The sequence below is a fragment of the Ixodes scapularis genome, unplaced genomic scaffold (genome assembly GCF_016920785.2).
Source record: "Ixodes scapularis isolate PalLabHiFi unplaced genomic scaffold, ASM1692078v2 ptg001192l_1__unscaffolded, whole genome shotgun sequence".
NCBI classification, from domain to species: Eukaryota; Metazoa; Arthropoda; class Arachnida; order Ixodida; family Ixodidae; genus Ixodes; species Ixodes scapularis.
This window is the reverse complement of record NW_024610115.1, coordinates 919,584-1,063,762: the sequence shown is the minus strand read 5'-3', so window position 1 is coordinate 1,063,762 and position 144,179 is coordinate 919,584. Positions and strand designations below refer to the sequence as shown.

Genomic DNA, 144,179 nt, shown 5'->3' with positions numbered 1-144,179 from the left:
GTCACTGTTTTGTGTTCGTGTCGCGGATAAAAATGGACTCATCAGGCTCGTCTGAATCGAGCAACGATGAGGATATGCTGCTAGATGTTGAGGACGATGACGATAACCCGTTCTCATACGATCCGCCGGCATCGCCTCCGAGAAAACCGCCAGCGGCGGCTGCATTCGTGATCTGCCGCCATGTGGACCCAGATGCCGCTTCCGAAGCGGAATGGTAAGGCAGCTTTTGTTGCTAGCACGCTAAGAAAAGCTGATCGACGTTATGCCTTTTAATTGGAGGCACTTTTTGTTATATCTTGGGGTCTGACAATAGACGGTTTTAGTAGACCGTGTTTTCAAGCGACGCTTCCACACACAACACCAATTTCCTCCAGTCGCCATTACGCGCTCTTACATAACTGTATAAACCGATAACATAAGCAAAAAGCAGACAGTCGCTAGCACCAACTAGCTACAAAGCAAGCACCCTGACCAACATGTGACGTCACGGCAACGTCAGCGCCATCATGGCAGCCTCCGTGTGCCGCTCTTGCTCAGTGTTGCCAGTAGGGCTGCAGCAAGTGATTTGGGTGTGTACATGTAAATTTCAAAATTCATTTTCTTCTAAAAAGAAATTAATATTTTTCCGAGATATTTTGTACACATGCTCAGGAAGGGCATCCAAATACATGGTGAAAATTTTATAGAAATCGGTGACCATCAAAATTACAGCGGAGAAGCCCTTTAAGCAATGCCTTTTATTAAGCTTGGCCTTGGGACAATACAGCATCCATTGTGGTTACGAGGAATTGGTGTGCAACCATGGCTTCAAAGGGTTAGTAGCTGGCACGTGTACACAACAGAGAGACGGTATCTGATATAAATGATTCATTACCTTTTTAGTTTTTCAAAAGCACATACAGACTAGATAGAGATGTTCTATGTCAATGCAGCCTCTAGTTGGAGCTAGTAGTTTCACAACATCCTAAAAGCCTGCAATGTATAATAAAACGTTTGGAAAAAAATGTGAATATGCCTTCAGAGCAAAGAGGTGCAGCGTCAATTGAGTTTGGCAGTCGTAAAGTGAGAATGTACACAGCGTGCTGCAGCTGAACAATTTCCCGATGTTGAGGCCCGAGACCTTTGGATAAATTATACACATGCAACCACGAGAGTAAGCTTGAATGCGTGCGAAGATCTCGCACAACGCTTAACTCTAAATGAGGCGCCCGTTTTCTACCGAGAGCTCTCGTGCAAGCGCGTTGAGAAAATGTTCTATTCAGACTGTATTAAAACACAGCGTATTGATATGTGAGAGCATTCACCGGGCTCACCGCTGAATTCGCATCGCTGAACTTTTCGGTTGTCGTCATTCCGTCTTCCCTATGCGCGCGACGCTTGCCCGCCTTCAGCCCCGGGTGATCGAACATTGCCTTTGTCACATATAAAAGAACGCGGCTCGCAGCACACCGATGCACGGTAATGTCTTTGTCGCAGCAAAACGTGCCACCAGCAACGCAGAAGCTGAGAGCACCTGCTGCTCGGCTGCAGCACAAGGGCCCCTCGTGACGCCGCCAAAGTTTTTACGGCAGCTGTCAGCACCAGCGAGTGTCGGGCAGTACACCCCGATTACGTCCCTGACAATCCTTAAACCAAATATATATATATATATATAGAGAGAGAGAGAGAGAAAGAAATACAAAAGAAAACAAAAACGTAGCGATGATTTGTGAAATCTTGCTTTGGCTCGCTCCGTCCGCGAGTGTGAACGCCGCCATCTTCACACTGGCAACTTCGGCCGTCTGGCGACTACAAAGATATCTCCATCACAAAACTGAATCATGACGACATTTTGACGTGACCGCAAACTTTATTATTTCACCAGCATAGCTCGAACTACATCGAAATCCGCATGAAAAAATTCAATCGTAACGTCGCATTACGCTACCAAGAGAGCAGCCAATCAGTGACCGATTGAGTTAACCTCATCATTAAGTTTCCGATCTAGCATGGACAGACTGATCATTAGGATTCCAACCGCACGCACACAGAGAAGCCAAGTTGTTACCGTTCTGTATGCCCGCCGCATCCCAACAGACGCTCTCTTTTTCCGTCGCCGATGAAACATCTCGAACGCGCAATCTTTCAAAAGCCTGTTCCGCGCTCACGGAGTATTGACTCACGCGCGCTCGATTACTGTTCATTGATCTTAATTTTCTTGAAGTCCACGAAATTTTATAGTTATGGCGAATTCAGGGGGTAAATTTGCGGCAAGATATTTTGCCATATCTTCGGCAAGGGCGTTCGAGTGGCCAAAGGCTGGCAAGTGCAAGCTGTTCGGGTGGCGCTCAACAAGAGGTCGGGCGGCTTGTCTGCCAGGCTGTGTCGGGTATCGTCATGTCCGATTCGGGAAAAGGAACCGAACGAAGCAATGCTCGCCGAAAGCGGCAAATGCCGGGTTTGAGTCGCTAATGAAGCCATCGTGATAGAAATTCTTTTGTGCTCCGAGACAAGATAGCAAAAACAACGAAGACACAGATAATTCATATTTTAAAGGAAGGTAAACTGTTTGGAAAAATTCGTCCAGCGTGCGGAAGGACAGTTTGCTCGGGTGCACGGGATGCATCACTATCCGTACGTTAATTCACACAGCGGTGTAATTACACATTATTACGCATCTGTAAAAAAGAAAAGTATAAATGGTGATGCAGCTGGACTCTTGAACATTCGTTAAAATGTCAACCAGGGTAGGCGCTATGAGGAGACTGAGGAATCTGGAAAAAAGTAATACACTAATACAAAATATAAAAAGCGACGCTGGTAAGCCTCCTTGGAATCCTCGTAAAATGGCAAGAGTTCCTCGGAAATCCAAGAAAACTATAATAAAATTCGACTAGTGTGCGGGCAACGCCACAGCGATTTATTATTGTGCCCTTTAATTAATTTTAGGATATAAGATTTTGTAAGTTGTACGGACTGTGGCATATTAATATTTTGAAAACGATTGCGAAGCCGCTTGTGTTTATACACATATCAAAGAGTCGGTATTTATAGTGTTAAGGGGTGCTTATTGTTCCATCGAGTAATCGAAGAAGCTAACAAAGCTCACGCGCTACCTACTCAAATAACAACGCCAGTTGCCGGCGCTTTGTGTTCGGTTGGACAGGGTCACGTGGTCCGCGGCTGGTGCGTTTTTGATTGCCGGTGCCACCGGCAAGGGCTCGCCGGCGATTGACCACCAGTATTCTCCATTAGTTTCCCTTGATGTGCGAAAGATGCCAAAACAATAAGCTCGAGCATGCCATGAACAACGCACAAGCGCTTGTTCAATGATCCTTTTGCCGAATTATAAACCGTTCACACGACCGTAAAGGTAAAGTACCCTTAGCTAAGAGAGCTTTATTCCCTGCGGCCAATCAATTAACGATCTTCCGCGCTTGGCGTGTGCTCACAACCCAAGAGCATTGGCTGATTCGCCGGTGTCATAGAGACCTATGTTAATGGTACTTTTATGTTGACCGTGTGAATGTGATATTACCCGAGCATCAAATATAATTCCGAAAATGTAGGTACACGCACTGCGCGCGCAGACACCTTCAGCAGTAAACTTTCGAAAGCAGAAATCTAAAACACGGCGCTTTTCGCGTGCGTTTTACAAGGCTCTATTTCGATCATTCACTTTGAATCTTTTATACAGGAACGACGAGCGCGTGGAGCTCGCGTACCATAAGTTCCCAGCGTTTTCGTTGGTGCTTAGGCAAATTAGCAGAAGGCCTATTACATCTTAAAAATTTCGGCAGTATAGTTTTGTTGCACGCCCACTCGGCCAGGGAGTGCGAGAACGCCCGTATACGCAAACATGTAATGCTTGCATCGAGCACAAAGCGACAGTGCAACGTTCGACCTAGAGCTGTTTATACTGAGCGAGTTTGTTCTCCTTAAGAGGGCGCGGTACCTCTATTTATTCGTCCATTTCAGCCACCAGATGGCGCGCGGCTCGAAACGTGGTTAAACGCGCAACTTCTAGATGGCGCCAGTATCGAGGTGTGAAAAGGCCCGCGTTATCCGCTGCGTGAAATAGATCCCGAAATGTGCCGTGTTCTCCCGGCGGAGGAAGTTTCTCCTTCCCTCGCGCGCGCTTGGTATGTACGCGCGGTGGCCGAGTCCGGCCTCTGCGCTCTGTGATGCAGTGGGTGGCGCTCGTTTCTGTTCGGAGGTAGGAATAAACCGCCTGTTCGAAATCGTCCTTTGCGGTGAGCGATTGAGAGTCAGGTTAGCATTTTATTTGGGTAAGCACTACACGTTCAATGGAGACCTCGGGCGGCGATGTAAATATGCATTGCTCCCCAAAGTGTGTCCAAGGTGCGCAATGACAATTGGAAAGGGTATTGAAGGCGCGCGACCGTCGGTTGGTAAAATACGTGCGTTAGATTCACTTATTCAGTCTAATCATTTTTGCCAACGTCTTTTATCTTTTTCAACAAATGACATGGTCGAGTCTATTGATAACCTTAGCTAGATTGGACGTACGGAGTGTCCGGGCTTTAAATAAATTTGCTTCGTTTATGTGAATGAATAACTGTTTTCTCTTTTCCGTGCTCGGTGCTACGCAAAAATCGCTGAGATGTTATGGTAGCTCAGTGTGGCGGCGTTTTGCACGCTGACTCGCTATTGCATTCGCTGTGCACAATATGTGTTCAGATGGAATGTGCCAAATCGTATTTCCGATCGATATGATAGATTTGCTTTGCTGCAGTGTTAATTATATTTTCCTGATTTAAACTGGTTCGTCCCTGATCTGAGCCTAAGTTCAAATTCGAAGGGCAGACAGACTTAGCGTCGTAACAGCCGTAATGCCGCCCACAAAGAAATTAGTAGCATGAAAGAAAAACAAAAGGATACGAGGTGGCTCAGTGTTATTGAAGTAATGAGTGTGCAAAGGATGCCATCGTACGTGTTTTTTTTGTTGTTTTTTTTTTTGTTTTTTTAACTCTCCGCAATGCTGGGAAACCCTCAAGGTACCAGCAAAGACAGCGAGCTGGCGTGAAATTTCCATCGAGCGGAAAACGAGTGTCGTTTTTATTTCATCATGCGCTTTCATTTTGATATGGCTCAAAATGGGCGCGAAATAGTAACAGGTAAGGCAACAAAATTTAGATGTTAGGTCTGGAGCACCGCCATACTCAGCCGTGTTGGGGGCATCTCTCGCGAGTCAATACGGCAAAGGTATTGCGCGTCGAACTGTACGTGAGAGTTATCCATTTCAGCGAAACCTTGATTTCGCAAAACTATTGTGGCTCGAGTCGTGGCTTCCAGTACTTGGAAGCCACGAGCGAGAAATAAATGACAGTTGATTTTGAAGGACAATCGCGACGTGGAAACCCATAAAAGAGAGTTCCAATAAGACGAGAGCTTCCCCTTCTCTTCAAGTGCGTGGGTTACGCTCTCAATCCTACACCTGTGGTAACACTGCAAGCTCCTAAAATCGCTTTAAAAACGTTCCTGATCGCAACAACTTTATTTTATTTTTTTTTTTGTCGAGGCGCTTTTTCATTTTTTTTTCTTTTTGTCTACCTTGATACCCCATCAGCGCAAAAACTACCATAAACTAAAAAAAAAAAAAAAAATAGTGGGCATACAACGACAACGCACCCACTGGGACCCGAGTCAAGGCAAGAACAACTAACTACTAAAAGGGGAAAAAAATCATGTTCGCATACACAGACAGAACGCCTCCATCGAAAGAAATGAATCATGCGCTTGTTTTGCCAGTCTCGTTGTGCGTCTGTCAAAAGCCACAAAGGAGGAAGACAATCAGCGCCTACACCACTCCCCTCCCCCCCCCCCCCCCCCCCCCCCCACCCCTAAAGAGAAAAAAAGAAAGGTTTCTTGGGCGCGCGCGCTGTCGCCCAAGCGATGACCTTGGAAGGGTATGCGATTGTAGCACGTTTGTCCCCCGGTTGTGCCCCTGTCTCAAATGCCACGGTCCGTTTCTCCCAAGTGCCCGTCTTATCTTCCCGAGTATCAACTCCGCAGTGATTCTGAATCATTCCGATGCTTTCCAACGTTGCAAAACTGTTAGACGAATATTTGCACAGAAGTATACACTGTTCGCAGAACTATCTAAGGCGCTAAAATTCAAAGGCGCCGTGTTAAATTCGGGAACTCGTGTAGGTTTAGCTCATTGTTGGAACATTCTTATTCGCTCGATGAACTCCTCAAAACGCATAAATATTAGAATGAACTTTCCAGAGAACGATAGTTGTTGTCGGGGTTCCAGGCGACCGGACAGGTCGCGATTATTGGCTGATTAAAAATTTTATTTCATAATCACAATCGTATCATCAAGGGCACTCCATTTCCTCATCACTTCTTCTACGAAAAGAGTTGCTGTATTCGTAGCTCACACAGACGGAAACGGTTGAGACTGTGCCCAAATAATATCTTCTTTTGGCAGGTACTGCGCAGCGATTACACACAATGCCTCTAACATAAACATGCTGCTCCACATGTCTATTCACAAGATGCAATACATCGTTCTCTCAACTTTGTTGAAATGGGCATGAAAGCACGTAACCGTCACTTTTTTGAAGTTCTACTTGGAGGTGAAGTGTTTACCGTAAAAAGTCGTTAATTATTTATTTTTTTCCGTTCCACTACAAAGCTCGATTCAATTAAATTTTTGTTTTTATATCGTCTCTACAGCGCTTTTACGTCGGTAATTTCGTGTTAGAGGACATCACATAATGGGCGAAAAAAAACAACAAAAAAAAACGGTAGGATCGATGCTGCATAGCCTTTTTTTTGCGGACATCAAGAAAAAAAAAAGATAGTAGTTGTCTTCACTTCGCACTGCATGTTTTAGCTCGGAAGTTCCTATTTGGTTATGATGTCTTTACTTTCTTAAAAATTGTATACAGTAATTTAAATTACCGAATTACAAAAACGTCGAAATGTATAATTGCTTTTCGTTGGGACGCCATGACGACAGCGACACTCGTGTTCCCTCGTGGTTTTCAACAGCATTTCTACGATGAATTGCCAGGATCGCGAGATGCAACAGCGTGACACTCCGTCTTCTGTGACGTCATTTGTTGCACTTCGGGACCACTTTTGATGTATGGCCAGCATAAGACGCTAAACACACAAGTCGTAGACGCGCTGCAGGTGCCATAGTACTGCTCCTAAAAGTAGCTCTCACGTGCTTTGCTCCGCGACTGTGATTCCCTCACAGCAGCTCTGACTGAGGGTTGCCAAATTACGGTGAAACGGAGTATAGACAAAACAGACCGAAAACGAGCTGCCAGCATACGATAGTCAAACTCCAACAAAAAGGATTAGTTTCTTCCCAAGCTGGACGACATTTACCGGGCATCTTTAGAGCTGCGAAGCTCAAAATCACGCGTACTCATAAGATTTTTTTTTTCTCGCGTGTTTGTGATTTTTATGATGTCCTGCAAGCAAGAAAAAATATATATGGTGAAGTCACTCCGAGGGGGTACCGATAACTGCGAGCCACGAACATGAAGGATTCGCTAACATCCGTCAGGAGTGTGAACGGTAAATCGTCACGCAAACATATTCTCACAAGCTGCAAATATTTATTTGCCTTAGCAGGTAGAATACTAGTATACTAACGACATGTGATTATTGTACACAAGATACCATTTTTCGGTTCTTCAAAACCATGTCCCTAGTCTGAACGGTCGCGCTACGGGCCGCGGCTAGCCGTGCCCTCGATAGACTACGGAGCTGCGTTGTGTCGTCTGCTACTGTACCGCCAACAGGAGAGCGATAGCTCTGTGTGCTCCACAGATGCGTGTTGCGGTATAACTCTGTACGTCTGTCCTAGAGGAAGACAAAAAGATAGGCTCTGTGACCCCCTCCTAAGCTAACAAAAACAAACAGAAGTATACTCGTTTGGACTGAAAGGTTTACAAAACAGTGACCAGACATTGGAAAAGCATATGTCACACACAGAACTTGGTTTATGAAATGGCATCATTGTTTCGAGCAAGAAATCACCTGCTCACCACTGGGACGATGAAATCGTCACTATTTATTGCGTCAGGTATATTTGCGCTCATGAAGAAAAATCTGAACACATCCTTCTCCCAAAGTCCTACGTCGAATAATAAACACTTTTTTAAACATCTATGCACAAATAAGTCATCTTTCTCTACACTTGTATATACACGTTAATTAAACGACGTCAAACCGCATTTTTGATTAATCTTGATATCTACACCAACTACATTCATATCTTTTAGGGCTTTATTGAACGATAACTTCAACTATAGTTAATGGAACACGATGGCTCGATCTCAACAAAAACCTCAACGTGCGAAGCTTCCACAGACGGTCGCTTGCGAGTATTCTCAATGTGAGACTTCAGAAGCTTTCGCTTGCCATAGGGAGCTTGCTTTCGACTTCAGCACTGCACGGGCCCGGAAAGCGCGGAGCGCGCTGCTGTGGGGAGAGGTTGACTTACAAGATGACGTGTTACGTGGTCACGTAAGATGGCGTCATTTCGTGCAGCGTGATCACGTAAGATGACGTCATTTCGTGTAACGAGATCATGTAAGATGACGTATTTGTGTCACGTGATCACGTAAGATGACGTCAGTTCGTATGAACTGACGTCATTTTACGACAACGCCAACAACATTAGTGCCGTCCGGAACCATTGACCTTAGAAACGCGCCTCTTCGCTTGAAGAGCTGATATGCGTTGATTGTTATTTGTTTCTTTTGCCTACTACAGACCATTCAAAAACTCGCCTTCTGGGTGACACCAACTTCGTGTACTGGGCTGTGAAGCGCGTTCGAGCGTGCGCAATACCTCTCTAGGCCGAAAGATTGTACACTGAGTATGCGTTCACAGCTCAATGACTTAGGCATTTTTCGTCAGGATAGATGCTCCCACGAGAAGAGCGTAATGGATATGTGAATAGAATTGGAAATTTGAAATGCTCTTGTCCAATCGCATTTTTCTTTGGTTATCAACGATTTTAGCGTCATCACAAGACGTTCAACCCATAATACACTGGTGATTAAAAAATAAGCACCGAAAAACATGCACCGATTTTCGCTCAAAAATAAACACCGGAAAAAACATACCGTAATCATTACCCATGTCACCTTTTTGGGTGATATGTGAATTTCCAGAAGAACAGCGAGTTATCACCCTCCCCTAGGAATACCCTGACTACAGAGCAGGCGACCCGTTTTTCCCCGCGTTAGATTGCGGTGGCCACGAACCGTACGGAGGTCACAGGACGTCCGTGAAAAATAAGGAGGAAAACAACGATCTACTCTGTGCACGCTTCATCCCCGATTTCCACGGCCCCAAGGTCGAAGGACGTTTGTGTGAAGGATAACGATAAAATAAAACTTTGCGTAAAAAAAAAGCCCGTTTTTGAAAGAAAAAAAAAGTAGAAACAAGCACAACGCGTTGACGGACCGCGAGGTTGTGGAACACCTCGCGGTCCGCTTGCCACAGGACGGTTGTCTTCGACCCATAGCTCCAAGGTGAATTTGCCACTTGCGAAAACACGGAGACCTACCCAGCGAGAACCAGGAAAGCAAGACACGCACACTGACGCCTCGGCGTGCAGAATGAAACAGGATACGGGCGCGGAATACGGCCGCGGAAGAACACCTCGCACAGTGCCGATCCGGCCGATCTCCGAACGGACGATTTCGCATTTCGTGGACAACGAGCGCCACCGCACGGGAGAGAGAGGTACCTTAAAAACGACGAAAACAAGCACCGACACCTTGGTCCTTTATATTTGCTGTAGTTACGGAACAAATCGACTTACGTGAATAATTTGAATATTATTCGATTCCGTAATAAATTTAGAAGACATTAAGCACAATACTTCTTATGTTTGAATTTAGATAATTTTGTAAATTCGCTCCGAACGCAAGAGTGCAGAATTAGCCGATTTTGACCTTTTTCATGATTTTTTAAAGAATATAATTAAATTTATGATGAAACATTTGTAGCGCTTAGTGTCTCGATAATGACTCAATGTCTTTAAAGCCGAAATTTTCAAGAAGATCCGCGCAGCCGTTATTATGTGAGAATTTTTTTAATTTGGTGAAAAACCTCATGTATTCTCTATGGGGCTCTGAGGTGCGCCCCCTCTTAAGGAGATATTGGCAGTTTGGTAACCAGAGAAGCTTGTCTGACAACCTGCCTAGAACCTGCAGGGAAAGCTGCAGAGAACACATGTGGTTAAAAGGTAATAGCAGAGGGTTATCCACGCTCATAGGATTTGTAGATCTGTTTGTCTATGCTGGGAAAAGCGATAGAGAAACTTCATCGTGAGTCGCCGGTTGGTGGAGCCTAATCTCAATCGGCGGCGAACTCGACTGGCAGGGAACTTCATCGCAGCGCGTTGATGACGTCGACGAAGAGCGGCGATTGAGTTGTAACTTCATCGGGATTTGTACCAAAAAAATGTCCCTAGAGGGGAATGCGCAACGTCGCATCGGAGGTTCTTGTAAAAAGAACATTTTTAACTTTTGAAAATGTTGAATTCGGTACAATCTATATAAAATTACCGGTGTCATGTTTAGGTCGCATGAATTGTGTATTTTTACGTAAGTGAAACAATTTAGATGATCGCAATGCGTGAGCTGCATCGCGATTGTGATGAATCGTCATGGCCGACGATGGATGTCGCGCGTAAAGTGCTCGTGTGTCTGTACGAAGATTTGCCTCACTTTTGGAATTCTTACTTTAAAGTCGGGTTTTTTAAAGGTTGTCACGTCGCGATTGCCACTCGGCAGTCTGGTGGGGGACGTGAACCAAGTCTCGTTGCTGAACTCGAGGAGTAGGACAGAATCCTGGCCCGCAAAGACGCGGAAGAAGGGGACAGCCTCGTCCGTCGGCGCACGGCATCTCGGCTGCAGTTTTGGTAAGTGCTGGGAATCGCAATAGGCGGTTTTAGCGTAGTAGCGTTGCCGTGCACAGCAATATTGTTATGGTAGCTCGCGCTGTAACTTTTAAGCATGCTTTTCAGAGCGCTTAAAGTCTTACGAGCCGTAGTGTGGCCACCGCAGAACGCAGTAACGGTCTGCTAAGACTTTCAACTGGTAGTGAACAGACACCGCATTGTTTTTGGTCTTATTGACTTTGCACGAGTGTGCTGCCTCGTAATGTTTCTTCGAAAGCTGGGATCGTAGCGCTCAAGCTCACGAGCTAATTTCTCAAGACCTGTGCATGAGGCACTCCGATACCAGATTCTAAGGTGTATGCAAGGGGCATTACATCAACGCGTAACCAGAAAGGCTGTCAATTTGTTGTGCATTAACTTGTGTTTAACTGGATCTTGCAGGACTCATCTGCTGCGACAAAGGTGCTAGTGAGGACCCAGCACAGGTGGCAGCTCCACCACCACCACCACCACCAAATGATAGGTATAAAAAAGTATGGACTCATCTCCATGATACACTGGTTGCACCTATGTCGCGTCATTAACATGTATTATGCACGAGTGCCGTCGGTAGTCTCGTGCTGATGGCCAGTGATGGACTGTGGTTGCAGCTTTGCTACACTGTGATCATGGTGAATTGTGCTAACTCCAGTGGCCTAAAGTGACAGTTTTTGTGCCCATCTCAGCAATTGCATAAAAATGTGACCACTATATGCACCATGCATAACTACGAGGACGGTCGAAGAATCTGTCATAAACATTATTGTGCCTGGTCGGTAGCTCCCAAGGTGGCTGTAGGCCCAACCGTGTTTAATACGGTTGGGCCTACAGCCACCTTGGCTGTAGGCCCAAACATTATTGTGCCAACCAGGCAAAATAATGGCCCACAGCCATTATTGTGCCTGGTCGGTAGCTCCCAAGGTGGCTGTAGGCCTAATAGTGTTTATTAGCAATAAAAAGAAATATACTTGTTATGTCTATCTTTTTCTAACATGAAACATAATTTTCTAAAATACCAGACTTGCCTGTCATGGGCTTAGTGTCAGTCGTTTTAATGCATATGCAATTGCTTTAGATCAAGAAAAGTGTCCTTGTATCAAACTTCTCCTTTATCTATAATATGTATTCGATAAAAGAACCCCACGAAATTGAATGCCGCTTGTACTGTCTGCTAAGTAGATCGCTCTGCAGTCAAAAGGGACTTGCCGTGTCTACTAGATTGGGCAAGCTACAAAGTATGACACAATATTGCAAGTAGCCCACAAGTATATTTCAAATGTGACGATTCAAAAGACGAAGCTCGTAACAGGCTTGACGGCTGTCAAGCTGCAAGTTTGATGAGGGCGACCCTGGTAGGCAGCGCATACTTGGGGTGCAGAGGCGGCCACCTTTATTATTTTCAACGCTGCGCAGCTTGTCCTCTGCTTTCAAAGATCACACGGTCCTCGCGGTTCAAGTCTTGAGGAGCAATGAGCTCGGGAAGATACTGCTATACGAGCCCGCCTTGTGCAGAAAGGCAATTGATGTTGCTGTGCCCAGAACCTTTGCAACCACCGGACCTGCTTTTGAGCATCCTATTCACTGCTCCACAACACAATCTTAAGCAGTGCTTTTTGTTAAGCTTGGCCTTGGGACAGCACAGCATCCATTGGGATTGCGAGGGATTGGTGTGCAACCACGGTTTTAGGGGTTAGTCGCTGTCACCCGCACACAACAGCCTCTGACATTAATGTTTTTTTAACCTTTTCAGTTGTGCAAAAGCACATCAAGTCTAGAAAGATGCTTTCTATGCTAATGCAGTCTGTGCTTGGAACAAGTAGAATGTAGGTTTTTATAACATCCCCAGAAGCCTGCAATATAAAGATAATATTAATAATTGGAAAAAAATAATGTGGAGCTATTTACACCTGGCTTAAACGATACCAAAAATTATGTCTTCCAGAGCAAAGAGGTGCAGCGTGAATAGCAGGCAATCAAAATTATGTACAGTGATCTGTTCATACAAACAGAGGTTGGCAAGTGTGAAGGGAAAACAGACACAGCGTGCTTAAGCTGAACAATTTCCTGATGTTGGGGCCCTAGACATTTGGATCAATTATACACATGCAATCACTAGAGTAAGCTTGAATGTGCGCTTAAAACGATATCGCACGACACTCGTAGCGTTGAATGAAGCGCCCGTTTTTCTACCGAGAGCTGTCGTGCAAGCACGTTGAGAAATTGTTCAATTCAGACTGTATTATAACACAGCGTATTTATACGTAAGAGTATTTACCGAGCGCACTGCTGAATTCGCATCGCTGAACTTCTTGGTTGTCGTCTCTCCGTCTTCCTTTCGCGCGAAGTCCACCCACCTTGAACCCCGGGTGATCAATTATCGTCTCTTTAACATCCAACAGAACACGACTCAGAGGGCACCGATGCACGGTGATGTTTTCGCCGCACCAAAATGTGCCTCCAGCAACTCAGAAGCTGAGAGCACTTGCTGCTCGGCTGTCAGCAAATGGGGCCCCTCGCGACGCCGCCAAAGCTTCTGTGGCAACTGTCAGAGCCAGCGAGTGTCGGGTAGTATTCCCTGATTACGTCCCTGACGAAACTTGAACCGAACATATCAAAAACGTAGCGATAGTCCGTGGAAGATCGATCGCTTTGGCTCGCCCCGTCCGCGAGCGTGAACGTCGCAATATTCATTGAGTTTGGCACCTCCGGCTGCCTGACAACTACAAAGTTATGTCAATCGCCAAACTGAATCGTGACGACATTTTGAGGTTACCGCTAGCTTTATTTTTTTACCAGCATAGCTCGAACTCCATCGGAATCCGTAAGGAAAAGCTCAATCGCAACGCCACATCACGTGACCAAAAGGGCAGCCATTCAGCGACCGATTGAGTTAACTTCATCGTTGAGTTTGCGATCTAGCATAGAAAGACTGAAAACTAAAACCGATTGAAGAGAGGAAAATGCACATCACTAGAGATGTACTTCCAGGGGTGTTTAAGAAATAGGCACTAAAAGGAAAATCGATATCTTTGGAGACATGAATGCACAGCTAGAAGACTTCCACGGATAAACAGATCCTACAGGGAAGATGCTACAAGAATTCTGCGATGCTCTCGATCTAGTCGTTGTTACCGCCAAAGCAAAATGCGACGGAAACATAACGTGGGGGGAAGCAATTCGCACTTAACAATTGATTACTGTCTAGTATCTAGCAAATTATGTAACATTATAGGACACATGGAAATAGATGTGGAAGGCACGAAAAGCTAAGGAAGTGATCATAAGCGACTTAAATAAAGTTTGTTGCAGCAGAACCAGAGAACTAAATTCTGGAACGAGAAAGTATAATGACCCTAAACACTGCCCAACTACAAGAAGTATCAGAACGAATTGAAAATAAAGTGTGCAAACAGCTAGACAGAATATGGACATAATGGTGATTTAGTCAACAATTTTAAAAGATAGAGAAGTTCAAAATTGAACATGGAGGAAAAAGGAGAAGGAAGCATACACCAGGAAGCTGGTGGGACAGTGAAGTTAAGGCGGCCATAGCAGGGCGACAAGAGGCCTTAAAAGAACCCAGATGGGCGAAGAAAATGGGGAAAACACCAGCTGAGGTAGCATCGAAATAGAATATGTTGGAGTGGTAGTAAAGATGAAGGACAAGACGACCCGATTATGCATCGATTTTCGACAACTAAATGAGGTGCTGGTACCTGATTGCGAACCGATACCCCGAGTCGACATGATGTTTGCTCAAGTCAGCACAAAGAAGTACTTTTCCAACTTTCATTTTGCGAATGGTTACTGGCAAGTGCCAATGGCGCACGGACCGGAGGACGCGACTGCGTTTTCAACGATGTCAGGGTTATATCGGTTCAAGTTCGTGCCCTTCGGCATGAAAACAGCCCCGGCTGTATTCACTCATTAATGAGGGAAGTCCTGGATGAAGTACCAAACACACATCATTATTTTGATGATGTACTAATCACAACTGCCAGCTGGGAGGAGCACGAGAAAACCCCGAGACAATTTTTAACGAGGTTAAAACAAGCTGGGCTTACCAACAAGCCAAAGAAAACAGAGATCGGCTTCTCTGGATAACATTTCTCGGACATCGAGTTGGACAAGGAACGTTTGAGCCGTTAACCGAGAGTTTGGAGAAAATTCAAGGCGCTAAGAGACCGCAAACAAAGACGCAAGTCAGATCGTTCCTATGACTAACGGGATATTACCGGGAATTGATTCCCAATTACGCCGAGACGTCACTCCCTCTGACGGAACTGACAAAAAAAAAAAGGCACCCATCAAAGTCATCTGGGAAGACAAACACGCCAAAGCTTTTGAGGAGCTACAGAAATCCCTCTCCGACAAACCGATTTTGAAGTCTCCGGATCTTTCGAGGGCTTTCATCCTGAGAACAGACGCTTCGAGAAGATGCTTGGGTGCTGTGCTAATGCAAGAGCACGATCGGAAGATGCACCCTGTTGCGTATGCTAGCCGGTTGTTGCCGCGAGATTCGGTTGTTGCCGCGACAAGTTGCATATTCAGCGATCGTGCGAGAGTGTCTCGCTTTTGTATGGGCGGTGCAGAAATTTCACCTCTTTTTATTTGGAAAACACTTCACGGTTCAAAGCGACCATCAACCTTAAAAATACATTCACTCCGCCAAACAAATGAACAGCCGCGTGCTGCGATGGAGTCTGCTGCTGGCTGAATACGATTTTCACGTCATGTACATTCGGGGCAGTCAGAACTTTGGGGCTGACTATTTGAGCCGACTATATTACGCTTCCGTAAAGGGTGAGATTCCTCAAACAGTTGCGAGTGCTTCTATTTAGGTGAAACAATTGTTTTTTTTTCCTAAGTGTATAACTTTTTGGTGTTTACTTTCTGTTGTTGGATCTTATATAAACAATTGTCTTTAAAAGGAGGGTGAATGTAATGATATGGGCTCAGCAAACGACGAGGAAGACAACGCAGATGAACGCTGTCATCACATGGATAATCAAAGATGAAGAAGACTGCAAGACCGTGTCAGGGTATGAGAATTAGAAAAAAGAAGAGGAGGACAACACGAGGAGGGTGAACGGGACACACGCTCGACCGAAAAAGGCGGTTGGGCATCGGCACCCGGCTCAACACCAGCGGTCCCGGCAGTCTAGGAAGATTCCGGACGGGCGCCAACAGGCCCGTGGGGACTTTGAACCTGCACACAGTGGACCGCCGCCGTTAGCCAAGCTGAAGCCAGAAAACCTACGCCTGGGCCGACCCAGCCTGCCAGGCTCCAGAACCAACGTTACGACAACGAGGCGTCTTCTCGGCAATAACATCGTGTGAGCCGTAGGCGAAGTCGGCGGACTGAACTTTGCACATAATTTGATGACTCTTGCACCTTGTTTCCCTAGTATATCTGACTTTTAATTATGATTTCCTACTCTGTAAATAACATCTTTCTTCTTGCAATTACCGCTCCGGAATTCTGAGTTCCTTTCTTATCCATTCCCATCACAGTGTGGTTGTGTCGTTCTAGCATTGGGGAGTTCTAGTAGGTGCCTTCCTCGACAGGTAGACACAACCCAAAGTGGGTGCTAGCAGAACGAAATTAAACGTCCTTAAATTCGGGCAAATAGACAAGGGCAGTGTCATTTTTTCCCTTTTACTTTTTTTTTTTTCGCGCGCCTCAAGGTAACAAAAGCGAAGACTTCCGTCGAGCTTCCCTCCTCTACAAAAGCGTACTGAAAAAGCGGAACTAAAAGCACCCCCTCCTCCTTTCCTTTACCCACCCTTTTTTCCAAGTGAACTCTTCCCGCGTAAATAAATGATCTCATTTCGGCGATCAGCTTGTTTGCACTTCCTTTGTCGCCTTGTTGAAGACTTGACTGTGTCCGAGCAATGTGTTTTTCGTGCAAGCTGGCTGTCGTTTGGACGATGTCGTACGCAGTTGCTCGTCGCAAGCTGATGCTCGTTCTCGTGGATTGAATATGCTGTTCACTTTTACATGGAACAGACATAAACGCCACATAGATAACCTTCTCTCGTGGGGTAAGTACATTTTATTATTATTTCTTGGGTAGACTTTTCTCGCAGCGGGGTCGAAGTTAGAATCGTATAGACACGGGTCGAGATAGAGCAACCGTCTTGGGCATTTACGCGAACATGCTAAAGGCGCGAACAACAGTTCGTTCTGCAATCGGCGAAGCGGTAAAAACGCTCACTTCGGCTTTCGGTAACTACGATCAAACATCATCAAAACGTCGTTCGATCAAGGTGCGCCCGCGGAGCGGAGACCAATGAGTGTCGGAGGACAGATCTGATTTTAGAGTCATCGCATCGAATCCAAAGACAACGCCGGGCTTCCAGTGCATTAATTCCAAATATCGTGTCAAATAGCGCCTAGAGAAATCCATTTAAGGTCAGGCAATGTGAACGGAAGTCTTGTTTTACGCGTTTTATGGCATTTATTCTTCTCCTACGTCGTTGTAATTTCCACGGCCTCGACGGACACCCGCGGAGCTTCACGCTTCCTAAGCTTCCGGGTTCCGACAGTCCGGTACACAACAGTCCCTACAGCTTTGGCATTTGGTCTACTGCGACATCCCATAGCAATGTTCAATCAATAAATCAATCGAGTTTATTGTCATGAGTTGCATCGTACAATTTATTGAGAACCATCTGGGCCCATAGCCTTTTGGCTAGTTTGGGCCCATTTTAATAATAACATATTAGGGAGGCAGCACTCTTAAGAAGTATTACTGGAAATACAATAAAAGGAAAAGAAAAAAAAAAGAAAGAAAGAAAGACAATAGAAAATAAACGTAGAAAGTGACTTGTTCAACTATATCCGGTAATGTATACATTATATAATAAAAACACGAGGAGCACGAGTGTATTCAAAGTGAAAGGAATTTTTATGAATTCAATAACAGAATATGCGATTGAGTTTCAGGATGGTGGGAGACATGTTCTATTTAAAAAAATATAGTATTTCAAAGCGCTGTTAAAGTTGCCTGACTGGGTGACTGAAGATGGTAAAGTGTTCCAGATTTTAGTTCCGCATGATTGCATCAGTCGCTCGCCGTATACGTTATGAGACCGTGGTATGTTAAAGTGACCAGATGTGTTCGCCCTTGTTAATCGGTTACCCTTAATTAAGATGTTCGCTGGCAGTGGATTGTTTGATTTAAAAATATTATTTATTAAGCAAGCAATCTTATATTGTTTAATTTCCAGAAATGTGAAAATGTGAAGTTGATGAAATATGATATGAGACGGTTGGGAATAGTGGGAGTATGTCAAGATTCTGAGGGCTCTCTTCTGTAATTTAATCAATGGCAAAAGGTAAGTGTCATAAGTTACGCCCCAGGCCTCAATACAATATGTTAAATGACTATGAAATATAGCAAAATATATAAGTTTCATCGTGGGAGTGTCAAAGCATTGTCTCGCCTTCAGTAAGACATAACAAGCGTACGTTAACTTTTTGCATGTATTTATAATGTGCTGTTGCCAATGAAGATGAGAATCTAATGTTACTCCCAGATATTGAAATGAACTAACTTCTTCCAGGATTGAATTTCCGATGCAAATTTGGAAGCTGTTGGTATTAACATCTTTTTTATTGGAACGAAAAACTATATACTTAGTTTTATTTATATTTAAAGTCAATTTGTTAGAATTAAACCACTCCTGGAGAACTGTAAGTTCTTGATTGATTGTGTTTTGTAAGTTATGCAATGAATGGTCCGTGTAAATTAAGACGGTATCATCAGCGTACATTATTATGTCAGAGTTTAAAGCCATGTTAGGTAAGTCATTAACGTACAATGAAAAAAGTATCGGTCCCAGTACAGAACCCTGAGGAATTCCGGTGTTTATTTGTCTCATCGAGGATTTATGATCTAACAAAGAAACGAATTGCGAACGAGATGACAAATAACTTGTAAAGAAATTTAAAGAGTGACCTCTGAAACCATATCGTTGTAATTTATTAAGAAGAATTTTATGGTCTACGGTATCAAATGCCTTTTTAATATCTAAAAATACACCGATACTAATGTTATTGTCATTTAAGGACTCATTTATTTTCTGAGAGAGAGAGAGATAACAGCACTAGCAGTTGACTTATTTGGACGGAATCCATGTTGATGCGGGGTGATAATATTGTATTTTTCTAAAAATGAGTTAATGCGTCGTACAATTAATCTTTCGAATAGTGTATTAATCGTGCTTAAAACTGATATAGGCCTATAATTTACAGGTTCATTAACGTTCCCACATTTATGTATTGGGCAGACTTTAGCGATTTTTAGTGAATCTGGATATACACCTTCTGTTATAGAATGGTTAAAGATATGTTCCAATGGAGAGCTAAGTACATCAATATTGCATTTTAAGACCTTAACTGAGATGCCATCAGAACCTGCAGATTTTTTATTAGACATTGAATTAACTAGATTTATAATTTCTATAGTCGTAATTTCTTCAAAAATAAAAGTTTTTGGAAGGAAGTCAGGTAGAGAAACGGAATGTGCACTGCCGCTGGCAATGTTGTTAGCTAGGTGGTCTCCAATATTAATGAAGAAAGAGTTGAATGCGTCTGCAGTCTCATCCGTGACTATAACAGGAGTTGTTTGCTTTTGCGATCTTGGCTTAATAACAGAGTTAATCACATTCCACGTTTTCTTGAAGTCCCCATGACTTTCGGATATAAGTTTAGAGTGATATTCTTTTTTACGCGTTCTTATCAGTGATAGAGATAGGTTGCGATGCATTTTGTATTGTGCCAAGTTGTAAGAATTATGTTTATGACGTTTCAGTTTCTGCTGCCACATGTTCTTCTCTTGAAGTGCGCATAAAATTTGACGAGTCATCCAGGGGCAGATCGGTTCTGAATAATGTGGTTTTCTTAATTCACTCGACGAATCAGCGATTGCAGTTTTTAATACTGTGATAAAATTTCCAAATTCGATGTTGATATCTGAATTGAATAGTAAATCAAAGTTAAATGCCGATAATTTTCTATGCAGAAGTTCGTAATTAATGCGATACCTTAAATGGGGTGTACTAAGGTGAGGTGTTTCTTCAGCGTTTATAGGTAGAAATATGAATATTGGAAAGTGGTCGGCAATGTTTGTCTCATATACACCAGCACCGTCGTGTGAGTCTTGATTACATAAGATGTGGTCAATGAGCGTGGATGAATCGGGTGTCACTCTTGTTGGTTCTGTTATTACATTCGTAAAGTTAAATGACTGTGTTAGAAGTAGATAATCTGAGGGCACAGTTTTACACAAATCGATGTTGAAGTCACCACAAATGACAGATTTCTTACTGCTTTGTGAAATAAATGTAAGAATATCTTCCATTTTATTTAGGAACAAAGACATAGATGAATCCGGCGGTCTATATACAACAGCCACCACGACACCATAACAAAGTTCCAAAAAGAGAGCTTCTATATCATTAGTTGAACATGTTAGATGAGGGAGCGCATTAAATAATATAGACGATTTTATATACAGTGCAACACCACCGCCTCTATGAACTGCATTTCTAGGTAGCGAAACCACAACATACCCAGGAATATCAAAATGATCGTCACTTTTTAGCCACGTCTCGGTTATGCCTATTATATCATAAGTAAACGAGTGTTGGGATAGAAAAGCAAGAAGGACGTCTCCATTTTTGTGAATACTTCTGACGTTGCAGTGTAGCACGGAAAGACAAGCTTTCTTTGAGTATAACGTATTCACCGAGGTGACAGAAAGCATTTTAGTTCAAAGTCTCAATTTATTGTACAGAAGCAGAGGGGGGTAGGGCATTACACAATTTGTACGAGGTCGTCATCACAGGTAATTTGAATCACCTTTATAACATACCCCGGAGGGGTATGTTATAAATAACATATGTTATAAATAAATAACATATGTTATAAAAAAAATAAATAACATATGTTATAAATAACGTATGTTATAAATAACATACCCCGGAGGGTATAGCACAACATGGCACGGCCCAATAACTGTAACTTCCGTACTGTACAGACTAGCGCTGCATGTAGTAAATAGGCGAAAAGAAGAACAGGCCGAAAACATTTTAGATGAGCTGCAGAACGGGTTCCGTAGAGATAGAAGATTAGATGATAACTTATTCATTATGTCTCATTGTGTAGAGGTGGCACGGATGGGAAAAAGCTGTCATAGAAAGCATTTCTAGACATTAAGGGGGCGTACGATAATGTGGGTCAGGAAAAACTCTGGGTGCTGCTGAAAGAGTATGAGTTAGGTGCACACTTGATGATGCTTCTATCAGGTATAAACCAAAAATAAGGCTGTTATAACATGGGAACCAGAAATTGCAGAACCAACAGAAAAGATGGCCCAGGAAGGGTTGTCCCCTATCACCTCTACATTTTATGGTATACCTAAGTAGATTTGAAAAGAAATAAGAAAAATGCAATTTAGGTTTTGGAGTGACACATATGGATAGAGTCGGAAAAGTAAACCAAGTAATACCAGGAATGTCCTACGCATACGACATTATAGTGTTGGCGGATAGCCGGGAAAGGTTAGAGGAGCTCATTGAAGGGCTGCGGAACTGAGATTAGGATTTCACAAAATAAGATAGCAGGAGTGTTACACGGGGCGTCACAAACCCCAAAACACCCCTTATAAAGTGATATCTCGAACGGATGGCCGTATTTTTGTAAAATAAGGATGCGACTGGAGGGAGAATCGCGACGTCGCATTTCCTGCAGAATTGTTGAGGAGGAGGGGAGACGGTCTTGCTTCCTTCTCTCTTTTCGTCCTGACGGACTCAAAGCGAGGAGAGGACGAAACGAGAATAGCGACGTCACGGGCTTTTCTGGCCTTGTTCAAGCGCGCTCTTCTTTCACAAACACACCACCATCCGTTGGAGATATCGTTTTATGAGTGATGCTTTCGGGTTTGTAGCACCCCGCCTAGCGCTTCCGCGTTGTTTTCTGAAACCGAAATTTCGGTTCAGCATCCCTTTAAAGTCTGTGGAGAGGGAGGATGCTCTATGGGCCTAGAACTCAACAGTGACAAGTCGAGAATAATGCTTCATGACGATGAGAAGGGGGAGCCGCTGAAAATTCAAGACGTTTTAATTAAACACGTAGAGAAATGTAAGTACCTGGAAGTATGGCTGAATGCTGGTATACCATACTTGGAAAAACAGGAAGAAACTATGCTAAAGAAAGGAAAAAGTAATGCAGCTATTATGAAGCATTGGGCACTATGGAAGTACGATAAATATAAAGTTGTTCGGGGAATATGGGAAGGAGTAATGGTATCGCGTTTGTCTTTTGGCAATGCGGTATTATGCATGAAATCTGAGGTCCAGTAGAGCTTATATAGAGACCCGGCAGAGGAGCGTCGGCAGACTGGCACTGGGGGCGCATGAGAATACACGAAATAAAAAAGTGCAGGGGACGTGGGCTGGGCATCTTTCGAGGCTAGAAAGGTGACCTGTAAGTGGAAATATAAATAAAGACAGGGCACAATTGAGGATACACGATGGGCGAGAAAGGTGTATAAGCACCTGTACATGAAAAGTTAAAGGAGCTGTGCAACGATATTCAATTATAATGTTTTTCTCTCTACACGAGCTTACTGGCACACCTGGGACTCAAGGATACTCACACGCAACGCCATTGGCCAAGAAACTCCTTTGTTGCGGTGTAATTTCAAGGACAAAAGCGATCATTTTCATTCAATCTCTCCTTTGCAAAATTTGATGACGTAACTCGGGGATCGAAGTACACCCATGTGACGATATTTGAATGCGGTTCATAGATTGGACCCGAGAATTGCGTGGGCACTCGACTTGGGCTCGTGACAATTGCTAGCTCGAGAAGCATTCGGGTTGTGACCCGTGTCCAATCGCTGCAACGACGACAACAGCCGAGCCATAACAATGTCTGGAACTCAGCGCGTGTCCTGCGCTTTGCCAACCCCAGCGCGTGGCTATGATCAACACTGGCGGCATATAATCGGCTCCAGATCACGTGGCCCCCTGTTCTGGCTGCAAGTTGAGGGGGTGAACGCTGTTCGTTTTTCTTAAATTTTTTTCTGGGACTTCTATTGCGTGGGATGAAAAACGAACGCCTGTTTCATAGGTCATTAACGTTGGGGATCCGTTTTAAGCGGTATTTGTGCACAGCACAAAAATTGTTGCATCGCTCCTTTAAATACCAACCGTGAATTGTGGATGCAGAACAGACTGCCTTTGTGAAAAAGGAAGTAAAAGAAGCCGAGAGATGCGGGGAAAAAGAAAGCAGAAAATAATCTGCTTTAACTATGTATAGGTATGGTGCCTGGATCGGCGTCTTCGACTGGTGTGTTTAGCGTCCTATCCCACCCATACATCAAAAGTTGTCCCAATGTGGCAACAAATGACGTCACAGAAGCCGGGGTACAGTGGCTTAAAGCGGGCAGTGTGGTTACCGCGTAGCCTCCACCATGCATCGGGAACGGCCACTCCTTGGCAGACGGTGCAGGTGGCGCTTCGATCTGCTGCTCCGTTAGGGTGCCTCGATCGGCTGGCAGATAGAGGCACCCTAACACGCTTTGATACTAATATAGATACCTCAAAAGCAATTATTTTTTTCCAGTGAACTTCCATGGAAATTATTTGTGTTTGACGGTGAATAAAAATGTGAAACTAGCAGACGACAGTTTAGTCGACAGCTGCGAATCGGCCGGAGCTGTTCGGAGCCAAGCTGGCTAAGCGGCAAAGCCGGAGCCATAGCCGGAACGACGGTGCTGCAAGAGCCAGCGCCACCCGCGGCCGTCTTCCATCGGTGTGCCGCTTCTCCGGTTTCGTTCGTTACACTGCCGGCTTTAAGCCACTGTAGCCGGAGTGTCATGCTGTTGCCTGTCGCGATCCTGGCGGTTGGCCGTACAAAGGCTGGCGAGAAGCACGAGCGAACGCAAGTGTCGCTGTCGTCACGGTGTCCCAACTTCCGGCTGCACTAGCTTCCGTGAATTGTCACAGTGGAGAGCGACCTGCAGCAGGATAGGAGTCTGCCATATGTACCACAACCGTTGAGACGCCGCCAGGGTCGCGACCGGCGACAGCATGACACTTCTATGACGTCATCAGGCGGAAATCGAGGGACTACTTTTTGGCCGCGGTAAACACACCAGTCGGAGACGCATTCAAGGCACCATAGTATAGGCGCCGAAAACATGAGATAAAGAAGGAACATTGGTATAATAATTCACGGGAAGCTCGTTGTTCGAGGCTAGAACAGGTGTATTGAGGACTACGACGTAGAGGACAAAGTTCGAGGAAATGGATACGCGGTGTGCCGTATGCCAAGGGGAAGACGAGACTATATAACATGTGGTGTTGAGCAGCACAAAGCTTACGCTCCCCCCCCCCCCCCCCCCCCGGACCCCCGGATGGTTGTACGGATTTGGCCGGGGCGCTGGGGTTTGCAGACGAGAATGGAAGAATGGATGATAAATGCATTTTAATAACAAAGAGGAGATTGTAAGACTTGTAGAAGTTAAGGAAGGACTTCCATCAGACTTGAATAACGTACAACTAGGCTAGGTGGCGCGAGCTACCACCCGATATAAAGGGTACAACCGGTAGCAACCATCCATCAAACCGGCGGATGACTATTGCCGTCCGCCATTTTGGGGCTCTTACTCATAGGAATACAATGCGATTTCTAAGAAATGAAAAGGGCAAAGAAGTAATAACATTTTGTGTTCTCGGAACATTCGCGGCTTGTAGCGGGCAACAAGTTCCGCCCATTGGCCAAACTGTATCAGTGTAAATGGCGCTGGTTCGATGATGAACGAACCACGGTCGTTTAGAAGCGTGCCTCTGTATATTTTCACGCTCGGTAACAAAGCGTCTGAAAGATCAAAAACAGTCATACATTAAGAAAAAAAAATGCATCTGGCCTTCTCCTATCAAACCAATAAGAATGCTTTTGGTTGTAAATTCCTTGTTCTAGTTCATTTGTTTTCATTTTGCGCCAAATTTGTATTTCCTCAATGAAATTTTGTCAGCTAAACGTCCACGAGCACCGCTAGACACGCAACCGAGAAACATTAAAGTTTGCTCTCCAGAGGTGCTGCCAAAATTGGCACTTACCGAATCTGACGGCAAAGCAGGCGCAGATAATTATCCAAACCGTGGTCTGAAAAACAGCGGGCCGAGCCCAAGCCACGGCCCGACCCGCGGGTTGCATTCCGGAATTCGAACCTTGCGCACAAGTCGTCAACGGATGGGCACACAACACGGCGACGATTTTGGGCAGCTCCAAATCCAAAGAAAGAAAGACGCGATCAAAACACTGCTGTCGACGTCCACTGCACTTCGATCTTCGCCGAGCACGTCGAAGCAGCGCAGTTAATAACCCAAACACCACAGAGCATATCCGGCCCGTGCAAAGAACACTATAGCTTTGACTACGGTCTGCGTCCCGCGCATAATCGTGCGCACAGGCGAGCAGACGAGCTGCGTTGACGCGCCGGCATAAAAGCGTCTGCCCAGACGCCGGCGCGCTGCCGCGAAGCGTTTTCGCGCCGACGCCGACGCCGACGCACACTCACATCAGCGCCGCCGCCGACGACGACGAGTCGCTAAGCGCGATCCGCGCTGCTTCTAAATGGTGCGCTTCATTTTCTCTTCTCTCCTGCAATCCTTTCTGTGGCCCGTACGAAGATTCAAGATAAAAGAGAGTCGAGGGAATTATAACAGAATCAACTGAATTATTTTTAATATTTGTGTTCTCCTTGTGGTCACCTACAACAGCACGTAACTGGACGTTTCAGCTACTCTAAACTCACCGACAACGTTCTTCAAAACAACTTTTGGGATCAATATTTGCAATGTTGGCGTGTTTTACGTTAACCTTACGGTATCTAACAATTTTGAAAAGAGATATTTGTATCAACATTTAATTGCAGTAATATTGAGCCTTTCGAAAGAGCAGGTTTCATATGGACCTTTTATTGAAACAAAAATATTATGTATTAAGACAAACCTATAGCAGTTTTGTTTATAGTTGTATACACTAGCAACATTTCACTACAATTAAGTACAACTGATTTTTTTTCGCTGACCAAAAAAGTTTGAGGCTCTGTATTGATTAAAATGTTTCGTACACAATTTTGCAGCTTTCTTTTATTAACAACAAAATAACAACCCTTTCTTCACTCCATAGTATGTCGTCAAATTACTTTGATCACACGAGTTATGCTTGAACTCTTTGTGTTCTGACTGAAATCAAAAGAAATGCCAATTACAGCATATTTGTCTTGGGGCCCTAATATTTGCAGCCTTGCATCTCATGTATTGCAATAAAAAGTTCATACTTCATACCACCAGCCTTCAAACTACTCAAAACTTAAAATATTTACGAGAGTTGCGAATGTGAAAGGTTTTACGAAAAATAATACGTCAAGTGTATCCATATGTTGAGCTAAATATAGAAAAAGAGCGGGTTACATTATAAAGTATTTCAAGTACTCAGTAATATTGCTTTATTAATAGCCCATTTTTACTTCTGTTTTCTGTATTTTTCTTAAAACAGTCTAATCATTATCGAGATATGGTTATTTTACATATCAAAGCGACATAATTTTGTGGAGTAAACATGATCCAGAAGTGTTAATTTCAGTTTTCTCAACTAATTTTTTTTTCTTAGAAGAGAAATTGAAATACATATTTTAAATAACTTAGTCGTTACATGCCAGTGAGTTATCACGATGGGTTTGCGTTCCTTTATATGAAACGTCGCAGGCAGGTTTAAAGACGTCGATATGAGATATCTATCGAAGTCTGAAGAAATGATGTTGCTAACCTAAGAGTTTCTATTTAAACTACGACCCGCCGTAGCGATAGCGAGACTTCACGTGGACACAGTGCTTGACTCGCTCCAAACGCATGGGAGGAAAGATTTAAACACCAAAAAGTGAACGTCGTTTACAAATCCCTGTAACGCCCAACTAGAGCGCAGCTCTTGAGTAGGAGGAGCAGAGGGTCTGGAGGGGAGGGTATGCCCCTCCTCCTCTCCGCCTCCTCTTTTTCCCTTTTCCTCCTCCTCCTTTTCTCCTGCCTCTGAATTTGCACATGGATAACGTGACACGAAGTTGTGACGTCATTTTCCAGCTAAATTTAGTGCCGAAACTGAATTGGTGTTGAGGTTACATGACGTCAATTTTCCCGCTAAATTTAGAGGGAGAAAATTCCTCACATGACCTTAACACGAATTCAGTTTCTCCGCTCAATATAGGAGGGAAACTTTGACGTTCCATAACTCAACGGGCGCAGTTACAGCGGACGGCGACGCCGCTCAACTCGAAAACGGGCGCCTAACGGTTGCGCTCTAGAATGAACTCTTAAAAGTCTCTACAGCGCCAACTTCCACTCCCCGTGCTTCGAGTTGTCGCGAGGCAAGAGACGAACATGTTTCAAGCACTTGTTCTCGGGAAATCGCATGTGCCTCTTCCTTTCCACGTGTTGGGGCATGCGTAGATGTCTAACTCTCCAACGCATACGCGCTTGCGCACTTCCCAAACCTTCTGTTATGAAACTTCCATATTTTTTAATACACATGTGTATCTGGCATATTTTGTGTGACGCTAAGTATTTGCCTTTACTGCCTATAAATTAACGTCTCAAACAATATTGAAGATTCGTTCGCCGAGACAGTTTATGATGCAATGCTAAGCACTATTTTGCCGGAACCACCAGTTTTAAAGAAATAATAGAATAAAGGCTCATTTATTTTCACGCCCCAAGCGATGTTCGCTTGGCTAAAGCGAATTTTGCGCAGTTAACTGAAACAGCCCCGTAGAATGAACCTTCTTGTATCGCAGCTAACTGTGTACATCCTTCGATTACGAGTCACAAAATATAAAAACCTTTTTTTTTTTTTTTCATGTTCGTGCCGATAATATTTATCTTAGAAGGGGCTGTCCAACCCCTAATATGTTATAAGAAACACACTCTGCGGATACTGTTGGAGGCGAGTTTGATTCTTGTATGACGGTTCCGTCATATTAGAGATGCAGGGAACCGTTTTTGCTAGTGCTGGGGCAATTTATCGATTAACCTACCGATTGATCGATTAATGCTTTCATCGCGAATATTTTTTTAATCGATAAAGTTTAGACGAACCAAGAAAAAAAACATAAAATTTAAATGGTTTCCCCCCCGGAATCGTGAACGAGAGCACCTTCTTGAAAGGCAAACTTTTGCTCAAATATTTAGCCAACGTAAACTGTAGGGACAAGATCTGTAGCTCCGGACAAGGTGCAGAAGATTCCCGGCCATTTTAAAGCCGTGCAAGTCTCTGTTAATTAAGCGAGACAGAGACCATTGCGAACAAGAGGTTGCTCTTGCCAGAGGATATCAACGAACCTCTTTGCCTCACAGCTGAAGTAATGACATATGAGTGTGAGTGTCTTTCTACATGTCTGAACTTCACAATGAGGTTGATTCATGATCGAAATTGCATGCCGCGTTGCTTATCACATTTGCAAGAAAATATATATATTATGCGGGGAAATGAACCAGACCGATTAATCGATTAATGAATCAATGAAAGGGTGGCGAATAATCGGGCTAAAAGTTTTAACCGACGTCCAGCCCTAGTTTTTGCACATTCGAAACGGTCCGACGCGCCCTCTGGTACGAACTGAGCATGCGCTGCCGCAAAACATTCGCACATGTGCACTTCGAACCGGACTGACCATCACACTGTATGCGATGTGCAAAAACAATTCCCTAAAATTCTCTTGTTCATAAAAAAAAAAAAAAACAGAAAAAACCGGCTATTTTAGCTATCTTTGCATCAGCCATGTGTGAAGCAAGCATGGTTCGAACAGGCTTGTGGAGCTTACGCAGATAATTTTGTCTTCATGACTGTAGCGAGCTAAGTTTCTTTCGTGTGGTGACCGACCAGTTTTACTTCGACTTTAAGTTTACTCTCCAAACGGCCTGAAACATCACATACATTTTATTTGAATTGCCGAAGGCGTACACATTTTTCGCGTGAAGTAACGACCGGATTCACTTATTTTATTTATTTTTTCTTCGGTCCACTGTCGTAAGTATAAGCGGGCGGACGTCCGAGCCATCGCGCCGAAGCCGCCAACGATGAATGACCAAGAAAATGGCCGCCAATTATTCGAACACCGCCGATTGAGTCCCTCCCCCGTTAACGCCAGGGAGAGTGGAAAGAAGGGCACGAAACGAATAGACCAAAGGAAAATGACGCCGAACTTTGTACCGTGGCTACGCAAAATATTGCACGAAAGAAGAGTTGTCTCGTTCGCGAGGTAAGGCAACATTGTCCGTAATATGGCTGGTCCCTCCAATTCTTAGAGCTCCGGCGAAATATCGACAGTTAATCTCCTCGAGTTCGGCTCAAAACATTAATAGATACATCTGAAGTAGCAAACCAAATTATAAGTCAAGATTTTCTTTTTTTTTTCTCTCTCGCGAGGCCTAAGGAGTCTCTCGGCCTCTCAGACCAAAATTGTTCATTTTGGTTGAGAGGGCGAGAGGCTCTACTGGCGACTCTAAAATTGTAGGCTCTACTCTTAATATTGAGTAAAACATTGAAACAAAAGATAAAAAGAAAGATGAAGATGCTTGAGCAAATTGGCTTGGAAGGGCGAGGGGATGAATCATACTTTTGAATTCTAGGCTAGGTGGAGCAAGCTACCGCCCCTTACAAAGGGTGCGCCATTAGCATCCATCCATCCATGCAATGTAATAGAGGGCAGTAAAGCTTGTTGCTGACGGGTCGCAAGAAGTTTGATGGTATGAAATTAATGCTGGGGAAGCTGACGCCAGTAAAATAGAAACAGAAAATTGCGGGCCAGATACTGTATTTCTTAGACTGCCTGCTCGACTCGAATGTCATACGACTCGTGACGTCAAAATAGTGCAGAGCAAAGGAACGTTTAGATGGCGGTTTTGGCATAGCATTAATTTGCCGTTTTTTTATTAGAGTTATTCAGCTTAGAGATACAAAATAGCGCGCCGGTAAGAGTAAAGCTTGGGTAAGCTGCAAATGTTTTTACTTTGGAACCTCAACAAACCCCAGAGCTCACATTTATGGAGACGTGACTAGCAACCGTCAAGAAAGGAGTAGAGCGTGGCTACCATAGCAAGGTAATAATTTATCGATTATGTATTCTACATGAACTTTGCCACACCAACACCAATTTATCTGACTCCCTGATATCACCTCCTGACAGAATTTTGTCACGCCTCAATCACAGCCGTTGCATAAAACGTGTAGCAGGCAAAACACTAGCCTTTCTTTAATACGTCATTCTTTCCTCATACCATAACTATCTGGAACTCTCTTCCTGAAGAAATCATCCTTATTACTTACCCATCCACTTTTCGCCCAATCAGTGACTGCACATATATAATAAATTTTAACAAGAGGTAAATGCATTACTGTGACTTGATTTTACATCTCTTTTTGTTTTTGTTCTATTTTTGTGTACATATGTTCTGTGTGACCCCTCCAGCTTCTCCCCTACTAATGTAGGGTAACAAGGGACCCCATGGGGCCCTTGAGGAAAAATAAATGAAGTGAAATGAAATGAAACATAACTCAGAAGAGATAAAGATGTTTATACATGTTTTCCTTTAATATTCATAATTCAGCTTCGGTTTGGTTTTTTTTTTTTTTTTTACAGCAACGCTGCTTATGGCCAGGTATCTATAGAATTTTCGAGTGCAGTGACTAAAAACGCTATGCTTACACCGCCGCACGCGCCGCACGCGCCGCACGCGCACACCCTCCCCTTATAAAAGATTTAAAATAAATAACCAAAATAAAGCGTTGAAAAAACGCGTGCAAGATGCCATTTGTTTTAGGCTTTCGGTTTAGAACAGTTGCACCTGCAGATGCTGGCACATGCGACGCGTGGATCACAATTCCTTGCATTTTCCTTGAAGCTTAGGTAATTTAGCAGGAGGTCTATTCCGTAGATTAGTTATCAATAGGCACCGTATTCAAGATCAGTAGACTCTGAGGTAGATAATGAAAGTTTCTCAAGGATATGCCGCTGTGCGAACGACGTCGGCCATGTCTACGCTCGCACCGCCCTCTCTTTGTCGTCGTTCCAAGCGCTTGCGTGCCTAATGGACTTTTCCACATACCGACGGCACCAGGCGGTGGCTGCACGAACTAAAAATTCAGGAAGTGACCTACCTGCGCTACCAATCGATAATGGGAGCTACGCTACCAGTTTCTTCGCTCTGTAAGCTGCGGCGCGTGCCCAGCGCGACTTTAAAAACGGGCATCCGTGGCGTCCACCCAAACGTCGTATTTTCCTTTCCGCCTAATTTCTTTTTTCTTTTTTTTGTGTAACACATTTATATATATGCTGCAATAACGTGTTTTACTCGCTGATACAAAGCCTCCTTCCGAATTTCCTCGGTTTTTCGTGCCGACTTCCACCGCTTGGCATCGGGCGCTCGCGCGTGCGCAGAACGCTTCTCGGGAAAAGTCCATTGCCTTTCCTCCCGCTATCCCGGAGCGAAGGTCCCGCCGCGCGTGTCTAGTTTCCTCATTCTCCCCGGGGCGGATCTGTGTGGTGTGCAAAACAGCTTCGCTGGTCGTCCACCTTCACAAAGTGAAATGGCTCATATCTTTATATTTTTTTTATAGATTGCTCAATTTTTCATTCTCGGTATTGGCAAGTTCTATCTACGGTGTCGCCACTGAGACGGCGAGCCTCGGGAGCGAAGAGAGGTGATTAATTTTGCTTGTGTAGGTTCGCAACGTAGGCAACGGAGGCTAAGGAGAAACTACCAAAATAACATCACGCGGCGCTCATAAGCGTCGTGTGATGCTATCGTCCATAAGCACGAGTCACTATGTCTTTTCTGTTAATGATTGGTTCAGCGATGAGAAGACACGTCAAGTCGGGGTCATACTGCTAATGCATTGTACAGAATTACAGGAGGACGCTTAAGCTTCACCTTTAAGGGTGGAACGCGGGAACTAAACATAAAAAACCCCTTCGTTCTCAAGCCCCGAAAGAGTGCCTTCGTGGCGTAAAAAAAAAAAAAAAAAAAATGTCTGCGTGGTCTAGTCAGTAGAGCGTCTGGCTCGCAATGGAACTTTTGTGGGTTCGAATCCTGCCTAAAATTATTAAATACTTTCTTTAAGGCAAGTTAATTTCTTTTACGCTGAACTTTCATAGACCTTTCCGCTAAATCCCAGAAGACCTTGCAACGAGGGAATTGCGGGGCTGTTTGGATGTACGCTGCTGCCGGCTCGAACGTATCGTACAGCCTGGTAGCGGCACGGTTCATTCTTTCCTATCAATAAAAACTCAGAACACACACAGACAAAAAAAAAAGAAAAAAAAAAACACACGGAAAAAAAGGTTGCCACATTCTCTGTTTTGCTTTTCTTCTGGCTTCATTGGGTTCTGCAATCACGAACTGTTAAACCAATGTCGACTTCGTCTTCGCTCGTTGGAAAATGTCTCATGCCGTGCATCGGAACGTCAAAATGCGTAAAGCAGACGCTGAGAGCACCACATATTTCCGGAAAGGTATATTCGCATTGCATGCCCCGTTTTATTCACTTTCATTCCACACGTGACGTCACGTTTCACATGAGCGTTGTGGCTTGTTTCAAATTCCCGCCCGAGGTCATGTGGCCGTAACGTCTCGACCCTATCCACCAGTCAGGATTTTCCCGTGCCACCGACGCCGATGCCGGCTTTTATACGGCACGAGCTCCCCATGAAATCACAGTCTGCATAAAGTTTCGAACGCAAGGCACCGCGATATCCGTGCTTCGAATGCCGCATGGCAATGAATTCACGGAGAAAACGTATCACGCGGCATTCGAACCACGGATATTGCTATGATTCGTGTTTGCAGACTGGTTTTTTGTTTGATATTTGAGCAGTGTAAGCCCGGCTTAAAGAAACATAGCCAACACCATGATGGTGCGGTTTTCACGGTGTCTGATTGGTTCCATCAGCTCATACTGTCGGTTGCGTCTGGAGTTAAGGTGAAACGAAGTATAGTCTAGCTAATTGCTTTGGAAGCCACGGGAGGGGAAAAAAGGAAAGCCGCTTTTGTTAGAACTTTCAGTTACCGATCAATCCCCAAGCGGCTGAACAGCTGGCGTGGGGATACACAGAGGAGGGTCCGCGTAATAGGGAATCGTTCTTCCACTGTTGTGAAACTGCTAACGGTATACTTTCACCCCTGTACCCTTCGTAACGCTGGGCGCAATGAACGACTTAGGCTTGAGCCGTTATGTACCTCTTGCGAAATGTATAAATTGACGATCCTGTCAAGCGGGACATTTAGCGTGGTGAGGTTCCGCGCCCCGACGTTGAAGTGTCCCAATACCACCCTAGAAGGCTTGCACATCGGATACTGCTGCGTGTTCAGCCAGCATCTCGCAGCACCAGACAACAAATTTCGGCGGTAATGAGACCAACTGGACAAAATGGCAGATACCTAAAGCTTCTCGCCCAACGACATTTGGTCATGAAAAGCGGTAACGGCATCTCATTACTCAAGCCCGAAATATCATTTTAAACCACGGTTGCCATTTTTCTCAAACATGCACAATGCCATCGCATCATTGCTACACGTGGCCTCGGAACCTTTGACGGTATTAGCGGCGAGATGTTTCGGTGGCGCCCTCCTATGGTTCTCCCTTGTGACGTCATTAACTTGCGAACAACAAGTTCGATGGTGTTTGTAAATAGCATGGTGGAAGCCTGAAATCATTGCGCTCTCAAAGCAACAGTGCCAACACCGTCGAAATTAAAGTTCTTTCATTGTTCTTATTTCCGTCGATGGCATACCCTTTCCGACGTCATAGTCAGCTTTTGGGCCAATCGTGGAAGGCCAACCACAGCGACGCTTTCGGTCGCGCACGTCGCCAATGGGGCACTTACCTTTCTGGGGCGCTGTTACTTCCTTTAGACGCAAAAAAAAAAAAAAAAAACAGTGTTCATTACAATAAGTATGGTGCCTGGAGCGCGTCTCCGACTGGTCACGCGCCCAGCATTCTATTTCGCCCATATACATCAAAAGTGGTCCCAATGTGGCTACAAATATCGTCACAAAAGCCGGAGTACACACTTAAAATTTTTACACCCTTATTCGTGTAAATGGCTCGTCCTCTGGCTAACGCCTTTATTCGTGTAAGGGTGTTAGCCGCCGGAGGTGGTGAAAATCGTGTTAACTGCTAACACCCTAAAAACAATATGGCGGCCAGTATGCGACAGGCGATACGAGCCTGGCGAGCCGTACGCGGCTTCTCGCCGGAGCAAGAGCATACAGCTCGCATGCTCGTTTGGTGTCATATGTAGGCGCAAAAAACTTTCCAAACATCTCTATGTTCAAGCGCCAACACCGCAAATAATACGAGTAAGGCCGAAACCGCTGGAGACTGAACAGCCGAGACTGTCGCCGAAGTCTCGCTCGGCCTGCTCAATGCCGGTCGCATTTTCATCGCATCAGAAGCGCTTATAAAGAAGGAATAGCTTTACAAAACACTCACAGGCTGGCTTTATTGAACAAAACGCCCACTTGCCGGGGACGACAAGTTGACAACGAATCGCTCCGACACCCACTGTGGACAGCGGCTGGGAGGTATCGCACTCGCGCTCCGTGTGGCTCTCGATTAACTATTGTCTGTGCTCACCTCTGTTACGTGCGTTATCCACTCATGAACGTTTGTGCGTGAACAGTGGCATTCAGCACCTAGAACACGCGCTGGGGAAGCCGCCTAACCTCCTTTTGTTGCAATCAGGCAGCATAACACGGCGACACAGCTACCAGCGGAACCGAACTCGGAGCGATCAACACGACGGATGGACTAATGGCATCCAGCCCTCTAATAGTTATAGATCACCAACCGCCACACTTTTCAAATTGGGCGGCGACAACCCCCATCTAGCGGCAAAAAAAAAGTGATAAACATTTGAAAAAAGAAAACAGCAGTTTTTTTTTTGCTGCCGCCCGCGGTTACATCTACTCACGACATGGGACATACGCACAACACTGTACATACACACGGGGATACAAGCACCGATCAATTGCACAACACACAACAAATGGTACATACATCCTACTTAATACAAACCAACAAGTGCCCCGAGCGGTATATATGCCCTCCTATTTCGCGCATCGGTTAGCCCAGTGACCACGCTAGTCTTAATCGAGATATGAAAAGATTACGCCAATTTTATTTTTCAATAATATTTTTTCTGCATTTGTCTTAGGTAGGTTCACATATCCCTTAATAACTTCTTACAGCATAATGTATTATAATGATACGCGCCTAACTTCTAGTAACTCAACGTGAGTGACGAGAAAAAAAAAATCGTGTAAATTCTGTCTGGCAACCACACTCGCGGTGTGGTTGCTATGGCGACGGTGTCGGTACGCGCGCCGGCAGCCGTCCAGCTGGTTCGGCCGTTCGGCTACGGTCGAGTGCGCGAGTCCACGGTGAACGCCGCGAACGCAATCTAGAAAACAAAGCGTCGACTACTGAAGCTATACGTAGTCGAGTTTCCGCCCGTTCGCTGCCGAATTCTTCGTAGTCTTCTTCCGCCCGTTCGAAAGGGAACAGCCTACCAGTCCGATTACCGCCGTGGCTTCAGTGGCTTCATCTTCGGAGGGAACTGTCAACTGAATTAGTTCCAAAACGCGGGTGCATCAGGCAGCGCAACGTGGCGCGGTCCACGCACAAAGTCGGTAAGTAAACAAAACACTCAATGCCGTTCCATTCTTTTTTTTTTTTTTTTTTTTTTTAATTTACGGGCGCGCGCGGTGTTTCTGGGTGGCTCAAGCTATGGGAAAGCAACTGGCAAAATCGGCGCCCGATCGACCATGGGGTGAAAATTGCAAGGCGTATCGTATGCAAACGACAGCGTTTGCCGGCGGAAGACTCGGTCGACCGTGGCGAACGCATTTTTAGTATTTTTAAGGTTGTTCTAGCTGCAAAAGAAAGGAGCGCCTTAAAATTTCACAAGGTAAAATACACTGCTGAGGAAACGACGCCCCTTCCGTGCAGGTGCCGATTTTTCCGGCAGAGTTTAGCGCGCTGTGAAATGCAGTGTGCACTTAGGGAGAGTTTTGGCATAATATAATGTTGCTCATTGGAAATAAAAAAAAAAGAAATGCTGGCATCATATGTTTACACACTCTTAGTCATTTTTGGAATCTTAAGTACCCTTTTTGTGGCAGGTATTGGACGCCAGCACATTTTACGTAGGAACGAGGAGTGGAATCCGGCCAATTCCCCTCCAGATTAACATCAAATGAGTGCTGTGAAAGCAAAGAAGAAAGTGAGGGTGAAACAGTTCCTGCAGTAGTAAGTGCCAGAAACAAGAAAAGTGCCCCGAAGTGGAAAATATACTCCCTTGAAAAGGATCCAAAAGAAATAGAGGTTATCAGGTATACCGCCGAGCGTCACAGACCTGGACACTCGCATTTCAGTTTTTTAAATGCCCATGCCCTGATGAGCTGTTTACAGCGATATTTGAGGGGACCACCCTGTATGAACTCAATGCCACCATGAACACCATTTTCGGGTTCTGGTCACACCTCCACGCAGGATGTCCTGCTTCAGATCAAGGAGCTAGGATATCCTTGACAGAATCTTTTGTACGACAACACGGGCGGTCCTGGCCCTGGATATAAAGGGCGCCTTTGACAACGTCAGTCACACGCTGGTGTTCGAGAACTTGGCCTCAACTGGGTGCGGGCCCCGGATGTATGATTATGTGCGGGACTTCCTGAGCAACTGGATGGCCACCATCGGAATCGAGTCCGTCCGCACAAGCACCATCCCGATACCGAGCAAGGGGAACCGGCAAGGCTCGGTCCTGTCACCCACCTTGTTACCTGGCGATGTGCAAGCCACCTCCTCTACTGGAATGGATTCCCCGGATGAAGCATACACTCTATGCCACTCTACGTGGACGACCTGACGATTTGGGCTACGTCGGGATCGGACAGCGGGAGGCAAGACTTCCTCGAAGAAGTCATCGAGACGGTGCAGAACTACCTCGAGGCCGGCAACCTCCAGCGCGCCCCCGATAAGTCTCAGCTGTTGCTCCTCCGCGCGGGCAAGGCAATTCCCAAAGAAGAAGAAGGCGGACATCCGCCTCATGCTAAAGGATGGTACCCCCGTGCCGGTGGTGAAGCGGGTTCGGATCCTGGGGCCTTCACCTCCAGCGGGACGGCGGAGCCAAGTACACGGTCGACAGACTCGTCAAGACAACCACGCAAGTCATGCGCATGGTGAGAAGGATAACGAGTCACAGACACGGGCTCGAGGAGTCGGACCTGATCCGGCTGACCCAACCACTCGTCGTGAGCCACATCGCCTGCGCAAATCCGTATCTCAACCTGCTGTCGAGAGGTAAGGGCAAGATGGACGTGATTATTCGCAAGGGGTACTAGCTGGCACTGGGGGTGCCGCCGTACACGTCGAACGCCAAGCTCCGGCGGCTAAGTGTAAACAACACCTTCCAGGAACTCATCAACATGCACCTAGCCAGTCAGTGGGAGCTCCTGGCCCTCACACTGAGTGGGCGGCATGCCCCGAGCTCGCTCGGCATCCCCATCCCCGCATCGCAATGCGAGGCTATCCAGCTGCTGCTGGCCCTTTGGGACAAGATCCAGGTGGCACCAATCCCATGGAAGCTGAACCCATCTTTGCATCCAGGTCGCTGGATGGCTCCCGGTCCCTTAATTCCGCTTAGTCCCGTCGTGTAGCATAGGGCCCCTGGTAGCAATTGGTTGCTAGCCCAGCATTTAAGCATACTCCAGCCTTTTTGTATGTAAAGCAAAACAATTACTGCAACTGAATACTTCTTACCTGACAATAATCATAGTTTGCACTGCTCAATGCCCTTCTGTTTTATCTAAAATACCGCAAGTAAGTACTCCGAGTACCGGTCGGAGTACTGCGGTGCAGGTGAAGTTTCTACTTCACCTGTTGCCCTTCTGTTTTATCTAAAGTACCGCAACTAAGTACTCTGAGTACCGGTCGGAGCTCTGCAATGCCAGGTGAAGTTTCTGCTTATAAAAAAGTGTCTGCCCAAAAGCTTGCTTCGGTACCACGAGCTGCAACAGGAAGCCTGATGCAGAGGCTTTAAGAGCAAGCTCCATGCTTTGAATGTTGCTAAGCATGCGCGCTTGTGCAGTGCAACTGTCGTTCAGGACAACGTGCTCATTCTTGGCATTTCAGTTTCACTTGCACTTAAAGGGATGTTGAACCGAAATCTGGATTCCATAAAACACGGCGGCAAAAGCGTGTAACAAGATGCTACAAACACTGAAACATCACTCATACAGCGATATTTCGAATGGATGACCTTATTTTTAATAAAAAGGAGGCGCATTTGACAGATTTGTTTGTCTTGTTTCTCCGAGAAGGAGAGGGAACGACCTCGCGTCTTCTCCGCCTCGCCGCCTTGAGGGGGCGAAGCAGAGAGAGGAGAAAACGAGATATCTCGACGTCACGCGCCTCATCGGCCTCTTTCAATCTCAACCTCTTTCTCCAAAAATACGGCCGTCCATTCGAGATATCGCCTTGTGACTACGAGTAGTGTTTTAGGGATTGTAGCGCCCCACCTACGGCTTCTGCATCGTTTTCTGAAATCCAAATTTCGGTTCACCAGCCCTTTAAAGGGAAACGGAGTGTGGCAGCGATGGGATGATTTCTTGTGTCAGCCGGAGTTGCCTACCATTACCACTGTAGGGCAGCAAAGGCTACAGGCATGCAAGAGCGACTTTGCGAAACGCTTTCGCAGAACAAGAGCTTGCGATAGAGCGTGTACTAGCTCGCACTTGTCGCCTTCGACCGCGCTGTCACCCTGGCAAGCCTTCGGCAACACCTTCAGAATGCCTGCATTCTTCAAGAAAGCCACAATGTTATGAATATACCACAACAATGCCTAGCTTTTATTTTTTTTTTTTAAAAAGAGCATTTCTGAAACTTTGAAAATGCAGCAGTGCACGCTCATTACCTTCGGTACTGCTTAGTACGTGCTCACTCACGCTCACCTTATCCAGGCTGAAAAGCTTGTGCTCGGACGGGGCGTATTGAACACTGGTGGTGTCTTTTGACTGAAGTAATATACAAAGTATGAACAGGAGTGATAAAGAAACACAACATTTAATGCCGGTCATCTCCACTTTTAAAAAGTATCTCAACGTGAGATTAATTTGACATTTCGTAGTAAGGGTGATGAATTCCAGACAGGGTGACACAAACCGTTTTGATAAAAACGTAAAAACAAAATGTAACTACTCCATACAGGTGTCTAATAGTTTGATGACTAGGAAACAACACGGAGGACTAGAGAAATGTGATGAATATAAACGAATAAAGCTGGTCATGAATTGAAGCATACTTAGGTATGTGAGCCACACAACTTGCAGCTGCCATCTCAAGAAAAACAAACAAAGCCTTTAATGATTTCGAAAATCGGAACAATCCTGGCAGGAGTTTCACAGACTTTGGCGATTGCACTATGTGATCAGCAATCAGGCTACAGGTGTTTTCTTGACTGTATTAATCACCTTGATTGCAACTGGCCGTAGCTGTGAGTAGATTAGAATAAGACAAAGCCTCTCAAGAAGGCAGCTCGTATTGTACGTCTTCTGGCCATGGGCGAAGCCGAAAAGCCAGTAGGCCGCCATGACCACAGTAAAGCCTTCGAAAAGCCAAATGGTTCCCTCCTGCATATAAAAGCAGAATTGATTCAGTCAGAGAATAATAAAGGCCGCACTGATGAGTATGATTTTAAGCATGAAATGCTTTTAGCTCCCGGCCACCAAACTGATGACATATCTTGTCGGGAACTAACGCCAAAAATCACTTCAAAACATCCCAGGTTTCGAAGTTGACTTTTGCGTTGGTTTTCTTATTTGAAACCGGCTTTGAAACCTACTGGGTCTCGAAGTCAGTTTTGGATCAGAAAGGTGTGCACTAGCAGGGTTCAAAATTTGCTGTCAAAATTTCGTTTCCTTGAGACAAGGAAACAAAAAGGAACATACACACCATTGTCTCAAAACCAGCACAGCATACAGCTGTCATTTATTTCCACAAGTCTTCTTCCTTGTCATCCCACACGCTACACATGCTATGGAACCTATTAATTCCGAACTATAGCTTTAAAAAAAATATCCAACATTCAAATTACTTTTTTGTATGCCATCTCACTACCGAATTCTAAACCAAGAGCGCATCATTCGTTTAAACCGTTTGAAGCAATCGCCTGACGAGGAGCCCAATGTCGTCACGCTTTGACGGCGCACTTTAGTTCACCTTTCTGCCGCCGTCTTGGGGGGGGTCTCAGGCACCGTCCCCGCGCAAATATTACCACAACTGTTTAATTGATTGGTGCGGCACACAAACTTCTGTTCGGGCTGGAACTTGGTCAACAGTGTCTGAGATGAGCCCGACGCCCATTTTAGATGTCAAATAAAATTTCGAAATTGCTTTTATGGTCTCTTTAAGAGTTTGAATGCAGGCGTCTGGAATTCGCAAAATTTAGTGGCCGCGATTATGTCCTCTGTGACCGATTTGCAAAAATAAATGGTTTTACAGTAATGATTCAGATTGTGATTTATTGGGAATTAACCAGTGCTGTTAATAACATGCTCTGTATTGTCCGCTCTGCTGGTGTTTTTTCTGCCGTCATTGCATCCACGCGGCTTGAGAGTGCACTGCTTTATGCGACATGTGGCACGCACACACCGTGGCACTCCACTTCATAGCGTGGCATGTGGTGGCAGCAAAAGCCTCTGCCAAAAACATGCTAAGCACAGTATTTGTGGCGGCAGAAAAGATACAAGGCTATTATCTTGTTCCCGAGAGTATAGTATGTTGCAGGTTAAGACGGTACGGTGAGGGGAAGAAGCTCCATCTACACTCTTTCCACTTTAGCAGAAAGGATGCTATAGAGAGAAGAAGGAAACCGCCAATCGTGGCAAGCAAACCCTTTTTGGACTGGCAGAAGTGATGGGAGACGCCAGGCAGTGTAAACAAAGGGAAGGGGGGGGGGGGGGGCGGGGGGGTGGACTGCAAACGTGTTTACCAAGAATAAAAAGGGGGAAGAGTGAAAAGAGGTATTCTTCTGTAGATTCCTTTTTCTCCCGGAGCTGTGAATGTGCCATGGCCGGACTGGGCTCAACTCAATGCCCCAAATCATATTTAAAAAAAAAAAATTATTGCCGGCAGAGTTTTGCGGACTCCTAAAATGCCTTTACGGAGAGGTTCCACAAACCCTCTTTCCAGAACCGTTGGCCTAGATTGCGGGCATGGGCATCTGCAGTACGTTTTGCAGGAAAAGGAGGGGGAGGGGGGGCAAACCTCGTTTTCTTTCAAAGTTATAGGTTTGAAAGCTACACCCCTTCAGAATAATCCCCCCCCCCCCCCTTTTCCGCCACTTTGCTGACGCCCATGATTGTGGGCACCTCATCACTTACAAAATGTTTCCTAGGACCCATGTGTAGAAAGTAAGCGCCACCATTCAAGCCCCTGTCATGACTACAGTGCAGACATATCACAATAGCAGGGAAGAACAATAAATAATAATGGACAGTCTGACCGGAAACAATATTGGTACAGTTTCAGACTCGCCGCTCAGCTTGCCAGCTGAGCCAGGCTAGAAAAAACGAAATTGGCAAAGTCAATAAGTTGCAAGTATAAAGATGCAACAACAAAACCCTACTGGAGTTCTTAGAAAATGTTGGGGCCGTCTTGTCAATGGAAAAGGCACTCAGTAATTAAATCCAATACTCTTTCGGATAGCGAGATTGATATCGTGGTAAGGTGGGTGCTTGTCCCAAGCTCTTGTTTTAGCACCAATGGGTGTCAAGTTACACACAGCCAGAAAACAAATCAGCATAGCCAAACGAAGCAAAGGACAATCGCATTCGTAAAATAGCCGATGTTCCATATTTCAATTAGTTTTTGATCTCACTCTGCGCAGCACACAATTCATAGCAGACGATTGTCCCTTTTTGGCTCTGTTCGCAGATGACTTGCCAGTCTGTTCGTCGTTTTGTTTCTGTCAGAGAATGATAACTACCTAGTAGCAAACAAACTCATTATTATTCCCTTATGTTAGCAGACGATGCGTCTGGTAGCGGTTTTTTATAGCGAGTTTGTTTCACACGCACTGGCACCGTTCGAGTTCTCTCCCAGAATGCATCGCACTCGCAGAGTGTTGCACGGAGAACTGGACTCAAACAAATTCGCCAAATGCACCAAGTGCGGAAGACTGATGCTGCCGCCATCTATGTTGTAGAAAGAATGCCGACCTCAAACCGAAACTGGCGCCTTGCTGTTCGGAGTGTTGGGTGGGAATGCGAGAGTACAGTCGCTACCAACAATTATCTACAAACGTTGGTCACTGCAGCCTGTAGTTTATAGTTGCGATGACTTCAAGCAACTCGGCTGTCATAGGGATAGTTACAGACAGCGTAAATTTCCGCAACCAGCTGTCTACAAAGCAGCTGGTTGCGATCTTTCAATTCTCATAACCGTTTACACTGAAGAAAATGGATGATGCTGTCCAAGCAGAAGCTTGATCCATTTGAGTATGGCATTATGCATGGACCACTGAAAGGGTACGCCCTAAAACTAGTCTGCTGGAATACCCAGCAAAACTTTTCGATTTCGATCGTCATTACAGGTTGATCAGATATTAGCTTCGGTGAGGGCGTCAAGAACGAGAGCTTTCTCGAACAAAATATGACGGGGCAAGTTAGCTGAAGTAGGTAAATGTTAAACATGATGATGTTGCCCAAGCCTCGGGTAAAATCACTAAATTTAGCTTTCTCTGATGCTTATTGGGCAGTCAAAGTTTCGGCTGGGGCAGTTTTGTCGACAAATGTTCAATTTTTCACCCGCACACGTTGGTGATAAACATCTCGGGGGCCGCTGATGCATTTGCTCTGAGCATTTCTTTACACACTGGTATATTTCAGCGTTTTTACCGCAACAGAGCGACTTAAAACCTCCAAATAAAGCACGGTTTGTCAACTGCTTCCTTCATGAAATAGGAGACGCTCACAGTTCAAGCTCGCGTTTGATTCCGTTGCCCGCGGGACGCAATTTCTATCAGAAAATCTACTTTTTTTCCTTTCAGTTCCGCGACACATCGTAGCAGACAAACTTTCGTCATCTGCTCCAGCACCTTGCCGGCCTAGCCAGAGCGAGGCACGACGGGATTGCATTTTGGCGCAATCTCGATTTTCTCACTGCAGCGAGTGCATGCAAGCGTGGGGTGTCAGCAATGAAACGAACTCGGAGAGTGCAACCACTCGTGGAGTGCCGGCTGAAACGAACCCGCTCCACGCTGCGAGTGGACACGCGTGGGCACGAGTGCCGTGAAACAAACTCGCTAATACTTCTTCAGTGCAAGCCGGTTGAGACCTCAATGACCAAAATCGGGCTCTCGGTGAGATGGAATGGCAAACTGAGAATGATTTCATGACCAGGGGCCAAACAAATAACAGGTGCATTGTATGGTGAGAGTATTAGCACCGAGAAGTTTGGGTGGCGACCTTTTACAGCGAGCCGGGGTGACGTCATGCTGAGGACAAAATTTACCCCCTCACTCGCCCTACAAAGGCCGAGACGACGTTAGCTGTCGGCATATTACTTTCGTTTTTTTGTTTTTTTTGTGAGCATTTTACGTAGGAAATGTGAATTATTATATGCGGCCTTATTGAGGTATGGTCTGTAGCTGCAGGCGAAACTTCAACCAACATTCCGAGCATGGTTTCCAGGGCAGACAGTGCATGAATCACAGCTGGTATATGAAAAGGAAGAAATGCCACCACACTTGCAGGAGCATTGCAATATATTTACATCTCGCACAATCAACGCTGCTGATGATTTGAATAAATTAAGAGGTTTTTTCAACTTTGTTTCTAAACAAAAACGTCTCAGCGAAAAAGCTGCACTCTGCTCGAGCAACATGTTAAATATATTCTGGGCCATGGGGAGAAAATTACCAGTGAGACCGCCCAGAGGCCTTTGACTTAAATGCCATTTGTATGCCCGCAAAGCGGGGTCTGATGTTCTCCTAAAGCGCGAGACAAATGGACGGCAGAATTGTCCGATCCGACAGTCCGAACGCCGCTCCGAATTGAGACACACGCACACGCTTCCGACCTTGCAAGCGACACAACGATCCGTTCGGCTCCGCCCAGGAGATCCAACTTCCAAGCACTCCAGCGGAGGTCCGCGTTCATAGATCTCTGGTCCCAGATTGATGGTTTAGCTCGCACGAGCGAAGCTAGGAGCTCGTTCTTGTTAGCGCGTGCATTTTTTGCCGGGGCCATCTTTCTCGAATGGATCAGCGGGATCCACGCGTCCGGCTTCCCGTTGCCCGTCCCGTTTTCTTATTCGTCCCGACAGACCAAGTACGTCATCATGACGTTCGCGCTAGCTGTGCTGTCATTGGCTGGACGCATCCGACAATCCGTCCGCCGTGCGAAACTATCTGGCGCGTTTGACGCATGTCGGATCGCCGATCTGATGCCTGAAGCGACCAAATTTTTCGGATCAGGCAGTAGTACTGTCGGATCGGACGTCGGATCGGATGGATTTTTCGCGCATATGTCTCGCGCTTAACTCATGAATCTGCAAAGAACAGAATTTCAGTGTCTGAAACACTTACACCGCCGCTTCCACAACCCCTTGCACAACCGCCTTATATCGTGTGGAGGCGGCGGGGGGGTTCATCGACGGAGTTGCCTCCACCGATAGCTTTCCATACTTATAACCCAATTATAAAGGTAAACGTGACAAAAACGGTTGGAAAAGCTATGAAAATTCTGTCGGCATAAGTCTCACCCAGCGCCTTGTACACTGGGTAAACGAAGCCCCGCTTCTCAACGTGCTTACAGCTCACAACGGCCGATGTTGACGGTGCCTTTCTTATCCTTAGTCTGACTGTCCATGCTCTCTTTAATCTCGAAGTTTTCGGGTGGTAGAATATGATACCAGCTTTTTTTTGGAAATTGCATGGCAGCGCTGAACAGTTGGTCAGCATGATCACAAACCTCCGATCGTGAGGAAACAGGCGCAGGGAAGCCAGCCAGATGCCAGAACGCGAAGCGGAGTCCGTCACCAGACGTCACGGTACACCTCACCCAATCAAGACGTGGCGACCGCAGCGACACTTGTGTTTGTTCTGAAGACTAATAGTTCGCCGTGCAAGCAATACCATTGATCTCCACGACAATTTGCTGGATCGCGTGTCTCCGCTTGGTCGTTGCAGCTCAGGTGCGGCCACTGGATGGCCGCTTGGGACAAAGATTATCAGTCAACCTTTTGGAGCGTTGCGGAGGCTGGGCGGCAGTAAGCTGAAGACATGTTTTCTGCTCGTTCGTTGTCATTTACCGAAGAAGTTTGTTAAAACCCCGAACGGTGAAAATTGCATTTGAGAACACGTGGAAATTTTTTACGAAAGCTCAGCACCGCAAGAAAGAGGGGCAACTCGTCTAACGCAAGTCTTATTGTTCTGGCGGCATGATCAAAGCTTCCTTGGCATGCCAAAGTGCTGCATCTTTGTCTTCGCACGCTTGAATACCGATCAAGAATTAACGCCGTGTGGATTTGTTTTGTGAGTGCAAAGTGCATGAAGATGCATGTGCCTCTGCAGCAGCATTTTACTTTACTCTTACGACTGTATTTGTAACTTGCGGCACTTGCAGTCCAGAAACGGGCATGATCCAGTGGCGACAAAGGAGGGGTAGGAGGCTATGGCGACGGCGACAGATTGCACACAACCATATGGACGGGCCACGTTTGACAAACTTCAGATATCGCCGCTTCATACTTTTGCCTTCGAAAACCTACCTTCTTCCACAGCATTGCTCTATTTGTGCTGTCATGTGATCCATTTGAGTAGATTTGGAACATAGCCATGGTTAATACATAATAGAAACCACCGATTTCGTTTCCTATTGATAGCAACTCGCTGGAACAGCTGGGTGATAGAGAAGACGCCTATGTGCGACATACCTTCAAAGCTCTGCCATGGCATCGATTCTATATAAGTATTCAAGCGTGAAAAGGCACAGAGACGCAGCAGTTTGGCAGGCCAAGGAAGCTTTGATCACGCCGCAAGACCGGCAAGACTCGACGTTCGACAAGTTGTGCCTTTTTCTTGCGGGGCCGCGCTGTTGCAAAAAAATTTCATGCGTTTTCAAAGGAAATTCTCATTTTTTACACATTGCGAGCGTTTGGCGCTCCTTTCACTAAACAGAGGGGAGCGCCGCTGGAGACTGACACTCGAGCATGCTCTTCGTGCTCCGAGCATTTCTTGGAGCACAAGTGACTTCTTTGCGCTCCGTGATGTCACGTCCACAAACAAGATGGCTGTGCTATTGTTGAGATTGTTGAAACAAAAGGCGTAGCCGGACAGCTGCTCCTTTTCAGTCCATTAGTGGTTAATCCAGCAGGTAAAAACAATTTGATTTGAAAGCCAAGACAGCAATTAGCATTCCGGAAAAGGTTTGTTCATGTGCCTTGCCTGAGAACAAAGTGATCTATCGAACGAGCGTGCTGATAGCTCGGCGACAGAAAAGTTGCCGAGAAGACAATTGGACGGCTGCCCTTTTTAAACTGCTTAGTCCAGCTGCAGCGAATAAAGATACTTAGATTGGAAAGCCGAAGCATCAGTTAGCATTGCGGGAAAGGTTTGTTCGTGCATCTCGCCTGAAAACGAATTCATCTATTGAACGGAAGGTTACCGACAGCACAGCGACAGAAAAGTTGTTGAGATGAGAAGACAGTCGGAGCGCTGCCCTTTCTAGGATGCTTTGCCCAGAGAATCAAAAGATACTTCGAATGGAAAGCCGAAACATCATGTTCATGTCTCGCCTGAAACGAATTGACGTGCTATCTATTGAACGACAGTGTTCCGGTATCGGCATAGCACATCAACAGCTTCCATCGCATTCCGTCTCGCTGCAATACGGAACCACGAAATATCTGGCAAGTGTGAGGGTTTCGTGCGTCGACAAACGGGTTCAAGAATGTTGTCTTTAATTCAAATATAAACAGCTTGCACGGTCAATAAATAGATCAGCCAAGGTGCCTTTCCCCGCACGTGCTCGAAGCGAGTCTCCAAACCTCTCAGAAATACTTAAACGTTCGTAGAAACTTCATAACGTCGCCGTCTCTTTTACTCTGTACCCTGCCGCTCTACACTGGCTTTAATTAATTTACCACCGAAATAATTTTGGCTTCTCCCACCCGTATCCACGGGATGCCAGGTTTGTCATAACCGTGTGGTGGGAAGGAGCTTGTGCGGCTCGTCAATAGATTCGGTGTGTCGCGCTCCTGTACGCCATGCGCCGTTTAGTTGCTGTGCCTGGAGTATGAAACTCGGAGTGTCAGAGTAGGAGTAAAGGAGTGTGGACTTAAAGGGGAGCTGCAATCATACTTAAGCGTCTACCTCTTTTGCGGTTTCCACGTCTCTTTGGGTTCGGGCAAGCCAGCGGGCACGGAGAGAATAACTAAATATCAGTGAGTCATATTTTAACCGGACGACGCGGAAACCTCCTCCACCTACGAGGGCCACCCGCGTTGCCGAAAGCGCGGAATATGTGACGTCTTTGATCCTGGGCTTACTACTGGTCAGAGCCGCTAAAAGCTTTTTTTTTTAGTCGATACACAATATAAGTGTCGCGAACCGTTTCAATTATGTATGAAAGTAGTTATTGTTCAGTATTTTAGATCAGAAAAGAAACAAATGCAGTTTATAAAGTACGGAAACAAGAAAAGACCCGTCGACAAACCCGCCACCAAGCGGTGAAAAAAACGGCGCATACAGTAAAACCTCGTTATAACAAAGTTGAAGGAGCGGTCGTAATTATTTCGTTATAACCATTAGTTTGTTATAGCCAATGTCCATTTCTTCCCACTATTAGCAAGCAAGGGGAATTATGATTGCTTTGTTATATCCCGTTTTGTTATAACGAGGTTTTACTGTACTAGAAAGGCGTAGTGGGATGAGGCTCCGACGAACAATGGGCTTAGAAAGGTCCCGGATGTACGCAGTGGCGCTGCGGTCTAATACCGGCTCGAGGATCCGACCGGTTCCGAGCGTTCCCAAGGCTTTCGGCGCAAGCTTGGCTGGCGATTTGACCCTTTGGCGGTATGGCAGCGCGAAGTGGCTCCCGTTCTGAACTGATCTTTACCCCGTGTTTGCCGTCGTTTGTGGCCAATGAAGTGTTATGCCGAATTAGTCTTTAATCACGCGGCAAATGCAATGCGAGCTGCCCTGGCCGCCCGCTTCATACAGCCTAGTCAACACGTGCTTTAGTGGCACCCTCTCGAGCCGTCGACACTGAGTGCGGCAGCCGTGAGCGCTCGATGAGCTCACTACTTCACGGCCACTCAAGCCAGGACCTACGACGTCATGAAGGATGTTATTTTTTGCTTGTTTTTGTAAGTCTAATTTGCCTATAACTTTTAAAGTAAAGCGAAATTTGAGAAAAGAAAAGTTTCTTTAAATTACTACGTTCAGTGCGCTCAGGTTCGGTTCAAATTAAAAACCAGTCAAAAAGTTATTGCAGGGCCACTTTAACGCTCCCAATGACGACAAACGAGCAAAAAACATGTCTTCAGCACGCTGCCGGCCAGCCTCTGCAACGCTCCAAAAGGTTAATTTTCCGTGTCCCAAGATGGTCGTCCGGCAGCCGCAATCACGGAGCGGGGAAGCGCAATTTAGCAATTGTCGTAGAGATCAGTAAAAAAATATGGAATGCATACCCTCCTAGCATCCATCAGGTAAAGATAAGCATTCTGTGCAGTCTATATGCCCATCAATATCAACAAATGTAGCCATTTGCAGGCAGTCGCATCCATTCGAAGATCAATCTGGCCTTCGTCAGGCACCAGCTTTCGCTCTCAGCACACAGCCACTGTTGGTGGGCTTCGAGGCTGCTCGCATCTTCACCCTCCACAGGCGGGGCAGCCCCGGTCTGTAAATGTAGAATATGAATATGGCAGGTATTATTTGATAACACTTTATGTTTTGGCCGTGTAAAGAAAATCTGCATTCCATTTTCTAACATATCTGTTATGGAATAACAAGGTCAGGTGGAACGGCTCGAGTTCGCTGACTGAAAGACAGAGGGCTTAGCCTGAACCAATATCCTAGCAGCCTTCGATATTGGTGTGGGGGGAGAGAAGGCTGAACCTTTAAAGATGTCTTCAAATGATTCTCTAATTGCCTAACTCCAAAGTTTCAGGCTGCTGCACTTCAATATTCTGAACTTTTTCCAACATATATTTGCGCTGTCGCTAACCATGTTCCATTTGCCAATTTTTTACACGCCCCTTCTCCTCCAATCAGAACAGCACGAGAGTCCGCCGTGAACAGACTTGGCATCATCGTGTGTCATATATCTCCGATGATTGCCTTCCCCACTAAGATGCATTAAAGCCAAGGCTCGAGCACAAGCTCATAGCATCGCTAGATGGTCGCACTGCACGAACCCTCGTGCAGCTTGAGTATCTACTAGTACTGGTAAAAGCGAGCGAGTTGAAAATGAATACTTAAGGCCACGGTCCCACTGATAGTGGCAGTTTAGGTACTTTTTGGCAGGTCATTACTCATCTCCTTTTAAATACTGTTTTTTGGGACTGATGTCATTCGAAAGGCAGTGCAATCCTCTTTCATTTGATATTATGCATGTGTTGGATTTTACTGTTCATGCGCGTTTGTAGCGTTGCGGATATGATGGCGCGGACCCTCACTTGCTCCGCTAGTTCATGTTTTATGAACGATCCATTAAAGATAGCACGGTTCCAATATAGCAGTTTTGTTAAGATGATGTCGGAGCAGAATGTAACGATACACTTTTTTGGTATTTGCACTACTTTGTTTTTTTCATCCCTCCAAATATTGCTCTAAAATTGTTATTTTTCAGCACAAATATGTTTTTAATGACAAGCGCTAGGGCAATGAAATTAGCTACAGATGTAGTGCTTATAATTGGTAATATGCAGAAAAAACTTTAATGTTGTGTACAATTTTTTTGTTGAGATAGTTTATATCAAACGTAGCACTTTTGTGTGCTTCGAGTCATGGTACTTCAAATGCCGCTGAGGAAATAATTAAGCTATGATAAAATCTTTTATAACATTTAGAGCTACAATGGTTGCCCAAGAGGTGGACGATGGATTTTTTTCATTTTCAAAGTCATAACGCTCTAGGAGCCCTTCAAACTTACCTGTTTTTGATGCATATCTTTTTTGGACATCAAACAGATTTATTGGCATCTAATAGCAGTATTGTTAGGAATAGATACACATTGCGATGTATTAAATTTTCACAATGATCTTGCTTTGGTTTCTTAATAGGTGTAGAGCTTAGCTAATTTTAAAAACAATTAAAACTGTTTGGGTCTTTTGTTGCGCTACCTGGCGGATGGCAGACAAACTGCTGATTTCTAGTGTTCAAAAAATTTCCGAGGGCGGCGTTGGCTTCTGTATCATCATCTATCTCCGTGTCTTTTTACCTTCACATTTAAAAAATATATTGGAAGATTTACTATCGATAAATGAATGGTTTAAGTACTGGGTCTGATTAATAAATCTAAGACAAATAATTACACACGTGTAGCGTGATATAGTCTATTATTCGATATGACTGAAATCAGTAAACAATAAAGACGAAGAGGAAAATAATACACCCGAGTTCACTTCATGTCTAGAGTCACTAAATGAGCTTTAAAGTATCGGCAATCCGTTCCCCAAAATTGTTTTGGCCGCCGCCATTTTGGGCCTTGTTCAGAGCAAACGCAACTGCCGATCGTCATGATTCAAAAGTACGACTTCCTCAGCATTAGATGCGGTGCTAGGAAGCTTATGCAATATTGCAATGCTCTGTCGCGGGTTGTTTAAACATTTGTGGGGTACGGAAAAGCGTTTCCTGTGATTTTAGATAAAGCTTCAGGTAACTGGCAACCATGATTTTAAGCCACAATATGGCCAAGTGTCGTTACTCTGAACCGCAGCTAATTTATACCCCTGTTAGAAGGGTATTACACGGGCACATTTAACCGCGGTTAACTCAACTTAACTGCTGTTGCGCGGCACCACAGATACCGCACTATACTCTCTGACAGCTGTTTCAGAAGAAGTGAAGAGCGCGCGCGCACGGCTTCGATAGATGCTCAAGATGCTCAAGCGCACGTTCGCCCATAGCTTTGACTGCATCGCCGCAGAATGTTGTCCGCAAGTATTGTGCGCTAACTGTGACTTAGCGTAACTGCAGTTAAGTGCGCCCGTGTAACAAGGGTATTACACGAGCACCCTTAACCATAATTAACTCAGCTTTAACTGCAGTTACGTGGCACCACAATTACCGCACTATACTCTCGGACAGCTATTTCAGAAGAAGTGGAGAGCACTCGTGCACTGCTTCGATGTGTGCTCAAGATGCTCAAGCGCACGTTCGCCCATAGCTTTGACTGCATAGCTGGAGAATGTTGTTGGCCAGTATTGTGCGCTAATTGTGGCTTAGCGTAACTGCAGTTAAGTGCGCCCGTGTAACTGGCACAAGTGGGAACAATGAGGAAGAGGCAGGTGTCAAAAGGTAGTGGCTTGTGGAATCCCCGGGGCTTACGTCATGGCCCCTCCAGGTATTACAAGCCTCTTGAACAAGAGCATGAATAGTGTCATTAAATAAGCTACGCGTCAGAGTAGCGACACTTGGCCATATTGTGGCTTAAAATCATGTTTTCCAGTTATTTGAAGCTTTATCTGAAATCACAAGAAAGGCTTTTCCGTCTTCAACTTTAAACAGTGTGCGACAAAGCAAAGTAACATTACATGAGCTAATGCTGAGGATGCCGCACTTTTAAATCATGACGATCGGCAGTTGCGCCTGCTCTGCACAAGCACCAGAATGGCGGCGTTCACAACACTGACGGGGAAGAGAGTGCCGATACTCCAAGCGCAGATCATTTATTTGCTCTAGTTCCCGCAAAACTCCTTCTCCCTGATTGAAACTGAAAGTAAATATGAATAATACACTATTATTATAGCTTATTTAGTTGTAACCAACTACACATAATGAGAGGAGGAAGCGGCCGGGTAGGAGAAACGCGGGTTTTATGTGCGACCGTTCTAACCGTCTCGAAAGAGAGAACGCGCGAGCATGCGCTGGTTTAAAAAGAGGCATCCAAAGAAAGAGGCGGCACGCTGTGCTCTTTGTTATTATGCGTCTAATTGCCAATTGTTGTGTGTATGTTTATACAGCCGGAAGTTAGTCCGCCTTAGTGGGCGTCTGACTCTCAGCTGTAGATGAGCAATTTAGCCAGTGCGGCACAACCGCAAACCTGGGGTTTTTAACGTGCACCACGCAGTAGTGATACACACGACCGCACGCCGGTACGCTGCTCTTCCAGATCGAAACGGGCAGAAGCGGAATGGCTACTGCAGCGCGAGCTTTCGCTCCAAGTGCTCGGAGCTGGTGTGCGCTAGACCATGCACTCGGCCACCGACCCCCCCCCCCCCCCCCTTCCCCCTTGTGCGTCTATTTTATATACAGGTATAAGTATTTGAAGATCGACGGTGGACGTCGATCGTCTCGAGGTAATGTAACGTAATAACATTATATAAATAATAAACTTCTTGAAGGACTGAACAACTCAATTTCTCAATTCTTGAATTGTAAGATGGCGATAGCCTATTGTACGTACTTACTGTTGATGAAGAGCAATATGAGGTGACGATGTAATGATTAAATGATGAGGCTCTATAAGGACGACGACATTAGTGGGTGTCGAACCACAACGTACAGTGCCAGACTTGTTTCAAGTATCGTGTACCCAAAAACTTTCTTCACCCGCAACAGAATGTGGTAGAATCAATGAGGATGCTGCTTTGCAACTGTACGTAGAACAGGAAAACTGCACTGTGCAGAAGTGCGGCTTATTCGTTAAAAGGGGGGACGGATTTCTAGCAGAATTCCCTGATTGACTACTGGGAACAAATGGCCTTGTTGAGGTAAAGTGTCCCCGTTCCAAAAGATTCTTGAAGCATACTTAAACCGCAAAGGAGTATGAGGCGAAAAATAAGAAAAAGGAGCCTGGTGCGAAAGGTACAAATCACCACCATAGCGTCTACTATCAAATACAAGGGCAGTTACACGATACACAAAGAAAGTTTTGTGATTTAGTTATATTTACACTCAAGGGCATTGATATCCAACGTATTCAGAGAGATGACACCTTCTGGTCAACCAACATAGAGCCTTTTCTACTCAAGTTTTGCATGGAAGGCCCGACTTCCTCTGAAATTCCTTACGTAGACGAGTTGTCCGACCGAATAAACTGCAATTACTCCCGATCTGGGGATCTCTCGATCTTCGTTCGTAAGGCATGGTATCATGAGATCGAGGGGTGTGGCTCTTCGTCCGCTGAATATTGCTTCGGCGGGTGTTTTTACCGTGTAATGTGAGACCGTCGGCGTGCTGCTGGAACAACAACCTGGCGATTCTTCACTGAACTGCTTCTTCCGTAAGCTTCAAAAGGGCTTTTTTTTTTGTTTCGCACACCATCTGTTCTGCATGCCCGTTAGTTGCAGGATGGTATGGTGCACTAATGTGATGCCTGATGCCGGTTTTTTTTTTTCAAGAACTTGTTTATTTTGTTTGAAGCAAGATTTGGTGCGTTATCAGAGAAAAGTATTTTCGGTAGGGCAAAAGTAGGTAAAAGAGACCGTAGAACGCCAATGACGTGTTTGGACGTCGTAGCAGGCATCGTGTAAACTTCCAGCCACTTAGAGTAGGGTGTACTATCTCAAAACGTCCCATTCGCATTTGAACCTTGCACATCTCGTCCCATTCTCATTTGTTCCTTCTCGTTTGAACCTTCTCATAAGATCCGAATCGTGCTTTTCGCAACTGGGCCCCTTCTCATTTCGCCCGTTATCTGAAAACGTCCCCATTCGCATTTTGACCGTGCGCATTTCGTTCCATTCTCATTTGGTCCGCCTTGTTTGAACCTTCTCATAAGATCCAAAGTGTATTTTTCGCAACTGGACCCATTCTCATTTCGCCCGTTCGCGCTACGACCGAATGGCACTAGTTCGGCATGCTTCTAACGTCGTTATGCCTTCGCGGCTTTGTTGATGAGCATTACCTTGCTTGGGCCCTCAACATACCATCAGATATATGTTATGTGTAGAGGTAGGCACTGAGAATCGTACAATGACGCCTGCTTCCCTTACTCTAAGCAAACGAGAAAACAAAAGCGATGAGTATTTAATTTAGAAACTTTGAGCAGAAATAGCGTACATAATTGCAGTCGTTCTCAACCATTGATGTATCGCGGACCCCTTGTAGAAAGGCAGAGATGATGAAGGACCCCGTTCGGGGTGCGGGGAATAAAAAGGTATAGGTTATCATGATAATGATTTAATAAATGAATATAACTAATCGCTAGTGTGAAGTAGACTTATCTCATTGACATACACACGAGGGTACCCACCCGAAAATTTGAACGTTTCTTCTCAACGTGAAGAAAAACAACTAATATTGTCGTGCTTGACTGTAGAGACAGGGCTTCGCGGACCCCTAGGATGCCTTCGCAGACCCCCATTTGAGATCACTGCATCATAGAAGTGGTACGTGGCATTGTCCCAAGTCGAGAGACCTCAAACAACGTGACATTTCGGAAAATGATCTGGCTGCGATAAGTAGTTGGTCTGTTTTATTGTCAGCTATTAGCCTTTCACGACGAACTCGACCCACTGCTAAAATCCTTAGCACAGAAAGCATGCCTGTAGCGTGGCACACACACATACACACAAGCGCACAAAATATATCAATGTATTTATTAATAATACTCTAAAAACGATTTTGGTATGAAAAGAGTCAAGTGCGACGGGTGAAAGCGAGATATTTTTGAGAATGCCTGTTTTGAAAAGGGCCAGGGGAGAAGGGCGGAGCGAGAACGGGCCCAAATGAGGAGAGTTGAAATGCGAAGGGCGAAACGGGAAAGGGCCAAATGCAACAGGCCCAAGAAAGAAGATCTTTTTGAGAATGGTTGTTTTGAGAAGGGCCAAGTGAGAAGGGCGAAACGAGAACGGGCTCAAATGATAACCACCCCTTAGAGTACGCATCGTCCATGACTCCGCAGATGCCGATACGTTTCGCCGCCCACCGATTGAATAATGGATCGTTTTCAGCTACTGTTCATGATGGCGTTGGACTCAAGGAAGACTTCCAGTTTTTCCAGAAAGTTAGCCCAGGTGCCAGGACTTTTGTCAAAAGCGGTAAGTGTTCGAAACGTCGACAACGTCGGTAGCCACGTGTTGTGCTTGACACTGGGCACTTACCATTCGCTGAGAAAAAACTTGCTTGTTCGTCTGCCACGAGTCGTCCGATATCAGGTCATCACCGCAACACCATCTCCCGACAAAAACGCATGTCCATAGTTAGCAATCACGTGAACTTATAAATTCCCGAACGCTCATAACTTGCCGTCGCTAAACGCCGTTCATTCATAGCGTCATCATTGCAAATAGACGTCTTCCCATTTCTTCTGATGGTTTTCATCATATTCCTCCTAAGCTGTACTTACAACATTATGTGTGTCGGTGCTTCCGAAAATATTGCAACGGCGTTTGTTTTCTGGGAACTATAATGTAACAACCTTTACAACAACTTCCGGACCCCGTGAAACACAATATTTCGTGACGTTATTTTAGTTGTCGTTAAAATGGTGAGGTAAGCACCGTAAATCGCGACTTCACGTCCGCTTCCACTTTTGTCTTGGAAGATTGAGTCTACCGAGCGTGCATTCCTGCAGAAGAAATTTTCATTGATAAAATATTAACACGTCAATCACCATTTGATTCCTTCTTGGTAAGATTTGTTGCGAAAGCCCGTTACAACCGCCGAACCGCATCTCCGCATACATCCGTTTGCTGGGCCACGCTACTTCAGCTAGCTGAGCAGAGCTGGCAGCGGCGCGAGCAAGGCCACGAGGGGAACGTGATGGTGCTCGAGCCATCCCACTGTGAACCAATGTTTCGGCCACCCCACGGGTGCGTGTCGCCATCTATTGGTTGAACTAACGCCTTGTTCAAGATGGCTGCCGTGGGACCGCAGCCTTAAAATCGAAAAAATAAAGCGCGAGGGACAACCACAGGACAACCACGTAAAGCCTGGTTCAAACAGTTGCGTTTGACCGCGTTGCGGCTGCGAGAAACCAGGACATCCCTGCTGCTTATATCGCGTGCCAAGATGATTCTTTGAATTGGAATCCAAGCTTCATACGAAGCACAGATGTGCCGGTGACTCGTTTTCGGTTCTAAACGCAACGCAGACAAACACACTCAAACGCAAGTGTCGGAACCGACCTTTACGGTACAGGCTCACAGTAAAGCTGTGAGCCCGAACCGTCTCCCACGTCTAGCCTTCGCTTTAGTACATCTCAGGATGAGACGGAATGTATCATAATAGAACCGATGTGGTCTCACCATTCTCAGCAGAAGTGCGTGAGTAACCGATGCTATTTTCGTGGTCGCTTGCACGTAAACAACCAAGGGGCTTGTACACAACGCCGGCATTCATCTGGCTTGAAAACAACTTGAGCGTTGGCTTGGCTTGGATGTCAGCTGCCCATTGTGCTTACTTTAACTTCACGAAATCCTCTAAATTGAGCAGGCTGCTTCTTGACTTCTGCTGTCGGCGCGTATGTCTGCAATTCGGCGGTTTCCGAGTTCGACGACTCGGAAATCATGGGTGTACCACCGCAACACCCTCTTAACACGATTTCGGTTGCCGTAGGGTGTAAAAAGGATGTACGAAGGGTGTAGGCCTTTCCGTACACCCTTGAATATTAAAAAATCATGTAAAAATGGTGTAGGAAGGGTGTGAGCTCGGAAAAACACCCTTTTAACACGAACATGGGTGTTGAAATTTTTAGTGTGTACCATGCTGTCGGATATCGCGATCCTGGCGGTTGGTCGTAAAAATGGTGTCGAAAAGCACGAGCTAACGCGAGTGTCGCTGTCGTCGCGCGTCCCAACTCCTGGCTGTCGAAGCTTCCGTGCACTGTCAAACTGGAGAGCGACCTGCAGCAGAACAGGCGTCTGCTACATCCAGCCCTGCTGCAGTAACACCGCCAGGATCGCAACCGGCGACAGTAGGACGCTTCTAGAATCTAACAAGGCAAAAATTGAGGGCACACTTCTTGGCACGCGGTAAACACACCAGTCGGAGACTCATACCAGGCACCATACTATAAGCTTGCTATAAGTACGCTCGGAAGAAGTGAAACGCGATCTTGGTTTGTCTTTTGCTCGCTTTAAGATTCGTCGCTTCGCCTTCCCTGTCATAGGGCGAGAGCCAATATTGGCGAGAGGTTTTGGCAGCGTATCCCCGCGTGTGTTTTGTGTAGAATGCTCGAAGCGAGTGGGGTCATAGCGTCACATGAAGTCGCAGTGGCACTTGAGTTTGTAGTGTCACATAACGTCACACTGGTACGTGACGTCATGTTGTGAACTGCGTCGCATGACATGAGCGTGCCACTTTGAACCGTAACACTTAGTGGATAAATGTTCCCGCTAAATTGAGCGGTGAATCTTTTTACCCTGATTCAACCAGAATTTCGCGGGAGTTTTTAACCGCTGAAAACGATGGAGACGTTTAAACAGATACCCTAACGGTGGCTATATTCTATAACAAATTATACGATATATTATAAAGATTGTATGCCTACGTCAATTTATTTAAATAAATCTACCGGCTTCTCTAACTCAGAACCACGACATCTCTGCATGCGCTACCGCTTCTATGTGAAATGCTCGATGAAAGTCACATACACATTTCCTCTTCTGCGTGAAGGAGAGGAAAGACAACACATACGGTGACGACAGATAGTGACAATCTGACAAACAAGAGCGCGGCCTTAAACCAGTTTCAGACTTTATTGACGACTGAGGGGTCGCCTTCAGCACTGGTCCCAATGCCGCGTCAACCGCGAGAAAAAGAAAAGAAACACTATAGATAGCGTGCACTCTCAAATCAATAACTATTTGTTTTGTTTATTTTTACTATATTCAGTGGTGGTTCTTGAATATGCATTGACAGAGTGGCGTTGGCGACTGCCGAACTGCTTTGTCGCCTTCCCATTATTTGGCGCAGAGAGAAGAAAGCGCAAGATATTTCAATAGAGCGTTGTATGTAGATGCTGGACGAGCCCGCGAATAATGTTTTGTCACCTACACTTTGTATAGTATGGTAAAGTTCTCGGTATGGCACACTCTGTCAGAAAGAGAGACTGAGAACACTGGTCTCCTCTGCGGCGTGGATTATTCGCAACTTCTTTGCGTTTTAGTGCCATAAAACAAGAGAAAAAAAATAGGCGATCGAAACTGTGCAAGATTCATTATGTTCAACACAAAAACAATATGTGCACGCAGTATACAAGAATAGATATGAAAAGAAACCAGACCATATCAGCCGCCTTCCAATGCAAGAAAACGGTTTGATGAAGGATTCGTCCATTGTAATGTGGTAGTTTTATTGTCGTTCAAGCGACAGCGAGGAGAGCTTCATTGGCCGCTGGAGCGCGAGCGTATGTACAATCAGCGGTAAACAACTTTCACCCGTATAACATCCTCGAACATTTAGCTTGGTTGCTCCGTAATGCGTGAACGCTGAGAGAGAGACAATTGCGCGAATGCAGAGTCATATTTTCGTTCAAGGTCTCATCATTTTGTATTTAATTTAGAGAGGATGATTTACTGAGCCATCGGTAAGAAATACCGGGATATTAATCTGCCCAAACCTTGGGAAAGCGGTTAGAAACTAGCAGTTAAAACATTTGTCTTTCAGGCAAGGTGCTACAAATAAATGAAAGCACAACCTTGAACAAATTCGTATGACTCGTTCAGCGCAAAACGTAACGCCTTATTAAGTAACAAAAATGCAGCATGAAATAAATAAGTGAAACGAAGGAGGTACGGCGGGAACTTCAGACTAGTGGCGTTTGTACTAGGTTGGATTCACGGAACAGGACTAGTCCAGGAAACAAAAATATGTATTTGTGACATTACGAGCAAAGTTGTCCGTCCATATAGTTTTTTCTCAGTGCAAGAAAAGTACTAGCAGTGCCAATAAACTTTCAGTGCCTGGCAAAATATTCGGAAAGCGATGAGCCACCACCGTTGTCATAAATGCGAGATTGCGCCACTAGCCGCGCTACTAAAACAGCGTCATTTGTAGCCTCCACTGTTGTGCCCGCGTACACGCACGGTACCGGAAGTGAACGACCGCCTCTACTCGTGTCAAAATTGCAACGTCTTTACTTTGTTTCTGATATAGTGTTATGGTGTTTGCCCAGAAAACGGGCGTCTTTTCTGAGTCGCCGGCGTTTTCGTGCCAGAAATATTCTATTTCTTGAAACGCGGATCGCATACATTTGAGTAGCACTAAGACGAATTCAGAGTTCAGATTTTCCGTCAGATAGGAAAAATAACCTTTTCACCTAGGTCAGTGTGAACAGGGAAACGTAACCCCTCTGGCTTTTTGTATTTCTTTCTTTCTTCGTTCGACTTTTATTGCACTGCACAGAAAGTAATTCCAACGTATATTCACGGCGAGATCACGCAAACCATGTCGAATGCCGAAGGCAAAATAAACCGCGGCAAATGGCACAGACCCTGCCTAATCTGCCTGGGTGGTACAGTGGTTTCTACTGCTCAATCAGGATCGCACGGTTTATGAGCCTCGTTTGCAATACGAGCTGCGGGGAGGTCGACCAAAGCGTCGATTGTTTGCAAGGGTCTCCGCCTTTTCGCCAGCTTTTCTCCTTGCTACGCGAAAACGTAACGCATGTTCACTTGCAACATGTCTGTGCCAAGGAAGCGTCCGCCATTTAAATTTGTGACGTTCTCTATGGTTTCAGTTGCTCCCTCTCTTTATTCTAGGCACCCTACGCAGACCCTGGTAAGACAGCGCCCTCACGCGGTCGCCACGAACGGTCGCACGACGATCTTGATAGGTCGTTTTGCGAGGCACTGAAAGTATTTAGGAGGCACTGGTACTACGCATGGCCTTCTCTTTAATGAACTCGGAGCAACAGACACTGCATCGTTGTCCACCAACTAAAGTAACAAAAACAGTATGCCTTTTTGACTATCCAAGCGCCTTCTCCAGAATACCGTGATTGTTCGCAATATGTTCGTAAGCTGACCAAATAAAACAAAACAAAAATATATAAAAATTATTTTATGGATCTGCAACCGGTGTTTGTGTGTTGTTTATCGCTTTAGTAGAATCTCGGTGGCATTCAAACTCCAAGTTACATACACCAAATACACGCAAAGGTAATAAATAGTATGTAATACAATCAACTTGTCAAATTAATTGCAGATTGAAACTAAAAAAGGCTTTTATATGTTTATCGCTTTGCATATTGTATCAGTAGCTAACCGCAATTGTCTCCTGGCCCACTCCCGTTCTGTAAATCCAACCTGGGGCAGCCAACCCGAGGTAATATTGACAATGCCGATTATCATCATGACGCACAAAACTTCACACATAAAAGAAATCATCTTAGTAACATAACATTGTTCTGCCCGTTTTGTGAGCGGAATTACAATCCTTACTAGACGTCACCAAACGTTTTACATGCATACCACGCCGAAGTTTTTTTTCTCCCCAGCGCGCGTCTAGAAATCTAGGCACACGTGTAATCACTCCAAATATTTTGTTTCGATCCTAAACAGCGCTTTAAAACGTTAACAAATTAACTTTAAAAAAAAAAAGCAACGGGCCCGCCAATAGCAATATGTTCACATGCATTATGAATTATCGGGTCATCGTTTTTGGGCGCTCAGAGATTTCAACAAGTCACATAAAGAGAAATACGTTGGCCACCAGATATTGTCTTAGTGACCTATGCCCACTCGGCCGATGCCCCTGGGCAACCCATTGATACGATCGACTGCTTCGCCTTTAAGAATGAACTATTGCTAACAAACGTGAGTCGAAGAAACGCAACATAAGTACGTTTGTTCTTGTTTCATGCCTGAGTGCCCATTTTAAGAGTAGCGTCACTTTGAAATTTTCAACTAGACGGTGCGTTGCGATCCGTTTCACTGAAACAATCAACAAATCCATTATGTCGTGTGTACTCTCTAGAGAACATTATCGACTCCCAACTAGACCTATCATCTGAGGTTCAGAACCCCCTTAGCAATATGAGGGAAAGGAATTTTCTTTTTTATATGGTTGTTTCTATAGAACCAGGCGAAAGTACGTGTATCTAAACTTTAAATTACTGGCGGTTTCAATCGAGCTATTGCGGAAGGCGATGCCAATATCTCGTCCAGTCATGACGCACAAAACACATTATTTGTGTCAGCGGAACGAATTGCGAAAGTATTGGCTGTGTCTCGGATTCTGAACAAGTAAACATGATTTAAGAGCGAGATGTGCATGTCAGAACATCAAACGGGTCGCACGACGCCTTCAAAAGACGACCAAGTCTGACAACGTCTATTCCAATAAACGGGACTAGTTACGTTAATTAGTAATGTGCTGTACACTGCACTATGGGTGTCAACAGGCTAGTGAATATGAACCACCTTTCGAGTGTTAGCTAGACTTCTAGTGTCGGATTATAATACCACAATAGCGAAATGAAAGACAGTGACGCTGCTCCTAAAATTGCAACAGGCATGAAGCCTTAGTAGCCGGTTTAGGATCGTCGGGGTTTAACAAGCGTCATCTCAAGCGTACTCAAGCAAAAAAGCCGCTTTTCTTTAGACGTCAGGAAAGAGACCTGTACATGGACAGACGCTGATGAACAACCAGCAGTGAAAAGCAATCAAGGATGCATACAAGGTAATGCCTCAAAAAGTAGATCAACAGCAATAGAGTGTGTTAAGGCCTCCGCAAACTAGAACAACCGGCATCTGTGTCGGTACCCGTCTTGTGCCGAACAGGAAATCCATTTGTCATAATTGTTTTCCTACACCCATCCACATGTGGAAGCCTGTAATAGAATCACAGTTGCGTGGAAACGGCCAGCGGCACAGGATGCTCGTCGCTCCGGTTGGTGGAGGACTTATGTAGACAATTCGCGCACTCTCGATGCAATTTTTCGAGGCAGCAATTAGGCAAGCTTCTTACAGGACGCTGTGCTAATATACAGGGCGGCGTACCTTACATGCAAAGTAAGAAAATGCTGATACCGCATATCATGCAGATACCATTCACGCTTTCTAACCTTTTCTAATGCTGTAAAAATACCTGGAAGGAAAAGAAATTGACTTAGATTTCTGCACCTGCTCCAGCTTTCAGCCAGGGTGTCCATGTTTCAAATAAGTTATGATATTGACTGTAGCAACGTCCAGTAGGAATGACCGTCCGTAAAGGCATCGAGAGCGCAGGAACTCAAGTCACAAACACAATTCTCAATATCTCTACCAATATACAGAAAAATATTTCATTTGTGACACTTAATAGACCTGACAAACGTCCGCTGGGCTTCAGGAAATGCGAAACGCCGGAGATGAATGTCGTTCATTGCGAACAAAACACTTTGCACCGGGCGATGAAGTAACAGACGCAGTCACGATGCTTGACGTTGGCAACTTCATCCTTGCAGTAAACCGGAGAAATATTAGAAGTTCCAGCACGAAACTTAGGACGATGACCCAGAGCTGGGGAAGCCTTTGGTTGATCTGCTTTCTTTTCCTGTGCTGTCTTGTACGATTGGAGATAGTCAGGCCTTAGCCGAGTTTTCTCCTATGTCACACTGCTCAATTCGTTATGAAAAATCTCTTAACACTAGGTTTGAATGATTCGACAATTCATTACATCAAGCACATATATTTGACTCCCACGGATCTGTAGCCCTGATCGGTGTTAGCATTTTTACTTTCGTCTTCCGATGTTGATGATGATGTTTTGACTAGAAGCTGCTGTATGTTGACGCTCATGATCACGACAGCTCTGATCGACCTACTATGGAAAGCAAATCTGCAGTTTCAGGCAGCCAATAATGTAGTTCTGTTAACACGTAGGACATCGTGTTCATGAGGTCCTATCCTCTACTGCAGGATCTGCTGGGTCCAGAAGCCTTCTTACCAAGAGGCTTCCTGTAGACACGTATGATTTCAAAGATCATAATAAGTCTGCGAGGCTTATCCAGGCTTTGGACACTCTCGATGTCCCTTGACGCTTGAGTTGCACAAGATATCTTGCACAGCACAGTGTGTTTTTTACGGTTACATGTACAGTTCATGAGGAGGTATTCAGCCATGGAGAAACCATAAGTTCCAGAAGGTTCCGTATGGTTGTCGGAGACCCGGGCACACGGGGATGGTTGACAAAGGATAATCCGGGTCTGCTTCGGTCGTTGATCTTTGACGAACCATAAGTAGGAATTCAGTGTGTGAAACCAGATGTAGTGTGCATTTTTCATGGCGAAGAAGGGTTCAATTCGTACCGCATTCCATGAGCAGCTCATCTGCACGTAACAAAAAAAAAATGTCAATAAGGCCGGAATGTTAGTAGGATTCCTTCAGCCAGATTAGACCTGTTTCTGTTCACACTATAGAATCACATGTGTATGTGGCCATTATTCTTTTTTTTAAATTTATGCTTCTATATTGTTCTATTTGGTACTTCTTAAGGATAATAATAGGTTAAATTTGAGCTTAAGGCTGATCATTTCAGAATAGTCTGACAAAAAATGCAAAAAAGGAGTCAAATGAAAATTTTAATTGACTTCAGGAATAGAGATAGTAAGCATGACAAGGGACTGCAACTAGGAGACAAAAAGCAAGAACCACGATTCATCTGATTAGTTCAAGTAGTAAGCGAAGAGTGCGACAGTATAATCGTGCATGAACTGCATATACAACTGACATGTTTAAAGGCCTATATTGGCCATGCATTAAAGGAGCTGTGCAACGATTTCAGGGCTTTGCTTAAATTATTGTGGAAGTTGATGCCTGACACTTCTGAAGTGAACTACAATAAATAGATTGCCTGAATATCCTAGTTTTTATTAAAAAAATAAAAAAGATCCAGGTTTTTGCCGCCTCTCAACTCGTACGTCGTCCATCGGGTCGCGTGCGCAGTGACGTCGAGGGGGTAGGCGCGGGGTTCCGGAAAGGTTCTCTCTTTAGAGCCATCAGTGAGCAGCGAGAACTCCTCCGCTTGCGACCGCGTGACGACGTGCTGGCGGGCGCAGCGCGAACAATGTGGTGAAAGGAGGAAAGTCTCATCCGGGTCCGGCCATACCCGTCCCGCTCTCTCAAGGAGGTTGGGCTCTTTACCCCTCCCCCTCCGGCTTCTGGCGGCTATTCATTTTTTCACGGTAGCAGATGGAGCTGATAGTTTTGTGGCGCCACTAAAACTCCGTATAATAAGAGTTTTGTCGATGATACCATGTTTTTCACGCATTTATATATATGTTGGAACGACAAGATTTATAGAAAAGTTACCTTTTATCGAGCAGGTATTCGCACAACTTGCTATCTTTCTACAATATTCCCCATTGACGTCACGCCGCGTGTTTCTCATGGCCGCCACTCGCGGCTGCAGGTCGGGGAATATTCTAAGTGTTGCCTCGCTATTACGCGGCGGAATCGCAACATTTCGATGAAAGGAGGTGTGTTTTCTGCCATTTGTGACACAGTGAACAATATCAAAAACAGAAGATGCCAATTCTTTCAGCGTTGAAATCGTTGCACAGCTCCTTTAAGATGTTCCCATAATGGATTGCAAGAACCGCCCGGATCTGGTTAAGGGTCGCTGAGATCCGTGGGGTTTATTGTCAGAGCACTTGTTTGAGCGGTGCTGTGTCTGAGGCGTCCCAACTCCAGAACGGGTAAGGCTCCGCGGACAAACTGACTTTAGGGCAAGCAACACAAAAAACGTGCCTCATTTGTTCCAACAAAAATGGAGGCGATCTGAAGTGTTACACAATAATGAAAAACAAGCAGGACACCGAGAGAAGAAAAAAAGACTCGCTAACCGCACCAGTACAAGAGGCATTGAATGCATATTGCGCTTGACTGTCAAAGCAATAACGTTAATGTGGCTGACGAAGAAACATTAAGAAACGTAGTAAACAAAGCTCCCTAGTGAATAGAAACGCACTGACCTTTTCGGTCGCTTCAATTGTTCCGGCGCTGCAAGCTGTGCATTTCGTTATTTACCTGTGTCAACAAAAACATGATATCAGTGTTTGCCTCCATGTAGACAGTCTAGATCAGTTACCGTAACAGTGGGATCAAAATACGACAACACACGGACTGTTAATAAAGAAATATGTACAGGTGCAACGGAAAAAGAGTAGCACAAGTGATCGATCACCGGAGCGCCAAAATCGCGACACGCGGCGCTATTGCTCCCGATCGCGCCGATAGTGAGAGTGCCAGTCACGTTCCATATCTCAACGCGGGGCGGCCGGCAGAAAATTGAGGGATAATATAGCTTTGAATATCCGGGTTTTAAGGTTTTAGGATGGGCTGCTTTCTGATAGCCACCCCCGTGTTAAGACATGAAACGTGACTGACACTCTCGCTATCGGCGCGCTCGGGAACAATAGCGCCGCGTATCGCGATTTTGCCGCTCCGGTCGTCGATCACTTGTGTTATTCTTTTTCCGTTGCAGCTGTACCTTTCCCGGTACCGAATATACAGTCTAAAAAAGGGGGTTCATTCGTCCTATGTGCATTTGATATTGACTTTCACATGAATGTTTCAGGAACGCTAGGTAGCTTTGTCGGCCTGGCTATTTATCGATCCTGTAGTAATGAATACTTTGAGGGCGCAAAGTTTTACCATAATTTTTTGTTACTTTTCACATGTGAATGCCTTTGGTAATGGAGGTAATGCTTCTAATTCGGTTCTCAATTCGATTTTACACAATAAGCGAAAAAGACATTTGTAGCCTACAGGGAAAAGACGATCATCTGACTGACACGCTGATTGCCACTGAGAAAAAAAGAAAAATCTTGGAAAACAAAAACCACGAATATACCTTGAAAATAAATACACAAACGACGTTGCGCTAAGAGACTTCGAAACTTCGCGTATCCAGCTCTCGAGAATCCACACTCAAAAATTGTTCAAAATATTTTTTTTCAACTTTAACATGCCATGCTGACTTCATTCGTGATCCTTTGAACCAGAAATGCAAGATAACAAAAAAGATGCCACCCTTTAAAGCGGCAGCAAACACTCACACGATATTTGGTGCCAGGGCATGGCAGCGACCTCAACGCCGTCACCTATGTGGCGCCGCCGCCGTCCGACAGGACGCTGCCATAGACATCAGGGCGCACGCCAAGAGCACACTCCAGGAGCTCCTGGCAGGGCGCACGTCCGAGGTGAGGGCCATGCCCCCGGCGTCGTTCTGGACGGCCGCAAGTCGGCGATGGCTCTCCAGGACGTGCACCAGCACCCAGGTGGCGTTGGCGTTGGCCGGGTCGCACGTGTAGTTGCCGGAGTCCGCGGCCTGGACGGCCGGCAGCAGGAGCCTAGACACGGCCGAGCCGTTGCGGCCCTTGGCGACCACGACGCGGCCGCCACGCTCGAAGTTCACCAGGCGGCCCTGGTGGTACCAGAAGACGAACGCCGGCGCCTCGGGGCTTTCGCTGATGCTGCACGTCAGGTTCAGTGCGGATCCGGCTTCCACGTGCAGGTCCGGACCTCCCACGATGCGAGCCTTGGGCACTGAGGGAAGGGGGGGGGGGGGGGCAAGAAAATATACTGCCTGTTCAGTGACTATCGACATGACGTCGCGTCTTTCAGGAATTTGCCCGGTTTGAAAAGTATGTTCCAGAAAGTAATCTGAAAAAGAAACTATACTGCTTACAGAGAGCCTAGATTTACAAAGGGGAGCAAATTAAATCATAGAGAGCGCTTGCGAGTTCATGGCAAAAGACACTACGCAAAATGGTCCCTCGTGCACATTCGCGCGTTGCCGCGCGGTGAGAAAAATATCCGTGGGGAGGCCGAGGAAAACAAAAAGACATCATAACGCTGTCGCTATCTCCTCGCAATTTGTACCGGAAACGTGACCAATAAACCACGTGAACCCCTCTCTAATCTAGGCACACTAACCACTTCCAGGGAAATAGTTTCCACTCGGCGGATGTCGATCAAACAGCTGCAAGATATCCGCGTCAATTGATGCCTGGACAAAAGTCGAAGTGCCACAAAAAAAGTTCTTCCGTAAGGCCGGGTTCTCAAGAGGCGCTGAAGTGATTGACTGCAGGAGAGATATCAATCACTTTGAAGGGCGTTCGCCACTGAAGCCTTGACTAATCACCTACTGTAGCTAGGTTGAGTTGTTGTTTTGGAGTGTAAGCCCCATGGAAGAACAAATTAGGCACGTTACAACGCGGACGATTTGGAAAAGAAGCAATCACTTTGCGTCCACCAGCTCGCCTGCATAGCGGTTCTGCGTTCACTTGTGACAAGAAAACAAACAAGTTCAGGTGTACTCACCGACCACCCTGAGGGAGACCACCTGCCTCACCGGAGGATCGGAGTTGAGCAGGCATTCGTAAAGGCCCGCGTCCCTCAGTTGCGCGTCCTTCACCTGCAGCGCCCAGCTGTTGGAGTACTGTACGTGCACCGTGGAGAAGCGCTCGTCTGACGTATACCGGGTCAGCCCCACCGTCAGCAGGTGGAAGTCCCGCAGACGAATCCACGAGACCTGCACGGGTCCACGTGACATCATCGATTAGAAGACACATCATCAAGGTATCTGCTCAAGAAAAGAACACTGCCGCTCAACAACTGTCTGACGAAGAGACCCTCTCAGACTACGCCACATATGTCAAACCCTCTGCTTTACGGCATGTAGGACCCGACCAAGTGCCATCAAGGGATCGGCGCACCACCTCGCAATTTCTCTAATAAGTGCTCATAAACCTGAAGCGTGAAGTGTTTATTGTATTCACACGCTAGCCAGAGTGAGGCGAAGTCGTTTCATGGTTCAATTTACTGTCTTCCATCCGAAGGTCATTGTGAAGGTTGCAACGTGTGAAGGTTGCAACGTCTCCCTCGGGATTACGTAAATTATTCGCGTGATATTCTACCTTACGTCCAAATAATATACTGATCCGGCTTAAACCAGATTAGAACAAACTTTTTGAGGCATGGCCTGTAGAAGAGTTGAAACGCCGGTTATTTGGTAGTTATTTATTTTGGCTAAAAAGCGCACAAAAGACGAGGACAAAGTAATTGAACTTGCTGTTATGTCTATGTTCATACGTCCGGAAGTTACTCGTTCCCATGGGCGTCTGGTGTCTCAGCTGTAGATGAAAAATTTAGCCAATGCAGTATACCGCTAGCAAGAGATCCTTGAAGTACAGCACGCAGTAGTGATACATGACCGCACGCCGGGACGATGCTCATTCAAGCTGATAGGGGCAGAAGTGGGAATTGGACCCCGAACTCCTGGGTTTGGAGTGAGAGCTTTCGCTCCACGTGCTCCTAGCTGGTGTGCGCCACCACATGTCTATTGCAGAAGGCTGGATCACGGATCGAGACCTTTCCTGCTGGGGTCTAGTCGCACCACCGGCAGTATTTGCTTGACACTACTAAGTGCATCGGACTCTATAAGAAAAAAACGTAAACAAGTGCCGTTCCCTTTTTTTAAGTTGTTGTCGGTGAGGAAACATGTTGGCTGCTTTATGGGAAGCCTGTCAAATAGTTTGTGTACAAAAATTAATACTGACAGACCTCACAGTTCTTACAAAATAAACCATTTGTGGTCTAGAGTGACTCCGCTGGTCGAAAAACGTAGTGAAGCTCAGTAAGACAAGAGTAATCTAGAGTTACCGCCGAGCCGGCGGCGGACTAGATGAGTAGAGTCTTGGAGACGACAAGCTGCAAGGCGTTGCGATGCGGAATTCGCTCATTCCCGGAAAGCCGCTGCAAACATAGAACTTTTTTGATATTCATCAACTTCTTGGCTTCCCCGAGGACGGTCTTATTGACGGCAAGTTTTTTCCTTTACTCCACGACGAGAGCAAGCTTGCCAGTTTAGCCGTGGGTGCTCTGAAACGTTTCAATTTCTAATGGGCGTTCGAACGCTTGGGAAACACCTATTCGATCTCCAAACACCCAATGTAATAGTCGTAGCACATCATAACATACAAGCCTTCGAACACAACGTACAAGATTCAGTATTCCTACTTTTGTGTGTTTCTCCCATAGACATGAGTTTATCGCCTGGTATCAAGTAATGGCCGCCGGTGATGCAACCGACGGACTCACAATCTACGATCCGGCCTGCAACGATAGAAATCAATGTGCGCCAGTCGGTAACCGAATCGCCCGAAAACAAACACGTGAAGCAAGCGCTCACTCGCAACTGGAATTTGGCAAAGCTGCCAGTGGCCAGTCAGTGCTTGTCGTTGTGTTTGTTCCGTAATTTATCCTCGTCTTTTGTGCGCCTTATAACCAGAATACAAATAATGACTCCAATATCTTCAAACGCACTCAATTCGCCTCAATGTCCAGTGCCTCCTGTCACCACAACAACTAACATATCCTGATATTAAAGCCTCTAGAAATGTTCTTTATTTCTTCTCTATGCCATAATTGGCTACTTTTGTGATCTGTCTCGAATATCCCGTACTTTAATCTAAAGAAGTTCGTTCTTGTACTTTTTATATGTTCGCGATTTGATGTCTTTTTCAGCTTAGCCCGACTGTCATTTCCTACGCCAGGAGCAACAGGTTCAGACGACTTCGGTTGACGAAAAGTATGAAAATTCAATAGTGATCTTGAAGTGTTAGTTTCTGCCTTTGAGAGTCCGTACTAAGGGATTGTGCAAGCAGCACCTAGAGTAACCGGAGCATGTCCACTAGAAGTGTGACGTCATCGGAGTGAGATACAGCGAAGACACAGATTGGACACGAGTACTGCGTCAGTGTTCGCCTCGCCTTCGTGCCCAATCAACGCGTCCAAGGACGCTCGGGTTCTGACTCAGGTTTAAGTGCATAGTTGGTGCTATTTGATTGTGATGACCTTCCATGGAGTGAAATGAGGATTTTCGCAACCTTGATTATTCTATACTTCGTTTTAGTTTAAGTACCGAGACGCAGCCGACGCTACGAAGTAATTGAACCTATCATTCAACGTCAAGAGCTCAAACCACCAGGCCTTTTCTGTCTATGATTGGTTCGGAGACGACAGAACGCGTACAGAAACATGACGAACATCGTGACGGTGTGCTTTTGTCGTTGTCCGATTGGTCTCATCAACACGTAGCCTCGGCAGCGTCTGCACCTAAGGTGAAACATAGTTTAGGCGTTGCTTTCTGTGGATGGCAAATAGGTGAATGAGTTTCCGATTCGTATTCTTGTTTTTTATTTGTTTTTAGTACATGCTACCACAAATGTAATTTTAACGCTGTTTTTGTCGTTGCTTTATAACTTTTTTACCGTATAGCCACCCCTCTGGCAATGTCACAATTTATTTCTGTTCAAACTACATAGCGTGCCCCACATTACACGAAAAAGTATTCCCCATTCTGTTACATACCAGACGTCCACTGACATTGCGCTATTTTATAGTTTCGGATTTTATTCAAAAATAGAAGCTACAAAATAAGTATGGCGGGTTTCTGAACCGCAAGGCTGCATGTGTCAGAGTTTATTCGGGTATACGTTAGTGTGACCGGTGCCGTTGGATTGTTGGCCGGTGGCTTTTTCAACTTTCGGGAGGATGGCACAATCGCTGAATGCACAGTGGCTTTGAATTCGTAGACATTCAAATAGAGTACATTCCATTTTGTTCAGGCATATATACTGATGAGCCAAAACATTATGACCACATACCTAATGCCAAACACTGTGACTTCCCACTCTATGTCAAATATTATCACCACCTACTGTATCGTGCGCATTTGGCGCGCGCGATACAGTTGCAAGTGTCGTCTGCTGCAGAATCCCGTATCCAAAAAAGTCCGATAGACTGTGTGCTCCAAAACACCTATACCTTTACCTGCATTGCATCTAGCTGTCAGTTGAGCCGAAGAAGCCACCTGTTTTGCTTCACCAGGAGGAAAAATCTTTAACATCCACATTTTGTCAGGAAACACCCCAGCGTCTAGTAACAATCTCGCCGTCTTTCTTCCTCTTTTGACAGGTACTAAAGATAGCAGCTCGCCAACACTCGACGAGCTTTGCAGCTGGCGAGTTACTTGCTCCGAGACGTCGAGCCATCACAATCAACTCTTTGTCAAAATCCCGTAAATAAGCCGCCTTTCCCAACACATGCACACGCAGTCGGCAAAATGATCCCTCTATATCCCCAGCAGCCATTAAACTACGATCCGCATTAGCAGATGCTAAGGAACGTGGGTGGCGTGTCAACTGGACGCCTTCATTTACACAATGTAAGGGTGGTCGTAACGTGTTGGCTGATCAGTGTATTTACAGCGCGGTTAAAAGGGTACTCCGGCGTTTCCTTCGTAGTCCCCGATTTGCCCGAAAATTTGCTAAATAGGCCAAAAACGTGTAGAGATCGCGCGTAACCCAAATATTGGGTCAAAATCCCTTTTTCTTCGAAGTGTTTGAATTTACAATTTTGTTAATTACGGTGTTTTTTCAAAGGGAAAGTCTCCACTGGCAACAATGCAAAAGTGAGGTCAGCGGAAGGAAGGGGTTCACTCTTTCGACTGTAGACCTTGTTACATACTAATTACGCGCAGTTTCATGGTGAAAAATGAATAGAGCTCCAGCACCTGCGCGGAAGCACGAAACAAATGCTCGGAATCGTCTATATTTAGACTGCCCGCTCGACCAACTAACATGCCTTCTACAGCCGCCACTACACTGAAAAGCGCCGGAATATTTGAATGTTGGTTTTTGCATCAGTTTCACTTGCAGATTTCACAATAACCATATTGAAGTTCGCGATACTAAATAGCATACTGGACAAGTAAAGGCCGGTGATACCGGAAATAGGGTTAGTTTGGGTAGCTCAAAAATTGACGGAGCAACCCTTTAAAGGGAACCTGAAGCGGTTTTGTAACTGAGGAAACACACTTAAGTCTTCATCTGGCTTCCAGGACGGGTTTTAAATATCGAGAATATTTTTTTTTTTTAATTTGCTGCATGGAGTTTGCAGAAAATCACTTTCAAATTACCGAGTTCCTTCCCGGAGCGTGACGACATAAAATGAGATTTCGGAATCTCCGCTCTGGCGTATCTTCAACGCCTACCATAGCTATGCACGCGCACTCTTGCTATTTTCAAAAAGGTAAAAAAAAAAAAGAAAGAAGACGCCACGACTATACTCTGTTTCACCTTACGATGAACCGCAGGAAAGGCTACAAGCGAGACTTCCTTGCTCTGGGCCACATCTCGGCGTCACAAGCTCTCGTGACTTAAGAGCGGCTGCCAACGCTATGAGCTCAAGCTTCTGGCCTTCGCTGCAGTACAACATAAGGTGAAACCAAGTATAGTGTCCGTGCGGGAGAATGTACGTGGAATTTTCGAAATCGCACTCGCTGCCCAGATAAGCAACACGCGCTTGGTGATCAAAGGATCCTCTTATGACGTAACCACTGGTGGGAGTTTTTTCGTGTGTTCTCGTGTTTAGTTTCATCCTCCGGGAAAACAAACATGACATTTGGATCCACAGGATAAAGCTACGCTAAGAACAACATCTCATTTGTGGTAAGAAAAAAAAAGTGTTTCCTTTAAAGGGGCCCACCAACACTTTTTTGACAGGTTTGAAGTTCGCGCTAAAACGGAGCTCCATCTAAGCAGGAACACTCGGGAAAAAAAATATTACAGAAATTCGCAATATTTTGCGAGTTATTCGCAAATTAAATTTTGCAGAAAACAACTTTTAATAAGCAAAACATTGCGCTTCATGACGTAAAATGAAACAGTTTAGCGATTGGAGCAAAGCGGTTGGCCAATTGGACGCGAGTTTGGTTGATAGCCCGTCGGCCCGGTCGGCTCGGCGGCCATTAGGCCTAGTAGCAACCATCGTAGCTTTGGGATCGGGTTGCCATCATCGATGAATTTACCGGGATTATCGGATTTTGAGGGCGGATCTGGGTGTCGCGCCGTACGAGGACACTCCACGCAAGCGCCGCGTCTCTGCCTCAATCCGCTTCGACAGCAGCGGAAGACTCGTCTCCCGCAACTCCGCCACCGGAGCCGCCTCGGCAACTAGGAGGTACAAACTGGGGAGCGTTCCCGTTGGGCACGATATAAGCTGGGTCCCGTCGCCGCACTTCACTCGAACAGTGAAAAGTCTGTCACAGCACTAAAAGAAAATAAGGGTTCCCCTCGCTCCTCTTACTGCTTTTAGTTGACCGGGACCGGGGGCGCACAAGTGAAAATACGATGCGCGTTGTCTGCACGGACCCCCTGTCGTCTGCTCGCGATGGTACGTCGCGGACGCCGCTGGGAGGCGCGCATGAGCGACAAGGCGTTGTTTTCGCCCTTTTTGAACTTTACTTTGCAACTTTATTAGCTCTGTAAAAATGACTTGTTTGAGAAATAATGACGGTTAACGTGTGATATACTTTATTTCGCTTCGAAATTCCTGGGGCGGCTCTCGCCAATCACGAAACCCAGAGAATGTGACGTATAGTGAAAGGGAGCGCCGTTTTGCGCGCGCATTCGGCACCTCGCCGCGCCACCGTCGGAGGAGGTGTTTCCGAGTTGGCAAATTAAAATATGATGCGCTAATATTTTCAAACTCTTTCGTTGTCCACTGGGTTTCCGGGTCCACTAGCGTGTAGAAACCGCAAAAAAAGTCGACGCTCAAATACTGTTGGAGGGCCCCTTTAAAGGGGTACTCCACCGAATTTTTGAGCTACCTCAACTAACTATATTTTCTGACTCTCCGGCCTTTACTCTCTCCGGTATGCTATTCAGAATCGCGAAATTCATAATAGTTATTGCGAAATCGGCAAATAAAAATGATGCAAAAACCACTATTCAAATATACGCGCGCTTTTCAGGGCCGTGACGTCAGTGGCAGGCAGGCTTGCCACTCGAGCAAGCAGCCAACAAATAGAATATACCGATCATTTGCTCCGTGCTGGAGCGCGGGTACTGCTGCGAGCTTCCCAAGCATTCATTTGACACCATGAAACTGCTTCGAATCAGTTTAGAACAAAATCTACAGCCCAAAGAGTGAACCCCTGCCTTCCACTGACGTCACTTTTTCACTGTTGCCAGTAGAGACTTCGAGCTTGAAAAACACGGTGAGGACCAAAACTGTAAATTCAATAACTTCGCGAAAAAACAATATTTTGACCTAATATTTGGGATACTATTTTCGCGATGTTTGTTGGTTAGTTTAGCAAAATTTCAAGCAAATCGGAGACAATGAAAAAATCGGTGGAGTAGCCCTTTAAAGCTTCCTCTAGAACCTTGACGTTGTTTTACAGTGTGTGAGAACCGGAGTATAAACAAATGAAAGGTAGTGAGAAAGTCTGTTGTATTGGGCGGTAGATGGCGCCACCAAGCCATTGCTCTCGATGCCAACCCTTTGAATAGCTCATTGGCCGATCCTGTCGGCACTACGTTACCGCATGGAATATGAAAAAAAAAAAAAATATGTACGTGGACCACGATCCTTCTTTTTTCCAATTAAAAAAAAAAAATTTGGATAAGTATGTGGACCATGTCTGTCCGCATGCGCCATTTATGAGAGAGTCAAAAGGCCCACAATCTCATGCTTTCCATTCCTTTCTGCAATCACATTTCTTAACAACTACGTTTTAGAGACATTCTTGAAGACGGTCAGGAAGTAAATCAGTAAAAGTTTGTAGGGACATGCGTACTTAAAAGCAGCCGGTTTCTGTTAGTTTATTAAGTGAAAACAGGAATCGAATTGTACTAAAACTGGCAGATCTGAGGTGGATATTTTGTTTCCCAAAAATTAGCATTCACGAAGCCATTAGCGAGAAAGACAGTTGGGAGTACAACTTGGGCATAAATCGTTAGGAGACGGCTAAATGAACGCACAGAGAACGAAACAGAATAAAACTTACGATTCGCCGGCTCGCCTTCTGAAAAGGGAAAAGAAACAAAACAAAACGAACAAGTTTGTCTCGCCGTGAAACAAGACTAAAAACGAAACAAAACAGAAAACCAAATACTAATAGCTAATGCGGTTAAATCGTCAAAAATTAAAAGATCGGTCAAGCATTATGCGAACAAAGCAAAATAAAGCGAAAATACTACTAGCCAGGTCACGTGCGTCTTTCGCTCCAATGCTCGGACGACGTGCCACTGGTAAGACGCACATTCCGCCTCTCCAGCACTTTGCTTTATCAGTAAACTTTTTTTTTTGTACATTAAATAGAGCAATAAAACAACAATGGTTCACCAATTTAATTCCAATATCCAGGTATCCAGTTACATTGACAGAAGCAGTAATGATTCATAAGACGGTGATCGTACATTCCCTTTAATTTCATAGGGTCTCGAGCACTCACGCTCGTATTGGAAAGACAGAGTCGTACTCAAACAGGACGCGGACAAGGGTCCGAATAAGAAAATTACGAAAGGAGATGGTATATATAACATAGTAGAATTACCCACGACTGCTGTGACGCCATGATCTACCATGATCAAGTCACCAGCTCACTTGCACCGTCACGTTTTGTTCGTTAAAGAGAGATACGTGATCTGAGTTGGAAATCCAGTTAATGTGATTTTCGCGACCTCTCGCCTACCGCGGTGTTTCCACTACTCAGTTCTTAGGATGCTTTGGTTTCGATTCACGCAAAGTGCGCCTCTGGCTTCGTTGGAGACTTTCTTCGTATCGAAAGAATGCAATTAATTTCGTTTTTGCATGCACCTGGCGCCTCATTGGAACTCCCTTAATTTCCCCCGAGGTGCCGGCCGAGCGCGAGTTCCTTATTCATCCTTAATTCGCCGAAAGAGGAACCGGAGGATGCTCTCGCGTTAATGAACTTCCGCCAGCATCCCGCTTGAAACTGGAGACCTTTCTAGTTAAGCACAGGCCAAAATACGCTGTTTCTTGTTTTCTTTTTCAGGCACAAAAACACTTCCTGCATGGCTTCGTCCCTCTCGAGACACAAACAGGAAACAATGCTCGCAGGCAGATTGACCACACATGATAAAAAAAAAAAAAAAAACATACATATATATATATATACATATATTCTCCGCTTGAGAATCAACAAAACGCTACGCAATAATAAAAAAAAAACGAGTGGAAAACATTTTCAGGTCTGCACGCAAGTCACGCAACAAAAGTAAGTTTCGTTTTCTTGCCGGTCAAACACCGATGTTTGTTGGGCTGGTGAGACATGGCCACAAGCGTTCCATAAGGTGTACAAACAACAGGCGCTATTTGCAAACATATGGACATATAAGAGAGGCTTGCGACACGTCATTTTGTCCCTTAAAAACACCCTACTGCAGACAGAACAAACCATTCGTGAATAGTTGTACCAGCTACTGCCGAAGCTTACTCGAGTCGCCGAAAAATTGCTTTTGCTCTGGCTTTGAAAAGTATGTACTTCTTTGTTTGCCTAGTGGGGCGAGGTCCTTAAGGTGTATTCACACGGCGGACAAATTTCGGGAACGGTGTCCGCGGACCTGTTAAATATGCGCATCACGTGACTTCGACGTCACAACGGACAAGTCCGCGGACTTGGGCAAGTCCGAGGACATACGAATCAATACTGCATGGTTGGCGTGAACCAAGGCGAGAACTGCGAGTCCGAGTTCGTACCTTTCTCGCTGAATTCGCTGCACGAGCCATACTGTTCAAGATTGGTATTTCCCAACGCTCTCACCTCGCGCCGAGAGCCTTGGTGGTGCTTCGCTGCGGTCCAAGCTACAAAAAAAAAAAACGGTCACGCAACGCACGTGACGGTCGATTCCAATCCCGCCAGCGTCTGATGAACCTGGCATTGAAGACGACAACGATGAAGGATGTCAGCGATGAAGCGCCGCTGTGTTTAATTGCACTCGTAGAAGAGTTTCCACAGCGTTGGTGCCTTCAACACGACCAGTACCGCAACAACGGCATAAAGTCAGAGCTCTCGAAACAAATTGCCAATGAAATGGAACGGCGCCACTCCCAGTATGGGCCTAACACGGAAGGTGGGTTCATTGAAGGCGGACTAGTTAGTGTCGACTCCGAGTTGTACTTGACCGTTTACTGTTGTCTGACATTTCAGAGGGAGTGAGAGGCTTTTATTAAAAAACAAATGACCGCATCTTCACGTGGTGAATGATGTTGATTGGGGCGAAGCTGTGGTGGTGCTGGTGATACAGATTTTATTGTCTATAGGTAGTGCTGATGGTGCCGATTTTTTTATTGCTCATAGGTAGTGCTGATTTCCGGGTTGCGTTTACACTTCATTATTACTGCTTTATGATCGGTGAAATGCAAAGCCAGTGGTTCTTCTAGCGCATTAGTTTGGATCCGCTAGAAGCCGTGGGAACGCATCTCCGCCACTTAAGTCAACGGTCCATGTCAGAAAGAGAATGTGTGGTATGGAACGTGGTTATATACGCATTTGAGCATTTGACCGCAGCGCCCTCTCGTCTATAAACGTTGATCCAATGCATGCAAAGTTTAACGCGATTATATACGCATTTCACCGCAGCGCACTCTCCTGTATAGACCTCGAGCGGCTACATGTAACGTTTCATCCATGACAGAAACCCCAGCTCTTGAGTTACTACCACATCTCAGAGCCGCCCACTCGTCCCACACTCGTGGCTGAGTGGTTAAGGCGATGGACTAGAAATCCATTGGGGTCTTTCTGCACAGGCTCAAATCCTTCGACTGCGCAAACATTTTTTTTTAAATTTTGATGTGAGCACAGACGCCGGACGGACGGACGGACGAACGGACGGACAAGGCTAGACCCTAAGGAACTTCGCCCCTAATAAGCGACGCGTCTGCAAACGGCAGAAGGAAAAGATCATGAAGACGAAGTGCGGCCAAGTTGCGGTGTACACGTACGACGGTAGATGGAGGTTCTACCGCAGTCTCTTCTTCTTGGATCAGAGCAAACCTGTCCTTCCCCGGGAGTGCAACGTGTCGTACCAACATGAGGATCCCAAGGGAGTGAGTAACCTTTGGCGGGTTCACCTATTCGTTTAGCTTGATTCTTCAGACCTAATGAATGAAACGTTGGCGAGCGTTCGTTGATGGAGGTCACTGAATCCCATTAGCTTGGGTGACGTACAAGCTCTGGCTTTTCTATACACGTTTCAGCATTTTGTTTCGTTCACTCGTGTTGATCAAGGTCTCTTGAACTGCTGGTAGTCGCTGGATGAAGTTGCGAGACACTATCCTAGGGTTTGACTACCGGCGGCCCGCGCGTTATGTCCTGGCCGCAATGCAGTTTCCTACAAGTTTCAGGGCCATTAAACTGTTTTGAATTGAAATAGAGTGTACAAGCTCCTCCATTGAGTAAACCTCTCGTTTTCTTAAATTTTCGAAATCAAACAGCCAACCGCCGGTGAGCCTTCATGGGTCCGACCTGCCGCGTCTCTTCGAAAAACAACTCTGGCTTCTCCCGCAACACTACCGTGGGGACATCTACTCTTGATCACGCAACCAATCGCCCTCCTCCCTTCACTACTAAAACTCAGTCACCCTCTCCCTTTCTTTCATCTCTCCCTCAATACTCTGAACAGTAAATGGCCAACACTTGCGATATACTGCCGTGCAAGTGGTGCTTTACATATATAGTTCCTCTACCGTAACGCATTCGTAATTCTTTTGCCTTTCCAGACAGACAGTGAGACAGAATCGGCGTCTGTTACGACCGAGATGAGGGAACTTGTCTTTGGCAAGCCTACCGCACACACACCGCGCGGAACAACGAGTCCCAGTGTGAAGTGTCTGGCCACTCCTGTAAAGCGCCCAAAATGCGATGATGGAAAAAAGAAATCAGATGACTGCTCTAGCTCTGGGTGGAAAGAGCGCACGGTTGCTTTCACTAAAATTGGCGAAAGTTTCGCAACTAAACAAATTGGCGACGGCGCTGACAATTTCGGAAGAGTAGTGGCAAGTCACATGAGCAACCTGAATGGAACCAATTTTATTCAGTGTCAGATTGAGGTATTGGAACTAGTAAAGCGTTACTTAGACCGACAGTAAGGATAAATTTAATTCAACGAACCCTATTCAAACTAAAAAATGATAAACCAAAAATTAGCATTTCGAATTGGTAAGTGAAAAGCATACTTGGAAATAAACAAGTATTTGTAACCTTTGCCTTTCGTACTTATTACATTCGGAACTAATGGCTATTTTTGTTGGAGTGGGCCAGTGTATTAGACTGTGACTAATATTATAGCGTGGCGAAATAAAAAAAAAAGAGGAAACATTGAACATTCTTGGAAGTATATTTACATAAAGTTGAACAATTAGAGCATAACACAAAACGTTTTAGTGGTCAAAGTGTCAACACATGCATGACCGATTGTTAAGTAAAGAAAGTGGCAATATACAGACCATAAAATGGTATCTATATGTACACTTTTCGTTCTTTGCTTTTGCCCTTGTCTGCGCATGCAGGTAAAGTTAAATTTTGTTATTTATCCGCAGATTAAGGCCCGCCTGTTCCCTCTGCCACGCGACGGCGCCTTCTTCATTAAAGTATCTCTGTAGGCACTCACGCACATCTAGAGCTCTTGCCCCGGAGCGCCCTTTGGAACTTCGTAGCCCGAAGTAGATTGTCCTTTTTCGCTGGTGGTCCTCCCTCGACGCTTTAAAGAGCACAGGTGAAGCTCGCAAATACTTGTGCAGCACACACGCTGCCTTGACGAATGAGGAGATTCTTTCTGGTTCGGCATCGATTGTCGTGTGGAAAAACCTAAAACGGCTTGCCAGAATGCAAAACGCATTTTCTGGTACCCGTCTGGCTCGGCTTAATCTGAATTAAAAAAAAATAAAACTAAGGGAAAAAGATGTTTAGAAATGATATGATGTGGGCAACACACCTGTAGTTAAATATAACCTCTTCTTCATCCAAATTTGTGCCAGTGTACGGCTTCATTAAGCTTATAGACAAGGGGAAGGCGTCGTCTCCCACGATAGCAGGTGGGACGCCGACCGGTCCAGGTCCAGAGATCGGCAACCCGGCTGTCCCTTTCTCGATGGCGTTCCGCAGTGGTGCCGTCCTCCAAATGCCTCCATCTCTATCAGACCCGGGTGCGTCGACATCAATGTACAAAAACCTGCTCTCTGCGTCCACAAGAGCAAAAAGCACGATACTGAAGGTCTTCTTGTAATTACAATACACAGATCCAGAGTTTGGAGGTTTGATAATTGTGACATGTATTCCGTCCAGCGCCCCAATACATTGCGGAAATTGCCATCTTTCGTAAAAATTCTTCATTACTGCCAGCCACTCGCCTTTTGTCCGCGGGGACACCAGATATTTTGGCCCCAGCATCTTGTAAACGGCGTCGCAACTTTCAACGAGGAACCCGTTGACGGCGCTGTGGCTTATGCTAAACTGCCTGCTTAAGAAATGTTGACTTTCTCCTCAAAGTTCGCAAGAAAACAACAAACACGACTAAGTCGAGCGTAGTGCTCAAATACGCTGAAGCAAGGACAAAAGTAAGAAGAATAACCACACACCTGAGGCAAGAAACCGCAGCGTCAGTTGAAGTTTGTCTTTGGCTGGGATGCCTGGACGCATTTCAGTGTCGAGTTTTTGGATGCATGATGCAATTGACGAAAGAATGTCATGACGTTCTCTCGTCAGAAAACTGGTTGGAACGCGCAACAAGCGGCGGCACTCCACGGGGTCGCTCTCCAGAAGTTCTTGATAGAGTAAATTCTGTATACCGAGTTTCTTCTTGGACATCCATGCTTTAATCCATTGCTTCTTTGCGTCGGTATTAGGAGCTTCCGCGACTTCCTCATCCGCCATCACGAGGGCACAGGACAAAACAACTCGTGAAGGCTTGTTGGTCTCCATGTTGGAATCGGAAACAATTTCCAGTCGTTTTTTTTCTTTTCCTTTTCGGCTCCTCTTTTCACTATGCGCAGGAGCCCTCGAGCATCTTTCACAGCTGTAGTTCGTGCGTAATAATCGTACTGGAAAATGAGCAAAGGCCCATCCGTGTACGAGAACCGTGAGAGGCATATATAAAAAGAGAAAACCGCTCGTGCAACTAAGTGCACCAAAAGCACTTTCACGCAATCGGTTGCCGTAGAGCCACTCGATATGGCAGCGTAGCTGCCAGAGTAGCGCCACGCTTTTCCCTGTGCCGGCTCTCACCGCGATTGGTCACACGCGGTACCATAGCAACGAGCTGCGCTGGCTCGGTTTCCGTAGCAACCGAGTGACGACTCGTCACGTGACCTCTCAAGAGCCGTGATGTCATCGGTAAGATGGCAGCGCCCAGAGCTGGTGGATGCGAGTTTGTTCGGTGCTCGGAGTCGTGATGTGCCACAGCTTGCCGACGATTTACGGCTTCTTCGTGCTTTCTGACGTAGGTATAACGTAAAGATCTGAAAGAATGATACTTTATACCCTTTCTGTGCGAGATCGCTCTGGATATTAGCGCCTGTGCGACATCATCATTAATATCGCCTTAGCGGTGCTCGGGTTTCCGGATGTGTTTGAGGGTCGATAAGACGTTTAGCATGCAATTTTCGCATTCTCTTAGCTTTATTTGAGCGTTGGAGTGTCTGAGAATCGATGCGAAATCTATGCGTCGCATGTTGGGCCTTGGGGAATTTGTTTTTGCCCCAGGTAACTGCATGATCAGAAACTTTTAGCGAGGAAGCTCCTGTGATGTTCACGTTTTGTACTAATCAACCAGGGAACCTGGGTTCAATCCCCACCCCTGCCCGTTTCGATCTGGATCAGCATCGTACCGCCTGCGGTTGTGTATCACTACTGCGTGGTGCACGTTAAAGACCTATAGAGCTAGCGGCTATACTGCATTGGCTAAATTGCTCATCTACAGCGAGTGACTCGTCGCAACTTTGAAATGGCTGAACAAGTACACGCTGCATAAATATTCACACAACTCCCAAGTATACTAATCAACGATTTTACGATGTGCGCAGCGCAAGTTCGTCTGCTTCTTTTAGTAGGGGTTGTGGTGACGTCAGAATGCCGAGCTCTGATTGGTTCTGAATAAAGAATAGTGGGTAGACCTCAATGCAGCTTGCTTTTAGGTCTACTCACTATCCTTCGATCGGAGCCACTCAGATCTCGGCTTTCTGACGTCACCACAACCCCTGCAAAAAGAAGCAGACGAGCTTGCGCTCCACATAGCTTTTAGGATAAAATTTTCACATTTTTCTAGCTTTTTTGAAAGTCTGAATTTCTGAGAATCATAATGAAAGGTATACGGCGCGTGTGGGGCCTAGGGGAATTTGTTTCAGCCCTGGGTCACCGAATAATCACAGCATTTTTTAGCGAGGAAGCTCCTGCGATCTTTAACCTTTTTTACTAAGCGCCAATTTTACGAATTGGCAGTTTTAAAGATTTCAATATAACTTGCTTTCGTTGTAATAGCTTGCATTTGATCGCAGTGTTTTTTTGGTTTGTTTTTCAAGTGAAAAGCTGGCGTTTGCTCAAGTGACGTATATGAAATGTCCTGCTATATGACAATGCATCAACAGATACTATTAAGCTTAGATGCTCAGAGGTGTGTTCGTCTTTGTAATTAACAAGTTACAGACGTATTTATTTCTTACGAGTGTAATATTTATTTTCTGTAGCCGGGCCCGTTTTGTGCTCCTTAATGTCAGTGTGCTATGACGTTATCATCATGTGTGTATGGTTCTAAATATCCTCTTTACAATGCCTACAAAGGCCAAAATGACGTCAGCCGACCCCAACTCACGCATTGGACACGAGAACTGCGTCGCTCGGATGTATGCGCTCGTCAGCAATCAATTCCTCCATGGAAATTTGAATTCGCGTTTCTAGCGAATGAGTGCCCTGACGGAACTTATCATTACTTGCGAATGCCAAGTTTTACGGTGTGCTTATAAAGCACGGTGAAAGCTTGGGGTCATTGCACCGGTGCCCCAGCATGTCACGACTGCGTGATTTCACAGTTCTCTTCTGAGTTGAGGATTACAGGTAAGGAAGAAGAAGTTTAAAAATAATTTCGTGGCCCCTTTAACACGGATATGTCTGCTACACCAGATAAAAATATTGACTTTTTGAATGCCGGTAAACTTCCGAACGACCATTTGGCCTGTCGGCAAGAACACTTCATATCCGGCGTCCGTCTCTTTTGATGGCGTAAACAATTCCCTAGAGACCACCATGCCGTCCTTCTTCGTTGAACCCCGTCGACGTCGCTCGTCACCAGTCGGTGAGAAAATCTCATCTTGAAGGGATGATCGGGTCTTGAAGAAGTATGATGCTAAACATATATACTCGTTCACTATAGGGCAGTCGAGCAGCAGTCATGTTCCGAGCCAATCGTCCTGTAGTGGCCGGCGAAATCGGATATTGTTCCATCGGAGCGAAGTCCGAAAGTACTAGGACGGTACGTTCGTCCCACGAAGCGGTCGCCATCCCGGCGGCGCCGAAAACCACTCGCCTTGTCCGTGCACGTACGATACCTTAGCAGCTCTCGTCGCCCGACAGTCTCTAGGCTGCAAATCGTCTCACTTTTCAGAAAAAACAGGCACCGTTCCTTCAGAAGTTCTTGCCGTACAGCGATGCCAAGCGTCTTATACCACTTTTCAATGAACGAATGGCGATATCAACTAGACTACAAAGGTTGCCGCCCGGCGTCGCTAGAAGCACGGTTACCATGGAAACCTCCCAGGCCCAAAATGGAGATGACTATCAGCGCTTCTGACGTCGTGCATCTAGATAATTTTGCGTCGTGTCGCTACTCTGGCAGCTACGCTGCCATATAGAGTGGCTCTAGGTTCCCGGCCTTCTCCGCGGGCCGCAGCCGACTCGAAAAAGGCAGAATTGGATCGCATTCAAAATCCCTATAATCGTGGTCCGGCAGGTCCGCGGACATATTCTGTGATGTTCGCCCACGTGATACGCAAGATACATCAGGTCCGAGGACGCGTTCTTCAGGTCCGTGGACATGTCCCTTCGTTTTGCCTGCGGTTTTCGCCAGAAACATGGCCGATTTCATACCCAAGAACAAGTGACGTCACGTCTTTCGTAGGAAGTTCCCCGCGGAAAAAGTCCTTCGTGTGAATACACCTTAAAGAACTGGCACCAATGGACGGACGGATAGGTAGGCCGTCGCACCCTGAACTGGGCGGAAACACGAACCACATCGTCAGTATTTTTAATTTCGATCATATTCTTGTCCTCCCAGTCATCAAAAAGAACTAGGTGGCTGTTGGTGGTCAGTCTTTGCGTTAGCGTGCAATCCTGCCCGTCACACTAAATTGACGCAATGAACGCCCGATTATCTGTTTTGTTTTTATGCACAAGTTAGCCTAATTAAATATTTTGTTCCTCGGTTATTCAACAAATTGTCACTCCTCACATGGGACAGTATAATCGTCATTAGATCACGTGACTGCTTTGTTTCGCAACGAGGTGACAGTATTAATGTTAGTAGCGATCCCCGATTTTTTTTCCCTATACTTCGTTTTACATTATGTCCGAGCGCCGCCGATGTTATGAGCCGAAGGGCCGACCAAACAGCGCAAAAAGCGCAGCCTCATGGCGTGCCCTTTGCTCTTGATAGGACTAGCCGGCAGAGGAGCACGCACAAGGAGACGGCGAATACAGGCTGGTCCTATAAACTCCAGAGAGCACGCTATGACGTTGTGCCTCTTTCGCTGTTCGATTGGCCCTTTGGCTCATAACATCGGCCAGGCTCGGACCGAAGCTGAATCTAAATATAGCAAGATGTAGAAATCTAACGAGCATTTTGGAAACGTAAAGTTATTGATCGGATTGAATGATAGGCTATGAACGTAAATGATCCCTTCCGAGCACTACCCAGTATGAGTCCTGTCATGTCCTTTTAATTATTTTACTAGGCTACAGCAATAAAAAAAAAAAAGAAGAGTGCAGATGGCTACGTGGAATTTAATGCGGATATAATGCCAATCCATGATATAATGTATTTCACGCGCGCTTATACCCAACGTTGCTTATACCCACAGTGCCAGAACATACGAGGCCAAACACAGACACGCCAACGCGCACAAAAACACACATACACGCGCGTGCACGAACACAAACCCGCGCACACCAAGACACGGCGGCGAATACGAGACCCTTCTCTCCACTATCTCTAAAGCCGGGGTCACACTGCTTACACAACATTCAAAAGACAGTCTTCATAAAGATTCGAACGCGAGTCACCGCGAGATCCGTGCTTCGATCGAATGCCGCATGGCAAATGAGTTCGAGGAGAAAACTGGGCACACGGCATTCGAACCACTGAGAAAGCGGTGAATCGTGTTTGCAGACTATCCTTCGCATGATGCATGAGCGATGTAACCGCACCCTAACGTAAGCATTTCTTCGCACGAAGCCACTTTGAAAAATTGAAGTCGATAAAGCGGGCACTGAGGTGAAGGAGACCGGCGGGAACGTGTGTGCGGTGAGGGTACGTCGGCGGCGGTATAGAGGCCGTCGCTTCCACGCGTTTCGCTTCAGTCACCCCACGACGCAACCGTGCGCACATCATCCATGTTTAATGACCAGCCGGCCGTCGCCGCTCCGAAGGCCAGAGCGCCCTTTGGGTTCTCGGAGCTTGTCAACCAAGAACGGCCTCCAGTTGCCACGTTGATCCCGGACGTGCGGGCGCTTCTCTCGGCCCCTCAAATAATTAATTAGTACCGTTCATTATTATAATCTTGTACTTTCGTCGAATACCGGAGCGTGGATTATTCGGAAAGAGTAATGGATGATATTACGATGACGGAACGATTAAAACGGCAACAAAAATACCATCGTGCACACACTGCACGCTCGTTATCTGAGTTCGAGAGAAAGAGGGCCATCGCCGCCGCAGTTCCTTTGTGTTTCATTTCGAGCAACAATGTGGTGAGGTAATGACTTCCAGTCGTTAAAAGCCAATGGTAATGAACCTATATGGTTAAGGCGGGATACCACCAGAAAGAGTAACTTGACGCGTTAATCGTCGCCACAGCGTTCCGAAATGAAACGAACTTCCAGAAAATCAATGTCGCAATGACACGACAATAAGACACTTGCCACCTTTCCGGGGGTAAAAAATAAAATAATGCACTACTATAGAGGAACACGAAACACAATACAGACGACACAGGCTTGTGTCGTCTGTATTGCTTTCTATGTCGCTCTTCCGTATCCATAATTTAGAAACCAACACGCGCAGCCACCGACACGCGTTTCTACATTTTCACAGATGTTCAAATTTGCTTACAATTAATGAGTAAACTCTGGCTGAAGAAATAAATGCTTAAGGTTGCCTTGGTTGACGTAATGGCGTTGCAGTACAATATTCATTAGCCTGCTTTCTTAAAACAAAATACGTTTCATTGCCGGAAATGTAGGAGTCGCATTACAAGCTGAAACTCGCTTTCCTGCTTCAAACAAAGATGCCTTGTTTCGACCCGGAAATATTGAAAGGGTCACAGTGCGGATCAAATAGGAAGTAGTGATCACAAGAACATACGACATCAAGAAGTTTGATCCGCATTGCGCTCGCCTCCACCGCTCTGCCCTTTCACCCCCCCTCCCCCCCCCCCCCCCCCCCCCCCCTTTTCTGATTTTTCCTGACTTCGCGATGGAATGGGTAGCAAGCACTTTAGCCTTTAACTGGAAGCCGTGCATTCTCGTTGCGCGTCGAGAAAGGCCGAAATGGCTTCGCTTCGTCAGAACCAGACTCCGTCTGCCTAAGCCAACCCCTTTCATGAGGTTTAGATCTGTTTGCTTTTTTGATTCCAAGCTCTAATTTCGAATGGAACCAGGCGGCACGGGGATCTGAATCGTATGAAACCTACCCAAAACGAAAGCGGGACGTCTGATTTCCCAAGAAAATGTCTACTTTAAAAAGCGCTAGTAATAGATTTACCTTGTGCACGATGTTGACTCTGCTGTAACTGTGCTAGAAACACATTGAAATCGAGGAAGGCACGTATGCGGGTTGATGCCAAAAATGTTGTTTGTATACGTCCTAACCAAAGATAGAGTTCGCACGCTCTTATCAACTGTGTGAGCTGCAGTAACTTCTGCAACGATGAAAGGAACGAAAAGAAAGACTCCCATTAGGCAAATAAATTCGAGTAAGTGTCGCTGACTTTCAAGCTCGGCACACATGCAGGATTTATCGAAAGTTAATTAGTTTGTACGCGGAAGTACACAACCTGCCGACGCGGCGTCACGAGAAAGCAAAGTTGCGAATGCCCTCAAAGCTATCAATCGTCGAGGCACTGCAGTTTCGAGCAGGGCACGCGAGAATCCACGATTCGTAAAATAGTGCGCTTCTCCCATCGCGCAACGCCGGAAACTTCGACATTTTTGGTGCGAGGCTGGAAAGGGGTAGGAATACAACTAGGCTTCGTGATGCATGGTTTGGCTTGATACATCTGGGCCGTAAAGTTCGTGCGCACAGTCTGTTCTAAGCGTTGCCCCAAGACTCAGATTGAATAGTGTGAAAAATTTCCCCAGGAGCGTACAAAAGCGACGTACCCGTGACAAAATGTGTGCTGCAGAACCGTCAGTGCTCGTTCGGCTGCCATGGTGAGCCGTCTATGTTCCTTCTCCTCAGGAGAACTATCCAAGCCTATCTTAGCAGGATACAGCTTGCTGCAGACGGAAATCTAAAAAAAGAACTTGGCGTTCTCTTTACCATAAAAGTAATTCGCGCAACCATACGAAATGCAGTGCGACGGCATGGCGACAAATTAAAGCGACTCGCGAGCTTTCTTCGTCCTCGCTCACGGTGTCTTTGCTTAAGCGCCTCTGTCGCATCCTAGGAATAGCCGGCACGCCTATATGTCTTCCAACCAAACAGGGGGCGCTAGCAACACGCTCTGCTCGCGCATGCGCAGCAGCTTTCTCGTAAATTGTGGATTGCCTCATTTGTTCGTACACCCCTCATTTCATCATCAACTGTTTTGAAAAGCAATTTTGACGTAAATGAAACCAGGTGGAAACATTAAAGGAACGCTAAAAGGGTTCTTGAAAAAAAAAATGAGCCAGCGCTGAATTATAGAGTATTGTTATACCGCAAATTTGAATATCAAGTTCGTTTTTTCTGAAGATGTGACTGAACGCGAGAAAACACAAAATACCTCCGAGCAGCCGTTACGTCGATCATACCCAGATCTTTCCGCCGCCAAGCGCGTGTCGCTGGTGTGGACAGCACGTGCAATTGCAACCTTGCCAAAAATATTCCCTCGCACTTATACCAGTCATTTCGCCTTTTTCTGACCTTTTCAAAAATAGCAATAGCCCGCGTGCATAGCGTTGATAGGCGCTGAAGATGTGCGATAGCGGAGATTCCAAAAACACTCTCGATATGACGTTACCCTCTGGGAAGAAGGGGCTTCGGCCGTTCTTTGAAAAGGATTTTTTGCAGCCTCCGTGCACTAAATTCAAAAATAAGTTTGATATTCGTGATCCTAGTGGTCAAATGAAGATGACATGGGTGTCTTTTTTCAAAAACAGAACCTCTTCAGTTTTCCTTTAATAATTCCAACAACTTTACTCGTTCATGCTGTCGTAAAAATTGTATATACATTCAAACATAATATACTCCCCAATCTCACATAAACGTTTGTTTCAGGAGAAGAATAACATTCAAGGCAATATTTACGTCCTTGATTCAAATCGTGCCGTCTTGAAACTTGCAATAACGCGCTTTAAACAACATCTGACTCGTGTATCATTACACTGGCTAATAGTTTTGTGGTAACGTCTGGGGTTGGGGGGGGGGGGGGGGGGGGGGCCTTAAATATTGAGAGCAATGAATCAGTGAATCAATCGCTAAGTTCGGTTATGATTAAAAGCGTGACAGTGAAATTGACAGAAATTAAACGTGATAACATTCTCACGGTCTCCGACATTCTAATTTGTATGTTAAAGGTGCCCTGAGTAGGTTTTTGAGATCACCTAAATATGGCGATAACTCAATCTGCTGGCTATAAGCATCCTAGAAATCCATAAATCATGACGATAAGTGGCCCATTTTTCCCATTAAAAGACTAATAAAAGATCGAAACACACCTAGGGGTCGGTTGCACCAACGCCGCGTAGCGCAAAGCGGAGCTTAGTCGGGAACCTAAGGTTAGTTTCGGTTTCGTTCGGTTGCACCAAAATCGTTTATCGCTAAACCTAGCACTTAACTACGCTTAACTTGAGCGCTCAACATTGAGCGCTTTGCTTTTGGTTGTTTCTTAATCCTGGATTTAAAACATGGCGGCTGGTTTGTCGCGGTCGACGCGGTGGATGAAATTGGTTGTGCAAAGTGTTTTAGGCTGCATCAGCGTGAAAGTCTCGACAGAATGACCTTCGATTGTGACAAGGATGCAAAATATTACCGCGTGAAGTGTTTATCGACCCCTGTTTTCAAGTTGGCTCTCCACTCCCAGGGCGTGTTAGCCCTAACCGAGATACGTACGGAGCTGTGGGGCTCACGTCTGTCTTCCCGTTGGTTCATCTGTCAACGAGCTTATTCGTATGTAATTACTAATTTTCGCATAACTGTAACGTATTGTTATTTAGCACCTTGTTTATTTACACTTGCAGCGCTTATCTTTCAATCCGATGAGCGCGTTGAATAGTGGCAGTATATGATCTCGGCGATCAGCTGATTGTCGACATCTCTGTCGTTTGCATTATATTGCGGCGCTTTAAGTAATAAAACAGCGAAAATTGAATTTCTTCCGTTTTCTTAGTTTTGAGACAATCTTCAGTGAATTTTCCTAATCTCGCGAGTAGAATCTTGGCTTCAGAAAACTGTATCGTTCCATAACCGTAACTTTTTTGGTGATCGCGATTTTTTAGGAATATTTTGCTTTATATCTTTCATTCGTGGCGACGACAAATCGTAACGACTACTATATTAGATTCGTTCATTGCTGTATCGGGGCAGGCTGGGGCACGTGATGTGAAGAGACGACCGTTCTTATCACCACAATGTAATTAATGTACTAATGGGAGTTTGTTTTCTGAACTCGACAGTTTGAAAGTGAAGTCCGTTTGAGCCTGCAGCGGATGTTCAATGACGGTACAATGCAGTTCTCTCACCTTGCTGATAACAACGAGTATCGTCGATGCAAGATCTTGCGACCTGACCTCTCGACGACTTCGACGATTTCCGGGCATTTTCGCAGCTGCCGTGGCAAGTTCGTCACTGTTTTGAACTTCATCGGTCTCAGGCATGACTTGATTTTAGTAGTCATCTTACCTGCCTAGTTATTCTCGATTATGTTTTGTCTTCAGCGATGTAGCAAGTAGAGTGTCCTTCTCGCGTTCGGTGAGATTTGGGGCCCCCGATGGCTCCTTCACCTCAAAGTGTGAGCACGAAAATTACTGCCACTCTCAAAATATCCAGTTATCAACCATCACAGATGTAAAGAGCATTCGTGTTTATTTAAAGCTTTGACTTCTGTTATTGAAAGTTAAGCGAAAAACTGAATGAATTTGGAGACCTTTAATTTGTTACTCACCGAAGAAATACAGCGAAAAGCAGACGCCGACGACGACTACTTTGGCAGTTTTTTGTTTACATCACGTGAGTCCTCTCCGCCAATTGTATTCGTCCCTCTGAGCGTTCCCTAGTTCGCTCTGTTTGTCCCTACATTCCCTAGGCAAATCCAGCGTTCAGCTAGGGGGGCGTCTGTAAAGCCGGGTTAACGTTGGTGCAACGGAAATTTAAACCCGTGCTTATCCGAGCTCGGTTTAGCACGCTAAGCCGACTTAAGAAAGAGCCGCTTTGGGTTAAGGTAGGTGACGTTGGTGCAACCGGCCCTAGGTCATCTCCGGCAATGGAACGAGCATGTTTCAAAACCAGGACCACTTTCCGCCAGTAGCAATCGAAGGATTCTTGCGCCTCCGACCGGTGGAACCGCGAAGTGATATCTCGAACGCGCGCGGTTCGTTGCCCATATCGGCGACCTGCGCGATCGAAAGCGTCGCGGTGGTCGGCCTTCCACAATTGGCAGAATGCTGACTATGACGTCAGCAAAGGAGTGAGTGAGTGAGTGAGAAAACGTATTTATTAAAGGAATGGGATACATCACGATTTCTTGATAAAATCATCCAATCGTGACGGGGGAAGGGGATTATGGGAAGGGTAGGGGGAGGAGGCTAAATGTAACAGGCGATCCCCGATGAGCGGACGAAACTAATCAGGGAATCGAGAATGTGTTTGCGGTGCGGGTGCTCGAGCCTGGGGCGGGTCCAGTCCTCGTACGTAGCTGGTCTTGCCTCTTCAGGGAGTGAGTTAATGGCGTCGTTCCGATGCTCTGTGACCCCCTCGCACGTCCATACGAGATGGGTGCACGTGGCTGGAATCCCGCAGTGCATGCAGAGCGGATCAGGGCCGACGTCTTCGGGTGTGGACGGGCGGTGAAACCTCGCCAGCCAGACGGGGGTAATTGCCGTCTTCGTTTGAAGCCTGCGTATGCAGACCCGTTCCCACCTGCTGTAACCAGGAGGGACAGGGTCTTCATCGGGTGGGAGAAGGGCGCCGAGTCTGAGCTTCCTGGCAGCCCTCTCCTCTTTTTTGATCTCTTCAATGTCGGGTGGGAAGCCCGGGTCTTCTTCCACGAGGGGGGGACCGTGGCCAGGTGAGGGCATAAAACCTGCATGTAGCTGCGCCCTCGCGGCCTCGTTCGCCCTCTCGTTCCCCGGGACACCTTCGTGTCCGGGGACCCACGAAAGTACGATGTTGACTCGCGGACGAGATTCAACAATGATGCTCTTGATTTGTTTTACCACCGGATTTGTGCTGTTGCCCCGGCCGCATTCTTGCAGAGCTTCACGGGAATCGGTGAAGATGCGTGCTTCAGTGACTGTCCGGGGTAGCGTATGTGCCGCTTCTTGGATGGCGTGAAGCAGCGCTAATAGGAGTTCTGATGGACGGAAATAAGAGGAACGCGAGGATTTCAATTTTGACGGTGTTGACAGTGTTGGTTCAAGAACGCTATGATTTCAAGCTTCCGACATGCTAATTATGAACACCATCGAACTTGTTGTTCGCAAGGTAATGACGCCACGAAACGTAACCATACGAGGGCGCCACCGAAACATCTCGCCGCTGTTAAGAATGGAACCTTCGGCGACCTTCTTCCGAGTTTCAACGCTGCGGAAACGAGTCAAGACGAGTCCGGGACCGTCGCCCGCTTGTCGGGGCCTGCGCGAAACGAGTCCCGCCGATTCTGGGACCGTCGCCTGCGTGACGGGGCCTGCGGCAAGTCTCAACGCGCCCGTGACGTTGGCGGGACGTGTGTGTGTGCGTGGTGGTTGGTGCGCTCGGGAAAGGGAGAGAGGCATGGCCTAACTGCAGAGAACTTTGGCTACGTCGCACTGGGCGGCGGACTTTGCCGCATCGCACTTGACGGCGGGTTGTTGCATCGCACTGGCTGCCCTGGCGGAGAGTGAGGGAGAAACGGACCCTATATAAGGCGGAGCTTGAGGCTGCTCCGGTGTTCTCTCGGATTTGACGACTGTATCGCAACCATGTAATTAAACCGTTCGTTACGTTACCAATTCTTCCACCTCCACTGGACCCCTGGGTTCTTCACTTCGGGGAATTCTGGACGTCGTCTCGAGCCAGGAAGCCTCCGGACGTGCGGCCTAAACCCCGCCTCGAACACCGCTAATAGCCCGGACTGCGATTCAACGCAGCGATCGAGCACTCGAGAGCCGACGACCGACACATCACTCCAGCGGAAGACATCAAAGCAACAGCACAGTGTGCTCTTTTAGAGACGACTATTGCAGTATTATGTTCCCTCGCCGCAAAAAATTACCACTTTTCGACTATTATTTTCATTTGTGATCTACAAAAGCATGCACATTTCGTATTAACAGCTTTTTAAATCTCAATGAAGTGTCACATTTGATTGGTCCCATGCCGTCCTGGCTGCCGGAACAAGGATTCTTTTATCGCCGGAGGTTACCTTGGTGTGTTCGATCTTTGATTGCTTTTTTAATAGGAAAATCGGCCGCGAATCGTCATGATTTAATTTCTAGGATGCTTATAGCCCTCAGAGTGAGTTATCGCCGTATTTAGGCGATCTTAAAAACCTCCCCAGGAGACCTCTAAGTATTATGCGCAAATTGTTACATACGATTTATATGCCACAAGGTATTGCTGTGCAGCAGCTATGTTATTTCGTGAGCAGCTCTAGACAATCAAAAGTGCGTTGTCACAGTCGGTCTTATTTGTTGAACAGATATCAAGAGAGAGTAATTGAACCATAAAACTAAATCTGAATTCCTGACCTCTCCTAGTTTTTCGGTCTTTCCTGACAGACTCATAACTGCGAGGAAATAAGAATGAAGGTGCGAAAGAAAATACGCACAAGCTAATCATGCTGAGAAAAACCAGGAACCACAAAATTCGTCCCGCACAAACCACCATAGGGTATGACGTAACACCACTCTCGCCTGCACGCTTTTTCTGGAGCGCAATGTCTCCAAAGTTTACCTGATACACAGCTCATTTACTTTATTAATTTATTTGTGTCACCTAGCTCGCGGCGACTAAGAAGGCATTATTGCGAGAGAGGGATGCGAATACATGAGGAAATGTGCAAAAACACAAGGCACGGTAACATGAGCGCGCAAAACAGGTTTGTAGTAATTAGATGGTACTCAATTGAACAGTGGCATGAGCATGGGAACGTTCGCATCAGTTTTAAAAGTCAGCTTTTAAGAAATTACCGAAGAACAGAGTTGTAGAAGCGATGCTGATTGTGCCTTCTGGTAAAGGACTGCACTGGGACGTTGTAAACAAAGTTTTAATATATGTTCGTTTTACGCTGGTACTCTCACATTTTTTAGTGATCTCTCCTTCGTAATGCCAAGTGGGGAGGCAGCGTATAGTTTGTTTTATTTTTGCATGAAAGTCGCTTACAACCCCCTGTAACACCAAATTAAAGCGCAGCTCTTGAGGAGGAGGGAAGGGTACTGAGGGTAGCGAATACCCCTCCACCCTCTAGCAGTAGCACGCAGGATGACACTCGTCATCCTGCGTGCTACTCCTCCCTCCGAGCGGCGTCGGCGTCGCCGTTTCTGTCGGCGTAACCGTGAGGTCACGTGACCCTCGTGACGTCGCGTGACCCCCGTGATCTCACGGGGGTCATGTGACCTCAGGGGTCGTGTGACCTCACGTGAACTGATGAAGTCATTGATGACGTCATAGCTATGATGACGATGACGTCACGCGACGTCACCGGGGTTACGTGACCTCACGGGAATCACGTGACCTCATGTCATCACCGATGACGTCATCGTGATGATGACGGTGACGTTATCGTGATGACGTCATCAGTGACGTCACGCGTCCCATAATGCATCGCGCGGTGACGCCGACGCCGACGGCGACGGCAACGGCGACGCCGCTCAAGCCGCAAACGGGCACCCAAGAGCTGCGCTCTAAACAATTTTTACAATATCTGCGTTCTAGACTGGTACTCTTAAATTTTTAGTGATCTCTCCTTCCTGGTGTGAAGTGGGCAAACAGCATGTAGTTTGCTTTATTTTTGCCAAGGTAATTATGAACTATGTTTATCTTCATGCCCCATGGTGACACACAAGGATGAGATATGGTGGATGTCATCTTGTATTGCCAAACAGTCGGCCATTTCTCAAAATTCAGAGTAGCCACCGCAGTCATCAGCAAAGGGTCTTAGTTTTGATATCAGTGAGTCGGTGATATCACTGAAAAAATAGAAATAAAAGTGGCCCCAACACTGACCCTTCTGGGACTCGGGATGTGAATGAAACGTGGGCTGAGTGCTTGCTTTTGATTAAGACGGATTTCTTTTTGTGTTGTAGATAACTGGTCAACCATGCGATTCCCTCACCCTCACTGAACCTCAAAGCCCTCACGCCCATCACACACTAATGGCCCTCACGCCCCTCATGCACTCACCAACCTCACGGTCCTCACACCCCCATACTCCTCACGACCTCACAATCCACACTCGCCCTCCCAGTCATGACTTTTCGGGGTTCAGAAACTCACCCACCCTCACCTCAACTGTGAAGAAGAAGGTGAGTGAGGGCCCTAATGAGTTCCGAGGTATGCCCGTTACCCAATAATCAAACCACACGAAGCACCCGCGCGGCCAATCGTTGCGAGGCGAACGTCGACCCGCCTTCCCGAGAGATTCCGTGAGAGGTCACAATGCCTGCACGACGCCTCAGATATTCTCTACTCCTTCAAGCGAAATCAGGCCTCACAGAAAACTCATCGTCTCACAAAAGCCCCACACGCAAACGCAAGCGCTTCTTTAGAGCTCAGATCCCTCACCAACTGGCGCCCCTTATCCCCTCACCGCCCTTACGGCCCTTACCCCCCTCACGCACTCGGTCCTCACGCCCCTCCCGCACTCATTAGCCCCGCGCACTAACCGCCCTGACGGTCATCACGCCCCTTACGCACTCATGCACTTCATGCACTCACCAGCCTGACAACCCTCACGGTCCTCACGCCCCTCACAATCCTCCCGCACTCACCGCCCTAACGGTCCTCACGCCGCCCCCCCCCCCCGTACTCATGCCCTTCACGTACACACCAGCCTCACACCCTTCACGGTCCTCACGCCACTCAGGCACTGATACCCCTCACGCACTCACGGTCCCCACGCCCCTACGCACTCATAACCCTCGCGCACTCACCGCCCTAACGGTCCTCACACCCCCCATGCACCCATGTCCTTCACGCTCTCATCAGCCTTACACACCTCACGCTCCTCACGTTCCACATGCACTCATACCCCTAACGCACTCACGGTCCTCATGCCCCTCACGCAATCATAACTCTCGCGCACTCACCGCCATAACGGTCCTCACGCCCCCCCCCCCACGGCTCACCAGCCTTACACCCCTCAAGGTCCTCAGCCCCTCATGCACTCATACCTTTCGCACACTCACCGCCCTAACGGTACTCACCTCCCCCCTGCACTTAGCCCTTCACGCTCTCACCAACCTTACACTTCTCACGTTCCTCACGCCCCTAATGCACTCACACCCCTCACGCACTCACGGTACTCATGCCCCTCACGCAATCATAACTCACCGCCTTAACGGTCCTCACGCACTCACCAGCCTCACGCCCCTCACGCACTCAACTCTCGCGCACTCACCGCGCTAATGGTCCTCACACCCCCATGCACTCATGCCTTTCACGCTCTCACCAGCCTCACACCCCTCACGGTCCTCACGCCCCTCATGCGCTCATACCCCTCATGCACTCACGGTCCTCATGCCCCTCACGCAATCATAATCCTCAAGTACTCACCGCCCTAGCAGTCCTCAAGCTCCCACACACTCATGCCCTTCACGCACTCACCAGCCTCACACCCCTCACGGTCCTCACGCCCTTCACGCACTCATACCCCTCATGCAGTCACGGTCCTCACAGCCCTCGCGCCTTCACACCCCTCACAACCTCACGATCCTCACTCACCCTCCCACTTACGAATTTTCGGGACCAAAAACTTAATCACCCTCACCTTTGAAGATGACACTGTGTGAAGGAGAGTGAAGGACCTCATGAGTGGGGTTTGCCGAGGTATGAATACAAATACTTTTTTAACACAATCGTTCATGATGCCATTACATACCTTCTACAATGGTTTTCTTTCTTTTTTTTTGTCTTATGTTGTATATATTTGTTTACAAAGCATCCTTTAGTAAACATTTAGCCAGAACAAATTCGATGTATGCACTTCGAAGTGTGGAGTTGTACTTTCCTCGGAGCCTACCAGAAAAATACTTGAATTGCGTGCTCAGAGAATGGAGTTCAAGTAAAATAGACGTTTTCTAAACCTACGTAATGTAGTACTTTAGTTACGATGTACTCAAAGTTATTCGGAAACACTGGGCCTGCCCACAGAGTACACATGCCGCCGAGCTGATTGACTAGACTTCCATTATTCATGGGATGCATTTCGCCGCGGCCGCCGTCTCCACGCCCATTCTCTTTCTCTTTTTCTCCCTTTCTTTCCATCTCCCGCTCGTAGAGCCGTCGCAAGTCAATGGAGCCAACACAAGAACAACCCGAACTCACGTTCCCGCCACACACGAAATTGCGAGAACCAGTCAGAAAGACAAAAACACAAATCAAACCGTAAGAGGGCAATTTGGCACTCTGTGTTGTCGCTGAACGTGAATGGGGCCCTCAAAACCTTCCGTGTCTTGAGCAGATGCTTCGGAAGGGATCTAAAACCCGACTAGGAAATAAAACAACATAAAAAAAACGAGCGAACAGTGTAAAATAGAACACATATCAAAAGACAAAAGGCGGCGGAAGACCTTTGTCTTGCTTTTTTATGTTTCCCGTTCAGGTTTTATATTTCTGGCGAAATTACAAAGGGTTGGAGGGTGCGCAAATATAATGAAAACTGAAGCGCCATGACGAGAAGTGAAAACGTGGCTAAGATATGAATAATTAGAGAAATAAGGCCACACGAGAGGAAACACAACCGTCACATAAAGGACCCGACATATACACGCTGATAGACACGCATTCACAGGCGTCTGCGCCAGATTCATTCAAATAAGCGTACTTTATTCCTCCGAATGCCGAAGTGGAGAGGTGGTTAGGTACCCACGTAGAAATCGGTCTGGACTGTACACAACAGCTCAGTAAACTTCTAAATGTCCTGTCACCCTGAGCCAACAAAACCGCAACCGCAACACCACACGCTGTCCAACAGCCGGACAACTTGTTGCTCGCTCCCCCTTGTTGTCCGAAAAACCTGTCATATCGCGGCAACAGCACGACAACATGGACGACCGCTAAAATGTTTCCTCGGTATAAAAGCTTTCGGCAACGAAAACAGCAGCAACTTGAGTTGGACTACGGTGATTGTCTTGATCGCTGGATGAGCGAATTTCGGTCCAGCAACACGACAGCACAGATAGCTTTGAAGGCAGAGCTAGTTCCCTATCAATAACGTCTTACTCAAATAAAGGCTTGGAAAACGTTATTCAACAATAATTAAGGCTTGGCGTGCAGCTAAAATAATTTGACGAATGTTTTACTGCGTAAATACGGAAAGCGACTGTCGAAATGAAAACAGCTACGGTCGTGAACGTTCAGACTGGTGTGGAAATTAGAACCGCCGAGAGACCAGCTCACATTACTGCTAGTCAAATAAAATGGCATGCCTAGTCACCCGGTGATAAAGTATAATAAAATAATCATGAAAAGTAAAGATTAAAAGATCCAAGCATTCACTCGGATCATGATTGTTGATGCTTCGAACTTGGAAACAGCCGCTACCGGGCACCTGATTTGTTTCAAAAATACCTAAGACGCAGGGAGTAGGTAAATAGACAGCGTTGAAAAATAATTATTCCAGAGAGTGTTATGAAGGCCGAACGTGTCGGTGTCGCAATTTTGAAGCACTGTCAGTTCAGCTCAACACCACGCTACAAAAGACGCCTCGGGGTACTGCCGGTGCTAACTCAATTGTACAGCAGAAATAGGAACTGCAATAAAGAAATAACCGGACAGAAAGACATCACACCGTAGCGTAAATCCCGAACATATATCATCGATCTCAGTTCCCCCCGTTTGAGCTAACTGCTTTCTCAGTGAATGAAGACCATTTTGATAAATTAACGAGTGGAAAATACTTTCCGTGTCAAACGGTCTAATCAATCATTGGTTGATGTCGTCCCGTGGCAATTTCCGGCCTTTCCAACGAACCAGCGTTTTGTAGAGTCACATTTCCAGCGACGCCGCGCCGCACACAAGCGAAGGTAAACAATCAAGATGGCGGAGTGTTCCCCGTGTTGTCCCCACCGTCAGCCCGGTGTGACGTGGTGGTCGGACAACAAATCGGCACACACGTTTGCCAGTTGGCAGTAACATGTTGCCTGACTGTTGTTGTTTGCTGTGATGTTACAGAGTCGCCGACCATACGATTTACCCCGTGTTGCCAGATAGAGTGTTCCAACTGTTGTCTCAGTGTGACAGGGCCTTCAGCGCAAACAGAGACGAACACACAAACAAGGAAACTTACAAGTGCTGGGGGGATCGGTTGCCCAGTAGGCTAGCGCACACCAGCTTGGAACACGAGGAGCAAAAGCTCGCGCTGCAGAGCCCAGGAATCCTGGTTTCAATTCCTACCCATGTCCGTTACGATCTATATGAGCATTGTAGTGGAGTGCGGTCGTGCATCACTACTGCGTTGTGCACGTTAAAGACTCCAGGCTAGCGGTTTGTACTCCACTGGTTAAATTTCTCATCTGCAGCTGAGAGACAAGTCGCCCATTGAGGCAGACTAAGTTCTAGTCTGTATAAACGTACACGATCTGCATAAACACATCCCAATTTGTTTCTGAGAAGCGCCCGGTCGTAGATTTTTTTTTTTTAATCTTTGGATAATGTTTGGATCAGCTTGGATCCGCTAGAAGCCGGGGGAACGCATCTCCGCCGCTTAAGTCAACGGTTCATGTCAGAAAGAATGTGTGGTATGGAACGTGGTTATATACGCATCTGAGCATTTGAAAGCAGCGCCCTCTCGTCTATAAACTTTGAGCCAATGCATGCAAAGTTTAAAGCGATTATATACGCATTTGGCCGCAATGCCCTCTCCTGTATAGATGTTGAGCGGCTAGATGCGACGTTTCATCCATGACACAAACCACAGCTCTTGAGTTACTACCGCATCTCAGAGCCCCCTACTTGTCCCGCAGCAGTGGCCGAGCGGTTAAGGCGATGGGCTAGAAATTCATTGGGGTCTCCCCGCACACGTTTGAATCATGTCGACTGCGCAAACATTTTTTTTCTTTTTATGTGAGCACGGCCGGACGAACGGACGGACGGACAGAAGGACCGAAAAGGCTAGACCCTAAGGAGCTTCGCCCCTAAAACAAGCTATAATAAGTGAGGCAAAGTGAGCACTCAAAGTGCAACATAGTAAACAGACGCTCGACCAATTGATAGCGTCGCGCGCACACACGGAGGAGCGAAGACGAAAAATACAAAGTGTTATCCCTAACGACGGGCTCGTGCGATGCTTACATAAGACAAATACGATTGAACGACGAGATGGAAACAAACAAAACTCTAGTAAACACAAAACTGCAAAAGCTTAGGAATAACTTCCCGCGTGTGATCTACAGCCACTCCCTTCTGCATACGGAGGAGGCCAGTCAATGATGGAGCTTTCGGCGCGTTTTCCCCAATTGAGAAACGAGCAGGCCTCTCGGTTATGCAGTAGGCGGCGCTGCACCACTCACCTAACTCTGGGGCACCTTGCCTATTCAGTATTATTTTCTCACACCAGTCAACTTCCAGATTTGCAGACGACACACCGAAGCATCAAAATATTTCGAGGACACCTAAGCACTTCGTATTGAATGTGAATGCCAAAGCATGAATGTCGTTCTTCTGCTCCCTTAGTTCGCCTGCGGCGTACTGGTGTGGACGGCCAAGTTTCGTTATTCGTTACTGCCGAGATAGCGGCCGACGGCCGAGCGCGCGCTGTCGTGAAGTGGCCGCGCCGCGCTGAGCTCGGTCGTGCAGCCTTTCCGGAGTTTGCCCGTTCGGGCTCTGCGGCCAGGCTGCTGCGTTCGCTGCAGCGCCATGGAGAGGGCTTCTCTGGTGATGTTCCTTGGAACTACGCCGCGAAAGAGCCAATGGGAGCGTCGTTCCTTGAAACTATGACGCGCGCCGGCCAATGGCAGCCTATCAGATCGCTGCTACATACGACAGGCTTCGCTTCATTGGGACAGAGGTGTTCAGGTGCCGTTTGGCGCGGCTTCTAAATCTCATGACGTTGATTCGCGCCATGGACAGTTAATGCTTCGGCATTAAAACAGTAATGGCTGTAAAAAAAAATTCTTTCTTCGATAACATCCTCGTCGCTAGCGCAGCCACCGTCCAGTGGAAGTAAACGAGCACGTGCTGGGAAACGGAGAACCTACTGGGCTCTTAACCTCTCACCAACTATAGTCTACAAAGATAAGTGATTATTTATTTTCCCATTGTATTCTCTAGTCGCCCAGATTTCATGAATTGTCATCATTACCTGATATATGACCTGTCGTTGATTCAACACCAGGGATCCGATTTCGGTCAATAAAAGGTTAAGAGTTCTCGGCTGCTGATTGGACGTGGCGCCACAAGTCGCGCGTGATCAACCAATTACACATTTTTGAGTCGTACATGAGCTCAAATTGGTATATAAATTCGGTGAGAACATATCACTGGCATACAAACAACGCAAGAGGTATAGCGACCCCTTATGTGTTCGTCCTTGGTACTCCTTCGTCCACCAGTCGGCGTGAGCTCGTGTACGGCAGCAGAAGGATCTGATATTTGCAAACGAAGCACGGGTTGTGAATAGTTTTCAACGTGAAATATCAGAGAATCCAAATTTCAGCGCGAGCCCGACTTAAATTCGACATGGTGCAAAAACCGTTGCAAAAAAAAAAAAAAGCTTCGTAGAAGAAACTCGCGTTCTTTTCTCGCGTTAGCTGATGTACTGCGTACGAAAGCTATCTTTGCTTGCTCCTTGAGGCAAATTAGGTTTTGCTCCGACCAAGATTGGACCCCGTAGCTGAAAGTGTGGTACTGTGTTTATTTATTTAAATACAGAAAACTTCTACAAATGTATCGCTCTTTTTCTCCCTCTCTTATAATGTATACGTCCTTCCCCTTCCCTACTAACCTTTCCCCTCCGTGCCGATCTCCTCGTCTGACATCCCGCTCGCCCTTTACTATTTTTTATCCCCCTAAACCGTAATTGCCTACATGGCTTGCAGGCAATCACGCCAAGATGGGGATTCATGTCTGCAATCTTTTCCTGCTGGCATTCTTCCTAGGAGCGCACTGTCCATTTCTTTTTACTCTTTCTGTCTCTCTCTCGATTTATCCCCCTTCCAGTCTGTCTCGGTGGGTCTTCGATGGCCTTCTCCGGCGGAGGAACTCCGATAACGATACCCGATAACCCGCCGCCGCCTTCGCGCATGCATCGTTTCGTTACTGGGGGCTCTTGTTACTGGAGGTTTCGGAAGGATCTGTTAAAACTTTAATATATAGATCGGAAGCCGTAATCCGAAATATGAACGGAACCATCGATCGGAGCGTGCCAAAACAAAATCACCGTTTTTCTTTTTTTTAGATTTACTGCGAACCACTTTTTCTGGTTTTAATAGAGAAAATGCCAGTGTTTCTCTTTTTGTTTTTGTTTTTTGTAGCGGATTTGAGTTTTGTGTAAGCAGCAGCAGCAGATCGCGACTTTGTGTGACGGGGTAGAGATGAAAATAAGAATGAATCAACATAAGACGAAAAAGAGCAAGAAAACAAAGAGCGTTATGTAGGTGAGAAAAAAAAATAAGAAAAAAAGCTGTTGCAAGTAAGAGTTTACACGCACGGCGACGTGAAACTCAGATTCCCAAAACGGAAAGAGAGTCTGAAACGTACCGTAAACTGAGGTGTGTAATGTTCTTTACGTTCTCAGTTACGACAAGTACATTTAATTCTCTACGAAAAAGACAAAGAAAAACGTCCATAGAAGTGACAATAGCATTAGCAACATTCTAACGGTATATTACAAACCCACACATTGCGACCTTGTTAGCGCGAACAAGCCGCTGCCTGTTTTATTTGTTTTTCTCTCAGTCATAAAATACAATCATCAAAGTAGCGGAGAGTGCTAAGTTGGGGGCACTAACCCAAGTGGTAAATTTTGATGCCCGAGCCTGTACCCTTTCCCAGTAAACTGCGAAAAAGTGCCGAAGTCGTGTTCGCGCTAAAAGTGTCGCGCAAAGTACATAGTCTCACAGTGTTCCTGAACATCTTGCACCGAATGCACAGGCCGTCCAAAAGCGCTCCCTATACTTCGTATCAGCTTCAGTCCAGACACAGCCGACGCTATACTCTAAAAAACGTATGTGCGTCTACTTTCACGCACACCACTCGGAGAGACGATCACCGCAACTTACGGAGGCAGCTCAGCGAATAACACTGTCGAAATATATGTTTAGACCAAAAAACACAGTCTGAGTTGTGACATTAAGCAATGCAAGCGTGACGTTTTGAATTGCTTAGTGTCACAACTCAGACTGCGTTTTTGTGGTCTAAACAGATGTTTCGGCAGTGCCATTCGCTGAGCTGCCTCCGTAAGCTGCGGTGATTGGCTCTCCGAGTGTTGTGCGTGAAAGTAGACTTACAGACATTTTTTAGAGTGTACGAGCTAGTGCACTCTCAGGAAAAAAAGGTCTAAAAGGGTGTATCGTTATACCCTTTGCCCCATATAATACAGCCAAAACTTCATTTCGACGTACTGAGCCCTATAGTCGAACAGACGGTCCCAAATGTCAGGAGGGAATTCATAACGGTGCGATATAACTTTTTAAATAGCTAAAGTACGTATCAAAGACTACATAAAGAAAACACCGAGTTTTGACAGTACGGCCAAGAAAACCCGATTTTTTTTTTTTTTTTTTGTAGTCAGTAACACTTACATTAGCTATTTTAATAAGTTGTACCACACGGCTAACCCCTCGTAAAATTTGGGGCCGTCTGTTCGACTGTAGGGCGATGTACGTGGAATTGAAGTTTTGGGCTGTATTATATGGGACAAAGGGTGTAAGAATACACCTTTTGACACCCGTTTTTCTTGAGAGTGTGGGACCAATTAATTAGAGTCAAAAGCGCAAGTCACTGGGCATTTTTTGTTTATGATTGGTCCAGCAATGATAGAACACGGACAGAACCATGATGTACACCATGATGGCGCGGTTTGGACGCTGTCTAATTGGCAGACATGTGCAGTTACTAAAAAAAAGAACGTAATTAAGTTAAGTTACTGAGTATTAGCTCCAAAGGTAATCTGAGCAGAGTAGAAATTACTGAAACGGAAAGTGCATGAGTAAATTACTAACTATCGTAAAAGAGTAGCGAATTAGTGTTGAAGTTGCTTTTATATGTTTTCCTATAATAACAAGACAGTGCGTATGTTTTAATCCGTTAGTAAAATCCTCCTAGCAAAATATACAGTGGCGTGGGTTTTCACAAAAACGCTTTAACAGCTGGCTCTGCTTGTCCGTTCCTAATTAATTTGTACTTCTTTTTTTTTTTTTGTTTTTTTTTTTTGTCAGTGATGTACTGCGGATGTATCATTTGTACTCTATAGTTTAGCACTGCCTGAGCTTGATTTTGCAGACAGTGTTGCTAGTTTACAGTGCTGCTTAAAGTACCTCTAAAGAGTACTTGAAACAAAGTAAAAAGTAAATGAGAGCTTATGTATTTTAAGTAAAAGTGCAAAGTACACCGGGTGCAATGTGCTTGAAGTAAATGACTATAAATACAGTGTTCTCACAAAGTAAAGTACGAGTATTTTTAACATAATTTTTCATAATGCCTTTTCATTCCATATATTGCGTCTTTTTAGCTGGTGTACATAGCTCCGTGTGTCATCGGAGGAGTATCGTTTTTTTTTCCGGAAAGGGTCACAAATATTAGATAAAGTCAAGTCGAAACACAGCAGTTGTTTTACTCTCGCAGACAAACTATTCAATACAATGAACTTATAAGGCTCACAACTTACAATTTGTGTCGGTCTTATAGCCGCCATTACTTCACACCGCGAAATTACCACAGGATGTCTCGAAAGACGATATCACGTTTTCACATGACGACACGCCATCTTTTGTTTTCAAATTTGGGGAATTTAATTAGATGTCGGGAGTTGTACTTTCCTCGGAAAGTAGAACTTTCCTCGAAAAGTACCAGTAAAGTACCAGTACATTTTTCGAGAAGTACGACTTTTCGAAAACATCTGTCAAACTCCATGCGTATTTTGAGGGTGGGATGTCTTCGCGACTCCAGCAAAATGGACGGCACCTAGCAGAAAAACACAGAACTGTCCGTAACATGTCCTTTCAGAATTTCTGATCGTCTCTTCTGACCTCGGCGATTACGTGTTGTCGGTGCTTTGCGCGATAGAACGGTTGCCCCGGCGACTGTCGTAACTGCAGCATCAGTTTGTTCCCAGGTTGCTCTGAAAGCAACCTACGCAACCGCGTGAACTAGACATTCCTCGTTTTATCAAGGTTCATTAGCACCGTGGAAGGGCAGTTGGCAGTCCTTTCAGCACTTCCTCAAAGAAAGTCAACTTTCTGGAAGCTCGCTTACGCCAACAAATCGCCGCAGGTTCGAATGATGTAATGCCGAATCAGATCGCAGCTCTTGAGGAGGAGGAGGGGAGGGTAATGAGGCGAGGGTCTGCTCACCTCCTCATTCGTACCCTTTCCTTCTCCCCTCCTCCTCCCGTGCTCCTCCTCCCCCTCTCCATTTTCCTCCTCTTGCACCTCTCTAGAGGTATTTCGAATTTGCGATTTACGGTACTAAGCAATCTGAGAAAGATATATACACATATATTCTGGTATTCTCGCTCACCCCTTGTCCGGAGAAAGGAAATGTAGCTTCCCATCTGGAAGCTCCACTCTGTCTAAGTTTGGCCCGTGCCGGAAAACGGGACAGCAGGATCAACGCGTGAGAACGAGACAGCGTTAGAGTCAACATTTTGACGAAGTACGTGATACTCTCGATGTCTTCCTACTTGCTGTCGGCTCTGTCAAAGATTGCTCGGCATTTTTGATTTCCTCAGCATACCTCTTGAGCGAGGTCCCCCGAGATGGCACAGCAGAGCACTGAGTGCACGTTCCTCGGGGCCAATGGGATGTTTTCCTGCAGGACTGGTATGAAATTCTTCTTTGACTTGCATCAAATATTCGGTGAGTGCAGTAGGCGAGAGACACAGAGCTACCACGAGCGAGCCGTTGTCGACCTTGGCGGCACACAATTTACAAACTTCGTCTGACGTGCCACAGAGATCGTTGGGTACAGTACAGACCCGTACCCATGTAGATGGCCGCTTGGATAACGTGTACATCAAGTTTTCATGCGTGCCTCTCTTTTAATTGGGAATTGCGATATTACGTGCCTGCACAACGGGTAGCTGGCATCTCCCCCGCCTCCTCCCCCAGATGGATGGAGGGGGAGGAGAAGGCGGAGGAGGAGACGCAACGCGCAGGTCACTCATGACCCGCGCGTTGCATCAAGGTGCGTTTCCCATAATGCAACGCGCGGGACCCTCGTGACGTCACTCGCGACCCTCGTGACGTCAGTCATGGTGTCACGTGTGACGTTATTGTGGGAAACGTTTAATAATGCCACGCGCGGGTCACGAGTGAGATCCGCAAGTTGCATTATGGGACTTTTCCCATAATGTAACGTACGGTTACGTTGACGCCGCTCAAGCCGGAAACGGACGCCTAAAGGCGCATTCACACTGAGAAAAAAACGCGCGTTGCGGTCCACGTCGATGCCGGCGTTTTGAAAGATGAAGCAGCCACACAGGGCCACCCGACGGCGGCGTTTTCTCGGGGAACCGCGCGTCAGTCGAGAGTACACGGAATTTTTTTATTCGTCTGCCTCGTACGATTGTTGTTGCCTTGACTTCACGATTGGATATGCGGTGGGAGACAACACTGCACGCAGCGTGTGCGAGGGTGTTTTTGATGGACAGCTGTTGTATTCCGTAGTGGTGGGTGCACACAAAGGCTGCACAACACATTGGGAACGATCGCTCCCGCACAGTCGGAGGTCGGAACATACCGCGAACTTCGGTGGCAGCCTTCGCGTATACGACGAAGAGTAGTTTCACGGCGTCGTACACGCACATAAGACACTGCTCACAGTCATATGCTCCAATCGACTGGCTTCGTTCCACGCTGAAATACTTTGAGCCCCGTTCGGCCAGGACACGAATCCTCGACACCCCCCCCCCCCCCCCCTTTTTTTCCCTTTTCGCCTTCATTGTGGGTCGAAAAGAAAAACAGCGAAAACATGTCCCGACCGCAAAAGGGCGCACGTCACGTCCGGACGCTCGCTGATTGGCTCAAGCGCGCGCGTCGAGGGAAAAATTGGGTTCCGTGACATCTTCTCCCTGCGTCGTTCTCCTCGGCGCGATACTTTTTTCAAGACAAAAATAAGCGAAAAATTCACCCCACGACGCGCGTCTTTTCACTGTGTGAATGCGCCATTAGAGCTGGGCTCTAAAAGTGGGGTCAACCATTTTGAGTTCAATGCTCGCTTGCTGATGCCCCACCGTTGTGCGCTCAGTTGGCACAGGACACGGCCCGATCTTTATCACACCACCACATTTGCCCGACAGTGGCTTTCCTTATACGTAGCTCGAGTCGCAAATGGGGTATTACCTCAGCCCACCAGCAATTGCATGTTAGCACAAAAGCATACACTCGCACGATCGTGAAACGAAAGCAACCGATGATCTGAGTGACAGAAGATTTTTTGTTCGTTCTTTGTGTGAAGGGCCGCCCACACTAGCGAGAAAACGGGCGCGGCGCGCCGATCGCGTTGAAAACGCGTTCCGCAAAATCGGTTGAGCGGGAAGATTTTCCTGCCGAGAGGAATGCTTCAAGAGCGCGCGAGGTCTCCTGTGCTGTCACGTGACATTCGCGCCGGCAGAACTCTATCTAGTGTGGTCTTCAGGATGCGGGACGCGTCTTCCCGCGATCGGCGTGCCACGCGCGTTTTCTCGCTAGTGTGGGTGGCCCTTTACGCTCCCATATTTTACGCGATAAAAATACAGAATTATGAAGTTCGCGTACAACGCTGAACGATATAAGCAGTAAGGTGAGAGTTGTCTTCTATTCGAGTATTCGGCAGATTGATGTTAAAACCTTGGCCCGAAAGCTATATTTCTGATGCTGCCTGCTGGGCCGCGCGGGCTTAGCAGAGGGTCACCGGTCAGGTGTTAGAGCTAACGAGGCTGTTTGTCGCACGGTAAACTCACGCATTTTATAGAAGTACCATGAGAATGAAGGAAATTGCGCTCAAGAATTTATCCGGTACCATAAAATAAAATGTCAATGCTTCCAATAGTTTTAATAATACTTCCTAACCCTGCGTATCTGAACGCTTTGTTTTTTTACTGCATGTTAGATTGCGTGGCTATGAGTAAGCTGACAGCTCAATTGAAAGGCAAAACAATATACAATTACGTCCAGTGCCTCAGCCGTCGGGGGCACAGAAAGGAGCAATGTCAGGGACGAGACAGGTAGAAAAAAGAAATGGCTAGACAATCAATCACGGCAAGAACTGCTTGTAACAAAATGAACAAAAAGAACTTCACCAGAAGACACACATTAATGCTAAACAGTACTAACAATCAATAAGAAAAAGGATCGCAGAGGCAGTGCCCAATCGAAACATTCCGGTCTCATTCCTTCGGCAGAATGGCACTCAAAATGCGTAGACGCAGACACAGAAAAAAGAAATAGGAATAAATAATGTACAACGTGAAAACGAAGAGTCGAGAAAAGGGCAAGGAAATGCTAAATTGGCCGCTACTACCCACAAACGACACTTTCGTCGCACGAAGAAACGGCAAATAAAGAACCAAGTATTCTGACAAAGTCTATCACTACGTCCAAAACAAAGAAAGATAAAGTAAGGAAACAACAAAAAAAAATATAGGTCCACCTACATTGCGCGTTCCCGACTCTTAAATTAACTCCGGCAGAGACTAATTGATTTGCTCCCGGCCACCGCTTAGCCCCAATTAGAACACGTGTTACTGGGAGAGGAGGAAAATCGGAAGACAGCAGCACAGACTCAGAGAAAAAACTTACTCTTCCCTCGACGCTGAGATAGACCAGCTGCGCAAATCGAACGTCGTCAAGCCGTTACGCAATTTGGGACTTTGAACAGATTGTCCAATCAAGAGCCCAGAATGGGCCTCGATGCCGCGGTATTTTGCGTTCATGGTTCAATTTCCAGCGTTTCTTTTTATATACACCTCAAAAATAAACTACACATTGCCGAACGCTCGTTTTTCACGCGCATGAAGCGTTAGCGGTCCCAACCAGATGAAAAAATTAAGAAAAAAAAGAAAAGGAACTAACCGTTATCGCGTTCAAAAGTTGCGACTTTCCCAAACTTTCGCCGGGAAAATGGGATGGGAAACAGGAAGACATGTTCTTGCAAAAATGCGAAAGTTAGGCGTGAGTACGAAACAAATTGGAGAAGAATATCTCGACAACGCTTCCATTTTAGTATGCGTGGAAGATGAACTGAAAGGGCCAATCGGGCAGCGCCAAAAATGAATTGTCACTGGACTCATCGCCCTTGGCTAAACAAATCACACATAGAAAAAAAAGCGGACAATCACGCCGCATTCACTGTGCGTGATTGATTTAGTCGGCGAAATCAAACGCGCATGGCCGACGAGCGCCATAACGAGGCACACATTTAATGCTGCTTGATCGTCTCCAAAGGATCGTGGCGCTGGCTGCGGTCCTTATAGCTCGAGGTTGCACCACAGCGAAAAAAAAAAATAAATAAATAAATAAAAAAAAATAAAAACAAGTTCATACCCTGAAAAGCTTTATTCACCCGTCACTTACAAATTTAATAAGAGTAAAGCATGCAAAGCCATTTCAAAGTAAAGGCCGCGGTATCATACGCGAAAATATAAAAAGAGGAAATAAATGTACAAATGAAATGCGCGAGCCGTTTAAATCTCGGTTTCATTCCGTACACACTGCCGACATAAAAAGAAAAGCTTACAATAGACAGAAAAAAAAGACGGATTTACGTATTAAGAAGTAAAAAAGATTGAGAAGAGGAACCTCATTCAAACAAATGAACATGCGCCGCCCACCCATCCGCGCTCATGGAAGCATAACAAAAAAAAACACGACAAATTACACGCGCTCAAAAGTCAAGCGACTATCGAATGAAAGCAAAAATGAGCTCGCAAGAAGAAAAATAAATTAATAAAAAAACGGGGATCGGTGGCGCGGGGTTCCGAGCGCATATGCTGCCACCAAACCAGAGAAACAGACGTCTCGCGCAAGTAGAACAAAAAAAAAAGTGCGAGGGTTCCCTCTACGGACAAAACACACGTTCACACATAGAAGCGTACACAAAAACACCGAGCGGACGTCGACGCATGTCGCGCCTCGCGTCGTAAAAGACATCGCGAAGCGTTCAACGAAGCGTGAGAAGTCGGGGTTCACAGCCATTTCCTCCCGTTTCCGAGACCACGCATGAAAGACCGCCTCTTTAAATCCCACCGCTGGTCCCCCCCCCCCCCCCCCCTCTCCTTTCCCCATTTCTCTTGCCTTGTTTTTGACGGAGGCGATGGTGATACTCTTCAGGAAATGTTCCCAGGAGATGCGGGGCCCAATATACCCTCCTCTACCTTTTTTTGTTTCATCCGCAGTAGAGAGGAAAGATTTGGGGAAGGGGGAGGGGTCTTTCCCAACCTTCGTAAGTGATGATAGCTTTCCGTGAGTTTCGGTCGTACGAACACCAGGGCTTGACATGTGAGAGAGCCATGTGTGCCCCCGTTTATTGTCATCGGCTGCAATCACACACTCTAGGTGGCGCAAGCCACCTAGAGTCGGTAACAAGTCAAGAAGGTAGGAGAAGCTCCTCCCACAAGTGTGATGCGCCCGTTTCAAATCTCTCCGCATTCGAAAGAGGAGTTCACTGGAAACGCTCCTTGTTCTGCTTCAATGGATTCCCACTTGTCTCCGATCCCACTATTTAAGGAAGCGACCTTTGTATTCATCGGAGTGGGAACCGAGCCCCTGAAAGCAGCCTTTGTATCCATCGGGGGGGAAGCTAATCCCCGAAAGTCGTATTTGTTTCCGTAGGTGGGGGAGAACTCTAATCTCCCTCTCGTGGCTTCCACAATGCTAAGTCAAAGTCGAAAGATAAAAAAAATATCTACAGAAAGGTAAGACCCTCCTCGCGCGTTGGCCGCGACGTCACGGAAACGGTGGGACGCTATTGGATTGCGGAGGTGGCGGAGGGATATCTGATTCCCTTTGAGGGGCATTTGCCGCTACCTTCTTAACCTGTAACTGACTATAGAGTGTGTCATTCATTGTTACTTGCCCGTTCTAAAGGCTAATGCCACTAGCATCTATCTATCCATACGCGGCTGGCGGTAAAATGCGCTGAATGAGAACGTTTTTGCCCCCATCAATTCGCCTTAATACGCCCTAATCTCGAATAGGCCACCTCAATCTGCAACCCTGGTATCACCCTTGCATCTGCTGTAGAATTCATTCAAAACCGCTCCGCCCGTTTTATACTTTCTAACTATCGCCGCACAGCTAGCACCACTTTAATGAAAGCATCTTTATACTTGCCCATTCTTTTTCTTCGTCGAAGGATATCCCGCCTATGCCTGTTCCATAAGATTTATCACTCTAAGCCTACATTCCGCCAAGCACTATTTTCTGAACCATTTTACGTATCATCACGCAGCGATCATCAATTAAAAGTTGGGACCCCTGATTGATGACCTTTAATGCCTCTTTTTTGCCTCAAACCTCGATTGACTGGAACCGCCTTCCCGCAGCCATTGTCACAATCAATGCGTCAGATAAATTTAAGATTGCCATTACTAACCTGTTACATTATGCTTAGCAGTAAGTTGGTGTATTGTTTGCCTTTTCCTTGATATGTGTTTTATTCCAAGTGCAGTGCCATTACAAACCCGTTAAATGATGTTTAGTAGTTATTTTGTGTATTTTTTACCTTTTCATAGTTACTTGCTTTGTTCTATTTACTGTGCCCCACTCGTCTCTGTAATGCCTTCGGGCCCTGAGAGACATAATAAATGAAATGAAATGAAGCTGTACTTCGTAACAGCTTTTTGCTCCAGCTACCATCTTTCGTTTCGAAAGAACATAAATAATTGAATTGAATTGAATTAAGTAATTAAATTGCCCATCGAAAGTTTGCCTTCTTGTTGCAGTGCAGAAAGCTTCGTCCAAATGGCGAGCTAGAGACGTGCTATTCGTGTAGAGCTCGCCAACATATTAGGCGCTGCAGAAAATTGGCCATATGTTATAAGTCCTTATTTAGAACTATCTTTGTTCCCGTCCCGCCTATTCAAAAGCTCAGAGGAAGAGCTAGAGCACGCACCTGGTCTCGCCACTGGCAGTCCGAGTGATTGTGGTGCAACGTTCTACAGTAGGAGAGAGGGCGAGTCAGCGCGAGGTTCCACGTCTCAAGGCTACGTGCGTGCCCTTCCATTCAACAGAATTACGCCCGAGTTGCATTTCTGTCGGTTTTACGTTTTGAATCTGTCACCACGACAGCTTTCATTCCTAATGTTAGGGGTATCGTAACTGGTATACTATCCGCAAATCCTACGCTCTATGAATGGCGGGGCAGCAGTCCCAAGATGGCGGAAGAGGCGAGGATATATTCTCAATGATTTCCCGCGCGTCTGCTTGCTGACGAAAGTCAGAGTGCTAAAATTAATTTCTTTGGCTATAGATACGAAGCGTTCAAGGCAGGAGCACATCACAGCTGACAGAGGTGTTGAGGTGAGTTAAGAAAATTAACAGGTTGATTTTCAAAAATAATGAAGCGAAAAACAATTCCTATTTAAACTTACTCGCTTTTTTTTTTCCCCGTTTCAACTGCGTGATGGACGAACGAGCCAACCAGAACCACCCGGTAACAGCGGCACCAAGGCCGACAGACCCTGATACGATCTCCGCCGCCGTTCCCGCTTGCCTGGTTCATTGTTTGTCCTCGAGAGAGCGAGCAGCGGCATGGAGTTGGCAATTGCTGCTAACCAGTTTCATAGATGCCCCGTGCTGCAGAGCCCACCTTGGGCAGAAATCTTCATCAACATGCAGCTCTGGGAGGGAGTGATCAGCTAATATTCATAATCAACATGTAGTGTTAGGAGGACACCGGCCCCTGTGAGGGGGATTTATCGCAACGCTGGTGCTTTACGGCCGGCATGTGCGCAGTGTTTATTATTCGTGGGAGTTCAAATTTCGCACAGTGGCTATCGACAGACGGATGCCGAGGCTACACCGAATGCGCCGCGCTGGTAGCTTGTCAAGATTTGAAAGGCACCCACCGCACTTGCAATTTGTTAGATATACTCGTCAAAGCAATATATTTTCGCGCTTGGTTCCAAATGTGGAGGCACCCCTCATTTCTAGAGTGCAAAACAAATGGAAGATATGCTCGTCATTTCTTGTGTTTCTCGGCACAAATATCAGGTCACAACGAGCGCACAAAATCGTCGCGACTTTCACAGCGATGGTCGCTTCATTTTCCTTTTTAGAGCGGGTTCTGTACCAGGCAAAACATTGGCTTCGATCAGCCACTGGATATTTTCGACCAGATGCCAAAATCTGCTACGTAGACGATGTCGTCGATGAACCGGACAGTGCATCAACCAGCGTGCACAGGGGGGGTCTGGTGCAAAAGGTAGTCGATTACTTGGTCGGTCTAACAAGCACGTGTCTTTCACTTGTGGAGATGAGAAGCCTGTCTTTGTTATCCTTGTGCCCGGAGCGCATACATTTCACTGTCATATTAAGCGTGAATGAAGACTATGACGTCAAATTCTTTGCGTGTGCTAGCGCACACTGGCGCCTGCTGGCTCATGGAAAGACTGTGCACCACTTATTATAGACACTAAAATGTTTGGTTCAGTATTCTCATAGAAGAGACAGTCTGCATACAGATTCTAACGCGAGTCACCGTGACATTCGCGCTCCGAAGGCCGCATGGCAATGAGTTCAAGAAGAAACTTTGGCAAGCAGCATTCGAAGCACGGATAATGCGGTGATTTGTGGTTGCAGATGGTATTTTGTATAATATACCATCAGTGTGACAGTAGCTTTAAACGGGCAATGCAACAATTTTAGTGCCTTGCGCAAATACCGTTAATAACGCGTCTCTAACTTTAATGACCCATGCAACACGTGTTCGTTTTTCTCCCCACGCAATAGAAGTCCCAGCAAAAATTAAAGAAAAACGAGCACCGTTCACCTACTCAACTCGCAGACAGAACAAACGGCCACGTGATGTGGAGTCGATTATATGCCGCCAATGTTGATCACAGGCACGCACTGGAGTTGGCGAGGCACAGGACACGCGCTGAGTTTCAGCCGATGTTACCGTTCGGCTATTGTCGACATTGCAACGAATGGGCACGAGCCACTATTTGAATGCGTCTCGAACCAATAATTATCATGAGCCCAAACCGAGTGCCACGTAATACTGGGGTCCAACCTATGAGCAGCATTCAAATATCGTCATTGGGGTGTACTGCGATCCCCACGTTACATTTTGCAAAGGAGAGGTTGAATGAAAATGATCGCTTTTGTCCTTGAAATTACACCGCATCAAAGGAGTTTCTTGGCCAGTGGCGCTGCGGGCGAGTATCCTTGAGTCCCACTAGTGCCAGTAAGCTCGTGTAAAGTGAAAAACATTCCAATTAAATATCGTTGCACCACCCCTTTAACGCGACCAGATCTTAAGATTGGAAGAGTCCGTTGAACACGAAACCTGCCGGTAAAGCATCGCCTCGGAATGCAGGAGAAAAACTCTCGATCACAACATAAACGCCCCCTTCTTCCAAGCACTAAAAAATGTGACACCGAGTGTAGTTCACGGTGTAGTGTAGTTACACACGGTGCACGGGCTGGTGTCCGCAGCAGTGAGTGTTCTGTCTCACTCTCGGACGCGCGTTCATCAATGCCTCATTCTGCGCATCTGCCTCGAATCTTTTATACGGGAAAGACGAGCGCGTGAGGCGCGCAGACACACACTCCCAACATTCTCCTTGATACTCGGGTAATTCAGCAATAGGTATATTGTCGCTGGGAATCGATAATACTGGTCGTGACATCACTGATAAGACACATATAGCGGGAGTCACCGAAACACCCGTTTGAAACTAGTCACTAATAGAATAAGAACGGCAAGGCGTGTTGTTTAGAAGCCCCGGTCTCCATCACTCGCTCCCTCACCTCCGTCGAGCTTCGGCAGCGCGCGCGCAAGCTCGACGTGCAGGAGACGCCGAAGCATTGCCGAAGGAAGCAAGCTCGCGCCGGAGGCGGGACATCTGGAGCACTCCCTGCCGCTCTCTCCTTGTCACTGACTATCAAAATATACGTATACAGTTGCTTAGATAATGACATCACTATATCAATGAAATAAGCTCTCTTCAAAGTTGCAACTGCCTGCAGCTGAGCTGGTTGGTTTGACATGCTGACAAATCAATGCAAGTAACACGGACGTAACGACAGAACGAGCGGGTTGGTTGGGATAAGTAAACTTGAGGAAGAAAACGAGAAGGGACGGACAAACACAAACTTTGGAAGTTTATGTTTGTCAGTCCCTTCTCGCTTTCTTCCTCAAGTTTAAAGGAGCTATGCAACAATCTTTGTACTGTGCACAAATACCGCTTAAAACGGATCCCTAACGTTAATGACCTATGAAACACGCGTTCGTTTTTCACCCCACGCAATAGAAGTCCCAGAAAAAAATTTAAGAAAAACGAGCAGCGTTCACCCCCTCAACTCGCAGCCAGAACAAGTGGTCACGTGATCTGGAGCCGATTATATGCCGCCAGTGTTGATCATAGCCACGCGCTCGGGTTGGCAAAGCGCAGGACACGCGCTGAGTTCCAGACATTGTTATGGCTCGGCTGTTGTCGTCGTTGCAGCGATTGGACACAGGACACTACCCGAATGTTTCTCGAGCTATCGATTATCACGAGCCCAAGTCGAGTGCCCGCGCAATGCTCGGGTCCAATCTATGAACCGCATTCAAATATCGTCACTTGGGTGTACTGCGATCCCCGAGTTACGTCATCAGGTTCTGCGAAGGAGAGATTGAATGGAAACACTCGGTTTTGTCCTTGAAATTACACCGCAACAAAGGAGTTTCTTGGCCAGTGGCGTTGCGTGCGAGTATCCTTGAGTCCCAGGTGTGCCAGTAAGCTCGTGTATAGTGAAAAACATTCCAACTGAATATCGTTGCACAGCTCCTTTAATTAACACGGACTGTTTCTAAAATATGTAAACCGTCAAGTGTTGTTTAAAGGACTTTTGAAAAGGGTTTCTTGTCATCGAGAGGATGTTGCTCTTTATAATACTTAAAAACTAAACATAGCTTGAGGCGATGCGAGTTTTAAGCATCGTATCCTTCCTCAACCAATGAAAGTGCGGTATTTTCCGCTAAGATCTCCGAATAGCCAATCACGATGCCAGAAACCTGAAGACGCTAAGCAAGGCCCCGCGTTTGTGAATCTCTTCAGTGGCGATAGCTCCTACAAACAATGATGCCTGGAAGGCGTTTCCGACGAGCGTGTTTACCGCCCCCAAACGAGTGGTATCTCGATTTCCACCCGGTGACGTCATAAGCGTGTCGATGATGATGATGATGATGATGATGATTTTATGGCTGTTCCCTTTGAAGCGGGCGGTTTGAATAGAAATTAGACCTAGCCGAATAAAAACGGAGAGAAAAAAAAATTGCACTACTGTTGCATTCTTCGCCACCAGTCCTCCAGCCTCCTTTTAGTCCTCTCGACTGCGTCGCTGAACTTCCAGCTGGGCTGCAGTGCCACTGCAGCGCGATTTAAGTCCGCACTGGGCCATCACACAGCATCCCTGCCTGTGTCCCCAACTCGGAAGCCGAGGGCTTCTGCGAGAAATTGTACGTGTGATTGTGCCTCGTCTAAATGCAGCCCGCTGTCTGGCGCCTGGCCCCAATCTACCGGGTGTCTTGGTACGAGACTTGAGCAGGAGAGCACAATATGCTTGATAGTTTCCTCGGTTTCGCCACATGCCCGGCATGATGTTGATTGTACCTGTTGGTCAAAACGCTGCCTGTACACTAGCGTTCTTAGCCCTCCCGCACGTGCTTCAAAAAGCAGGCGGCTGCCCAGGCTATTATCATACAGGGTTGCCTCTGTCGATATTTCATTTTTTAAGCGGTTGTACACTTGCGGGGTTGACTTTGAGCGGGCCGCCTCCGACCACTGCACAGCCTCTTCCTCGCGCACTCTCTTCCGCACCTCCAGTTCCCACTTTTGCTCTGTAGTGGCAGCCACGGGCACAGTAAAGAAGCCATATTTCTTTTCCAGCTGGTACAGTCGCTTTCTCCACTTTGTCTGTATCCCTGTCAGGTGTATGTACACAAATAGTCGTTTGGCCCACCGTCCTCGGTCCATGAGTCGCAGACGCCCGTCGTAGCCGATCTTGCTAGCTGCTTCTCTGGCTTCAAACGATGACCATCCAAGATCTCCTTGGACCGCTTCGTTCGCCACCATGCCATGACAGCCTAGGGCCTGCCTCCCAACTTCGCGCCGCCGGCGCTCCAGAATGTCCCTCACGTCTCCAGAAATGCACACAACAGCATTAGCAAACGTTAGGCCAGGGACCATGGCTGCTTTCCAGAGTTCCCTTGTAACCAGAAATCGATTGCAGCTCCATAGGTTACGCTTGCGAAGGACACTGGTGTTTCGCACGGCCGTCTTTCTGAGGTGGAGATGGTGTTCCGCTAGGTATTCTGGCTTATTTGTGAGTAGAATACCCAGGTAGTTATAGGTGCCTTGCAGGGGGACTCATTCGCCCTTCAGCACGCAGTGACCAAGACGCGGCTCTTCAGGTCCGGCTAGTTGCACGACTGCCGACTTTTTGCTGTTGAAGCGAAGGCAGCGCGCATCCGCGTCTTCTACACAAATGACTAAAAGCTGCTGTAGTGACTCTACACTTTCCCCTGTAAGTACGATGTCATCCGCAAAGGTGAGACCTGGTAGCGTGCAGTCCACTGGCTCTCCTTTTTACTAAATGGGTGAAAGAGAATCCTACCCCCGACTGGAGCAAGCGCCTCTCTAGCCCCGACACATAGAGTATATATAAAAGAGGAGAAAGCGGACAGCCTTGTCGTAGACCTCTTGTTACAGTCACTTGCTCCTATTTGGCACCATTCATCTCTGTTGTCACCGCGTTGCCCGAATACAGGCATCGGACGAGGGCCAACCACTGCCGTGGCATGTCTAACTGTTCTAGGTGCTGGAGCAATAACTCGTGGGGTACACTGTCGTAAGCTTTCGCAATGTCAAGGAAGCAGCACAGGAGTTTTCTTCCTTCCTTGCGGGCGACCTCAATACACTGGGTGATCGTAAAAATGTTGTCCTCCAGTCGGCGACCCCGACGGAAGCCTCCCTGCAGCTCCGTTAACACCCCATTCTCCTCTGCCCATGCTGCCATGTAATCTTTCACTATATGTGCGAAGGCTCTGTAGATGGTGGAAGTCACTGTAAGTGGTCGATAGTCCTGAAGATGTTGTCGGTTGCCTCCCTTCTTAGGGACCAAGACAACTCGACCAAGCCTCCAGTCTTGGGGCACGGGTTCTGAGCCACCGAAATTGCACTGAAGATCTCTGCCATCTGCTGCCTTGTCTTCGTTCCCATCGATTTAAGAACCGAAGCCGGAATCCCGTCCAGGCCCGGAGACGTAGAGGTCTTCAAATGCGCGAAGGCCCGTAAGAGTGTCACCCACCAGATGACCTCCTCCTGCGAGTGTTCTACTGTGTGTAGCGTCGGTTGAAAGTTTCCTGCTTTCACTGTTCTCAAATGTCTCCATGATAGTCGCCACTGTCCGCTTGCTCAAATAAGTTCGCCGTGGGCGTTGATATCGTTCCTGTGTCTTTTTCCAAGTGGCCTTGCTGAAGTCCAGCCTGAGGCGATTATGATCACTGCCAAGGCTGTGCTCGCCGCCCTTGTCTGTCAAAACTCGAGCAATTCTTTTCCCGAGACGGTGAGACGCTAAAGCATAAACAATACAGGTTTTGCTTCCTCGAGCGCACCATGTGAACTGTCCCTCACATGTTGACCGCAGGTTGAGTACCTCAAGTTGCAGCTCTTCCGCTAGCCATAGGAGCCGCTGCCCATTACTGTCCTCCCACCCGCCCAACTCACCAAGATGGCCGTTGAAATCTCCCATGATCAAAATATTCTTACCGACGCCGAGGGTCTTCGCATCACTGGCAATACATGTCACACTCGCTTGGTTCTCATCCTCCCGCGCACTTCCCACAGCAAGATAAACCACGCACACTGCCACTGGATACTGTAACAGTTCTCCTGTCACCTAGATGTGGTCTTGGCAGGTCTTGTTTTCCCTCTGCCAGGATGCCGAGCTGCGGCATAGGATTCCTACACCCCCTCCTTTTCGCTGACCTTCCTGCCGGTTGCACCCGGTCCACTGCCAGTCCGGGTGAATAGGCGGTTCCTCAAGGTCACGAAGGTGTGTCTCTGCAACCCCAAAAAGCACAATGCTCTCAGGGTCCATCGCTTGATAGAGCTCCTGCCATTTCTGCTCCCGTCTTGCTCCCTGTCACGCTCTCGCCTGTCGCGATCCTGGCGGCGTTACAGCCGCGGCGGTGGAAGTGACAGGCGCCTGTTCTGCCGCACGTCGCTCTGCAGCTGGACAATCCACAGAAGCCTTGGCAGCCTGGAGTTGGGACGCCACTATGGCAGCGACACTCGCGCTCGTTCGTGCTTTTCGCCAGCTATTTCTATGACCAACGGCCATGATCGCCACGTCTGACAGCACGGCATTCGGGTTTTTGCCACTTTAGAACCACTTTTCGATGCGTGCGCTGAATAGGACCCCAAAGTTGCCAGTCGGAGATGCGTTCTACGCACCGTGCTAAAACTTGCTTCTACTTTTACCGTGATAGGGACAGTGACGCGACATGTCTTCTTTGTGTAGGGACTGAACGTAGGTTTAAACTTTAAAGGGCCAGACCCTCTGCCTATTTGCCTAATATCTCGTGCTGCAAAATACCGCATGGGAGCGTTGCTGAGATGTTGCTGTTTGGTTAAGAAGTTTGCTCTCTCCATACGGTTCAATTAAAGTCTGAATTGCGTGTCCATTGCGCGTAAAATCGAGACAACAAGACCAAATGATCACCCTCGATAGTGACCGTTCTTCGGTAGTGACAACCCGTTCCTTGTCGAATCACTCGAAGTCACCAAAGACATCAGATAAAAAAAGAAATAATATACAGGGCGCTTTGTTTGAAGCTTTACAGATTTATTTTTAAAAAAAGCCGCGAAATCTGGACTTGTGGGATTTGTGCAGGTTGGGGAGGGGGAGGGGGGAGGGCATAATATAGGTGTCTACTCGTAACTATCAGACGGCTTAGTAAGTAAATTTTGTTAATTGACTTTTTAATTAGAAAAACAGACACGTGCTTCCAACTAGAAGCTTTCTGGGCGTCATAGAAAACCAATAAATAAACTCTTTTTAGGAAGACATAAGACAGGGGCAAAATTGTTCGGTGTTCCGTGGAAACGCTTTATTTGGATGCGTTTCTTGGTTTCGGTTTCTTATCGGAGCGAATCTCTGCGCCCCACGGTCCAGCTCTCCAGTGGCTGTGACGCGCAACAGACGTGCGCCCTACTTCCATCCTACGTGGAAGGCGAGGAGGCGACTTCGCGCCGGGACCATCGGGGAGCAGGACCAAGAGCCCAAAGATCCGCTCCGATAAGAAACCGAAACCTGGAAACACGTCCAAACTAAGCGATTATTTTTGTTCAGAACGCCGTAAAACGTTGTTTTTGTTTTGAATCTTCCTAAAAAGAGGTTATTTAGTGGTTTTCGATGATGCTTTTCAATGTTCTTATTGGAACCATATGTGTATTTGCACTAATTAAAAAGTTAATTCACAAGTTATACTTAATTAGCCGACTGACCGTTAGATCGAGCCTGGTCCGAAAGAACCAGGCTCAATCTATAATATGCCGTAAAAATCGGCGCCTACATAATAATCTCAACTTTTCGTCAAGGGTGTATTTCACAGGTCAATTTTGTTTTGAAAAATTACAAAGCATAGCTTTGTTTCTGTAAAAAATAAGGCCTTAAAACCTGCCAAGGTCAACGGCGGACGGCGACGCAGACGAGTCAGTCGAGGGGCGGGGCTCGTCTGGTGCAAGTGTTGATAGATGGCGCTGCCTCTTATCAAAACTGCTCGCGACGATCATGGTCTAATTAATTGAACATACTACTTTTGCAATGTACCTTTGGTTTAAAAGGAAATGCAGACAATGAAGACATAACTTTAAGTGAAAAAAATTTAAAAAAAAATCCGGTTGCATAACGACGGCCCTCTTGCTGCCGACGGATTTTGTCCGAGTGTTGTCTGCTCTCTTTCGATGGACGACTACACCTTAACCGTGTTGAATTAACCTGAGACTGGGGTAGAGAAGAAACATCTACCCCAGTCTCAGGTTAATTTAACATGGTTAATATTCACCAGCTCGCCTGCACCCTTATGATTTTTTGGCTACACCTTGCCACGTTGCTCCCAACGCCATGTATCAATATGTGCGCCCAAACTCCCCCCCCCCCCCCGCCCCCCCCCCCTACACACACTCGACTCGGCTGTCTGCACTGCCGTCCACCGTTGTCCCCAAAGTGTATTTTTTGTTTGCCTTATGTCTTACTGAAAGGAGCTACGCTTTGTAATTTCACAAAATAAAACCGACCTGTGAAATACACCATTGACGAAAGGTTTACATTGCTTCGTGCATGCGCCGATTTTTATGGCTCATTTCAGATCTATCTTGGTTATTTCGGACACCCTATTCTTTGTGGCAGGTAAGAAAACCAGATCGAGCTCCATCCGGAACGCCCAACACTCTTTCCACTTTAGTAAACCAGACGCCAGAGAGGAGGAAAGTTGACTCTTCGCCTTCTCTCTCGAGTTCTCTCTCACAATCACTCGGCGCAAGTAACCAGAAAAAAAAAAAAAATAAGGGCTCTTTGGGAGGAGCTTGTGCTGCTTCAATTAAATTGCAACGGAGTCTAGGGCGTTCCCGAGAAAAAATAGCGGTGTTTCTCGGCCAGGGTAAATAACCTATGCAACTTAGAAAGCTCAAACCCCATGGGAATTTGACGCAAGCGGCTGGGATAGAACGCGAAAGTTTCCGAACATAACACTACTTGGATCAAACATCGTTGAGAAACACCAAATATTTCTATGAGCCGACGTTCACCTAAGCCTAATATTGCCACAACAAGAACTGCGTTGCTGGTGCCTGCAGCATCTGTTTCAATGCAAAACTCTCGTCACAAAGAAAAAAACATATACTTATTTACAATCTTTTTAGTTTTTTTTTTTTTTTTTTTTTTTAGTTTTCACTAATATAAGTCCCACTACTCCTCACAAAGACACTTCGCGTTTTGAGTAGGCTTAGGGGGACGGCCGCTCGTTTAGAGATTTAGTCTCCTCAGCGTCCTGTTCGCAAACTTTCCCGTTCTATCCCAACCACTAGTGTCACATTCTCACAGAGTTTGAGCTTTCTGCGATGCAAAGTTTATTTACGCGGGCCAAAAGAAAAACACAGCTCTCTTTTCTCAGGAACGCCCAGTATATACAAGTTTCGTACGATGCAATGCGTTTTCACTTACCATGCGGTCCGCAGCGGAGTCCACGACGCAGTGGAGGTACACCGTCTGCCCCAGTTGCGTGGTGACGTTGCGGACGTTGGGGCTCTTGAGGAGGTGCTCGTACTCGCCGGGGCTCAAACCCCGTGCCAGACTGCCGCCCGGGAGGAGCAGGAGCCGGCCCGGGGCGCGGCTCTGGCCTCGGCCAGGCACCTGGGCGTTCCGGCCGCCAGCGCCAGCTAATAAAAGAAAAACAAGAAGAAACAAGAGAAAGAGGGGCGTTAGCGAGATTCCAGGTAAGTGAGAAGTCTGGGTAGATGCCGGCACTTTCTAGGGCACAAGGCCGTAGTTCTCAAACCTTAGGTGTTGGAGGCCAATGCAGTGCACTTATTGGACTACACTGACTGCAAGCGCTGGCCGTCCGTAAGTGACGTGGAATCGTTGGCGCTATGACATTGCTACGCAGGAGGTGTCGAGGAAATGTGGCGCTTCTCAAGTTACTGCACGTTGTAAACAAAAAGAGACCCATTAATTTTAATACAAAACTCAACGAAACCCGGAATCAGCTCGATTTCATAGCAGAGCGAAACACCGGAAGGCCCGAAAAGTCAGACGAGCATTAATAAAAAAGACAGAAAAAGATATAATGTATATACAGATGAAAGACGTCGGTATTCAGATTGAGATAAGGTAAGTGAGAAACTGAAAAGAACCGAGACTACGCAAGAAACAAAAAAATGAACTGATCCCGAGCTGACAAATCCCAGTGGTTCGGCATTTTCTGCTTTGCCGAAACAAACACCAGCCGAAGGGAAATGAGCTTGCCTCCTGCGCACACCCGGGGAAATTTACAACGCCGCCAATAAATCCGGTCTATGCGTTTTCTCCGTTCCCACGCCGAAAAAGAAAGCCATTGAGGACAAGGAAAGTGGTTTTCTCGAAGAAGACGCAATTGCCTCGATGGCACTTGCATCGGAAAGTGGAGATTGGCATCGAAGCAAACCACGGAAAAACACCTCATATTTTGTCTTCTTTATTTTTTTTTTATTTTGTCTGCAATTCACTCTTCTTTTACGCGTCTCAACTATACATGTTGTAACATTAAGAAAAAAAGCTAGTTTTGCGCAGTATTCATTCCCCGCTCGAAGTAGTTCTTACATCACTTGGTTGTCGAAGGAAGAAACGATGCTTTCATCATTTCATTTCATTGATTTCATTTATTATAACTTAAGGGGCAAATAAATGAGGGGGTAGTATATGACACTATACAAAGGTAGAAAGCAACTTATCAAACGCTGTTCGCCTTCGGTAATTATTTGCAACATTATAATGAGAAAACGCATGTCGAGTGAGCTCTGTTGAAAAAAGATATAATCAACTATTGTTAAGGGATTCCGATAATACATGTCATTCACTTATATACAAAATGAGGAACGAATTTTTAAAAGCGTTAGTTCAGACAAAAGGAAGCTGATGACTATGCTCACAACGAAGGGAGATACTAGAAGGTGAAAATAATCCGCGACAGACGTTTTTTTAAAAAAAGATAATATAATTGAGTTTTTCTTTTTTTTTATTGAAATGCTTGAGGTTGATTAGTCGTGAAGAATGAAGCGGGCCACCCGGTTCTGAATTGATTCCAACATGTCGGAGGGATAAGTTTGATGAGGGTTCCAGAGGGTGGAGGCATATTCCAGTTTCAATCTGACGAGGGTGTGGTATGACAGCTGTTTGACTTTTGGTGAGGTTTTTTTAAAGATCCCGTCTTAGAAATTCTAAAGCTTTATTTGCTCTTGAAGCAAATTTTTTAACATGAGTCTTCCACGACCTGCCGGAAATTAAATGAACGCCGCAATATTTAAAGCAGGAAACTTTGTTTTGCTTTTTACAGTGGATGGTGATCAAGTTGATAGGAATAAGTGTTGGGATTACGTGATTCGGAAAACAATACCGATTCCGACTTAAGGTGATTAATAATTGTGAGCCACTCTGCACACCATTTCTGCATCAAGCATAAGTCGGCTTGCAATGCCTCGCAATCAGCTTCGCTGGTAACAGCGCGCGATAAATAACAACACAGTCGGACTGTTTTTTAAGTTGGCAACCAATATCATTAATGTGAACGAGGAAAATTAGTGGGCTCAGTACGGTTCCCCTGGGTACTCCTGAAATTACTTTTAAAGACTAAGAAGTTGCCTCAGCAAGCCAGACAAACTGGGTAGACTGAAATGTATGTTTACGTCTTGATGAAAGAACCTAAGGCTTTTCGAATAAAATCTAAGTTTAGCTGATCTAAGAATTTCTGATCTACATACATCTCAGTTCAGCAAACGATATAGAAAACTGGTAACGTTATGCGAGGCGCAGGATTTTTTTTATTTACATGTAATTAGTTTTTTTATTGTTTCTTTGCTTTTTTTTTTTCTTTTTACGCTGGCCGCATTTTGCAAACGATAAGGCGGAAAATAGACGGTGCAAAAAACAGAAAACAAATCGTACCAATGCAACGCAGGCAACTATTCGAGAATGAAGTGCTTTAGTAGTGCGTCGTTAAATATAGTCAAGGAGCCGTGTGCTTTCATTTGAAATTAAACACGCGCGTCGAAGTGGATTTTTTTATTTGCCTTAAAACATATCTGGGGTATCCCGATTTCGCAATGCGAAAAGCCAATTTTTAACATATGAAAAAAAAAAAAAAAAAAAACGTTCAATTTTCTTCAGGAAAATATTGAAGTAAAGTAAGGTGAAATGCAACATTCAGGCTGCCTGATTTGAGTACCCAGGTCTGTCAGCTGTTATAAATAGGTGAAAACAAAAACATTCACACTCCTTTTTCTCGTAGATGACGCATGACCTAATTTTTCCTTTATATTAAACAGCGTTGGCATATTTGTTGCCAGAAATAAAGAAAAAACGCCAAACACCGCGTCTTCGGCGTTTTGGTTAGATATTTGGAGCACTGTATCTTAGAATTCATCATACATTTTGCTTGCTTATTAAATACTATACGTGTCCAATTGACTGGAACCGCTTTAGTTTAATTTATTTTCAAGAAAATCTTATGTTGAGTTTAAAATTTCCTCAGAAACTAAATTTAGCCATAATTTGAAACCTCGTTATTCATAAAACACACTTTTTTATTTGTTTCTCAAGGCTTGATTTTTTTGTCTCTCGTCTGATTGATTGATTCATTCATGAAGTCGAGTGATACATTGACTGTGGACTTAGAATTGTTTGATTCGTAGAGTCGCTGACACACTAATCATATGTCACACACACAAAAGAAAAAAAAACGCGGTCTTCGCTGTAGACATGTACGGCAGGATGTTCAAGCATGTTTGAGTTACCTTTACCTAATACAAATGTATGATACTAACGTTTCTCAAGAGAGTTTTCATAATAACCAGCGTGACATAATACATGAAAAAAATACCGCTCAGCCAGTGTCTCCGCTCTCTTTTGTGTGATGTACGAACAAAGTGACTGCGTCTTAGTGCATTGATTTATTCGTGGCTTATTTGAAAATTCAGTGGTCTTTATCCGGCGCACCTTTGAGTATAGCCTCATTATCGACGCTACTAGTTAAAAAAAAGACTGAAATAGTAACTTTTCTTAATATCGCAATTTTAAAAATTTTAGAAAAAAATGTGTTTTATGACACCGTAATTCATCGAAAGCAAACACAAAAAAAAAAAGACTGTTTAATAAACTCAGATTCCCGATCTTTTCGGGCAGAATGCTCGAGACTTGAGTAAGAATTCTTATATTAGAGAGCGAATTAAACTTTTTTTAATTTGGTTCTTGGCGCAAATATGTTTAAGTAAAACTCTAAATTGGCGTTTTGTTGTAGATTCAAGCCAGGTGAACTTGATCCAATCACCAGGATCAACCGAAACGCTAAATACTCTCCACGAAAAGCTAGCATCTGAACGCTTCTTGGATCCTTGAGAACCTCTCCTTTTAATTCTGGTTTGTGATGCAGAAGTTCATTAGATGATACCCAAGTGGTGTTTAAACATACCCAAGTGGTGTTTAAACATCTGCGTAGCACTGGTGTTACGGGCATGCTAAGCGGAATATAAGCCAAAAGTCATTGGGAAAAAAGGCGAAGAAGTTCGCATTCCCGGACTTGCACGTTCCGCTAAGCATTCGCCCTAACAGCGTTCCTTATTCCTCATCGACCATAGGCACAAATACCACTTGAAAGCTCCGTAAGGCAGAGGCACTGGCTGAGCAAACTCTGACTGATCCAGCGTGTTAAACATTGCGTATATACGAGGACAGTTGACGAGGCTCGAACGAAACAAATGTTGGCCAACCAGGTGCACCTGGCATGTCTGCGAATAGCGTTTGTTCTTTGCTATTAAAAGAGAGGAGAGAAATATAATGTGCTTCTTAAGATCACGCGGAACGCTACAGTGCAAAAAAAAACATAAACGCTTGCCAGACACTTTTTCTGGAGATGATGCAGAAAAAGTGGCGGCCCGTAACCAATCACATGAAGTAACGGGCCGCCACAGCCAATAAACAGGCTCAATAGAAAAAAAAAGTGGTTGGACGAGAACCCCATCGGCGCGTTGATAATGAGCATGACGTTTTAGTTACGCATTGTTACTGTGTACTTCTCGTACATTGAATCAAACCGTCTTTGTAGAACGTTATTCCCTGAGCGCGTTCCCTAAAACGCGGAGCTTGGCTCAAAAGGAGCTATAAGGGCAAACAGACGCGCAGGCACATATTGGAGTGCAGTTTATAAGACTGGTGACCTCGTGGTGACCGCTCTTTCTTCAAGCAGCCACACTAGCGCCCTTTCCCCCCCCTCCCCCCCCCCCCCCCCCCCCCCCAAAACAAAAAAAGAAAAAAAGAAGCAAGCGTGCATGGTTGGGAAAAAGCATCTAGCCGATCAAGATGTCAGTTCGTAGTACCCCCGCAACCCTTAAAAAGCAGGAGCAAAAACAAACATTGTAATACCGTTTCATTATTACTGTGCTATGGCACGTTAAATACCCCAGAAAAGCAGTCGTACTCAAGTGGCTAAAATGCTAATTTATTGCGTCAACCAGCGTTTGCACAGGGTATGGCAGATCAACCTTACGCAAAGTAGGCATCTATCATCTCGCTCGGATCGTCTTTGCGTGTTAAACAACAATTTCTCGTTTAATCCTGAAAAAAAGAAATTAGACGTTCACAAATCTTTGTAATGCGCAATTAGAGTGCAGCTCTTGAGAAGGAGAAGGGGAGGGTATGCCCCCCTCCTCCTCCTAGACTCCCTAATCTCCCTACGCTAAATTTAGTGGGGGAAACGACGTCACATCACTTGGTGTCACGTCACACATGAAAAATTCAGTTTCTCCGCTAGATTTAGAGCGAAAAGTGGCGTCACGTGATCTCCAAGAGCAATTCAATTCCACCTTCAAATTTAGCGGGGAAATCGTGTTGAGGTCACATGATGTCAATTTTCTCGCTAAATCTAGCGGAGAAACTGAATTCCCCGCTAAATTTAGCGGGGAATTGAATTGGTGTTGAGATCACGTGATGCAAATCTTCCCGCTAAATTTAGCGCGGTTACGCCGACGCCGACGGCGACGCCGCGAAAGGTGGAAGAAAGGGCGCCTAAGAGCTGCGCTCTAAGAAAGAGGACAACAGGAACAAACTCGATTGTGGGACACGTCGATCCTAAAGATCACTTCTACAAACTGCGCACAGCCCCAACAATGAATACAAGCGTTGGCGCCGTCTCTTGCGACACAGCGTTAAAGAGCAACACGACGTCCACGTAACACGGTCGACCGCCAAGGACGCTATTTGACCGGTCAATCTTTCCTGGGTCTGGGCTCGGAGAAGACCCCGCCGCCATTAGTCCGCCGCAATCTCGACCGCGGTCGCCGCGGGGACATCTATTAGTGCGCCGTTAGACGCAAATCCCAAACGACCCGCCATCAACGGCACGACCTGCCAAATGACGGCCTCGAATGTTCGACGAGAGCCTCGTACGGTGACCGATGAGACGAGCCATGTACGAACGTCCCCAGACAACGCGTCAAAATCACACCCGCCTAGTATTATCTCAGTGTGACGGCGTTGTCCATTAAAAAAAAAAGATAGTAATGATAATTAGTTTCTGCTTTGTTTATGATAACTTCCCTCAACGGCTAGTACAAAATGTATGTGCGTGTATGTTTATACAGCCTGAAGTTAGTCAGCCCCAATGGGCATCTAGTGTCTCAGCTGTATATGAGCAATTCAGCCAGTGCGGTACAACCGCTGGCCTGGCGGCCTTTAACGTGCACCACTTAGTAGTAATAGACGACCGCACGCCGGTACGATGCTCATCCAGATCGAAACGGGCAGGGGCGGAGATAAAACCCAGGATCCCTGGGTTAGGCAGCGCAAGTTTTCGCTCCGCCTGCTCCGGCTGGTGTGCGCTGTGCGCTAGCCTGACCGGGCACCTACCGATACCTCCTGTAATAGTCCGTTCACCCTTAAGCTGAAACTGCAGCCAAATACTGGCAACTCCTGCGTAGCGCGGGCGAAAACTGATCGCAGCGCCCCTGGCGAGCTGGCAGCCTCCGCTAGCAGACGAATTGTCCACAACGCATTAGTTTTGCCCATCTCTGTGCGACGTGACCAATACAAAAATATTGCCATGGGTATTATTAATTGTCCCGCGCAATAAAAAAAAAAAACGTGGAACCTTTAATTAAAACGCGCTCCGCGAGCAAAAAAAAAAAAGAACCCCCTCCTTTCCCCTCCCCCCCCCCAAAAAAAAAAAAAAAAAAGAAAAACGTTGGTTTAGTGTTTTTCCGCTTGGTCGCTTTCGGGTGTTGACATCTCTCTTCTAGATTTCAAAATGGCGGCACCTCCCTTGTGAGTGACTTCGAATACTTCAGTAATCGTCGGTGTCAGATAGACCCTGGAAGGTAATCTCCTTTGCGGTATGTCGATACGAGCGGGAAAACTTCCCCGCGGCACTCTATATAATCAGGATATTGCGTCTTACGTCGTTGATTGGGCTGGAGTGCAGAGATGCTAGCCTTGTTGCACGATAGTAATGTGGAGTCCGTTGGTAACTTAAGTGCGATTGTTTAAACTGTGTTGTCCATTAAACTCTCGTTGTTGTTGAGGCTCTTGTTGTTGTTGTTGTTGTTGTTTTTTGCGTAGATGGTGTCTTCGGAAGTCAATGTTTTAGTTGCTTTTACACAATTATCCCCTGAGCTGCGAGGACTCGATCATACTCGCTCTACAGAAAAAAAAAAACAGCGAAGAAATACGAAAATAAAGAATCAATCAAGTTACTAATGGCCGATTCACACGACGAACTGATCCGCGGACGGATTGATCACGTGACGACGTGTCCGCGGTCCGTCCGTCTCCCATGCGCATCCACACGAGGGAGACGACGAGCAGACGCCAGCGAGGACGGACCGAACCTGTTGGCCACCCCACAGTGCCGTGAAACTCCAGCAACGCACCGTGGCACCGTTGTCCAAGAGAGAAATCGACGTTTGCTACCGCGCTAATGAATCGTACGCCGGTGTTACGTACAGATCGAGAAAAAAACCGCGGACAAAAATTGCGATTCGGTCCTTCGTGTGAATCGGCTATAAAGAACAAAACCCAACCTTCTGTTTGTCTTTCCAGAGGAAAGACAAACAGAAGGTTCGAGAGCCTTCTGTTTTTCTTTCCTCAGGAACAGTTTCTTCAATTTCCCGCGAAACTACTTTTGAGCCCTGCTTTATGATGTTGATATTAGTTACCTGATCCGATATTAAATCAATATGTCTAAATAAACAAACCGCGAAAAAAAACGGACATAATAACAATAACAAACCTCCCTGCCAGCTCGCTGATAAAACGTAACAACTGCAAATCGGTGCCTACGTAAAACAATGAGGTACCTTACGCAAGAGCTAAAAAAAAACAGAAAACAACCCGGACTTATAGAAACTCCCATTTGCCGTACGAAGCCTGACCCGTGAAATAACAAGCTGTTTAATACAACAATCTATCGTGGGGTATATCGCGTCTTGTCTCACAAACGTCCAGCCAGCTCGCTTGCTCGCTTGCTTCCTTTGATAGGCGGTTAGTGAGCCTTGCAATTTTGTGCTAATCTTCAATTTGCCTCAGCCGCTATCGCAAGGCAATGTGGGCTCTCCTCTCAATAAGACCAAGAAATATAGGAAGAGATAACTAGAAAGAACATAGACGCTTAGATGTGTAGTCCAACCGAGCTGCGCAGCCAGCTCCCATATTTTCCGTACCGTTGACTTCTGATCAAGAGAGAGCGATAAGGCGTGGACAAACACTGCGGATCCTCATGCAGGTCACGGCAGTCTGGTTCGACTCTGGACAGAGTGGGCCTCGGGAGTCGAACTTTCATTTCTGTTTCTCTTAGTGAAAGGGCTGTTTGGGGATATGGTTGTACCCGGCTTCATTCCGAGGGAAACTAGACTGCGGATGCCTTGCCGCTCTAGAAAAGTTGACCTCGTTCTAATAAGTTCCTTCATATGCGTACACCTTTTCTCCTGGACTTACTTCGCGCTGTTTCTACATTCTAAAAACACGAACCCTCTCCATCAACGTCGTCGGCACCAACTTTTACTCGTAGTTCGTGCTTTTTTACTACTGTTTTTTTTTTGTTTGTTTGTTTTAGTATTGGTAGTATGGGACATAAAAGGCAATGCAAACCGATCAACGGCATGATGTCAATGTGCTCTGACGGGCGGAGACATGATAGATGGATAAGAAAGCGTTCATAAAATCTTCATGAATAGGGAGCGCGTTCCGCTACGGCGAGTCCCCTTTAAGAAAAGAATATAGTTAGAGGGTTTCGCTGATACCCGACTTCTCCATGTAGGAGATTACAACTTCTAGCATAATTCAGACTTTGGTTTTTATTCCCCGTCGGATTTCTTCAGCCTTCACGATCCTGGGGTCTTTCGTACCATGATGTAAATGCTTCATTTCTTTCTTCTTCAAAGTGGACGCAGTCCCACAGAGGGGGCCTGATGTCGGGCGGCTTCTTCTCGTGACACTTCTGATATTATGTTAAGTCCGGGACAAAGTTGGGGTCATCTCTAATTTATTTGACTTTTTTTTTTTCGATATGCTGAGTTAATGCACCGCCCCTTCTTACCCTCCTCAGGAGTACCAGTTGGCGTCTTCAGAATCCTGCTCCGCATCTCATTTTTAGGCGTCTTTGAGTTTTGGTCTTCTCGGTGGTCTGGTAGTAATCGTTCCAATTGTTGAATCCTTCTGAGGACTGGCAGTCCCGCAGATATTGACCGTCTCGGGCAGAATTAGCTGAACAAAGGAAAGAGAGAGGGGCACTGGGAAGAAGAAAGGCGAACCGACCGCTGGACTACCAACTGCTTTTACTAAATCTCCCTCTTCTTCTATTACCTTATATCTAAATCCCCCTTTCGCCTCTGCTTTTCCTTTCCCATTGCTCTCTCTTTTTTTTTAATTAACTACCCATAAAGGGAGCCCTGTAGAAAACATTTCTCTTTGGCTTACAAGGCGATTGGAGGGATGCTCACGTATTTTCCATCTTCGTTGACCAGCGGTGGAGCAGAGAGGAGAGGGAACAATTATACGCTCCTACTACCTTTTTTTTTTTTTGCAATCTCGTTCTTGTGATGCCGAAGTGGCCGGACATCCATCTGATTGATACCGCGTGATGCCGTGTTTCTTGAGAGCCATGGCAGCCATTCGCACGGTTCGCTCGCCATTCATTTATAGTTTGCAGACACCCCCTTCCCCCCCCCCACCTCCTCCCCAAGATGTCACTCGATACTTGCAAAAGGTTTGTTAGGAGAAGGACTGTTTGAACGTGGCAAGTCGCAAAAACAATTGTCAAAGTGGAGGCGAGGTTGAGTGTAGACATAAAGTTTAACCCCTGAGGCTGGGAAGGAAAATTGAGGACAACGTGAAAGAGAAAGAAGTGGGAAAACAGCAGCGGTTGCCATTCGCCTAGCCACGTATGTTATAAGGAAACCTTAGAGAAGAAAACCGAAAGAAATAAAAGAGCGTGACAGACTTAAAAAAAATAAAAGCCTAGAGAAAAAATATAGAGCAAGAGACAAGAAATATTAATGGAAAAGGTATTTAAAAAAAGAAAGAAAAAGACAAGCAAAACACAAAGATATGGAGGAAGCGGATAAAAAAATAGAGAAAGATATAAGAAACTGGACGCAACAAGAAAGGCAAAGGCGAATAAAAAAATAAATAGATTTAAAAAAAAAGGAGAGAAACAGTTACAGGGAAGTGGGAGGGAGATATGGAGAAAGCGCAGTTTACGTTAGAGAGAGACAGAGCCCTATCGCCTATTTTGTATAGGAGAGATAGAAAAGAAACACAATATGCGGAAAAGAGGGACTGAGAAAGAATAATCTACCAAGGAGATAGAAACAGAGAGAGAGAGAAAGAGTGCCTCAACAGTTTTACATGCGGGCCATTTTGATCGCTTGAATTTGCGTCTGCGTTCACGCGCTAAAAGTTGAGAGAGATAACGTAGATTCTACAGTGCGCATTCCTTGCCCTATACACAGTACAAGCCCGTCCCTGTCTTCCAAATTAGGTCACAATAGCGACATCCCTAAAGTGCTGTCGCTCGACATCATTACAAAAAAAAAAAAACAGCAAGAGTAGAGCGCTCTGGCTGTAGCGTCTGCAGCACATCAATTTTCCGCAATAGACTAAAGCATAGTTAAGCTCGAACACGGCTTAAGTTCGTTCATAATTCATAACACTAAAAAAAAACACAAAAAAAAAAGAACGGGATGCTAGAGTAATCAAACTCTAGCATAAAACTCTTTGGAGGAGTTGGTCACCGGGACGGATATCTTGAATAGAGAACCCACCTTATTTTTACACGGATGTCTTGCGCTCGGTTTACCATTCTACTCTGTCATCGAATGATTTCACCGAAAGCATGTTTTTAGAAGAGAAGAAAACAACGCTTATTTAATTTCAAAATAAAATTTAGAGGTTGAATTATGAATCAGAAGGACTTACCACCCCTTCCAACCGGCTGCATAATATACACATGGTTCTAAACCGAAAACGAAGCGAGGACAAGGGTACGGACACGCACGTTAAGATATAGCACTCATTTCAAGAAAGACAAGACGAATCCTAGTATAAAATTGGAGCACACAAAACATGGCGCCGTACGCAGAATGGCATAAAGATAAGAACTTTTTTTTTTTTCAAAATACCGTTACTTGCACAAATCATGAATGTTCAGCTGAAACAATCATTGGGGACTATAAACAAAAAAAAATGAACTGACGAAGGGACAGCAATGTACGGAGTTGACGAACCATCATTTATCATTGTGTTGCAGATGCAGCGACATCAAAGTTACTTTGTTTTCATATTCTACTTTCATTTTAACACCGAGACTCTCGAAGGTATTAACATAACATAAAGAACTGGCGAATGAAAGTAGACTCTGAAATATGCTCGACATCTGGACAACCCATTTATTTATTTAATTTTACATTATTCTTTTAGCGGGAGAGTGGGCGGAGGAAGGGGAGACAGGGGGAAGGAGGACAAATAAAGAGACAGAAGCGCTATCCGAAAGATATGCTATCATAATTAAAATCGTTTTCTTGATTCGAGGTCATTCGCACCAGCCAACGAATTTTTAAGGCTCTATGGCTTACACCTGTAGTTCTGTAAGCAGTGTGCACTACCTGTTGAAGTTTGTCAACGAATAGGAAGGAGATTTTACGTGAGTGCCTAGACAAATCAAGGTCGCTTTGACTTGGGTACGGTCGCACCGCTTTATTTCGAAAACTAGAATTTTGCCCATTGAAGTACGACTCTGGATCTTGTGACCTTAATGAGCTGCACGCAGTTTATCTGCGTGAATTAGGTTAGCGTCAATTAGGCTTCTCGAATGGGGTAACATTAGCGCAGAAGTGTTCTAATCTTACCACTCGCGCAGTAGGAACAAGTCGGCCGACGCGACAAGGCGCCCGCACAAAGTTTCTGTCTCTTATCATTGCCATAGCCTTGTACCTGCTCCACGAGTGGTACCTTTAGCGAACTGCTGCGCTTCCCACGCGCTCAAACTATTTAAAAAAGATATTGATTTAGTGGTTTTGGATGAAGCTCAGCAAGTTTCTAATTGGAGTCATATGTCTATTTTCACTAATCAAAAAGTTGATTAACAAATTTTCGGTTAGCCCCATATACTATGTCCCCCTGGCTGTATATCCCACCCGCATAAACCGCGTAGCTGTAGCTTTTACGGCTTTTTAAAACCAAATGTGTAAAGAAAAAAAACATGTATATAGTATAAACATGAAAAAGAAAATAAAAAAAACATTTGTGGAAGATATATGCAGATTATCATCCATGAATGTATTTATGAACACACTTTTGTGAGAATGAGAGAATGTCGCAGAACTGTCGTGAACGCGAGATTCAATCAAAATTCAATTTGTTGAAGCAACTTCGGAAAAGCTGACAGCTTCCGGTAAAGCGTGCTTCGCCGCATCATATATATTTGTGCGGAGAAACCACCTAAAGTAAATGCAGGCTAGAAAGTTGCGCTTCACCTTTGCGCAAAAGCGCAAAACACAGCTGCTTTTTTAAGACAAAGACATCTCAGGCACTATAATGTTTTTTAACATATATAAAAAGAAACTAGGTGACTACAGACAATACAAACATACCCCTGACAATCAAGTAACGCACCTCTCACTGCCTCAAGTTGGAGTTGAAATGCTCACGCACTACTCTAAATTAAAACCCCTAAAACAACAACAACAAAAAAATACTCTTATTTCTTTTTTTTTAGATGGGAGCTGGAAATAAAAATTATAAAATTATATTACTATCAAGTATCAAACTCCAAAAAAGTGTTTGATGTGATGGCGTCCTCTGATTTGAGATTCGAATAAATCCCACGGGACGCTACGTAGCGCGCGAAAAAAAAAAAAAAAAGCCCTCCGTGGCAGTTTTATTGTTTTCTTTCACTGAAACAAAAATTTGTGCTATATTTGACAAAAAAAAATGAAAAGCTACCTAACAGGTCTCCAGCCACCTGCCCAAAAGTCTCTGGGAGACACTAAGATTGGAACACAGCCACGTAGGCAAGAAAAACGGTAAAGAAGACAAACAAAAAGCAAAAAACAAGCTAGCGTTCACGTGAGCATAGGAAAACGCCCTATACTGCATTTAAAAACAAAGAAGAAAAATATTTTTAAACTCGCCATAAATTTGCGAAGTGCAAAACAAGAACTAAACAAAGACCTGGACTGAAGGTTCTTTTAAAGTAACACCAACGAGGCAGACCTCTTCACATCTGCCTCGGAAAAGTTCGAAACACGCAGAGGACGAAAATGAGAGTGAAAAACAGCCGACATAGGCCACCAGCCGCAAGCATGTCAGAGTATAAACAAGCGAGGGAAACATCTTGCAATGTAAAGTAGCGTCACGGGAAAGAACGAAATTCAGTGGGAAGCACAGAGAAATGCCATGTTTGAATTGGTCCACCCCCCTCCCCCTTTTTTTTTGTTTCTTGTTTTTCAATGCTACTTTAATCTCCAAGAAGAGGCTCTTTTCTCCAACAAATGGCACCTGCCTCACTACTTCTATATCAAGCGTCGCTTCTTTGTTACGTATACTTTTTGAACTTCATTGCTTTTCATGCCGCATTTCAAGTGAACTCCGTCTGAAACATAGACTAAAGTAGATGCGAGATAAAAAAAAAAAAAGCAAATGTCGAGCATTCACACGTCACTCAAGAGCCTATTGGTTTCAGTCTAGCAGAGCACTGCGGTTTTCAGACGTGAAACCGAGTCGCAAAGAGAGCGCATTTATTCGAGCTTCGTCCGAAAAGCAGGAGATAGATATTTGAAGCAGCCACATCATAGCCAATATAAAGAAAAATAAGCGTCAGTTTAATCTGATTGTCATCTAAATTGACGAAGATGAAATTAAGGTATGAAGAGCGACACTCTTAGCACAAACAAGCGATCGCCGGGCTTATGAGTGTTTTTTTTTTGTTTTTTTTTACTTAAAGTAACGCTTTTGACGTGATGCAAACCGCTCGATCCAGAACTAATCTAATGGGTGAAACATGGGCTCTCTATGATGCCTTGTTCTTTTCGAAGGTAAAAAAGCGCCGAGAGTGTGTTCTCACTGTGTTGCTAAGCGTACAATGCCGACGATGAAGCAAACAGAATCAGAAGTAGAAAACGTACCAACCAAACGACATAAGAAGTATACACTGAAGCAGGCTGCGTTCAAAGAAGACAACGGTGCAGGCAACGCACAAAAGAGCTTACGGAGGAGGTGAAAAGCATAGCGACTACAGATCGAAGCAAGCAAAACATAGACAACACACCAAATAAGCGACACTCGAAGTATAAAACAGAGCGCTGAGCCTACCAGCCAGCCGGACGCAGGAAGAACACAACAAGGCAGTAAACGTACCAAGAAAGCAGAGTACGAGGTGTGCAACGAAATGAGCAGGCTTATCCGCGCAGGTAGTAGCATGCGCGTGTTCCCGAATCAGGCGTAGAAGGCCACACCATCGTTGTGATTGTTGAGCAGCCGCCGAGCCACTGGCGCCGAAAAGCAGCCAAAAACTAAGTGCCTTTTTTTTTAATTGACGCTATGACAATCACCAACAGATGATATCTGATTATATACTTGTCATAACCATAAAAAGAGAGCGCGATAGATGCGAAATAAACCTCCCTCGGGTCAAGAGGATACTGGGTTATACAGATAGCATGGTACATTAAACTAAATTATTCGTATTATATATTATACTCCGTCCACCATTCAGCTGACAGGGTAGTGGAAGACGTGCTGATTGGTCCAGTAAAACGTCTTCCGTGCATCACGTGAATATGTTCTCTGCCCAGAAACCGATGCCAGGCAGTGAAAATCTGGATTGATTGGTCCGGAGTACACGCGGCTTTCAGCGTAGCAGTGAACAGACCATAGTTGATTTCTCGATAATTTGAAACCCGTCATTACGCTACGGTCTCGCGATGCTTAGAATAGCTCGAAAGCTCTACATATAAAAGAACCCTTTAACATCATTACTCATAAAAAAAGACACCGGTTATTAAGTCGGACACGACATGCTCATAAATGTAATTCATAAAGAACTCCGTCAGCTGGCATCAAGCAACAACCTCCGCAAAACAAAATGGCAGAAAGAAAAACGCGAAAGCCTCGTTCTTGCACGTACACGGTAAGGCCATCACGACTAACACATTTGGCACGCTTCGCAAAATTCAAGTTCCAAACGTGCAAGCCTGAAATTGGGCACGTGAGCGTAATTTCGCCAGAATCTTTATATCTATTTCTTTTTTTTAAAGTACGAACCTGGGGTAGTGAACTATTAAAAATAAAGTAAAATGGGACACTATACAGGGTGTTTCAGAGAACGCAGGCCAAATCGCTGCTGTGAAAACTACTCGTCGCAACGAAAAAAAGGCTTGTGGCGCTTTGGTCCTGGGCCAGCGGCCCATTTAGGAAAATTATCAAAGTCCGGGATAATTAAGTTGTCAATTATTTTGCCGTAATCAACTTTTTAATATTGTGCTTAAGGGCATGGTTTAAATTAGAAAATCGCTCAGAATCATCGAGAAACACTAGATCAACAAATTGCAGAACGGTAGAATGCACGCGAAGCATTTTACGGCTTTCTGAAAAACCGCACAAAATCGACGGTTTTTTAAGTTTCGGTTTGCTATTGGAGCGCATTTCAGCCCCGGTGGCCCACGCCCCGTGGAGAGATAGTGCAACCAGCCTCTGCTGCGTCGCGCGATGACAGAGCAGCAGAGGTTGGTTCCGCTATCTCTCCACGGGGCACGGTGCCGTTGGGGCCGAGATACGCTCCGATAGCAAACCGAAACTTGTGGGAGCCGAGGGCAAAGGGCGAGGCAGAAGGTGACGTAACCGGAGAAGACACGAGCTGGCGCAAGACAGTGCGAGCTGAGCGAGGCTGGTAGCTGGACAAGGAACGTCGAAGCCAAGCTGCCTGGCCTGGCCCATAACAAACCCCGGAGCGGTCCACCAGCGAGGTCTGGAGCAAGACCGGCGGAAACGGCGAGCCCGGGCCATATGACCTGGGCTATGACGATCCCGGGGTGGTTCCGCAGCGAGACTCGGGCATTGATAGCCCGGACAGCCAGCCTACGCAGCGCTGGCGTGGGAAAGGCGATCCGCACGCCTGGACACGGACCCCGACTGTGAGCTCTGATCGACGGGCGACAACAAGGGTCGGTGTGCCCGGACTACCGGCTTTCGACGACGGGTAACCGAGAGGTACACTAAACCCATTCGGTGTCTTCTCGTTGCAGTGTGTAACTCCCTGGGTGACGGGCGGAGCGCATACCGATCGGGCGGCGATTATTACTAAAGGGATCTCCGAAAAGAACCTCACAAACTTAAAAACCCTTCGATTTGGTGCGGTTTTTCACAAAAACCGTAAAATGCTTCGCGTGCCTTCTATCGTTCTGCAATTTGTTGATTTAGTGTTTTTTGATGATTCTGAGCAATTTTCTAATTTAAACCATGCCCTTAAGCACAATAATAAAAAAGCTAATTACGCAAAAATAATTAACAACTTAGTTATCCTGGATTTTAATAATCTTCCTAAATGGGCCCCTGGCCCAGGACCAAAACGCCACAAGCTTTTTTCCCTTGCGGTGAGTAGTTTTCGCAGGAGCGATTTGGCCTGCGTTCTCTGAAACACCCTGCATATTTCCTATGTCCCAAAGGCCATCAGTTTGTCTTCTGCGCACTGGTTTATGAGCTCGCTCCCGTGAAGTTTGCTAAACGCCGAAACGCTAATAACCTATAGCAAAGGCTGACGATGAGCAACATAATTGCAATAATTAATACTTTTAACAAAATATGTGAAAATGACCACCTGGGAGCAAGCTCACCAGACAGGGTGCAGACAAAAAACATCCGGTATAAAGAATATTAAATGCACGGTCGCCGTTTCTACTTTATTTTTAATATTTTACACCTCAAATATGAGCTGTAAAAAAAAAAACAAAAAAAAAACTAGTGAAACTCTGTTTGCGTGCGCCATTTCAGGTATGCACGTCTAGGACTCCGAGTTCAGAAGGCATGCAAGATCTGTTTGTCCTCACGGCCGCACACTGGAAATGACCCCGGGCCCCTGACTGTCAGTGCGAAGCAGTCCGAAAGGTTGCTGGACAGAAGGCAAAAAAAAAAAAAAAAGAAAGGCGGTATTACCAACGAGAGCGCACCCTGGGAACAGAATCATCTGTATTGAGACTCATTCCAGCGTGTCCGGTCAGCGGCTTCCGAATTTTGCCGCTCCAGGGGGTCAGGACGCCGTACACAAAGCACATGGACACGGCAGGGGGCCGGGATAGAGTCCACGGGGAAAAATACCTTCTCGGCCTCCCCTATGTGACGGTGTGCTAGAAAGAAAATTGCTCACCATTTTCTCAACTTGCACGAACCTTTTTTTTTCTTTTCTTTCGAAACCTTACCACAATTTAAAATTTCATCTTTTTCCCTTTATAGGGATGCCCTTTCTTAAACATTTGCTCTTCAATGTTTTTTTTCCAGAAGAACCACTCATTAATTTCTCGCTTTAGGGAAAACCGTTAGCTTGGCTTTCCCTCTCAAGCGGCGTTTGTAGAACAGCTTACCCTGAACTTTACTTCATTTGGAGAAAGAAAAAACTGTAGAGTGCAGATCTCTTCGCGATATTTGTCCTAAAAATCTCTCTCCTAAACTTTCATTCGGTACGTAAAATATTCCCCATTACTTATTTCTAATGAGACTAAAGCAGTTTGCGAGCAGAACTACTCTCTTGCCCTAATTTTTCAAAAGCCGTGCTTGTTAGCACCTTTCTCCAGAACTTAATTTCCTAAGAATTTTTTCAGCATCCCCTGAAGAAGTGTATCCTGAACCCTTCTTTTTATATCTAAAAGCAGACGTAATCGCCTAGCTTCCGTTTCGCGCTTGGCGGTTCCCTATTAAGGAAAGAGGGAATGGCAAAGAATAAAACCGCGAAGTTGGCGCGGCAGGAATCTTACTACGCGACTGACGGCACAGAGCTCTTAGTCCCTCTCATCGCTTGTATCTCTGTATTTTTGATCTATTTAAGTTCATGCGTGCATCTCCTACTGCAACCCACTACTGTAATCACTACTGTAACTAATTACAACTGCATGACCCTTTCACCGAGGATGTGACGTCGCATCGGAGATTGCTAGGCAGCGTAACTGGCAATGACTTCGCGGTTGGTCAAATTAGGCACTCTCAGTTTGGTAAATGCAGAAAGAGCTAAACAAAAGTTTTAACAACATTTCTAAAACTTTCGCTAAATCCAAAATTAACGCTAAAGGTGACCGCGAGCGTTCATGCGAGTCACGCGCTACGTTTGCCATGAAAACCTTATTGTTTTAGGAATAAATATATAAACAATGTATTATCAATGCATCTGTGAACATAACACTCCTGCTTTGGTGATCAGAATATACTTCACTATACACTCTCTGTTTTGTGACATCATTCAAGTCATGAAGATAAATGACACGACCGTATTCATTTTCGCGGGAGACATTTAAGTAGCAATAGTTGCTCGAAGATGCCTTTGCCTTTTCTAATGAAAGCGTTGGATTGGTGCAGCAAATAATCAGAGTGAAGTTAAAAGTCACGTGCACAATTTGCCGATTGTTCTGGTCATTTCTACAAAAGAGAGCCATTCGGTAGAAATGTGGAAAGAGGGGCTGAAAATGTCGCTCTTTCTCTGTGGACTAAAAATGTCCATATACACTAGGGCCGTGCTTAAAGGCTCCGCCTATGATTTCGGTCACCTCTACAAACGTTCTATCTAACATCCAAGGTATTCAAACATTTTCAAGTATAACGACAGATATGAATAACATATTTTTTTTATTAGCATTGTTTATATCACGCATCCTGTCCGCCCGCGCTTACTCAATAAGATGGAGTAAAAAGAAACATCTAGCATGGCGGACAGTACGAGTGTTAACCGCTCGCTGCGATTCTTCGGTCTATTTTCGAATTGTTAAACAAGCTGTGACCGACATAATAGCTAGAGTGCAAATTTCCGCTACCAGCGGTGGAACTCTGTGGCAAATAAAGAAATAACAGAAAGAACTCTGGGGACCGCAAACATAGCAATCACTGCGGTCTTGTGTTGAAGCTCACACAATTCTGGAAGCTTTTCTTTTTTTTTTCTTTTTTTTTTCAATTTCATTGCAGATTGATATTAGTCAAAATCTAGTAAATAATGCAGCAAGTGTGGATGCGGCATGCCGAGAACTAATTTATGTATGCAATTTTCGAGGTTAATACCATAAATTGAGATGTCAAAATATGCTTCAAATATGTAATGGGGTTAATCAAGTCAATAATGACTTATACTGCGAAGGCGTCTCGTCGACGTCTGCAGAAAAAAAATTTTTTTTTTATTGCTTCGTTTTAATAACTACCAAGCCGGAAACGCGCCTACTTGTGCAAAGCACAAAGATAAGTTTGGTTAGAGAAGTTTTTCTTCTGATAGCCCTCGAACCTTTTCTTTGGCAATCATATCTTGTTATTCGTAACTGATTTTCTGGGACGCTGTTCTGGCTTACTTGTCCCACTGAATAACTAATGTGCCCTCTAATATCGGCGCAAATTCGTCAGTATAATGCTTTGTGAAGAAAAGGCACGCGATGTGTAGTCGTGCGCGCTCCTAGAAAAGGCTCAAACTTAAACGTAGAAAATGAATGAAAGAAAATGGCAGCTGGGGGTCCGTTGCGTACGCAAATGTAAACAACGCTTGCAAATACAATTCGAATGCAATTTAAAATCTGTTAACATCACTCGCACGCCGGTAGGGTGTAACTGTCTTTAGGCGTGTGTAAAATTATATACTTTTCTTAGATTTTAATACTTGTAGTTTTCTTTTTTTTTAGTGAACATGTAAACAATGTGTTCTTTTGCTGAAAAAGTGGGAGAAATCAAAATGCAGAAAAAAAACCCGACAAAGTTAAAGAAAGGTTAAAGATATTTGGATAGATCGACCCAGAGAACGCAAAGACGTAGGGCAACAATAGACTTACGAAACACAAAAAAATATTCATTGTACAAACCTTAACCCCCCAGAAGCAAAAATAAACTAAACTGAAAGAGTACAAAGCGAGATCCCAATCCATTCTGTTCCTTTTTCGATCAGAACGATTCCTAGCTACGGACCTGGACACTGCCGGCCTTGATTACGTTGCACACAATGCACCTACCACGATACAATCCGTGAATCAGACACAACTACGGCGCACTCCCTTTTCTTTTGTGATTCATGGATCCCCCATTTCGTCCTCCCTAGAAAGTGATTCTTCGGACAACCACAGTAACCAGCGCGCTATGCTGGCGAGCCCGCCCCGTACAAAAGAAGAACGCGTCTGGAGGTACCCCCGCTCCTAATCGCTGCCACGTGGCTTTCATTTGCGAGCTCGTCGATTCCATCCCCATACTGTCCCCACCTCTCCCCAACCTTCTTTCGCGGTGTACACCGATCCGGTTTCCCGAATTCTGGACCGCTTGCGTCAGAGGCGTACGAAGCTGCAAAAGACAACTAGGACCGCGAATCCATCCCGTGGATGTAGGGCTTGGCGACACTGCGGGGTTTATTCTTTATTTTTATTTTTATCGTTTACTCGCTGGGACAGAAGAAGAAAGCCGGCGGGTTTCAGGAAGGCTCGATGTTCCTCCGGCTAATGATGTCTCGATCAACTAACGACGCTACCCGCAGAACCTTTACCGAACGACCCGCTGACCTTGACGTGTGACGTCAATTTGATTTTGCTTTCTTTGTTTCCTACCAGTTTCTTTGCTTAGCTTTTTCACTTGTACTCCACGCAGTATTTTCCTATTCTTTGTTTTGCATCTCGCTATGATTGTTTTTTTATCATTCGCATTCGCCTTTTTTATTTTTGTGCAGGTCATTTCGGAAGGGAGTTATGCCGTACGATGAAAGAGAACAACATTGCGCATCGCTCAGCTGACACAATTCTCCCCCTTAATCGTTTGTGTTTTTCCTCATTAACTGTCTTTTAATGAGGGACATCTAGGTGAAAAAAATACAAAGTAATCTACTCGTTCTGTCTCTAAACAAAATGAACCAAGGTAAAGTGACCATAGTTTATGGAAAAATCTGCATACAGCGTTTTCACAACGTGTACAAACAAACGTTTTACGACACATTCCTTATACTTGGTTTCACCTTACGTCTAGACGTAGCCGACGCTACCAGTTGATTGGATCAATCAGTCAACATCAAAAGCGCACCATCATATGATGTTCGTCATGTTTCTCTACTTGTTCTATCATCACGGAACCAATCATAGACGGAAAAGACCTAGTGTCTCGCGTTTTTTAGGCTACTTGATTGGTTTCCTTACCTTGTCGCGTCACCTGTGGCTAAACTCAAGTTGAAAGAAAGTTTAAAACCTCAGGCATAAAAAAGCACTGTGAAAAATAAAACAAGTAAAATTACCATAGTTCTTGGTTTGCCTTAAGTTTTTCAGTCGTACAACTGACGTTTCGGACCTAGCTGCGTTCGTCAAAATATGCACTCACGCATATTACTACTATTTCGGTGTCCTTTTTAGTTTTTGAACTTCAGCGTGATTCATTACTATCGAAACACTTGTCCCAAAAAATATCTCGCTTTTTCAAGGCAGAAGTTGTACTCCACTGTCTAAAGAGCATGGGAAGGTGTCGTGGTTATTGCGTACGAC

General features: G+C 45.8%; 3 protein-coding genes across 3 annotated transcripts; all 3 read right to left on the bottom strand.

The window, feature by feature from the left end:
• Nucleotides 1–17,841: 17,841 nt before the first annotated feature.
• Nucleotides 17,842–18,466, bottom strand: LOC120841982 (the record flags this gene model as incomplete). The annotated part of the gene is made up of 1 exon (XM_040212993.1): nt 17,842–18,466. A coding segment is annotated over one exon (597 nt), but the record flags the coding sequence as incomplete, so codon positions are not given.
• An 850-nt stretch (nt 18,467–19,316) lies between these two features.
• On the bottom strand, nt 19,317–20,715 carry LOC115314428. Its single transcript, XM_040214224.1, has 2 exons — nt 19,597–20,715; nt 19,317–19,346 (listed from the first exon to the last, which is right to left on the bottom strand). Exons 1-2 carry the CDS (start codon nt 20,695–20,697, stop codon nt 19,317–19,319), a joined length of 1,131 nt encoding a protein of 376 aa, XP_040070158.1. The 5' UTR covers nt 20,698–20,715.
• Nucleotides 20,716–66,213: 45,498 nt separating this feature from the next.
• On the bottom strand, nt 66,214–126,665 carry LOC8033577 (kin of IRRE-like protein 3). Its single transcript, XM_040214273.3, has 5 exons — nt 126,560–126,665; nt 122,425–122,639; nt 75,016–75,033; nt 67,482–67,692; nt 66,214–66,704 (listed from the first exon to the last, which is right to left on the bottom strand). Exons 1-5 carry the CDS (start codon nt 126,663–126,665, stop codon nt 66,256–66,258), a joined length of 999 nt encoding a protein of 332 aa, XP_040070207.1. The 3' UTR covers nt 66,214–66,255.
• Between the last annotated feature and the right edge of the window lie 17,514 nt (nt 126,666–144,179).

Bases quoted from the DNA above. Each gene is read 5' to 3' on its own strand.
- LOC115314428 (XM_040214224.1), bottom strand. From the start codon at position 20,697: ATGCTTTCTGTCACCTCGGTGAATACGTTATACTCAAAGAAAGCTTGT. The intron at 19,347-19,596 runs GTGATTAACTCT...AAAAATCTGCAG, and splicing joins ACTTCAAGAAAACGTGGAAT to GTTCTGATGGCATCTCAGTT.
- LOC8033577 (XM_040214273.3), bottom strand. From the start codon at position 126,665: ATGTTTAACACGCTGGATCAGTCAGAGTTTGCTCAGCCAGTGCCTCTG. The intron at 122,640-126,559 runs GTTAGGGCGAAT...TTCTTTTATTAG, and splicing joins GATGAGGAATAAGGAACGCT to CTGGCGCTGGCGGCCGGAAC. The intron at 66,705-67,481 runs GTGAGTACACCT...CCCTTCCCTCAG, and splicing joins GGTCTCCCTCAGGGTGGTCG to TGCCCAAGGCTCGCATCGTG.